At 49.8% G+C, this 133,516-nt stretch overlaps 13 protein-coding genes across 39 annotated transcripts in view; 7 read left to right on the forward strand and 6 right to left on the reverse strand.

Moving 5' to 3' along the window:
- Positions 1-4,635: 4,635 nt before the first annotated feature.
- Positions 4,636-34,271, forward strand: C5H16orf70 (chromosome 5 C16orf70 homolog). The gene is made up of 16 exons (XM_036188438.1): positions 4,636-4,954; positions 13,842-13,924; positions 17,472-17,555; positions 21,302-21,345; positions 22,857-22,936; positions 23,188-23,282; positions 23,892-23,989; positions 24,074-24,186; positions 27,107-27,240; positions 27,569-27,652; positions 29,312-29,394; positions 30,065-30,108; positions 30,550-30,593; positions 30,723-30,781; positions 31,911-31,983; positions 32,796-34,271. Exons 1-16 carry the CDS (start codon positions 4,891-4,893, stop codon positions 32,880-32,882), a joined length of 1,269 nt encoding a protein of 422 aa, XP_036044331.1. The 5' UTR covers positions 4,636-4,890; the 3' UTR covers positions 32,883-34,271.
- B3gnt9 (UDP-GlcNAc:betaGal beta-1,3-N-acetylglucosaminyltransferase 9) lies at positions 33,848-36,847 on the reverse strand. The gene has a single exon (XM_036188439.1). It carries the CDS (start codon positions 36,062-36,064, stop codon positions 34,865-34,867), a length of 1,200 nt encoding a protein of 399 aa, XP_036044332.1. The 5' UTR covers positions 36,065-36,847; the 3' UTR covers positions 33,848-34,864.
- Positions 36,848-41,798: 4,951 nt separating this feature from the next.
- On the reverse strand, positions 41,799-51,085 carry Tradd (TNFRSF1A associated via death domain). 4 transcript variants are annotated; one of them, XM_036188444.1, is made up of 6 exons: positions 50,237-51,085; positions 47,591-47,782; positions 43,888-44,046; positions 43,056-43,333; positions 42,783-42,975; positions 41,799-42,638 (listed from the first exon to the last, which is right to left on the reverse strand). In XM_036188444.1, the coding sequence occupies exons 3-6, from the start codon at positions 44,036-44,038 to the stop codon at positions 42,328-42,330; spliced, it is 933 nt and encodes a 310-aa protein (XP_036044337.1). In that variant the 5' UTR covers positions 44,039-44,046; positions 47,591-47,782; positions 50,237-51,085; the 3' UTR covers positions 41,799-42,327. The 4 variants fall into 4 exon arrangements, with proteins under 4 accessions (XP_036044337.1, XP_036044338.1, XP_036044336.1 ...); XM_036188445.1 differs by lacking the exon at positions 50,237-51,085 and adding an exon at positions 48,271-48,671; XM_036188443.1 differs by lacking the exon at positions 50,237-51,085 and having other exon boundaries at positions 47,591-48,671.
- Fbxl8 (F-box and leucine rich repeat protein 8) lies at positions 47,666-53,229 on the forward strand. Of its 2 annotated transcripts, XM_036188440.1 has the most exons (5): positions 47,666-47,790; positions 50,406-50,600; positions 51,616-52,477; positions 52,805-52,891; positions 53,177-53,229. In XM_036188440.1, exons 2-5 carry the CDS (start codon positions 50,449-50,451, stop codon positions 53,204-53,206), a joined length of 1,131 nt encoding a protein of 376 aa, XP_036044333.1. In that variant the 5' UTR covers positions 47,666-47,790; positions 50,406-50,448; the 3' UTR covers positions 53,207-53,229. The 2 variants fall into 2 exon arrangements, with proteins under 2 accessions (XP_036044333.1, XP_036044335.1); XM_036188442.1 differs by lacking the exon at positions 53,177-53,229 and having other exon boundaries at positions 51,616-52,864.
- Hsf4 (heat shock transcription factor 4) lies at positions 53,048-59,453 on the forward strand. 3 transcript variants are annotated; one of them, XM_036188437.1, is made up of 13 exons: positions 53,048-53,627; positions 54,161-54,269; positions 54,400-54,527; positions 54,622-54,746; positions 54,967-55,042; positions 55,177-55,241; positions 55,693-55,795; positions 56,060-56,198; positions 56,423-56,546; positions 57,953-58,058; positions 58,154-58,219; positions 58,345-58,414; positions 59,137-59,453. In XM_036188437.1, exons 1-13 carry the CDS (start codon positions 53,505-53,507, stop codon positions 59,289-59,291), a joined length of 1,389 nt encoding a protein of 462 aa, XP_036044330.1. In that variant the 5' UTR covers positions 53,048-53,504; the 3' UTR covers positions 59,292-59,453. The 3 variants fall into 3 exon arrangements, with proteins under 3 accessions (XP_036044330.1, XP_036044328.1, XP_036044329.1); XM_036188435.1 differs by having other exon boundaries at positions 56,074-56,198; positions 56,319-56,546; XM_036188436.1 differs by lacking the exon at positions 54,161-54,269 and having other exon boundaries at positions 56,074-56,198; positions 56,319-56,546.
- A 672-nt stretch (positions 59,454-60,125) lies between these two features.
- Positions 60,126-63,953, forward strand: Nol3 (nucleolar protein 3). Of its 2 annotated transcripts, none has more exons than XM_036187044.1 (4): positions 60,126-60,341; positions 62,747-63,184; positions 63,331-63,714; positions 63,811-63,953. In XM_036187044.1, the coding sequence occupies exons 2-4, from the start codon at positions 62,890-62,892 to the stop codon at positions 63,816-63,818; spliced, it is 687 nt and encodes a 228-aa protein (XP_036042937.1). In that variant the 5' UTR covers positions 60,126-60,341; positions 62,747-62,889; the 3' UTR covers positions 63,819-63,953. The 2 variants fall into 2 exon arrangements, with proteins under 2 accessions (XP_036042937.1, XP_036042936.1); XM_036187043.1 differs by having other exon boundaries at positions 62,883-63,184.
- Positions 63,954-64,326: 373 nt separating this feature from the next.
- On the reverse strand, positions 64,327-73,409 carry Kiaa0895l (KIAA0895 like). 13 transcript variants are annotated; one of them, XM_036187042.1, is made up of 8 exons: positions 73,300-73,409; positions 69,853-70,002; positions 68,589-68,663; positions 68,363-68,506; positions 67,976-68,108; positions 66,756-67,061; positions 66,564-66,661; positions 64,327-65,630 (listed from the first exon to the last, which is right to left on the reverse strand). In XM_036187042.1, exons 3-8 carry the CDS (start codon positions 68,643-68,645, stop codon positions 65,466-65,468), a joined length of 903 nt encoding a protein of 300 aa, XP_036042935.1. In that variant the 5' UTR covers positions 68,646-68,663; positions 69,853-70,002; positions 73,300-73,409; the 3' UTR covers positions 64,327-65,465. The 13 variants fall into 13 exon arrangements, with proteins under 13 accessions (XP_036042935.1, XP_036042933.1, XP_036042924.1 ...); XM_036187040.1 differs by having other exon boundaries at positions 69,853-70,040; positions 73,290-73,409; XM_036187031.1 differs by adding an exon at positions 72,669-72,959 and having other exon boundaries at positions 68,589-70,040; positions 73,300-73,404.
- A 393-nt stretch (positions 73,410-73,802) lies between these two features.
- Exoc3l1 (exocyst complex component 3 like 1) lies at positions 73,803-79,300 on the reverse strand. Of its 5 annotated transcripts, none has more exons than XM_036187026.1 (14): positions 79,139-79,300; positions 78,795-78,961; positions 78,429-78,589; positions 78,130-78,349; positions 76,565-77,174; positions 76,369-76,486; positions 76,131-76,256; positions 75,934-76,034; positions 75,655-75,759; positions 74,814-74,943; positions 74,571-74,693; positions 74,337-74,492; positions 74,119-74,243; positions 73,803-74,026 (listed from the first exon to the last, which is right to left on the reverse strand). In XM_036187026.1, exons 2-14 carry the CDS (start codon positions 78,838-78,840, stop codon positions 73,840-73,842), a joined length of 2,208 nt encoding a protein of 735 aa, XP_036042919.1. In that variant the 5' UTR covers positions 78,841-78,961; positions 79,139-79,300; the 3' UTR covers positions 73,803-73,839. The 5 variants fall into 5 exon arrangements, with proteins under 5 accessions (XP_036042919.1, XP_036042918.1, XP_036042917.1 ...); XM_036187025.1 differs by having other exon boundaries at positions 78,429-78,604; XM_036187024.1 differs by having other exon boundaries at positions 74,337-74,693.
- Positions 79,301-81,265: 1,965 nt separating this feature from the next.
- On the forward strand, positions 81,266-89,791 carry E2f4 (E2F transcription factor 4). 2 transcript variants are annotated; one of them, XM_036188164.1, is made up of 10 exons: positions 81,266-81,598; positions 81,992-82,101; positions 82,230-82,391; positions 82,710-82,753; positions 83,588-83,649; positions 83,856-84,153; positions 85,162-85,314; positions 88,571-88,618; positions 88,818-88,862; positions 88,954-89,791. In XM_036188164.1, exons 1-10 carry the CDS (start codon positions 81,464-81,466, stop codon positions 89,067-89,069), a joined length of 1,173 nt encoding a protein of 390 aa, XP_036044057.1. In that variant the 5' UTR covers positions 81,266-81,463; the 3' UTR covers positions 89,070-89,791. The 2 variants fall into 2 exon arrangements, with proteins under 2 accessions (XP_036044057.1, XP_036044056.1); XM_036188163.1 differs by having other exon boundaries at positions 81,272-81,598; positions 85,093-85,314.
- A 326-nt stretch (positions 89,792-90,117) lies between these two features.
- Positions 90,118-94,391, forward strand: Elmo3 (engulfment and cell motility 3). The gene is made up of 20 exons (XM_036188165.1): positions 90,118-90,262; positions 90,404-90,444; positions 90,534-90,606; positions 90,761-90,811; positions 90,984-91,153; positions 91,246-91,345; positions 91,429-91,580; positions 91,667-91,745; positions 91,849-91,899; positions 91,981-92,103; positions 92,190-92,321; positions 92,413-92,514; positions 92,616-92,724; positions 92,833-92,969; positions 93,058-93,221; positions 93,321-93,433; positions 93,513-93,617; positions 93,723-93,805; positions 93,896-93,982; positions 94,066-94,391. The coding sequence occupies exons 1-20, from the start codon at positions 90,185-90,187 to the stop codon at positions 94,276-94,278; spliced, it is 2,163 nt and encodes a 720-aa protein (XP_036044058.1). The 5' UTR covers positions 90,118-90,184; the 3' UTR covers positions 94,279-94,391.
- Positions 94,392-96,689: 2,298 nt separating this feature from the next.
- Positions 96,690-111,798, reverse strand: Lrrc29 (leucine rich repeat containing 29). The gene is given in 8 exon segments (XM_036188623.1): positions 96,690-97,264; positions 97,363-97,580; positions 97,737-97,880; positions 98,000-98,215; positions 99,494-100,333; positions 100,335-100,487; positions 108,606-108,707; positions 111,763-111,798. Coding segments are annotated over 8 exon segments (1,866 nt in total). The 5' UTR covers positions 111,787-111,798; the 3' UTR covers positions 96,690-97,095.
- Positions 111,799-111,904: 106 nt separating this feature from the next.
- Positions 111,905-115,145, forward strand: Tmem208 (transmembrane protein 208). 2 transcript variants are annotated; one of them, XR_004945023.1, is made up of 6 exons: positions 111,905-112,010; positions 112,568-112,663; positions 113,728-113,787; positions 114,380-114,542; positions 114,679-114,763; positions 114,866-115,145. XR_004945023.1 is itself a non-coding variant. In XM_036188542.1 (6 exons), exons 1-6 carry the CDS (start codon positions 112,005-112,007, stop codon positions 115,001-115,003), a joined length of 522 nt encoding a protein of 173 aa, XP_036044435.1. In that variant the 5' UTR covers positions 111,905-112,004; the 3' UTR covers positions 115,004-115,145. The 2 variants fall into 2 exon arrangements, 1 of the variants encoding a protein (XP_036044435.1); XM_036188542.1 differs by having other exon boundaries at positions 114,380-114,516.
- A 112-nt stretch (positions 115,146-115,257) lies between these two features.
- Positions 115,258-133,516, reverse strand: part of Fhod1 (formin homology 2 domain containing 1) — a 20,082-nt gene continuing 1,823 nt past the window's right edge. The window contains exons 2-23 of one of the 2 annotated variants that reach the window (XM_036188535.1): positions 127,227-127,307; positions 125,690-125,796; positions 125,261-125,325; positions 124,847-124,914; positions 124,668-124,773; positions 124,493-124,587; positions 124,120-124,231; positions 123,938-124,032; positions 123,703-123,846; positions 123,455-123,612; positions 123,200-123,376; positions 121,719-121,840; positions 119,052-119,698; positions 118,208-118,363; positions 117,821-118,003; positions 117,616-117,735; positions 117,377-117,538; positions 116,465-116,655; positions 116,171-116,363; positions 115,930-116,092; positions 115,653-115,853; positions 115,258-115,574 (exon numbers count right to left, since the gene is read on the reverse strand). In XM_036188535.1, coding sequence (XP_036044428.1) covers positions 115,492-115,574; positions 115,653-115,853; positions 115,930-116,092; positions 116,171-116,363; positions 116,465-116,655; positions 117,377-117,538; positions 117,616-117,735; positions 117,821-118,003; positions 118,208-118,363; positions 119,052-119,698; positions 121,719-121,840; positions 123,200-123,376; positions 123,455-123,612; positions 123,703-123,846; positions 123,938-124,032; positions 124,120-124,231; positions 124,493-124,587; positions 124,668-124,773; positions 124,847-124,914; positions 125,261-125,325; positions 125,690-125,718 — 3,270 coding nt within the window. In that variant the 5' untranslated portion in view covers positions 125,719-125,796; positions 127,227-127,307 and the 3' untranslated portion in view covers positions 115,258-115,491. The remainder of the gene's footprint in view (positions 115,575-115,652; positions 115,854-115,929; positions 116,093-116,170; positions 116,364-116,464; positions 116,656-117,376; positions 117,539-117,615; positions 117,736-117,820; positions 118,004-118,207; positions 118,364-119,051; positions 119,699-121,718; positions 121,841-123,199; positions 123,377-123,454; positions 123,613-123,702; positions 123,847-123,937; positions 124,033-124,119; positions 124,232-124,492; positions 124,588-124,667; positions 124,774-124,846; positions 124,915-125,260; positions 125,326-125,689; positions 125,797-127,226; positions 127,308-133,516) is intronic. The other variant, XM_036188534.1, reaches the window with a different exon arrangement.

A 133,516-nucleotide genomic window follows, 5' to 3' on the forward strand; every position in this document is an offset into this window, starting at 1 on the left:
AAAATGGAAATTTTAATAACGAATGTTGGAGCTATACTATTGGGCTTTAAAATTAAACCAAAATATATTGGGCGGAAAGATAGCTCAGCAGTTAAAAGCACTTGTTGCTCTTGCAGGGGCCAAGGTTTGGTTCCCAGCATCTACGTGGTGTCTCAACAACCATCTCTTAACTCCAGTTGCAGGAAATACAACATCGTTTTCTGAACTCCATGGGTGCCAGGCATGTACACAGTGCACATACATACATGCAAGCAAGACAGTTATACACATAAACTTTAAAAAAACTATTAATCATTTAGGATAACTTGGAGATATAATAAATGGAAACTGAGTACCCTAAATAGACATCATCTCTGCCCTCAAGGAACCTAGTCTATCCCTAAAGCTGACTCAGAGCAGTAGCAGCCTTTAAATTCTCTAGGAAGCATTGACAGTTCAGTGTATCTTTTCTGAGTAATCAGAATAGGCTGACCCGGGGAGGCATCTGACATCAACCAGAGAAAATACTGCGTGCAGGTAGCCAGCTAGTTAGTAGCTTAGCAAGCTGGAAAGAACATCAAATCAGGCCTACAGCATAGATTTGGAAGGGGCTGCAGATGCCTGGGTGAGACACAAGCAGTACTGGGCTGATGGTGTCAGCTACGTAGAAGACATTGGGACTGCTGCGTAGAGAGGACAGGAAGTCACCAAGCAGTCGGGAGGTTTGTAGGATGAGTGCTTGAGGAACTTCCTTTGTTGACTGAAAAGATGAAGGCCAGCATAGGGTAACCAGGTGGGTATGAAGACTAAAGGGGGAAATGCAGGAACTGTAATGAAAATTTGTACCCATTTTTATGTTAAAAATGGTCCATTGTGTTAATCTTAAAACATACCAAAAAATGGGGCTGGGGAGATGGTTCAGTGGTTAGGTTTTTGTTTTCTGTTTGTTTGTTTGTTTTGATTTTTTTTTTTTTTTTGAGCTGAGGATTGAACCCAGGGCCTTGCACTTGCTCTACCACTGAGCTAAATCCCCAAACCCTGATCCAGTTTTTTTTTTTAAAGCTAACAGCTTGAAATTTTTGAGCTAAGTATCAGTGGTATGCCTAGCCTTATAGAGCAGAATTGAACACTGTCCACCATTGAGACAGAACAAGAAAGGAGGTGGTATCATAAAGAGGGATTTGGAAATACCTAAAGTGGACATTATCTTCTGTTTTTATTGGACCAAGGTAATCACTGTGTTTCAGGGCTCCCACCAGGGAAGATCATTCAGGTACAGCCTAAGAGCCAATTGAAAGTCTTTATTCCAGCTAACTGGTGACCACACCTGGGTGTTCTGAACCCAAGTGCAGCTATGAGCCTTTCCTGGGGTCCATATTTAAGCAAGAAAACCACATCCTGGCTGGAAAGTCCCTAAGATTCCTTTCCCACAACCGCAAGCAGATAGTCACAAAAGGCAAAATACTCAATTAGCAAAGAGGGAGGTCGGGCAACCTTTCAAAAAGCCCTCATCCTTGAGTTGTTTTCCTTCCAGGGATTGTTTTCCCCTTATAGTTACTGGCACTTTCCTCATCAAGACAAAATTGATCTGAGGAACCAAGATGGAGTTACAGTCAACTTACAGCCCTTGTCATAGCAGTAACACTCACCCTCCTAAATAAGGGGATTGCAGTCCTAATTTTTCCCTAGAAGAATCAGGATGTTCGTGGATAGCTCTAATAACCACCACATATCACTCTCAATTATTAAATACTTTGGGCTGGGAGTGTAACTATTACACTTTCTAGCATTCACAAGACTCTGGTTTGGATCCTGAGCACTACCATGAAAAAGAAAAAAAAGGGCCAGGTGGTGGTGGTATATGTCTTTAATCCCTGCTCTCTAGAGGCAGAGGAGGCAGATGTCTGAGTTCAAGACCAGCCTGGTCTACAATTCAAGTTCCAGGACAGCTACACAAAGAAACCCTATCTCGAAAAACCAGAAAAAAAAAGTAACTGTTATTGGTCCATAACTGAAATGTCATTGAAAGCCCTTAGACCCCTTTGTTTTTCAAGCCCATCAACATCTTGCTTTCAAAGTTATCACATTATTTTTACCAGAAAGGCTGATGTACAATGACAGCTTCTCCAACTCCTTTCCTAAGTGACTCTATTCAGCATCTACCTCAGAAAATGGAATGTTTATTCTGTTGTTTATTCTTTCAAGATTGTGCGTGCGTGCGTGCGTGTGTGCGTGCGTGCGTGCGTGCGTGCGTGTGTGTGTGTGTGTGTGTGTGTGTGTGTGTGTGTGGTGTATGAGTGTGCCTGAGAAGGCCTGAGAGGACATCAGATCCCCTGGAGCTGGAGTTAAGTGATTGTGAGGTGCCAGGCATGAGTGCTGGGAGCTGAACTTGGGTCATCTCTGTTGGTTAAATTGGCGCTGCTTGTGGCTGGCCGCCACCCACAGTGGCCATGCTGACGGAGGGGAGTGCTGGAGCAAAGTCATGAGCCATAGTTACCTTTCTAGAGCTTTATTGGGAGAGAGGGGAAGGGAGGGAGAGAGAGAAAAAAGAGAGAGGGAGAGAGATAACCAGAGAAACAGAGAGAGCGCGGGGAGGGAAGAGAGCGGAAAGAGAAAAGGGAGACACACAGAGGGCCCTTCCACCCGCTTTTTAGGCAGAGCCGCCATGCCAGGCTGATAACATAATTAAGAACAAAATCCTTACATCTCTCCATCCCAGAGTTGACTCCCTCTCTTCTCTTACATGCAATCTATAATTCTTGCCAATTCCATCATGTAATTTTGAAGTTATATACAAAGTGTTTTCATACAAGCCAGACACTTAGAAAGGTGCAGACCCACTAACAGGTCTGTGAGGTAGATATGGGTTGGTTTGTTTGGGGGCTTTGTTTTTGTTTTGAGACAGGGTCTCAAGGTAACCTTAGACTTCCTGGAATTAACTATATAGACCAAGCTGGCCTAGAATTCACTACTTCTGGGAAGAGCTTTTCTGCTATTCAAAGCTTCTTTTTTCTTTTGGTTTTTCGAGACAGGGTTTCTCTGTGTAGCTTTGTGCCTTTCCTGGATCTCGCTCTGCAGACCAGGAACTCACAGAGATCCGCCTGGCTCTGCCTCCCAAGTGCTGACATTAAAGGCGAGTGCCACCACTGCCCAGCTGGGAAATGTTTTTTATACAGCTCAGGGATAGGAGTTTCCAAATGGGAGATGTGGCAGGCAAAATAGGCAGGGTCACAGGACGCAGAACATAAGCATAAAAAGTAATAACAAATTAGTCTTAATGACCTTCTGAAACAGACCCGGTTGCAAGGTGGGCATAACCAAAGCTTCTTTTATTCATGACAACTTGAGCGGGTCACTTTTAAATAGCAAAGATCACATCCTTTGTTCACGAAAATCACTACACACTATCCCAACTGAGAGTTTCCTGGAAGTTGCTTCAATATTCCTGGTTTTGTGGTTTATTCAAACTTTAAAAATCGCTTTCACTAAAAATCCTTTCCACTTTGTATTTAGAGGCATGGGGCTTTTAATCTTTGTCCTGCTTCTCCCAAGACCCTGCCCAGCCAGCTGCATCTCAATTCAGGCCCCATACTCTTTCCCCTCACTATAAGTAAAATCAACTGTTTTTTGTTAGTTTAACCATTCCCAGTCTGGTTTGGATTAGACTTTGTTTGACAAGATCTGCTGTGTCTCAGACTGGCCTTGAACTCTTTGTAGGACAGCATGACCTTGAACTTCCTTACAGCCCATCTGCTGGCAGACACAAACTACCACACCCAGCCTCTAAACATAACATAACTAATTACACATGTCAGTGTTTATTCAGTCACTTCCCCACTGGACATCCCAGTGACCCAGTTGTTTTGGCAACTATGCTACTCAAAGACATCCTACTGTTTTTGTTTTGTCTAATGCCCATAGCAATGGCTTCATTTTTTTTTTTTTTTTTTTTAAGTTAAGGCTAAATACAACTAGGGCCCCCCTTCCACTCACGGGAAACAAGCACAGAATGCTTAAGGGTATGGGCAACACCATAAAGCATTATCAAGCAGCAACGCTGATCCCAGGCGGAGCTGCTGGGAGCAGCCTCTGTCCTTAGAATGCACGCCCCCGGCTGAGCACCTCTGAATGGGACCTAGTTTGGAACCCTTCACCTCCTACTCATTCCTCTCGCCCTACCCCTTCCCCACACACTCGCACATCATCAACTATGAGGTGGGTCCTGCTCAGAGACAACTAGGTCCGAGGGAGCGTCCATTTCTGCACAGCAGCAAGTAGTTGCTGCCAGCGTCAGTACTATGACAAGCGAGATGATTGTGGGGGCGCCCGCAGGCAGTGAGTCTCTGGGACTGGGTCCTTCCTGTCCCTTTTGGTCCCAGCGCACATTAATAGCACAGGTGTGTAGACGGCAGCCAGCTTCATTCTTGTGTGATGTGTTGTGGGCGTTGCTCCTTTCCTTGGGTAGGCATGTATGGAGTGTTGTGCAGTTTGTAGGGCCTCTAGAGTACGGCCTTTACCTTGTAAAGCCGCCAGTCTTCCTGCTGAATGCGGCCGCCAAATCGCCTGTCAAGCCTCAGATAGAGTTTGCGCGTGCGCGACTCCGCCTCAGGCTCCGCCCCCTAGATTTGAGCTCCGCCTTTGCCACGCTTTACGGCCAGGCACGCCGCTTTTGCTGCAGTTGCTCCGGACGCTGCTGCTGCTATTGCCGCTCCAGCCGCGGCTGCTGTCCGGGAGGTGAAGGGAGGTGAAGTGTGTTGTTGTGTCGGTGCTGCTGCCGCCGCCCGGAACGGAGTGGAGAGCCGAACGTCCGCGGGCTGGCGAGAGCGGCGAGTCAGCAGCTGCGTGGTTTCCTCAGGCCGGGTCCTGTCTGCGCTGCGGCAGGGAGGCCGCCCGGCCCAGCGAACCGAACCAATGCTGGACCTGGAGGTGGTGCCTGAACGCTCTCTGGGGAACGAGCAATGGGAATTCACGCTCGGTGAGTGTGGGATCCTTTCAAGACCCTGTTCACTGGCCCCTGCTTCTCTCTGGCCCCTTCCGCTGCTGGTCTCTGCCCCAGGTGCCGCTGCGTCCGCGGCTCTCCGCCTCTTCGTACCCTCTGGTCTTTTGCTTCCAGGCTTTAGATACCCGCTCCTTCCATCTGTCATAGGAAAAGCGATGCCCTCGCCTAGGGCTTCGGCAGGTCCTTCTTAGGAGCTGTAGGACTATTAATTATAATAGCCGATACACTCCAAATACTTAGTGAGAAGGCCCTGCTCTTTTGAATTTATCTCTAGTAACCGTCCCTAAGATCTGAGGATCGATACTATTGTTATGCCCATTTTGCAGACTATGGGCAACCCTCTTGGTCTCTGATCTCTCTTTGGTTTTAGAAAGAGGCAGAGGGATCGGGAGAACATGGGTTACTTTTTTCAGAAGGAAAACCTAAGCTCAAATCTCATCATAAAATGATGCGGGAAGTTGAGCTTGCTTTGTTAAAGGAACTTCTGACTTGTTTTCTTCTCTTTTGAAATGTAGCCTTAGCGTGTGATGTCGTAATACTAGATGCCAGAGTGAAAAGTTGAGTGAAGTGGAAATTACACATAGCTTTGTAGACAATTCAGTTTGGTCACTTTTGAGTTAGTTGACCTTATTATGTGAACAAGCATATTTGCATTTAGTAACTCCAGTGTGTTTACTTTATGCCAGCACTAAGAAAAGGGGGTGGGAAGCAGGTGTTGCTGCTGCTTGTTTGTGTGGGCCTGAACCTCTGTCACTCTGGTGTGGGCTAATAGACTATCAGCTGCTCCATTTGATTATGGCTTCTCCTTGACTGTGGAAGGTTCAGGTCTATAGAGACAGCACATTGGAAAAAACAAGCTGGGTAGATTGCTGGAAAGAACTTGCTGGGGCTTGGTGGCTGCCTGCCTCCTGCCCCTTGGAGAAGCCGGTTTGTCTTGGCTCTCTTCTCTCGGAATTTAAAGATTTATTTATTATGTATACAGTTCTGTTTGCATGTATCCCTGCAGGCCAGAAGAGGGAGCCAGATCTTATTACAGATGGTTGTGAGCCACCATGTGGGTGCTAGGAATTGAACTCAGGACCTCTGGAAAGAACAGCCAGTGTTCTTAACCTCTGAGACATCTCTCCAGCCCCTTCTCTCGGAATTTAGACTGCCTGCCTGTTCCTATAGAGTTATCAAAATTTTGTATGCTATGAAAACGTTCCATTCAACTTCTTGTGAGGCACCAAGAGCTTGATTGAAAAGCTAATGCTGTTTAGCTTTTAATTAATATCCTTTTCTCCCCCTGACAACCCCTACCTAACCCAGACCTTCCTGCACATGCTAAGAACCACAACTTTAGCTTCCGACTCAGATGGTATTAGAGTGTGGATCTCTTAGTTTGACTTAGTGAATATAGAAGATTGGTTGAGGTAAGGAAACTTCCAGAACACTGGGCCATATAACTAACTACCAAGGGCTTCCTCTAGTAAATGTTTGACAATTAAACCCTAAGCTGCCAGTTTTCAGGAACTAAGAATTTGAGTAGTTCTTTCAAACTGTCTTTGCAGTAGCCAGAAATTAACAGCACACTGGGTTCAGAGTTGAGCTTTTCAGGGAAGCTCATAGGGAAGACCTGAGCCTTTGAGAGTACTTGTAAACATTTTCATTATTGTTTTTGTTTTTAAGTTGGGTTTCATTTGCTTGTTTGTTTTTCAGACAGTTACTAGCCCAGACTGGCTTCAAACTCCCTATATAGCTGAAGTTTATTTTAACTTATATTTCTGCCTCTGTCTGGGTTTCTGTAGTACTAGAGATCAAATCCAGTAGCCAGCACAAGAGTGTGCTACCATGTCCATCTAAAATCTGTGGGTTTTTTGAGGGGAGGGGTTTTTGTTTGTTTTTGTTTTATTTCATGTGCATTGGTGGTTTGCCTGCATGTATGTCTGTGTGAGGGTGTCCGATCCTCTGGAACTGGAGTTACAGTTATGAGCTGCCATATGAGTGCTGGGAATTGAACCAGGGTCCCCTGGAAGAGCAGCCAGTGCTCCTAACCACCGAGCCATCTCTCCAGCCCCCAAGTCTGAGTTTTTAATTTTAGGTTTCTTTCGGAGGAAAGTTCAGTAGTTAAGAGCACTGGCTGCTCTTCCGAAGGACCAGAGCTTTATTCCTCACACACACACACACACACACACACACACACACACACACACACACCCAGTTCTGGCCTCCACAGGCACTACATGCACATCCTGCATATTCATATATTGCAGGCAAACACATACACATTTAAAACAAATGTATGGGGAGGCACCTGTGTATGTGTGTCTGTGTCAGCGTGGAGTCAAAGGGCAATCTGCAGGAGTTGGTTCTCTCCACCATGTTTGTCCTATTGACCAAACTCGGGTGTCTAGGTTTGCCAGTGAGCACCCTTGCTGACTGTGCCATCTTACTGACCCTGAAATTTGCAGTTTTAGATTATGTAAATCCAGGACTGGGTGTGGTGACACACACCTTTAATCCCAGGATTCCAATTTTTGTTTGTTTGGTTTTGTTTTTTGCATTTATTTTTATTTATTTATTTTTAAGGATCGAACCCAGGGCCTTGGGCTTGCTAGGCAAGTGCTCTACCACTGAGCTAAATCCCCAACTCCTGGTTTTGTTTTTTTGAGATAGTGTCTCTACATGGCCCTGGCTGTCCTGGAACTCAGCTATGTACACTAGGCTGGTCACAGAGATCCACCTGCCTCTGGCATTTGCCACCACACCCAGCAAAAGACTATAATCCTTTATAACTAAATTATTAAAGGAAAAAAGGAAACAGAAGGCTCATTAGGAATTACCCAATGAAATACCAAACCACAAATTTAAAAAATAAGGGTTTTTTTTGGGGGGGGTTGTTTTGTTTTGTGGGGAAGTTGTTAATTTGGTTGGTTGGGTTTTTGTTTTTTGTTTCTCAAGACAGGGTTTCTCTGTAGCCTTGGCAGTCCTGGAACTCATTCTGTAGACCAGGCTGGCCTCTGACTCAGAGAGATCCACCTGCCTCTGTCTCTCAAGTGCTGGGATTACAGGCACGTGCTGCCTAAGGTATTTTTAATTATGGTGATTTAGAAAGCTGGCAAAATATAGTGAATGAACAAAGTTTAGATAGTTTGGTTGAAGGAACTTTTTGAAAGGATACACAGAGGCATAAAGACAGAATAAAGATAAGAGTTGTGCCTGTGTGTTGTTGTTGTTGTTGTTATTATTATTATTATTATTATTATTATTATTATTATTATTTGTTTGGTTAACATACAAAGAAATGGGTTTCACTGACCATACTTCGGAATTATTTGTCCCCACCTTGCCCTTCCCATCTCCCCATCTCCCCTGGTTGGTCTTCCTCTCACCACGGCATTGGATTTCTACCTTTATCTAGTCTACCTTTATAGTAAACAATGGATAAAAGCATATTTGTTGAGGAATATAAAATGAAGGCAAGAACTTAAGGCTCCTATGGCTCTAGATCATGTGAGTTAAAGGTGTTTAGCTCTAGGTTGGGTTTGGATTGTTTTTTAAATCACTGTAGAGAATTTTTCAAGATTTTTTTTTTCTTTTTGGTGTGTGTGTGTGTGTGTGTGTGTGTGTGTGTCTGTGTGTACTTGTATGAGAGGGTGTAGGATCCCCTGGAGCTGGAGTTACAGGCAATGTGAGCAGCCCAGCATGGGTGCTGGGAACAAAACTCAGGTCCTGTGGAAGAGCAGCTAGTACTCTTAATCATGGAGCCATCTCTCCAGCCTCTGGATTTGAATTTGGATTTCCACACTAGCTAGCCTATCTTGGATCACGATAGACCAGCAACCTCCGGCCCATCACTCTACTATTCCTTTTCATCTTGAGTAATGAAAGGACTGCATTCTGCTGGGAATGGTCACATGACTTCTGTTCCGGGGAAGCTCTATGGACTCTTGATAGGTTAGTGATGATAGCCTGTAATGGGGAGAGATGGCATGAGACTCTACTAGCTGTCACCCAGTCTCCATGTTATTTCAGGAACTCACTTAGTTGTCACAGTGTAACAAGCAGAAAGCAGAGGTAACCTAGTATTTTGCCTATGGCAAAGGGGAAGATAGATATACTTAGAGAGTGAGTCTACATGTTTCTCAGGACTCTAACCTTCAAGTTCAAGGAGTAGCTTCCTAACAGGCTTTTATAATCCTCTAGAAACCATTCACTCATGAATTTAGCTAAGCGTTCGTTTTTTGTTTTGTTTTTGTCTTTTGAGATAGGGTCTCCCTATGTAACCCTGGCTGGCCTTGAACTCACAGATCTGCTCCTCCATGGCTGGTTTCCTGGACTCTATCTTTAATCTCAGCACTCTTGACAGTGAGTTGGGGAGACTGGGGGTGAATCAGTTTTCCCCTCTCAATTTCCCCTAATCCAAACCATCCAAACTGCAGCTGGGGCTGTTAGGTGGGGATAAGTATGGATTAAATATGAAATCTGCTTTAAAACATGTTAATAGGTTGGAGAACCAGGCAGTTCTTACCTTGTTACCACAATACTGTAAGGTTCTCTTCATTTGCCGGCTAACCTTACTTTATGGAGTTAGGTGAAGATGATAAACACATAGGTAGCTGAAGAGAGATTTCCTAGTTCTTATTGTAACCTGTGCAAATGCAGATGTATCTGGTCATTGTAATCATTGCCTAGCATTATAATGGAAAGCTGCATCAACCTCTTGGCTGCTTTCCTGGCCTTTGTATAATGTTGGGAGATTTGGGAAATGCCAGCAACACAGAGACAAGAAAACCTAAGCAGAATCTCTGCAAATACCACAGATGGTTTGACCATTGTGGAATAAAGACATTGCAAATGAAATAATGGTTTCAATAAGACTTGAAAAATATATTGATGTCTGGATTTGTTTTTAGTTTTCTGAGACAGAATCTTGCCCATACTAGTCTTGGAACTCTGAGCAATCAATCCTCCTGTCTTAGTTTAGTATTCTGAGTGCTGGGATTACAGGTCTGAGTCATTGTGCTTGGCTTGGATTTGTTTTTGAATCTCATCTTTAGAATACCTAAAGGCAGATTTAAAGGGTCATTTGAGAAAATGCTCTCCAGCATTGCCTTGTTGTGCAGAGACAGATGGCTTGCTGTATCCAACATTGTAGTTAGAGTTTTCCTGCCTGGCCCAGTCAGGACAAATCTCTCTTACCCGCCAGTCCCACAGTCGCTCAGACCCAACCAAGAAAGCACACAGAAACTTACATTGTTTAGAAACTGTATGACTGTAGCAGGCTTCTTGTTATCTACTTCTTTTATCTTAAATTAACCCATTTCTGTTAGTCTATACTTTGCCACATGGCTTATGGCTTACCAGTGTCTTTACACGTTGCTTTTCATGGTGGCGGCTGGTGGTGTCTCCCCAGCCTTCTACTTCCCAGAATTCTCTTCTCTCTTGTCCCGCCTATACTTCCTGCCTGGCCACTGGCCAATCAGAACTTTATTTACACAGAGCGATATCCACAGCACAAGATAGCATGTGTGTCTGTGGATCTGCTCATAAACATTGGAAATCGTGTAGAAAATGATCCTACTCAAAAAAGTCATTGATTGTAAAGCATTTTGTTTTAATAGTTCATTTTATTGTAATAGAAGATATGGAGGCTGTTGTGGAAAGAGAAGGGAGTTGACCTAAACTAGATGCCTAGAGAAGGGTTTGCATTAACCCACAGGAGAAAAATAGATGATGTATGCAGGAAAACATAATGAATTTGGATCTATAATTAGAGCATGGTGTCCTGGCAAGAGTAATAGCCAGGCATGGTACACCACCACCCCTCAATCCCAGGACTCAGGTGGCTGAGACAGGTGGATTTCTGTGAGTTTGAGGCCAGCCTGGGCTACATAGTGAGTTCTAGACCAGCCAGGACTACACAGTAAGAACCCATCTCAAAAAAAAAATTTTTTTTACCTGTAATCCTAATTTTGTTTGATATTAACTGTCTGGGACACTAAAACCTCTAGGTTCATGAAAAAGAAGGTAAAGTCTGTTGTGGGCTTCCATTAGGAAGTACAGCTTATAAACTGGATTCAGAGAGGCAAGAAAAAGGAAGGATTGGAGGTTTTTGAATTAAGATACACTCACTGAATATTGGAAGTAGTGAGAGAGACCCAGAATACAGAGAAGATGAAAAAAAAATCTGTTAGCTCTTATTTGACTTTAGTTATACACAGAAAACAGCTTGACATTCTAGTTGGAATCTGCAAAGTTGGCTGAATGAGACATAAGCAGAAGAAATAGTGCCGTGTCTGTCATTGTGTCAAATATACCCTGTCACATACCTGTGGAGACGGAGAAATTCGAGGGACACAGCAAAGAATGGTGTATTTGTGGAGAGATGGGAAGACTGTGTATGAGGCCTGTGTGTTCTCCTGGTTATTTTGTCTCTCGGACGTCTGTAGCACAGATGCTCGTCCTTGGCAGGAGTGGCAAGCTGAGCAATAATCCAAATTGTTAGCATTCTCAGCAGCTTTGTCTAGTGTGCATTAGACCGACCCCATGCTATAGAAGGCTGAAAAGTGTTTTGATTGATTATAAGTCAGGACTGGGGTTTAGCTTAGTAAAGTGCTTGTTTAGCAAGCCTGAGGATCATCTGAGTTCAATCCTGAGAACTCACATTAAAAATAAATTATAAAAAAAAAAAAAAAAAAGACTGGGTGTGGTGGCATGGGCTTGAAATCTCAGCACTGGAGAGATGGGACAGGTGCATCCCTGGGACTTACTGGCCAGCAGGCCAGCCCTAGCCTACCCACTTGATGAGCTCTAGACCAATGAGAGGTGCTGTCTCAAAAAGCAAGATGAACGGTTCCTGAAGAATGGACCCGCGATTGCCCTTGGACCTCCACTTGAACACACGTGTGCATGTACATACATGCATGCACATATAAAAAAGAAAATTACATTTGGCCTTCTGTTCGATTGCTTTTACCTTTCTTAAAACTGAACAACAGCTCCTCGAATGGGAAAATGAAATAGAACTGTTTAAACGGGGTGGGCCACAGCTTGCATTCTTCATCTGAAAGCTCTTCTCTGCATATCTCCTTTTCTCAGTCTGGAGTCCCTCATCTGAGTGTGCTCTTCCTTGTGGCCCTGGGTGATACGTTAGTCCCTCTTCTTCCCTTTCTTGTGCCGCTTAAGCCCCACAGAGTAAGTATTCTACAGCCATGGGCGGTCCCCTCTGTGCGGGGGAGCTGGGAAATCAGGCAGTAGTAAATAGCCCATCCTGTCATTGCATTCATGCAACTGAGTTGTTTTTAGATTTTCCAGAACTTATCTCTCTGTTTCTTCCTGTTTAATGTTATGGACCCTGAAAACAAGCTTGATTATCGCTGTGAGTCCCTAGAATGTTAGAGGTGTCTCTTTGGATCACTTAAACTGAAGGTAAATGTAAATCTGCTTGTAATAGGCCTTGCCTTCAAAACTAAGTATTTAAGAGATATTTGTGTGTTTTTAAGTAGGAATTAAATGAAATTCTTTGTGAGATAAGTTGATTTTGATCAGTATGTGACTTTAAACTTCTCCTGCCTCTGCCTTATAAGAATTGGAATTTGGGGCTGGAGAGATGGTTCAGAGGTTAAGAGCACCGACTGCTCTTCCAGAGGTTCTGAGTTCAATCCCCAGCAACCACATGGTGGTTTACAGCCATCTATAGTGAGATCTAGTGCCCTCTTCTGGTCTACAGGTGTACATGCAGACAGAGCGCTGTATACATAATAAATAAATAAATCTTAAAAAAAAAAAAGAAGAAGAAGAATTGGAATTTGTTTGGGAGGCCCCCAGGCAGTGGGACCAGGACCTGTCCTTAGTGCATGAGCTGGCTTTTTGGAGCCTGGGGCCTGCGCTGGGACACTTTGCTCAGCCTGGGAGGAGGGAGGAGGGGAATGGACCTACCTTGACTGAATCTACCAGGCTGAGCTGAATCCCCAAGGGAGTGCTTGCCCTGGAGGAGATGGGAATGGGGAGGGGGGAATCCGTGGCTAATATGTAAAATTAAATTATAAAATTTAAAAAATAATAATAATTTAAAAAAATAAAAAGAATTGGAATTTAACTTTTTGTTTGTTTGTTTTGGTTTTTTCGAGACAGGGTTTCTCTGTAGCTTTGGAGTCTGTCCTGGAACTCGCTTTGTAGACCAGGCTGGCCTCGAACTCACAGAGATCCACCTGCCTCTGCCTCTCGAGTGCTGGGATTACAGGCGTGAGCTACCACTGCTCGGATTAACTTTTTTTTTTTTTTTTTCTTTTTCTGTTTTTTTCGAGACAGGGTTTCTCTGTGTAGTTTTGGTTCCTGTCCTGGAACTTGCTGTGTAGACCAGGCTGGCCTCGAACTCACAGAGATCCGCCTGGCTCTGTCTCCCAAGTGCTGGCATTAAAGGCTTATGCCACCACCGCCCAACTAAAACTTCTTTAATGAAGTCTTATAAGTCATATGTCTTAATAAACTCTCACATGGGATGTTGAGATAGATGTCAGAGAGGCAGAGAACGTACCTGTGCAGGGTTAGAGGAAACCAGTGCGGAGTCAGGACTAGAAGCCTGGTCCCTGGCGTCATAAAGTTCGTGTTTTTCCAGCCTATTCTTGGTTCATGCTGACTTTGTCTTTGAGCTCTTTGACTGCTTAGGATCAGTTTGACTATCACTAGGAAGCTTTTTCTGTATTCCATTTCTCTCCTTGGACAATTTTGTGGTGCCTTGGTGTTTGCTTTCTAACTTTATTTTAATTTGCTTTAGTGACTCCACCCTGTGTGCAGGCTTCAGAGATAATGCTCAGCACTGTGTAGGTGTCAGTAAACGGATAGACCGAGTAACCACATGAGTGTCCTTCCTTTATTTCAGGAATGCCTCTGGCTCAGGCAGTAGCCATTCTTCAGAAGCATTGTCGCATCATCAAAAATGTCCAGGTTCTCTACAGTGAGCAGGTGAGTGGTGGCTGACTTGTTTACTGAAATAGAAACCTTGGTCAGCGAGTGAGTTTACCCCCAGAGGAGACACCCTGGAGGGGCTAGCTGGAGGGAGTTGCTGCGTTCCAGCAGGAGAGTCTGAGGTCAGTTTTCAGGTATGTCTTCCTGGTTTGGAAACTTAGGTTTTCTTACCTACCCTCAAAATGGGGACCTTTTCATGAGAAGTCACCTCAAGCTGTCTGACTCTAAAGTGCTTGTTGTATCTTCTCGTGTGATTAAAGTGTGTCGTTTCTGCCTTGTTGCTCGTCTTATGTTCAGAATTATTGCAGGAAAGATCTCTAGCTAGCAGAGCATAAGAATTGAAAGGAAGCAGAGCTAGCTCACCCTCCCTCTATTCCTCTCCAAGACCATCTCCTCTCCACCGAGCTCTGAAGCCTGCAGTTCTGTGACCTTAGAACATAGGCAGCTTTGTGAATTAGCCTTTGTGTTGCAAGGCTTTGGGAACCAGTTTGAGCCTCCCGAGGCCAAAGGCTGGCCCTGTGGCTTTGCTGAGACTCTGAGTACTGGCTTGATGTTTTAATAAGTTTCAACTCTTCAAGCAGACAACAGCTTGTTTTTGACAAGAAGAAATGTTTTAGATTGTAAGTGGGTAAGATTTCTGTGACGCTTCCCAGTTTGGCTGAGAGCAATGGCTAGATTAGGCCTGTTGCCGCCACCAGAGATAAATTCTGCAGTACTGTATCCCTTGGCCGCTCTGAAGGGTCCACTAAGAAGGGGGGTGCTGAGTCTCCAGGCAAGTGCTTAGGTATCCATGTGGTGTCTGCCACAAAATATGGAACTTGGCAGAATGTATAGGGTTCCTTGAGTCATGGCGACAGAGGGCTCTCGTTTAGAGGATGGATGGCGGCTTTTTGAACTCTTTGCTCTCAGTCATCCCTAACGTAATCTGACAGGTAGTAGCCATTAAAACAGGAAGTGGGCTTGCTTGTAAACCTTGAGCTGAAATAAGATTGTCACTCTGGAGACTGAATGGCTTTGACAATAGGCTTTATGCTCTCTAACCATTTTGTACAAATACCTGGTTCTCCTGTCATTTGTCATTTCAGTGTTTGCAGGAATGCTAACATTAAGTTCATTTTCCCTGGTATTTTCTTTTAATTGTATTAGTGTTTTGCCTGTGTGAATATATGTACCAGGGGCATGCAATCCCCGGTGCCTGCAGAGACTAGAAAAGGGTATGGATCCCCTGAAACTGGAGTTAACAGGTGACTGTAAGCCACCGTGTGGGTGTTGGGAACTAAACTTGAGTCCTCCGCAAAAGCAACAAGTGCTCTTAACCACTGAGCCATCTCTCCAGCTCCTCTCTAATATCTTCTGAACATCTGTAACTATTAGTAGACACAATTGGCTTTGGAATTTTAAGACCAGGTTTCATGTAGCCAGGGCTGGGCTTGAACATCTGAGCCTCCTGTCTCTACCTCCCAAATGCTGGGATTACAGATAGATGATACTATGCCCAACTAAAAGCATGAAGTTTTGAGTCTAACATTACATTCCTCCTATTTTTTAGTTGTGTGGTTTGTGAAACCTTAGTAACTAGTCTATCATTCATATATTATTAGAACAGTCTTTTGAGACAGTCCTGGCAGGCCTGTAACTCACTATATAGATCAGTTTGTCCTCAAACTCAAACAGCTGTCTGCCTGCCCCTGCCTCCTAGATGTTGGGACTAAGGTTGTATGTTGGGCTTTGAACAGTGTTTGATGAGGATCTAAAGATGCTATTGGAAGCTGGGAGGTGGTGACGCACATCTGTAAACCCAGCACTTAGAAGGCAGAGGCAGGCATATCTTCATGTTTGAGGCCAGCCTGGCATATCTCCAGAGTGAGTTCCAGGAATTGTTGTTACACAGAGAAACCCTGTCTTGAAAAGCAAAACAAAAAGATGCTCTGGTGTAGTAGTATTTTTCAGACAGAATCTTACTATGTAGTCCAGACTGTAATCCTTCTGTCTCAGCTTTCTAAGTGCTCTGGTCACCGGTATGTGTCAACACACTGCCTTTGATGTGGTACTTCTGAAATTCAGTTCTGTCCTCTCTTGCCTTCTTTTTCTCTACTTAATTTTCTTTTTACTTCCAAGTGCAAAAAAACATATTGCTCCTGTTAAAAGTTCCAGAAACAATTTTTTGGTTTTTCGAGACAGGGTTTCTCTGTGTAGCTTTGTTTGTGCCTTTCCTGGAACTCACTTGGTAGTCCAGGCTGGCCTCGAACTCACAGAGATCCGCCTGCCTCTGCCTCCCAAGTGCTGGGATTAAAGGCGTGCGCCACCACCGCCCAGCCAGAAACAATTTTTTCATCCTGTCTGTTCTTTCTCCTTTCTGGTAGTAGTGGGGGTGAAACCTGGGCCTTCAAGTCTGCTAAGCAAGCACTCTACCACTAAAATACATTTCCATCATGGAAATACCTTATCTGTACAACTTACACCTTGGAACTTAACACGAAGATCAAGTCAACTCCATCTTATTTAGAGGGCAGAGCAAGTGTTGATGGTACCACCTAGGTCTGCTGCCTTGTGAGTAAGAAGAACAAACAGTTTGAGCTAATTCCAGAAGGCTCTTTGGAGGGAACTTCCCTATAAGGCCTACTGGGGTAGCATCTGGCTTTCTAATTTATGTCTTTGTCTCTTAAAACCTCACCTCTGTTATTGTTTGTTTAGTTTAGTTAAAAACAAAAACTCTAGGCTTTTTGAGCAGCTTTGTGCTAGTTGAGTTTGAGAGAGTGGGATTCCCCGTCAATTTGTAGTAGTCTGAGTCAGTTCTGTGAGAGTATAAGACATTAAGTCTTTGAATTGATTCCATTGGGACAGAAGCAGCAAGGTTAAGGCAGACATTGTTCTGACCTACCCTCCTTGTCCTCAGAAAAACCTGGAGGAAAGAGGTGAGAGTACTCTAGGTGGGACCAGAGTCATGAACGTTTTAAGAGACATCTACGGTCATCAGAGCTCTGTTCACAGATGTGTCCTGCCACTCCCCACAGGGCTAGGGACAGATGTAGAAAAGTGACTCCTTAGATCTTAAACTCTGGCTTTTCAGAAAGAAGCATTCATGGAATGGGGGAGGGGGTAGTTCTTCTGTCTTTTGTATTACTAGGTTGCAAGGTGTTTCTTATTCCAAGAGTTTGACTCAAAATACTGTAACATGTGATCACTATGGATAGTACAGAGCCTGGGTGAGCTGACATGCACAGCCAGTACCTTGCCAACTTTGGATCCTGAGGCTTTTTGCATGACATGTACTACTAATAGGCTTCTCTGTTAGTGTGATGGCAGAAAACTATTAAGGTAGATGTCACCCTGTGGCCCCAAGAAAATGACCTGTTTACTACTTTTTTTTGTCTATTTCTCCCCTTATTTCTACTAAAGTCTGAAAGGGAAAAGGCTCTTTTCAGCCAACATTTTAAAGCAGGAGTTGCAGGTCAGAAATAAGAGAGAGTGAGTTCTGGCACTTTTGTGTGTGTGCTTGTGAATAAATCTGTTGTTCAGAGTGTGTTTTATTTTTGTTTTGTAGTCTCCTCTAAGCCATGACCTCATCCTTAACCTGACTCAGGACGGGATCAAACTACTGTTTGATGCTTTCAATCAGAGACTTAAGGTAACCATAAATGACAACTATAGTTTCCTATCTGGCTGGTCCAGTCTGCCTGGAGTTGATTAATATGTGCTATTGTGAGGTGTTTTAGAAACATACATTTTGGAAACTTTGGGTGTAGACTTCTTTGGTTCAAAGACCACAGTGTAGAAAACTAAAGCTGTGCCTATCCCTCTAAAGGTAGGTAGAAAAATGGAACTAAACTAAGCTGGGATGGTTAAAAAGAGCTTTTGTTGTCCTTTGCTCAAAAGCTAATAAGAGAATGTTGTAGATTTGGGGGAGCATGCTGGGAGAAGGAGAAAGGGGGTTGATAAAAATGCTGTAGAGAAGTTAACCTAAATCTCGTTTAAAGGGTGCTAACTATAGACTTTAGTTAGGTTTATATGTCTTGTTTTCACACCAGACAGTGTAACCTAGAAGATTGAAAATGGAAATTTTTTCTGGGATTTATGGTTTGCTGTTAATCTTACCAGTAGTGAGTTGATTCTTTAACCCCATTGTGGAAATTTAACAACTTGCTGGTGTGTAGGATATCTTAATGGGCATTGGTGTGCAGTTTGCCAGCACCTGTTCAGTCCAGGATGTTTTTAATACACTGTTTTCAAATGCCTGGACTGCACAGGTTAGTCATGTGACACCCAACTAATGCCTCAGAGTCATGAGGTTAGAGGGCACACCAGTGCTGTTTTCCTGCTTAGGCTATCAAGTAGCCCTTCCAAAAGGTGACATGCCTCCCAGCTCCTGTCATCCAGTCACAAGAAGAGAAAATAGGACATGGAAAGGATTTCCTTGGAGATCCTTCTGGGAGGTTGTTGGCCAGCCATAGTTGTAGCTAGCTGTCAGAGAGAGAATGCCTGCATCTTCTACATGCAGAGCTTCTGGCTGAAAGTAGAGAGTCTCTGTTAGCGCAAGGTCCTGATCTCAGTGAAATGGCAGCCAGTTTGGCATGGTGTACTGCCATGCCTGGGCATTCTGAAGGGGACCCTGGCTACCTTCTGAATCATGCTGTTCCTGTCTTCCTTTGCAGGGCCTCTCTTAGCACCAGCTTCCACACTTATAAGCTTCATACTGCCCTTAAGTAGCTACATATAAGGAAGACTTACCCAATATTCATTAATACCTTCCCTGTGCAAAATAAGTCATTACCCATGGCTTAATGGGACCAGGAACAGCTCACACAAGTTTGAATAAAAGGATTCTTTCAGGTGCCAAAAAAGGCCTAGCAGACAGAGTCATTCTTTCCATTAGGAAAGATCAAAACACCTTAGTAATTTTGTGGAGAGGTTTCTAACTCCAGTCAGTGTCGAGTTGTTGTTGGTGGTGGTGTGTGTGTGTGTACATGTAGAGGTCAGTTCTCTCTACATGTGGGTCCAAAGTTAGGAACAGGGCTGGAAATGTGTATTAGTAGAGTGCCTGCCCTTGGTTCAGTCCCCATCGCCATATGAACCAAGAGTGGTAGCACATACCTGTAATTCCAGCACTGGGAGAGGGAGGCCTGAGGATCAAGAGTTCAAGATCATCCTTGACTACATAGGGACTTGAAGGCCAGCCTGGGCTACATGAGACCCTGTCCAAAAAAAAAAAAAAAAAAAAGAAAGAAGGAAGGAAAGGAAAAGAGAAAAGAAAAGAAAAGGAGCTGGGTGTGGTGGCAGAGACAGGCAGATCTATCTCTAAGTTTGAGGACAGCCTGGTCTATAGAGCTACTTCCGGGACAGCCAAGGACTACACAAAGAGACCCTATCTTTAAAAAAACAAAATTAAAAAAAAAGAAAAAGAAAAGTTAGGTATGGTCTCTTGTCAGGAGTTCAGTACTTTTGGGTGTGAAGTGAATTTCCCGGTTTCTGTGTCAGTGCTGATGCCCCCCACAACCTCTTCCACATCTGAGCTCAGAGTGACAGGACAAACCAGACATGGAACCAGCTCTGCTTGTGCCAGCCCCCACTGGAGAAATAAATGGTGCCTCCAACCCCCCCCCCCACCAGCTATGTTGTTGGCTGCCAAGCCATGACATCACAGTGTCAAGGACTTTGTTGTATGTATTACTTGGTACCAGTAATGCCTGAGTGTCAGTGCCTTTCATTTGTCTCTGCTCTGACTCCTGGCATTTCATCTGAGGCTGAACCTATTAAAGGGACAACTTCTTCACACGGGCCTCAGGATCTTCAGGTTCAACCAGATCCCTTTATGAGGGTTATAATCAGTTCTGTACTGATGGACCTCTTCCTCCATCGTTTATATTGTAAATAAAGTAAGCTAATTTGTGGAGTTGGTTTGTTTTGTTTTTGTTGTGTTGTTGTTGTTTTCAAGACAGGGCTTCTCTGTAGCCCTGGCTGTCCTTGAGCTTACTTTGTAGACCAGACTGGCCTCTGCCTCCTAATTAATGCTGGGTTAAAGGCGTGTGCCAACACACTCTGCTGGGTTTTGTTTTTATAATATATTAATTATGACTTGGGGTCTGATGTATTGGTGCACACCTTTAATCCCAGCACTTGAGAAGCAGAGGCAGGAAGATCTGAGTTCAAGGCCACCTCGGTCTATCTTGTGAGTCCTGAGCCGTCCAGGGATGATACGTAGTGAGACCTTGTCTCCAAAAAGGAAAAATATGATGTAGAGGAGGAAAAGGTCACAATACTGAACACAGAGCATCAGCAAGCTGATTGGATATGTTTCCTGGAATGTGGCATTGTCTTGTAGAATAAGTGTTCCAGTATGGCTCAACAGTGGATAAGATGTAAGGACCTTGGGGCTGGAGAGAGGGCTCAGAGGTTAAGAGCACTGACTGCTCTTCCAGAGGTCCTGAGTTCAATTCCCAGCAACCACATGGTGGCTCACAACCATCTGTAATGAGATCTGGTGCCCTCTTCTGGCTTACGGGATACGTGCAGGCAGAACACTATAAGCTTAATAAATAAATAAAACTCTTAAAAAAGAGGATGTAAGGACCTTGATTGTAAGTAGCTACATCACTTAGACAATATTAAAAGAGGGGAAGTTAAGGCTGGGTGTAGTGTCACATACTTTGTAGTCTCAGCAGTTGGGAAGCAGGGGCAAAAGAGTCATTCATTGCAAGTTGGAGGACAGCCAGGGCTACATAGTGAGATTCTATCTCAAAAAAAAAAAGAGAGAGAGAGAGAGAGAGAGGCCGGGCGATGGCGGCACAAGCCTATAATCCCAGCACTTGAGAGGCAGAGGCAGGCGGATCTCAGTGAGTTCGAGACCAGCCTGGTGAGTTCCAGGACAGCCTCCAAAGCTAGAGAAACCCTGTCTCGGAAAAAAAAGAGAGAGAGGAGAGAGAGAAGAGAAGAGAAGAGAGAAATTTATGGAAGAAAGTCATGATTTGTGTTTTTCTTTCTGGTTTTGTTCTTTGGAGATGGAGTCTTACTGTTTGCTCAGGCTAGTGTCAGATCCATCACTCCAAGTGATCTTCCATCCTCAGCCTCCTGAGTAGATAAGACTACAGCTGTGCAACGTCACACATGGCTCTCCCCCTCCCCAAATTTAAAATGAGAGCAAAGATAACATGTAGTGCTTCCGGAGAACCTGTGCTGGATGGGCACTGGGGGTGAAGCATTCATTATATTACTAAGCTATGCCCTCAGATTTGCTTTGGGGAGTGTATTTTGCTTGAGACAGAGTCTCAGATAGCTCAAGCTAGGCTTGAATCCTCCTGCCATAGCCTCTGAAAGTACATCTGTCTTTGTATCAACTTGAACATTTACAGCTCCTAAACAATTTGTTTTATTTTTTAGGTGATTGAAGTTTATGACCTGACAAAAGTAAAGTTAAAATATTGGTAAGTTTTCTCCCTTACGGATGTGTTATGTTTGGTGCCGACCAGCTTTATCTATTGTCTTCATTAAAATATTAAAGGATTTCATATCCAGCAGTCCAGGAATTACAGCCTGGCACCATAGTTCCCTGAGGCAGTCTCACTTCCTTCTCAGATTCTTGAGGAAGTAAGCCTCATTAAGAACATGCTGGGTGTTTAATACGTTACATGTATATATAAAATCTAGTTCGGCTCTCTGAACAGAGTACCACTTCAGCTCAGGAATGCTATGACAGTCTCCTGAGTCATAACTGCCCTTCCCGGCATAGCCTTTCTTTGTCACCTCTTTTTAGGTTTTTCTGAGTAACAGAAATGGAACAAACCAGGTAGCTCTGACTCCACAGCACTAAGGAGACTGCCATTTTAGAGCAGAAACTGCGAGTTTTAGAGAGAGAAAAACAAAGATGGCGGCAGCCACTGGCACCTGCCGTGGAGCTCTGCAGAGTCTGCAGAGCCCGAAGTAGCTCCAGAAAAACCTAAAATAAAAAGAATGAGAACAGGATGGCCTGTACAAGCCTTAGATACTTGAGCCTTGGTTGGCAGAGTGCTATGCTCACATTTAGAACACAACTTTCAGGGGCTAGGAATAAATTGAGCTCCAGTGGTGGTGAGCTTGCCTGGCATACATGGGCCTTGGGTTCCTTCCCCAGAACTGCGACAACCAAAGACTTCCTCCCAGTAAGCCTTTTTAGCTTCTCCTTACTGAAAACATGGCAGAGACCCAGTTCCTGGGTCAGGTCAGACAGCATTTGCTGATAGAGGAATGGACAAGCAAGTATGCCGTGACACCAGATCCATTTGTTCTTTTAGTGTTACTCTCTAGAACCTTCTTACCTCAAGGTCTGTCTTGTCTTCTCTGTCCTTTTTGTTTGGAGCCAGTAATGTATTGAGAAGCCCCAGAAAGTCAGTTCTGTATATGGTCTTCCAAGAATTGACCTATTTCTCAACTGATTAATTCTTCTTGTTTGCAATTTATTTAATTTTAAATTTATTTGTTTATTTTGAGACAGAGTCTTACTATATAGCTTTGGCTAGCGTGGCACTCTGTATGCAGACCAGACTGGCCTTGACCTCACTAAAATCTGCCTCCCAAGTGCTAATTAAACTTGTGAACCACCATGCCTAGCCATTTTATTTTTACACAATGTGTTTTAAACTCTTAAAGGCCAGGTGGTGATGGTGAGTACCTTTAATCCCAGCACTAAGAGGCAGAGGCAGGCAGATGTGAGTTCCAGGACAGCCAGGGCTACACAGAGAAACCCTGTATAGAAAACCAAAACAGCAACAACAAAAACCGATAACTCTTATACTGAATACAGTAGCACACACTGGTAATCCCAACACCTGGGAGGCCAAGACAGAAGGATACATAACAAGATTCTATCTCTTAATAAATAATAACTTCAGTCACCATTTCTCATGATCTAAGCCCATCTTGTTAAACCTGGTATTTAAAAAATACTTGTATTTTTCAGTGGAGTGCATTTTAACTCTCAGGCCATCGCTCCTACCATTGAGCAAATTGACCAGTCTTTTGGCGCAACCCATCCTGGAGGTAAGCCAAGTTCATCTGATTCCTCTGGTCATTAGAGACAGCAATAAACCTGGTGGGTGATATGATCTCTCCTCATCTCAGGTACTTGGATGGGTGTAAAGGACCCTCCTCTCCCTTGTTTTCATCGTAGTGGGTCAGTTCAGAAACTAGAATTAGGAATTCCCTTGCTGTAATCATTGCTTCCTGCCAAGCTGGTTTGCATGGGAAAGCAGACACCAGTTATCTGTGTCACCCTCTCTCCCTCTCCACAGTGTACAACTCTGCTGAGCAGCTCTTCCATCTCAACTTCAGAGGACTCTCTTTCTCCTTCCAGTTAGACTCGTGGTCGGAGGCTCCCAAGTACGAGGTTGGCACTTCCTGTCCCTTAGTATGTTCTATTTCCCAGTGTCCCTGTGGAATAAGGAACTAGATAGGACACCTTTCTTTGGTTGTCTTGTCTTTGAGTTCTTTAAGGGCCAAGAGAGACAGAATGGGTAGAGCTGACAGGAAGAACAAGGCTCAGGCCAGCATTCCTAGGAAGTCAGTATTCTGCATTGCAAAGGACATTAAGGCCTCACATTTCCAGAGGTTTGTCCAGCCATTTTCTAACATAAACATCTTAAACAGAGATTAGAGAGTTCATGCTCTGAATTTTCAGTTACTTGTTGCTTTAAAGATGAACAAGCCAGAAGTGATGATGCACACTGCAATCCCAGTACTTAGGAGGCTGAGGCAGAAGGATCTCTGGTTCAAGGCCAACCTGGGTTAGGTAAATCCTGTCTCCAAAAAAAGCAATAAAACTCGAAGATGAAAGGTGCACTTGCTTATCTAAAGTGAGTTAGTTGACTCAGAGCCAAGTTTGATCCTGTGCTTTGACCAGACCAGTTCTTAAAGACCATCTGGTGCCAAGGAGGACTAGATGCTGAGTCATGTGATGTACATAATGCTCTTAATAAAATTTTTGCCTTGTTTGCAGCCCAATTTTGCCCATGGTCTAGCGTCTCTTCAGATACCCCATGGAGCAACTGTAAAACGAATGTACATCTACAGTGGAAACAGCCTCCAGGATACCAAGTAAGTGTGAGGGCCATGAGCTTTGTGCTGGGCCCGTGACCTGTCTAGGAGATCCATGTCTTGTTGATTCCATGCCTCCTCCAGGGCTCCTGTGATGCCCCTGAGCTGTTTCCTGGGGAATGTATATGCTGAAAGTGTAGATGTTCTTCGGGATGGAACTGGACCCTCAGGGTTGCGACTTCGCTTACTTGCTGCAGGTAGGTTCCCCCACAGTATCCATGTAGAGACACTCTACCATCCAAAGCATCTGATGAGATCTCATTCCTGGTTTATAGACATCTTTACCATTACGTTTCTGTGTTTGAAAGGGACCACTGTTATGCCCAGATTGCAGGGACCTCCGAAAGACCACCATGGAGACTGAATTCCACATGTAAAAGCAAAGAGCCTTTATTTCAAGCTCCAGAGCTTGGTCCTTCTGTCAGTCCAACACAGCAGTGAGAGCAGAGGGCCCTGAGCTCAGGTGGGGCAGTTTTTATCTTAGCAGAGGTTGGGGGGTATCTGTAAAACAAAAAACAGGTGTGTGCTAGACTCAAGGACATTTGTCCACCTTGTCTATTGGTTGGAATGTTTGGGATGTCAGGTACTTCCTCACTCCTGGGTGGATCCCTGGGTGGTAAACACTAATCACAGTTGTGAGGTCTCTACCTCCCAGAAGCAGAACTTCCTAAAACTTAGGACTTAGGCAAGTTGTTTGTAGTCTTTGTCCCTCTATTGTCCCATTTGTGTAATGACATAATTCCTTCCTGTCTGCCATGAGCATTTGAAAGATGATTGACCACAAAGTGCCTAGATGGTCGGCTAGCACCCAGCAAAAGTTCAACAAATGTCCCCTGGCCTAGGTATGGGCACACATTCCAGGCACCTCTAATCACCACTTAAAGATTAGTGAACTGGGGCTGTTAGATTTTTTTTTTTAAGTATTAATTATTATTAATATTATAGCTTCAATCTTAAATTATATACTCTTCCATGCCCTGATCTGAACCCCCAATATCATATGTATGTATATAAAAATATATATAAATAATTACAGTCTTTAAGCAGTGAATAAAACAATAGTTTCGTCTGTGAAGGATCACTTCCTGCAACCCTCTTTATAGGAATCTGATACCTAAAGAAATATATAAGACAACTGGAGACTTTGGGCTCATATTAGCAGGACTTTGGATGTGTTCTGTGGGCCACCAAGGCTTGCCTACGCTGCAGTATTTATGAACATTATAAACATTATGAGCATTATGCTCTTCCTAATATCTTGTTAATTTAAATAGTAAAAAACTTCAAATCTGTGATCCTTCCGCCTCAGATCCTTTGTTTGCCATTCAGAGTCCATGTGCTGTAAGGCGGTGGTAGCACACACCTCTAATTCCAGCTTTGGGGAGGTTGTAGCAAAAGAAGCATGAATTTTGAGGATAGCCTGTCCTTCATAGTAGGACGCTTTCTCAAAAAGAGTTGGTGTACTGAGAATAGAATTGAGTTAGTCAGAGAACTTGGTACCTAGTTATTTCAGATTTGGGTTCTCTGAAGTTGTTCAAATACAGCAAGTTGATTACAGCAAGTTGATTGTTACACATGAAAAAGTTAAAACAAACGTAATAATGCCTTTGCAGAGTAAGGTGGTGTCTTGTTAACATGACACCAGAAATTTTCTCTGACTTTTAGCTACTTTTTAAAAATACTTAATTTAAAAATGTTAGTTATCCATATCTCCCAACCACAGAATGTGGATATTTAACTTTTATTATGACTGCCATGTAAGGTACAAGCACTTCTCCTTGTGTATGGGTATATCACTGAACCAAATAAACTTTGGCACATCACACTGCTTTTGCTATTTTTCTTCCTGGTTTGCCTCTTTAAGTGGTAGTATTCTTATTCCCTGGGTTGGAAGGCACTGTCAGACATTTCTGTAGGGTGAGGAAGTAAACGATCATATACTTGACTCTTGCTCTTCTGGAGAAGTGGTTCTGTAGGTGTACAGCCTCTGGTTAGTGTTATAAAAAATATCTCTTGGCCTGGCGATAGTGGAGCACACCTTTAATATCAGCACTCAGAGGCAGGCAGTTCTCTTTGAGTTCAAGGACAACCTGGGATACAAAGAGACCCTGTCTCAAAAAAAAACAAAAGAAAAGTGTACCTTCTGCCAGGAATGGTAGTATATGCCTTTAATCTCATCACTTAGGCCGAGGCAGAAGGATCACAAATTTGAGGGTTTTAACTATTCGTGTTCATGATACCCACTGCTGCTGATAGCTATGCAATGACTAGACCACACTTAAACTCTCAACAGTAGACATTTTGGGAAGAGATGAGGCAGTTTTACTCACAGTGTTCTAGCCCATGGTAGGTAGTAAACACTTGAGTAAATTGAGTTGCTTGAGTGTGCTATCACACTGCCTGTATAATCTTAGCATTGGAAGTAGAGGCAGGAGGATCAGGATTTCAATGTCATCCTTGACTCCTTTGCACATTTGAGGCTCACCTTATGTGAGCTCTTGTCTCAAAAAACAAAATAAATATGGGTTTGTTTTTTTGAGACAAGATTTCTTTGTACAACAGCCCTGGCTGTCCTAGAACTCTAGACCAGGCTGGCCTGTAACTCAGCAATCTGCCTGCCTCTGCCTCCTGAGTGCTGGGATTAAAGGTCTGTGCCACCATGCCTGTGCCACCATGCCGACCAAGAAATACATGTTAAAAAGAAAAAGGAGCCAGGCAGTGGTGGCACACACCTTTAATCCCAGCACTCGGGAGGCAGAGCCAGGTGGATCTTTGTGAGTTCTAGGCCAGCCTGGTCTACAGAGTGAGATCTAGGAAAGGCGGAAAGCTACACAGAAAAACCCTATCTCAAAAAAAAAAAAACCAAAAAAGAAAGTAAGTACTTAAGTGTTTGGTGAATAGATTAATTCTCCAGAGTCCCTGGCACTATTTTCAAGTAGATAGTGGTTTCTCAAAATCTTGTTTAATTAATTCCTTTTGACCTGGTATTTACACTTGAATGCAGTCTTGCCCTTTGCCTAGTCAAGAGGAAGCTGTTAGCTTCTTTGAGAAAAATGGCCTTGGGTTGCTGTGTTTCTAGTCCTGACCAGAACCTGACAACCTTTCCCTTGTATACAGGTTGTGGACCTGGAGTATTAGCAGATGCCAAAATGCGAGTATTTGAGCGCTCAGTGTATTTTGGTGATTCTTGCCAAGATGTCCTTAGCATGCTTGGCTCTCCACACAAGGTCTTCTATAAATCCGAAGACAAGGTAGGGGAAAGGTATTTACAGTGTGACTAGGCAGTCCCTACCTTTATTCACCAGTACTTTAATATTCGTGAATGAAGTCTGATGTTTCCCCCACAGAATCTGTTCTACTTAAAGTAAAAGCTTTCCTCTGAGCCCTCTTGGTCTAATGACTCTGAACTGTCACTTGTCACTTCTGCCCACTTGGAGGTCTGTCCATATTAACAGATCTGGCTCCCACAGGCTTACTCTCTAACCGCTTAATGTTAGACAAGGAACACAATGTATAGACATGCTTTCAATGGGAGCTATTTTAAAGGGTTTTAATTTATTGTTTATTTTCCCCCAACAGATGAAAATTCACTCTCCTTCCCCTCATAAACAAGTTCCATCCAAGTGCAATGACTACTTTTTTAACTATTTCACTCTTGGAGTGGTAAGTGTAACGACTTGAAAGGGGTTTCACTTCTGTTGGCATAGGCAGAGCACCCTTGAGTACCTGTGTAGACATGTGCAGCCATTACCTTCCGGGAATCAAAGAACTTTTGGTCCTCTTCATGGTTGTACCAGGTATTATTTTTCATAGGTTCTGGTGCCCAGTGTAGACATTCCTGCCACCAAAAGTACTGAGAAACATCAGGATGCTGGGTTTGCTGGTACATCCTGCGTTCTTTTTGGGGGAAAACACGCTTCACCATGTGGGAACCATGGAAATCACTTGCATTAAAATGAGGAATTATCCTGTAATACATAAGTCACTCTTCTGAAGTCTGAGGGAGACTGGGAAAGACCAGGCAGAAAGAGTGTCTTTGTAGTTTTAGAGAAGGCACTCCAGAGACACTAATGCAGCTGCTATATATCCTGGACCGAAGGCGCTAGTGGAGTTGGTGGCTGTCAACAGGGTTGGCAGTCTGGCTGGTGGATGGGATGCATGTTTGAGAAATGATTGTATAAAATATGCCAGAAGGAACCATCTCAAGGCAAAGTTGACCTGTGCCATGGGTCACTGTTGTTTTTTAACTTCTGTTTGAGACAGGGTCTTGTTGTATAGCCAAGACTGGTCTCAGACTCTGCATCATCTCATGTCTGTGCTTACAGTCACGTGTTTCAAAACCTAGCCAGACCATGAGTCTTGAAATTACCTCTGAGCTTTCCATGGTCTGAAAGTTCAAGAGCAGAAAGAGTAGAGGATAGAGAGGGAGCAAACGAAATCGGGCATACCTACCTGGGGAAGGCCAAGCACAAGTCAGGGATCTGTGGGGGCTTTATTGGGACAGACTTCTGAGGGTAGGCAAGTGGGAGGAGGGAATGGTGCTGTTGGAGTTCAAGGGCCAATGGTGGTAGTATGAAGGATTGCCAGAGTCCAGCTTAAGTGGAGTTCAGGTCCCAAAGAGGAGGTGTGGAGCCAGCCAAGAGAAGGAGGGGACTGACAGGCTCTGAGGGTGAATTGGGATGGCTGCTCATTTATTGAAAAAAGGCTACGAGGAGAAGAGGGGCTGTGAGCAAGGATTGAGGGGGCTAGCATTGACCTTGGCAAGTTAATAGGCACCACAGTCACGTTAATGGAAGAGCCACAAGTTCCTCTTGCCAGACAAGCAGCAGTGGTCACCATACAGTCCACCAAAGGTGGCAAGAATGGAGAGCTTTGGTTAGCTGTTGGTAAGGAGTAGAGTGAGAAATGACCCTGAGATTCCCTGACCTTAGCAGCCACGAAAACTGGGAAAGTTGGTAGTTACAGGAGGAAATGGTCGATGAGTGGCATCAATCTCAGGTTTGAGGCCTAGTAAGGGTTAGGTTGAGTTCCCTCAGTTGTCAGTCTCTACAGAAGCAGAGGGACTGGCTGGTTATAGCGTTTACCTAGGTGTCCTGATTGGGGAGGGGATTTTTCTTGGCTGTTTAAATTGGCAAGCAGTGCATCTGTGGCCCCTCTGCCTGCCAGGACCTCCACAAAGATGCCTAGTTAAGGCTGCTGGGCTATGTGGGAGAAGCTGCTGGCATTCTCATGGTTGGAGATTCCAAGTTGGAATGTTTTTGGTAAGGCCTCTGAGCTTCCTTGGTAACTTTTCCTGCTTGGACATCTGATTTTCTCTGTCAGGACATCCTCTTTGATGCAAACACACACAGAGTGAAGAAGTTTGTCCTGCATACCAACTACCCTGGGCATTATAATTTTAACATGTGAGTACACCTTTGGTGAGCAAGAGGAACTGAACTTTGGCTCAATGTTAAATGTCTCTACCAGATTTCTTCCCTTCAGTTGTGATGCTGGTGATTGAAGCCAGGGCCTGGAGTGGGCTGTATAAGCGCTTTACCACTGAGTGACACTTAACTGTCTCTACCTCACACTTCGGTTTCATGGGAAATCAACGTGTGCTGAGTGTCTACTATGTTCCTGCCCCAGGATTCAGTGCTTTAGATCTGTGCATGTACTCAGTCTACAAGTTGAGAGATACAGGCAGAAATGGTTAGATCTTTTTTGAGAAAGGGTTTTGTTCGGTCACTCTGGCTGGCCTGGTATCCACTATGTAGTGCAGTAACACAGGCTGACCCCAAATTCAAAGCACTCCCCATCTCTTAGCTTCCCAGTGCTGGGATTTCAAGTATGAGCCACCATACCCAACTGGAAACCTTTATAGCTTATGTAAGTTAGTCTTTTTACCTGAGAGCCATGTCCTTTTTCTGTTTGACTTCCATTCCTGAGTTGGGCTTTCCCTAGTGAGTGTTGACAAAGACCCCAGGCCAGGGCTTTGGGCAGGTATATTGGGTTCTAGCTTTTATGGGATGCAGGGTAGAGATGTGAAAGCAGTTGGGCCAAGAAACAGCATTTACTTACCTGTCTTCTTTCTAGTTACCACCGCTGTGAGTTCAAGATCCCACTTGCCATAAAGAAAGGTGAGTGCAGAAGTATCTCCGGTTAAAGGGGGTGTGGAATTACTGGGGAGAGGCAGCATGGAGTGCTGGGTCAGCTGGTTACGTGTGTGCTCACCGTCTCCTCCCCAGAGCCTCAGCTCGTCTGGGATGGGTCCTTTGTTTCGGAGGCCCTGAAGGCCTTCTCCTATGACTGGGACTGTTGGCTAGTGGACGGAGAAGTTTCCTGTCTGCAGATTATCATCCAGCACTCCTACACATCCTTTGTGCCCCCTGCCAGTTAGTGTAGCCCACACCAAGACTGGCCTGCCTTTGCTTTTCCACATCCTTCCAAACAGCCTGTCTTTGCTCCCCATGTGCTCCATCCACAGCAGCAACGGTGGCTAGGTCTGGATTCGGCCTATGGCTAGGGCTAAAGTTAGCCAAGACTGGCCAAACCCAGCCTATACCATCTTCTCTTTCCAGAAAATGCAGGTGGTCGGACTGAGACATGCACAACCTACAGCAAGGTGAGCCCTTACTTTCTGTCTAGTAGTCTGAGAGGAAGGTGGCTCTGCTCGGCCAGAGACTCCGGGCGTTCCACTGGTCACAGCGTGTACTGGTCCTTGCTGACCTCTGCTGCCCCTGCTCTTTTGCAGTGGGACAGCATCCAGGAGCTTCTGGGCCATCCTGTGGAGAAGCCTGTTGTCTTGCACAGGTAAGTGGGCGGTGCTCGTGTCTGGCCACCCCATTCTGCTCCTGGAAGCTCAGAAGGCTCAAGTCCAGCAGCGGTTACTATACAAATCACACAGGTTTCTAGACTAGGGATGCAGCTCAGTAGTGTATGCCCAGCATGTGCCAGCCCCGGGCTAAAGTCCAACTCCTCGGGTGGAGTCGGGGGAGGATATGTTGGTGTGCTAAGACGTACTTCCTGCCCTGTCAGATTAGATGAGGTATTCCTCGTGCTTACTTTAAGAGGTTGTCCCTGGCATAGCTTCCCTCCCCTGCCCTGTCTCTAGGGGTCTGCTCTCCCCTAATTCACAGCAAGCAGTTGTCTGACTCTCTGTCTTCAGCTTTCCTTTCCCATCAATGCTGCCTCGTGCTGTAGTTCATTACCTTATGGTTGCCATGCTAAGGTGCCCTCTCACCATCCCATTCAGTTCTGAATAACTGTCCTAATTTGATCGCTGTTGCTGTGGGAAGAAAAGAGTTTATTTGGCTTTCATGTCTGGACTAAAATTCATCGTTAAGGCGAGTCAGGGCAGGAACCATGGAGGAAAGCCACTTACTGGCTGGCTTTCCAAGGCTTGTTCAGTTTTCTTTCTTTTGAGGAGTGAGTGGGTGAGCAGAAAGACTCTTCCTATGTAGCCCGGGCTGTCCTTCAATTCTCAGAGATCCATCTGCTCCTGCCTCTTGGATGCTGTGATTAAAGGCCTGCACCACCATGCCTAGCTACAGCTTGTTTTCTTACACAACTCACACACAACTCAGCACCCCCTGCCCAGGAGTGGCATCACACATAGTGTGCTGGGCCCTCCCACATCAGTCATTAAGAATGCCCTACAGACATGCCCTCATGCCAGTCTGGTGAGGCAGTTTCTCAGCTGAGGTGTTCTCTTCCCAGGTGACTGTAGTTCAGCTAAGAAAAGCAGTAACTTTCTTTTGACCTTTGAGTCATAAAGGAATCTGACTTTAATGAAGCTACTTCTTACCACTTGACCTTGAGGGCCTATGTAGGAAATACTCCGTCGTGGAAGACGGCTGGCCGGTGACCCACACCCCGAAGGGACCAGGCCTTCTGCTGTTTCATCTTTGTTTCGCTCTTTAACTGGGTTCTCTGGCCTCAGGTCCTCATCCCCAAACAACACCAATCCATTTGGCTCCACATTTTGCTTTGGTCTTCAGCGGATGATCTTTGAGGTAAGTCCTGGAGGCCAAAGAAGCTGCTAAGGGCTTTGTGGTTGTAGCAAGAACAGGCAAGTGACTGAGGAGAATTGTGGAGGGTTACCAGCCATGCTGGACAGATGAACCCTTCCTCATCTCTGCTGTCCAAAGGTTCAGAAATGTAGATAAGAGAGCCAGTGAGATAGTTCAGCAGGTAAAGGCGTGCACTGCCAGGCCTGAGGACCTGAGTTCAATCCCTGGAGTCCACATGGTAAGAGAGAACAGTCTCCTAAAAGTTGTCCTCTGACCTCCACATGTATTCTGTGGCAAATCCATGCCCCTTGCCACAAACAAAATTAACAGTAATGTAAAAAGGAAAGAAATAGGTTGGGGAAATCTGGGTCACAGAGCCTGAACAGGATGAGCCCATCCGCAGTTCCTTAATTTGAAACAATAAGCAGTACAGCATGGTGGAGGAACCTCAAAGCAAGTGTGACCAAACTTGGGCATGCTGATCCTTGAGTGTTATGTGGACGAGAGGCCTGGGCACCCTACGGTTTGAGAGAGACTGGGGAGCCCATGTTTTCGGGCTGGATCTGGAGGCCATACCTCAGCAGGCCCTTTGCACTTGGAGAAAGACCAGATAAGTGAGTCTATGAAGGTCACATACGCTGTGAAGAACAGACAGACCCTTGTAAGAAGTAAGCCCCACTGACATGAAGTCGGTGGTTCGGGAAATGCAGAGCCCAGGCCTGCACAAATATGACATTCGTACATCCTCTAGCCACCCAATCCTGGGGCCGTCTGCCTCCATCCTTCCCTCCTGACCTGTTCTCTTCTCACACCAGGTCATGCAGAACAACCACATTGCCTCAGTGACCCTGTATGGCCCCCCTAGGCCTGGTGCCCACCTGAGAACAGCCGAGCTGCCCTGAGGATGACATCAGTACCCATTCCCCTCTGTCCATGGAACTGTGCATCACATCCAGCTCAGTGGGTCTCTGTGCCACCCTGCGTGTTTTCTTGGGCACCCTGGCAGTGTTGAAGGGCTCTGGGATTCGGAAGGGTTCAGAAGTAGGATTCGAGCTGAGTCTTCTACCTTGGGATAGAGGACCCAGATATTCCTCTGTCCTCAGCCTGCTGTGGCCAGCAGAGAACACAGCCTGTAAACAGAAGCACAAACTTTGGGCCTTGATACCTGGACCCAGGGCCTCTCAACTAACATGTAATGAAGGACACGTCAGCCCCTGTCCTGCACACATAGGGAAGATGGACTCTTTCTCTGGCTTAGAAAATAGGTATCTAGAATGAGATCAGGGTCCTGCTTTTGGCCCGACATTGCTGTGTGGCCCTTAAGGTGAGCAGAGCAGGTAACATGTCCATAGTACTTGGTTGCAATATTTGCACTACATCCACTTTAGTTACTTGATGAGCTGGCTGTGGCTGGTGTGGCCCACATGCCCTTTTCTGTTTCTTTTGTGCACATGCTCCCTGCCATGCCCAGGTGGCACATCTGAGTGGTTGAAATACAATTTTGTGCCAGGTATGAACCCAGGTCTGGTGCCCACTGCTGCTCTGGGAGCCAGCCTTCAAGGTCACCTGTGTCTCTTGGTCCAGCCTGGCTGACAGGGCTGCATGTTTCCATCTTGTCTGCCTCTTTTATTTAATGCCAAAGTGTTAGCCAAAGACACCTTCCTCCTTCTGCTACAGCATTCTGTTGTGCACTGTGGGCCAGCTCCCTGCTCCACTTGTGGGCACTGGCCTGGCCACTTGATTTAAGGCCTAGGGGCTCAAAGAAGATTGGGCTGCTGCGTTTCTTACATGGGTCTTGCTAATGGAAAGTCGCATATATGTGCTTTAAATATTAATCCTTTTGAAAAGAATTGAGAAGAGAAACGTATAATTTTATCCCATTTTTAATATTTTGGTCTAGCAACTTGTGATACATAGATGACAATTTTGTGAGTTTTTCAAATGTGTGTACAGATTTTTGTAAATAATGACTTTTGTAATTAACTCATGTACAGCCTCATCTTGTATAGTTCATAATGAATGTGCAGGGGACCTGCCCCAGCTGTCTGTATGGTTCCTGGGCCTACAGCCAGGCCTGTGTGGCACTCCCATGACTCTGATTGACAGGTGTCTTCCCATTTGGACCTTGGTCTGGCCAGAGACCCTGCACATCCCACTGTCAGGGTAGCCAGGACTGTTCCCATCCTCTTGAACAGAGGAAACTCCCTCATCCCCTTTCCAATAAAGCACCTATGCCCTCAGTGACAGCTTGCCATGTGCTGCTGCCTGAGGTGTTTGTACTAAAATGTGAACTGTTGTTTTTCTTGAAGCTGTGGTTGACATATGAGAAGTCTTATAGTAGAGGAATCTTAGGACCCCTTCTGGCGAGGGGACGGGTACAGTGACATAGTTGTGTGTGCAGAGAGTGGACAAGACCATGACACATCCTGGCCCCACCCCTCGTGTTACAGGCAAACGTGGGCCTAAAGGGTTAGCTCCAACACAGCAGACCTCAAAGGAGACAGATAAGATATGGCCACCAGGAATCCAAATGTGGAGAACGAAGGAAGCAAATAACTAAAGTGCCTGCCAGGTCCGTGAGGGCTGTGAGGCCTGGCCATGGGGATACCAGCATGTGTTTGTATCATCCTAAGCACCTCAACCAAATCCTCACTGGTACACACAGTGATGCTGTTGGCTACTGGTATCATCAAATGTGCCGGCTTCTCTGGGTCTGCTGGTCAAGACACCTTGGTCCTGGCTTTCTCAATGAGTCAGTGCTGCACACTCAGTGATCTGGAGAAAAGCCATGTATGTACACCACTAACCCACATGGGACACCTTTTCCGGCTCTTTAATGTTACCTTCAGGAACTGAGTGAAAGGCTTGATACTGTAATAGGTAGTTAAGAGCCCCATTGGAACGGACCTGTTGCTACAGGCTGTGGATGTGCGCAGACAGGTCCCTGAGGCCCATGCAGCAAGCGCCACATAAGCCAGATGTCAGCTGCAGATAGCCCATGCACTACCACCAGTTCTCGATAGAAACAGGGGTCAAAGGTGCGGAGATGCGGTGCAGCTGAAGGCTGGGCTATGCCAAAGGTGCGAAACGCTGGATGAGGCTCAGGTGTGAGCCGCAGGCGCTGCAAACACATGCCCAGAAAGACATCGTCTATGGGAAAGAGCTCAACCTGTGAGCAGGCGTCTGCTAGGCGGCGGAGCGTGGCTCCGGAAAGAACAAAGCCGCCGCCTCCGGCATAGGCTGGGTATGCCGGCAGTCCATACACAGCCTCGGGAATGAAATACTTGCTGGCTCTCTTGCGGATTGGCCTTGCCTGTACAATCACATCACCGGCAAGAAAGTCCTGTGCCGGATCCCGCGGCTCCAGGAACTGCAGCAGGTTCCTCACGTGCACGAACACATCGGCATCGCCCTTAAAAACAAAGCGTACATCTGGACAGAAAGCCGAGGCCCAAGCTAAAAAGTGAATCTCCTTGAGCGTTAGATTGAAGAAGGTGTCTTCGAAAGCCCAGAGCAGAATGTCTGCATAAGCACGGCTCTCAGCTTCCAGCAGGGTGCGCCAGTGCGTCTGCGTGCCCGCCCTGCCGGAGCCGGGGCCCCTGGGCACGCCCAGCAAGAACACTCGGCGCACGAGTGCCCCCTGCACACGGCCCTCGGCGCCCCAAGTCTGACGTACGGCTTCCCGCCGCTCGAAGTCCGCGGCCACAGACTTGACCGCAATGAGCAGGTCGGGCGGGCCCCCAGAAGCGCTGTCACTGCGGCATTTGCGCGGCTGGTTAATGAGTAGCGGGAAGCGCCGTTGATCCTTGTCGCGCAGATACCTGCCAAAGTCAAAGGGGCCCGTTGGTGTTGGGGGCACCGGGGTGTCGTCCTCGTAGGCCAGCGGGGCCGCCGCGCGGGCAGTGTTGGGGAGCCCGCGTGCTCGGAGACCAGAAGTGGGCCGCGGGGGCAGTCCTCGCGCTGGTGGTGCTCTGGTCGTGGGGGCTGCCCCGTCCCGCTGCGCGTAAAGCAGGAGACCGAGGGCGGCGCTGAGCAGCAGCGTGAGCCACGCGTCCCGGCAAAGGCGCAGCCGCCTCCTCCTCATGTCCAGCCCCGCCCTTCCCGGGGTCCGCTATCCTTTCTTCATCTGCTCTATCGACCTCCGCCCGGGGGCCCTGACGCACGGCAGCAGCCTAAGGGACAAGAATTTCAGCTTCCAACCTCGGACCCGGCCCAGGAAGGGTATCCAAGGCTAGGCAGGGAGACGCTGGCCTCGATCCCCGACCCGGTGCACCAAAGCTGAATCCCTTCTTCTTCTCTCCCTCCCCGCCGCGGCTGATCTTGGTCCTTAGGACCCCAGCACTCACGCTTGGCCACGGGGGTGTAAAGAGGAAAGACGCAGCCAGCGCCTGAAGGCAGGGAGCCCTCCAACTGTCAGCTCAGGGTCCCAAGGGCGGCCATGACCCGGGCTTGAGCCAAATGCAGCGTTGGCAGGAAGGGGGCTGAGGCCATGCCACGTGATCCTCCAGCTGCGTACGCCCCGACATCTGGAGCTCAGCTCCGCCCTGGTGTAGGGAATGCCATCCCTGAGTGCAAGCTGATTCCTCAGAGGATTTCTTACAAGCGACTCTCACTGGTCTTTTTGCTGTCTCAGATGCCCGAATTCCGTGTTTCTGAGGTTTGGGAAGTGTACATGTCTCTGGGTACCCTCTGCAGAAGGCTGTCAGGAGTCCCCATCCTGGCTGATAGGTCCCAGATCCCTAGGCTTGACTTTCAGCTTTTTGGCCACCATCCCAGGCCATTTTTCAGAACACCTCTCCTCAGCAGCCCTGGTCCACCAAGCAGGAGCCATCATAAACTGCCCCAATGATATGTAGCTGCTGCCGCCTTACTCCTAGCTAGAACACCAGTAAACGCGAGCATACACAACCCCAAGAAACAAGACAGCAAGCTCTGTTCCTACAGACTTGCAGGCAGCTCTTTGCCCAGAGAGGACCACTGCTTTGTGAGGTAAGTGACTTGGCCCAAGATGATACAGGCAGAAACTAGTGTCCCCAGGTTTCATGGAATCCAGGAAGCTCCCAGTGCTTCCTTGCCCTCTTCATCCACTGGATACAGAAAATGGAGCCACTTCCGTTTACATTAATTTTCCAGGCAAGCACTTCCTTCATTCCTGTCTCCATGCCCAGATCCGGTTTTGAGTTTCCCGATCCCCAACACACAGTATCCTTGCAGGTAGTAATGACCGTGTTGTTGCTTCTACAATCTAGATTGGGCTGTCAGGGACTGGTATTGTTGGGGGAGGCTTCTAGAAGGGGCCAAAGAGCCAACGTAGGCTGTCCCGTTTTCTAGATCTGGCTCCCCTTCCTCCCTGAGCTGCTTTCATTCAGGCCGTCATATGCCACACCACCCACTCTGACCTGTTCACTGAGCTTTTGGGGTTTTAAAGACAGGCCATGCTCTGTACCCCCTCAGAGCCCAGAGCTGATGACCCATCTGCCTCAGCCCCTCAAGTGTTGGGATTACAAGCCTGCATCAGTATTCCCAGCTCCAGGTTCATCCGAAAGTCCTGCAGGATAATCAGTTCCCTGTGAGGAGATAATCAGGGCCTCCCCCAGATCTTCATCCCTCTGGCAACTACAAACTCCTGGTCATCACTTAACCCATTCCTCGTCCAAGGCCACAGGCCTGTTACATCCTTCCATCCCCAGCACTCAGGGGGATCAGAAGTTCAAGGTCATTCAGTTATTTGATTTATTCATCAAAATCCCTTGGTTTCATAGGGAATTTGATGTCAAGCTGGGCTACACGAGACATTGTCTCAAAAAAGGAGCAGGGGCAAAATCCAAACTCTGGCTTTTCTGAGCAGAGGAGTTTCAGAGACAGCTGTGCATGCCTGATCATACAGATGTGCAAGTGCAGTATTTGGGATCAGGAGGTGGAGTACGAGTTAGAATCTGAACTTTTGATGTTCTGTGCTTTCTCCCCAACAACTATTTGGCAGTAGTGGGCATTTATGTATGTATTCTTTTTTGTTTTCATTTCTAATTTTTTAAAATTAGGCTTTGGTATAGTGGGGAAGGAGTAAAGGATAAAGAAGTTTCAGAAGAGCAGGAGGAAGACAGAAATTACGAGGTTTAATGTGGGGTTGTTTAGAAACAGCACTCCATAGACCAGGTAACCGTAGCACTCAGAGGCAGGCAGACCTCCAGAGTTTGTGGCCAGCCTGGACTACATAGTGAGTTCCAGGACAGCCAAAGCTACATAGTGAGACCCTATCTCAAAAAGAAAAAAGAAACAAAGCCCCAGTGATAAAAGTTGGTCCTTAATAACTGCTGTGTGTCCGTGGGAAATCGTTTATGAGTATGGGTTATTTGTTTGCTCGACTGTTCACTGTGCACATGCCTGGTGCCAGAAGAGGGCATTGGATCCCCTGGAAGTAGAATTAAAGGTGTTTGTGAGCTGCCGTGTGGTTCCTGGGAATCAAACCTTGATCTTCCAGAAGAACCACCAAGCCATCTCTTCAGCCCCTGAAGATCTTTAAATTATGTATATACATGTGTGTGGTTATTATATACATGTAAGTGCTAGTGCCCGAGGTCAGAACCTTAACCATGGCTGACCTGGAACTCACAATGTATCTCAGGCTGGTCTCTAACTCGCAGGGATCCATCTGCCTTTGCCTGCCAAGGATTAATGAATGATGCACCACCATGCCCAGCTCCCCAGATGATATTTTAAAAACAAAACAGACTTCTTAGCACAATTTGGTGGACATCTGTAATCACAACACTCAGAAATTGCAAGTAGGAGAATCATGAATTTTAGGCCAGCCTTAGCTACAGGATGAGATTGTCTCAAAAAACAAACAAAAATCAAGAGCCAGAATGTAGCTCAGTGGTAGAACACTTTCCTGGGAGTGTGGGTTCTATCCCTACCACCACAAAAATCAATCAGTCAACTACTCTAGAGTTTCTGAATATGTGTAATTCGGAATTAAGTTCACTAGCCCAGGCTTCTAGCTTAAATTAACTTAGAAGGTTAAACTTATAAGTTTTGTTGGAAGTACTGGCCAAAAAAAGGGGGGGAGGGTCAAGATTTTTTGTTAGTTTGGGTTTTATTTTAGGAGGGGGGGCTACATCTCAATATGTAGCTCATGCTGGCTTCCAAGTTGAAGCAATCCTCCGCCCCAACATCCCAAATGCTGCCTGCCCTGTAAACGTCTGAATCTTGTGCTTTAGTCTCAGTGGAACAAGGTCAAAGTGGAAACTGAAAAATCTTAAACTTCGGGAAGTCTTGGATTTCTTAAACTGAGACCACAAACCTGGGGGTAAAGAGAAGGTGTTTTTGAGCTGTTGCAGCCAATCATAAGCTGGGAAGAATGTGATCCAGAGAGCGAAACCATGTCTGGGGGCAGGAAGAGGAACCGATCATGAGGAAGCTAGCCCACCTACAGAGGAAGAGGATGCATGGAGATGAAGATGAAGCAGGCTCAGAATTGGGGAGGGAGAGAGAAGTAGGCATTTTAGGACTTAGATGAAATGCAGGCCCGGCACGGTGGCATATGTAATCTCAGCTCTAGGGTTTGAAGATGGAGGAAAAGCCTGGTCTACATAGGGAGACCCTGAAAAGAGTGTCTGCTATAAGCTGCAAAAATATACAAAGTTAGATTTCAGCTGATTGTGACAAGCTAATACCTGGAAGAAGCCAAGGGCCTTCCAGAGGTCAAGCTGAGGCTCACGGAGTCCTGGTGATCCTGACTTTTGATTATTAGCCATTTCCTACCATGAGTTTCTTGTGTTCTACTGTAGCTTTTCCATCATTCATTGGGCACCATTTCCCCTCTACTAAAGGAATATTTAGATAGGCTTCTGTGCAATGATGCAGCCAGGATCCCTAATTTCAGGCCTTTCTGTCGTCATTAGCAGCATCCAGCCAGGACCATCCCCAGACGGACGAGAAAGTACCTTATCAGAGATATCCCTGTACTCTCTAAGAACAGATTTAAGCATCCAGACTTGTTTGAGAAGGCCTGGTGGATGTGCTAATTAAGCTTAACTTTCTCCCTTTCCCAAGTCTTATCTCCAGTTTTAGATCTACCTTTAACTATGAACTCAGAACTAACGGGTTTCTACTTAAAGGTACATCAAGCTGACTCAGGCTGCCCAGCCACCATGTGTACTCCCCCGCCCTCCCAGAAAACCTCTGTAGCCAAGATAGCTTGGACAGATAAGGGGCCAAAGGAAAATAAGACAGTTTTATTTTCATTTGTCACGGATAGACTCCCGACACTTTAACCACTTCTAAGAACATAGTTGAGCACATAAAGCCCCCCTGCTCAGATATTAACCGAATTTAGCCCTTAGTTGATTCTATTCCCCATTAGTCACTTCCTTTTTGGGTTGCAGATAATGATTTGCAATTACTGCTCTTTTGTGAGGATCTTATTGCCCGCCCTTTTGACTCTGAGGGAATTCAAGCCTGGTGACCTTGCCTTAACCAGAGCATTGCTATTGCACAGGTATATAACTGTAAACCTTGGAGACTTGGGAGGGTGGGACAGAGAAGAGAAAAGAAATGGAAGAACTAGATGAGTAAGAACTGGAGAGGAACGAGATGGAAGATGAGGAAGAAGGAGGTGGGAGAGGAGCTGAGATGGGAAGAACCAGATGGATGAGAACCCGGATGGGGCAGAACTAAGGTGAGAGAGAACCTAGAGGACAGCAGATAAATGAGAGAGAAATCAGGCAAGAAAGGAGCGAGGCACAAGAGCAGAACTGAAGCTGTGTAGACAGAATTTTATCCCCGAGGAATAAAGTAGACGGACAAAAGAGCTTAGTGTACTTAGATTCTTTTCCCGAAAATAATTCATGCTGTTTGTAGCTTCTCTTCTGGGCCTCTGGGAAGAAGGTGACTAACACTGGACCATAATTCACTACAAGTGAGAAGGAAAGATCTCAAGATGAAGAAATGGATTATTATTGAAGAAGAAAAATGAGGAAGAAGGTGCCTCTCAGGAAGGGGAAATTCACAGAGATGACATCATCCTAAGGTCAGGTCCCTGGCATACAGAAGAGTCCCAGCAGAAAAGGATGTATACTTCGTATAGGAAAGATGCAGTTTTACTGTATTTGCCCGATCATTCCAATTAGGATTAACTAGTCTGTAACATTGTACATCCCTTTCCAATTGTGAACTTCCCCAATAATGTATTTGAGATATTAATTTGTTTCCTTTTGTTTGTTTGCTTTTTGAGACAGGGTTTCTCTGTGAAGCCCAGGCTGTCCAGGAATTCAAACTCAGAGATCTGCCTGTCTCTTCCTCCCCAGTGCTGGGTTCAAAGGTGTGTGCCACCATTGCTTGACTGAAATTTTAATTTTTCTAACTAAAGCTCATTGTAATATCTGTTTTAAGCCCATACTTAAAAGATGATCACAGTCAAGAAAATAGGGTGTCAAAAAAAAAAAAAAAAAAAAAAAAAGCTGGGCAGTGGTGGTGCACGCCTTTAATCCCAGCACTCAGAGCCAGAGCTAGGAGGATCTCTGTGAGTTCAAGGCCAGCCTGGTCTACAGAGTAAGAGCCAGGACAGGCACCAAAACTACACAGAGAAACCCTGTCTCAAAAAACAACAAAAAACCACACACACACACACACACACACACACACACACACACACACACAAACCAAACTATACAATGGTTCACCAAACCCCCACTAACAGGACAGGAGGCAACCCCTCTTCCCATCTAGCCCCTCTAAACTTGTCCTAAAATCCCTCCTCCTCACCTTCCTGAAGGCCCCACCCACCTAAGCCTAAAGTACCCAGAACCCTCCCCTCCTTCCTACTCCACCTGGCCCACTCATCCCTTGAAAGAGCCTAACCCAGCCTGGGCTAGACCTCGGTATTCCCATGAGTCTGTAAAAGGGTTAAATTTTATTAGCGTTGCAAAGTGCTTAGGTCCCACATTGAGTATGAGCCAAGGGCAGGGAAGATTCTTGCATCCTGATCACAACAGTATTTACAGCACCTTGAATGACAGACATTTAAACCTCAGAAGGTCCAGATACTTGGGGAGTTTTTTCAGGAAGTCCTCTTTTAGGATGGGAAGACAGAGACATCCACACTGTCTCCATCAAAGAATCTGGGGTAGAATGCTCAGTGATGTACCCCTGAAGTTCCGTGGTGCTTGCCTGGCGCCTGGGAAAGGCAGTCAGTTCTGCTCCAGCAGCTTAGCAAAATGGGCAAGTCCAGTGGCTGGAAAGTGGTCAGCAGTAGCAAGAGCAGCAGTAAAAAGACCCCAAGAGCCACCGGTGGGGTCCAAACCCTGGCTCAGCTGCCGGTTGACCGCCCTCCCCACAGTACCAGACCTAGGCCAGGCCGCCATCCGGCTCCGCCTGGCCTAGCAGATCCTCTGCGAGACTGGTGAGCTCGTTCTCCTCCAGCGCCTCCACCAGGCGCTGCAGCGTGGCACGGCGGCCCTCGGCTTGCATGAAGCGGCGCAGAAGCTGGAAGGCCTGCTCGTACAGCCCATCTCGCTCATACTCATAGGCCAGCGAGTCGAGGGCAGGATCCCTCAGTGCTCGACAGCTACGCTGCAGCGAGCGCCCCACCCTGCGCCATTTGAGACCCACTGAGCGAGCGAACGTCTGCTGATCTTGCAGATTCAGTGGCCGGTTCACTGCCGAGAAAATGAGGAGACGTGGGTGAGCACCGGTTCCCTAGAGCCAGCACCCTCCCGCGCCTGCCTGCGGATCCCTGGGCCCAGCCATGCTCCAGCCCAGATCAACCTATTGGTGACCCCGCTTCTGCTGGTGAACCTCACCTACGGGCTGACCATGGAACAGAAAAGTTTGGCAGGCCGCCGGCAGTGGCTTCTCCTTGGCCGGAGAGGGAACCAGGGACTTAGAAGCGGTTGAGTCAACCTGTATGGTTCCACCCTGGCCAGTGCAGTTGCACGTCAGCTTGCCGAGCTCCTTCTCCAGTTCCGCGAGTTCCTCGTCCCGGAGCCTGTCCGGCTGCGCAAAAGGGTGCACAGTAAGTGCTGCTTTTGGCCTCAAATCCCCGCCCATCCCATCCTAACTCCAGATGGTAGCACCTTCTGGGCTAAGATGTAATTCAAACAGCGCTCCTCGTCGGTCAGCCAAGTGTCCAGCTGCTCTGCGCCAGCATGCAACTCCAATTGCAGCCGCACGGCTTCCCGGTCAAGTGCGGAGGCCATGCACCTCTGCAGCGCGGCGCGCAGCGCCCCCTCGCGGTAGGCTTGAAGGAACCGGCCGCACAGCAGGCGCCCGCAGAAACGCAATTGCACGATGAGCTGCGGGTCGCTGCAATGGATCTTCAGTATCTGCAGTACGTCAGGGCTGTCCGCACTCTCTGCAGAGGCGAGCAGTCAGGCCACCTGCTGTCCCCAAACAGGACTTCTCTCCAAGCAGCCAGAGCAGGAGGCTAAGCCTATAGTCAGAACATTCTCCCGACCCCAACCAGCTACAGCTTCCTGTGGTCTCTGCCGTGGGAAGGGGATAGAAAGGATAGATACTGGGGAAGGATTGGGCAAAGGGTATTGCAGTGAGAGAGGAGAAGGAGACAGAAAAGTGCAATTAGTAGCAAAGATTGAACTGGTTGCTCCGAAGTGGGACTAGATGTACAGCAAGGTGACATTGTTAGAGAAACAGTATTTCAAGATAGACACAGACCAGTGCACAAATGTCTACACTCAAGGGCATACGAGCGGTAAGCAAAGGTTGCAGACCTCACACGGCCCGGCGGGGGTGGGAGGGGGTCCCCCCTCTCTCCTCATATCTCTTCCAACCCCACACCAAAATAACCTTTTTCTTAAAAGTGTCTGAGCCTAAACCCACAAAGGCAAAGACTGGAGCCTCAAACCAGTCCCACTCACAAAGTCCTACGGTGTTTGTCCAGCCACACACCTGACAATGCAGTCTGCAGAGCTTGGTATATTGCCACCTTCTTCAGGGGATCTGTGTAGGCTTCAGACAGGACCACCTTGTCCATTGAAGACTCCAAAAACAGGTATGCACTGCCTACCCATTCTTCATGCCCACTCTGCCCCGCTGCCATCTCGCCTCCTAGAAATGCAAACAATTTGTCTCCAGACTTGGAAACAAATATCCAGTCCCACGTGGCCTAGCTGGCCTTGCGCAGAAGTCCCAACTTCTGGCTCTGCCCACAGTTCCGGCCCAGTCCGACCTAGACTTGAACCCGGGATTGTCCCTCCACCACTTGTGACAAGAAGTCTAGGGTCACAGTAACAGAATAACAGAAGTGGGCCTGCAGTGGGCCCCAGGCCAGTCTGTCCCTCTTACCAAAGCTGACAAAAGACATCTTCCTTCTGGATCGTGCTCATGCTTCGAGATCAATCAGGTTCATGTCTTAGCTTTGCCTTCAGCTTGACCGTAAGTTCCCCAAACCCCTTCAGGTGCAAAGTACCACTATGTTCCCACTATACCTGGCTTCACTTAATTTTCACTGCCTAGATCCAAGTTTGGGTGTGAAAAGCAAGACTGAACAATCTACACATCCCACTCACCATGCATCAGAGGCCAGTCAAGACTCGATATAGGGCTCAAACTAGACTAAAGAAACTCAACTCTGCCGGGCGGTGGTGGCACACACCTTTAGTCCCGGCACTAGGGGAGGCAGAGCCAGACAAATCTCTGTGAGTTCAAGGCCAGCCTGGTCTACAGAGCAAGATCCAGGACTGGCACCACAGAAAAACCCTGTCTCAAAAAAAAGAAAAAAAGAAAAAGAAAGAACCCATCTGAGGGCAGGAGGGAACCCACATGGAAAGAAACAAGGCCAAGCGATGAGAATACACTTTTTTTTCTTTTCCTTTTTCTTTCTTGCTTTTTTATTTTTTTCTTTTCTTTTGAGACAGGGCCCCTCTGCATAGCCCTGCCTGTCCTGGAACTCACCATGTATGGATTGACCTCCAACTCACAGAGATCTGCCAGCCTCTGCCTCCCAAGTGCTAGAATTAAAGGCATGAGCTACCATGTCTGTCAGGACATGCACTCTTATTTTTTTATTGTTTTGTCTGCTTGTATGCCTACATGCACACCTGGTGCTCATGGAGACCAGAAAAGGGTATCAATTTCCTGGGATGGATGGTTGTGAGCCATTGTTCGGGTGCTGGGCATCTAACTGGGTCCTCTTAACTGTTGAGCTATATATTGCATCTCAGGACATACAGGTTTTTTCTTTTTTAGGATTTATTTATTTTTATGTGCATTGGTGTTTTGCCTTCATGCATGTCTGTGTGAGGGTGTCAGGTCCCCTGGAACTGGAGTTACATACAATCAGTTGTGAGCTGCCATGTGGGTGCTGGGAATTGAACCAGGATCCTCAGGGTGTTCTTAACCATTAAGCCATCTCTCCAGCCTCCAGGACATACATTCTTGTTTTTGTTTGTTTTTCGAGACAGAATTTCTCTGTGTAGCCCTAGCTGTCCTGGATCTCACTCTGTAGACCAGACTGACCTCAACTCACTGAGATCTGCCTGCCTCTGCGTCCCGAGTGCTGCGTGTAAAGACGTGCCACCACCGCCTGGCAGGTCGTACACTCTTAACCATAGATCCACATCCTGACTGCTCAGTTATGTAAGCTAAATCATTCTACTTTGTTATAAGGCCCTTGTTTTCTTCAGGCGTTCCTAAACAGATTCCCTAATTGTCAAGAGAGACAGAGCCCCTTGATGCTGTGATCTCTTCCATCCATCACCTGTCAGAATCCTGCTTCTAAACCTGTAATGAGGGTCAAGGTTAAGAAAGCCCCTGGGCAAGGCATCATACCGACCTTGCCAAGAGAGATGGTAAGTTGGCAATTTAGGGGACACAGTTTTTGAAACCCCTCCTTCATCAGTCTCTTCATAGAAAACATACTAATACATGTATGTTTACTAAAACAGCCTGAAATTTATTGTTTATCTCTGGACAGGTGGGGGTTGATTTCAATTTGCTTTGTATTTAGCAATATCTTCTATTTTGTATACAATGGACATATTTCTTTAGTATTAAGAGAAAAGAGGTGGGGCATAGTGGGACATGCCTTTAACTCCAGCATTCAGGAGGCAGAGGCCAGCCTGGTCTACATAGTGAGTCCCTGGCTCAATAAGGAAAAAAAAAAAAAAATAGGGGGTTGGGGATTTAGCTCAGTGGTAGAGCACTTGCCTAGCAAGCGCAAGGCCCGGGGTTCGATCCTCAGCTCAAAAAAAAGAAAGAAAAGAAAAGAAAAGAAAATCAGAAAAAAAAAAAAAGAAAGAAGGGCTGGAGAGATGGCTCAGAGGTTAACAGCACTGACTGCTCTTCCAGAGGTCCTGAGTTCAATCCCCAGCAACCACATGGTGGCTCACAACCATCTTAATGAGATCTGGTGCCCTCTTCTGGCCTGCAGACATACATGCTGTAACGTAATAAATAAATAAATCTTTAAAAAAAAAAAAAAAAAGAAAGAAAGAAAGAAAGAAAGAAAGAAAGAAAGAAAATAGAATAGGTCTGGAGATATAGTTCCGTGATAAAGTGCTTACCTTACATGTGCAAGGAGGAGGAGGAGGAGGAGGAGGAGGAGGAGGAGGAGGAGGAGAAAAGACCTTGTTATGATGGCACCAGCACTCAGGGCCCAGAGGCAGGAAGATCAGGAGGTTAAAGCCAGCCTGTACTACAAAACAAGACCCCAGTCTCTTCCATACTGGGGATTGAACCCTGGGCCATATGTATGCAGCCAAATTCTCAGTCACCAACCTACACCCCAATGCATAAAGGTCTTTCTTAAAAAGTAATGAAGGATGCCCTGACAGTGGTGATGCAGGCTTTTAATCCCAGCACTCAGGAGGCAGAGGCACGCGGATCTCTGTGAGTTCGAGGCCAGTCTGGTCTGGTCTATAGAGTGAGTTCCAGGAGAGCCAGGGCTACACAGGGAATCAACCCTCTCTCTCTCTCTCTCTCTCTCTCTCTCTCTCTCTCTCTCTCTCTCTCTCACACACACACACACACACACACACACACACACACACACACACACACGGAAAAAGGTAAAAAGAAAAGAAATCCTTTCCAGGATTCCTTCCACGAATGCCTACCACCCACTGAAAGGCTGGGGTCCTAGGACACCAATACTAACTTAATAACAAATGCCCCCATTAACGTATAACAGTCCCCAGGTTATACGTTATACCTAGCCACTTCTGGCTAGGTGGACAAGCCTAGCATCCAACTCGAAAAACTGAAAGTTTGAGATTCCCATACCATCAGGACACGCCCCTGCTTGGCTGTGCTGTACGCCACCTAGCAGAGGGAGGGTCTCAGACTCCCCACTACCCCGCCTTCAAGCTAGGGGTTCACACACACCAGGGCTCAGGCAGAAAGTTGGCTCTCAGAACCGATCCTCTCGCCTGCAGGGCCCTGACACTCATTTAGTTGACAACCACTTAGGACAAGAAACCAACGAAGGTGGTGGTCCGAAGACCCTCGCGCCTCCCACCGAAGCAGCCCAACAGGTACCCACCACTAGCTAGCCAGCAACTGCGGGTCACCCCTGCGCGATGCCCACCCTCGGGAGCCAGATCGCTCTCTGCTCCGGTTGCACCAAGGGAGCCCACCCATTCCCCGCACTAACCTGGCGGCCACACACTCGCAGGGCTCCGCTGCGCGCGGCTTCCGGGTGTGCGCGGAGACGCAGGGGCGGCGCCCCAGCCCGAGCCGCCGGGTCAGCCCGCGCGTCCCGCCTTCTCCGCTCAGGGCCTCTCCTTCCTGCCCTGCTGTCCTCCGTGGCCAGTCCCCTGCCTCCGGGCAACGCCCACCTAGTCCGCTGAGCAGGTAAGAAAACGACACCCAAGGTTAGATGGCAGGACGTACTGCCCACTAGTCATGACTTAAGCAGCTTGAGGTTTTTGAGGCCGAAGGGCCCCAGAGTGAGAGCGGCCAAACTTAATTCAGTTCTTGGGGTTCAGTCAGAGGGCGTTTCCTGGCGATGAGAACTTTTCTGGCGCCCCCTAGGAATCCAGTTCGGTGATCTAATCTCTGCTATTCTTTAGCACTTAAAATGGGGGGCCGTGATTCCAGAACAAGCCTGGCTCGGGGTATCAGAAACTCTAGAGTCTACTTGGAGCAAATTCCACAAGAACCCAAACGCTTGGAGGACACGGGGAAATTAAATGACAAATGGCCTGGACATTTACAAAAGCCTCCAGCACCTTGAAACAAAACTGTCAGCTTCAAAACTAACTCACAGCTTCCAACAACCCCATCCTTCTAAAAGCTGAGCTCTGGAGTGGGTCTGTGGAGTTCCAACCGAACCTTAATTAGCTAGCGAGAACCGGGGCTGCTCAAGGATCAGGGTCCCAACTTAAACAGCCCCTCAAGGTGCCAGAGCAGTCCAGCTCCAAAGCCGCAAGCTTGTTTCCATCTGTCTGTCACAGAAAGCACGCGGGAAGTCAGTTCCTGGGGGTGGAGACAGCACGAAGGAGCCTCATTTCCTGATTGGCTAGTGATCTCAAAAAAAAAAAAAAAATACATTTTACTAAGTTACACGCCTGATAAACACAGCAGTCGCTCTCAAGTGGAAAGGTTGGGGACAGGATTCCTCAACTCAAAACCAATGGAGTCAAGTAAAGCTTGTTGAACAAATGAGATAGTAGTTTAAAGAACGTTGAGAGCCGAGCGTGGCAGCACATACCCTTAGTCACAGCACTCCAAAGCAGAGGCAAGTGGCCTCTGTGAGTTCAAGGCCAGCCTGGTCTACATAGTTCCAGGCCAGCCAAGGCTGAAAAAGCACTGGCAGCTCTTCCAGGGGTCCTGAGTTCAATTCCCAGCAACCACGTGGTGGCTCACAACCATCTGTAATGGGATCTGGTGCCCTCTTCTGGCCTGCAGGCATACACGCAGGCAAAACACTGTACACATAAGTAAATAAATCTTTAAACATAAAAATAAAAGAAGGAAGACCAAACCACTGAGGCTGGACTATCTCAAGTTCAACACCAGCCAGGCTACACAGCAGAGATGATAAAGAAGAAACAAGAAGAAGAGAGGGGAAAGGTGTGTGTGTGTGTGTGTGTGTGTGTGTGTGTGTGTAAGAGCTACACCCTTAACCCTTTGGGGAAAATTAATAACGTTCTGAACAGAAACCTCTGCGTTTTCTTTTCTTTTTTGTTTGTGTGTTTTGTTTGTTTGTTTTGTTTTTTGAGACAGGATTTTTCTGTGTAAAGGCCCTGGCTGTCCTGGAACTCACTCTGTAGACGAGGCTGGCCTTGAACTCAGAGGCCTTGAACACCTGCCTCTGCCTCCTGAGTGCTAAGATTAAAGGCATGCGCCAGTCGGTGGTGGCACAGGCCTGTAATCCCAACACTCGGGAGGCAGAGGCAGGTGGATCTCTGTGAGTTCGAGGCCAGCCTGGTCTACAAAGCGAGTTCCAGGACAGCTTCCAAAGCTACAGAGAGACCCTGTCTCGAAACCCCCCTCTCCCCCAAAAAAGATTAAAGGCATGCATCATACCCAGCTAGCATTTTCTTTTTTTCTTTCTTTTTTTTTTTGGCATTTTCTTTTTTAATTAACTAATTATTTAATGTGTATTGTTTACATGTATGACTATGTAACATGAGTGTGCAGTGCTGTGGAGGCTAGAAGAGAGTATCAGACCTCCTAGAACTATAGTTACAAAATCCCCACCTTCTATGAGGGCAATAAATGCTCTTAATTGACGAGCCATCTCGTCAGTCTTTTTGTTGTTTTGTTTTGTTTTTTTGTTTTTCGAGGCAGGGTTTCTCTGTATAGTTTTGGTGCCTGTCCTGGATTGCACTCTGTAGACCAGGCTGGCCTCGAACTCACAGAGATTCTCCTGTCTCTGCCTCCCGAGTGCTGGGATCACATGCATGTGCCACTGCCACCTGAATCTCTTCAATCTTTAAATGATTAAAAAATCATCTTTAGGTTTACATTTTTATACGTATGGGTGTTTGTCTGCATGTATGTATGTATTGCATTATGTGTGTGCCTGGTGCCCACAGAAGCTAGAAGAGGTGTCATATCCCCTGGAACTGGAGTTAAGGACAGTTGTGAGCCACCATGTGGGTGCTGGAGCCAAACCTGGATCCTCTGCAAGAACAGCCAGCTCTCTTAGCTGCTAAGCCATCTCTCCAGGCCCATCCTGTTGTTGTTGTTGTTGTTATTATTATTGTTATTTATTTATTCATGTGTAGATGTGCATGGAATTGCCCCGTCTAGGGTGGACATGCATGCCAGTGGAGGTCAGAGGACAACTTACAGAAGTCACTGCTTTCTACCACTGGTTCCCAGGGATAGAACTCAGGTCATCAGTGTTGAGGGCATGTGCCTTTATCTGCTGAGCCATCTCACAGGCTGGGATCTCCCAAGCGTTGGCATTCCGAAATCCTTCGGCCTTTCTGAGCCCAGGGCTCCCTCTTTCGCTCTAGGCCCAGTTGCTGGGAGCAGCAGACACCTTCCCCCAGCCACAGCATGGTGGAGCCCGTAGAAAAACTGCCAGAGGAAGTGTTGGCACTCATCTTCTGTGAACTGCCTCTCAGGGACCGTGCTGTGGCTGCCAGAGTCTGCAAGGCCTGGGCAGCGGCGGCCACGGGCAGTGCTGTGTGGCGTGACACCAGCATCAGGTAAGTCGCTTCCTGCCGACCACTTGCTGTCTTCAGACTTGACAGCAAACTCCTTGGCTGCCTACTATGTACCAATTAGTATTGGGTAGTTTTGTTTTGTTTTTTGAGTACCGGAGATTGAACCTAGGGTCTCACACTTGCTAGGCAAGGATTCTATCACTGAGCTCTGACCCCCAAGGAGTGTTCTAAGTGCCTTACATAAATTAGCTCATATAATCCTCATAAGAAGCTCCTGTAGCAGGTAGATAGTATTTCCTTTGCACAGGCAGGAAACTGAGGCTTAGAGCTGTAATCACTTGGGCCTGGAGGCTTCATCCAGCAACTAAGCGACAGAGGCAAAATTTGAACCTGGCAGTGTGAGGCCCTACCCACTTCCACAGACTCACCAGCAAGCCTAGTTCCTTAAATACCATTGTTTTTTCACAGGACTGGGGGCGGGGTGGGTGTTCAACCTGAGGCAGAAGCCTCTGAAGACTTCTAAAAGAATAGAGCCAGGCAGTGGTGGGCGCAGGCCTTTTAATCCCAGCACTCGCTGGTGCTTCAGGCAAACAGAGCCAGGCAGATCTCTGTGAGTTCGAGGCCAGCCTGGTCTACAGAACATGTTCCAAGACAGGCTCCAAAACTACAGAGAAACCCCATCTTGAAAAAAATCAAACAAACAAATAAATAGAATGGAAGTTCCCATCACAGAAAATGGGGGGCGGGGGCGGTGGAACCCAAAGTGAGGGGCACATAGAGATGGCTCCTCAGTTAAGAGCACTAGCTGCTTTTCCAGAAGTCCTAGATTTGATTCCCAGCTCCCACACAGCAGCTCATGACCGGCTGTAATTCCAGTCCTAGAGGATCCAAGGACGTCTTCTGGCCTCCTCAAACACCAGGCACACCTGGGGTGCACAGACATACAGGCAAGCAAAACAACTATACACACACAAAGTCAATACATTAATTATTTTTTAAAAAACGTTTCTTCCCCTATTCATACCGCTAATTCCTTTCTGTGTCGCTCTAACACAAGTTGTGACTGCGAGCTGGAAGACCTGTTGCCACCATATCTGTCCGCCTGCCTGGACCATATTCACAACCTAAGGCTGGAATATGAGCCATCAAAGAAGCCCAGCCGCGGAGCAGCCACTCAGCTACTGACTGCTCTGGCAGGCCGAGCCCCAGGACTTCGAGGCCTACGCTTGGAATGCCGCGGAGAGAAGCCACTTTTCGACGCCGGCGGCGACATCCTGAGCGCTGTGCATGCAGTCTGCAGAACCGCTCACCAACTGCACCATCTCGACCTGCGCAGCTTGCCCTACACACTGGACGACTCGCTGGTGCTTCAGGCTGCACGTGACTGTCCCGAGCTCCGCAGTCTTTTCCTGGACAACCATGCACTGGTGGACAACGTGCAACCCAGCTCTGTGCTCAAGCTTTTGGAGGCCTGCCCGCACCTGCGCGCCCTTGGACTGCACCTGGCCAGTCTGTCGCGTGCCGCGCTGGAACTGCTGGCCGCGCCACATCGCGCCCCTTTTGCACTCCTGGCACTGCGGTGCGCGTGTCCCGAAGATGCTCGTGCGCCCCTTCTGCCTGATGAAGCCTGGGCGACATTGAGTTGCCGCCACCCTGGGCTGGAGGTGGAGCTGGAACTGGAGCCCGCGCTTCCAGACGAGGCCGTAAGGCGCATCCTGCAACCAGCAGTACCAGTGGCTGCGCTGCGTCTCAACCTCTCGGGTGACACGGTAGGGCCAGTGCGCTTCGCAGCGCGCCACTACGCCGAAACTTTGCGCGCCCTCGAGGTGCGCGCGTCCGCTTCCGCCGAGCTGCACACCGCTCTGGAGGAGCTGGCGGCGCGCTGCGCGGGCTTGAGGGAGATACACTGCTTCTGCGTGGTGAGACCCTCGGTACTGGACGCCTTCCGCGCGCACTGTCCGCGCCTGCGCAGCTACACGCTCAAACTAAAGCGTGAACCGCATCCCTGGCGGCCCACGCTGGTGCGGTGATTGGGCAATCTCACCCCTCCAGGACCGCGCGGACCCGAAGCCGCTGAAAGGCCAGAGCAAGTTGCGCAGGCACTCCCCAGCGGCTAGCCCTGCCCTTAGGGAGTCCGTTGACTACCTTACTTCTCGGGAATTGTGGCCTATGAGGATACCCAGACCAGATCCAGGTTCCATAGATTCACGGGGCCTTCTCCACCTCTGTGTCTCTGCCCATTCTAGGTTCTCCCTCCCCTCTGTTCACTCTGCGCCAGCTCCGAGGCCCAGAGCTGGGGGAGGGCAGGCACAAATACAAGCCCGAAGTCAAGGGTGAGTGTGGAGTAAATAAATCCTTTAGTATTCCTGCGCCCTGTGATCTCGAGTCAGCTCGGAAGGGGAGGGCAGGAAATGCACAAAGGCTGGAAGAGCAAGCAAGTCCCGCTAGAAGTGCAAGAACGGAGATCGGGGGGGGGGGGGGGGGGCTTTTGTACTGTGACTTTGCTGGGTCGGGATCGGTGCACTCTATCCCAGGAATGACCGATTCCCCAGCGCTCCGATAGACAGGGGAGGGCCAGCAACACCCACCACCCTTTCTGTCTGCCCTCCCTTACCTAGGCTTCACTATGTCCACACATGAACTCCTAGGACTTCTAGCCCACAGATGATTTCTCCCAATCTACTCAGAAAGAGAGGGACTAGAGAAGGATGAGACTCGAACCCGGGTTCCCCTCCTCACCCCCACACACCCACGCTGCAGTCAGCCCTTTCTGCTGGTGCCTGGGCCGCTGTCCGAGCCCCGCCCCTAGGGTTCGCACGCGGCCCCCGCCTGACCCGGCGCCCAGGGGCGGAGTAGGGCGGGGCGGGCGGCAAACGCAGCACTTTCGCGGCTTTGACAAGCCCGCAGCGGCCGGGCTGGAACGCTGAGCCCGGCCGAGACTGCGCCATGCAGGAAGCGCCAGCTGCGCTGCCCACGGAGCCAGGCCCCAGCCCGGTACCTGCCTTCCTCGGCAAGCTATGGGCGCTGGTGGGCGACCCAGGCACAGACCACCTCATCCGCTGGAGCCCGGTGAGGGCTGGGGCCCCTCAACTCCCTCAGTGGTCCCCGGGGTCCCTCCAATGTCTGTGAACACCCATGTCTATCCAGGCCCCCCGCCTGGGACTGGGCTGTGAGTACCTCGGTTCAGCTGTCCAGAGTGGATCACGGTGGAAGGGGTAGGTGAGATAAGATGAGGAGTAAAGGGTCCGAGAGCCTAAGGGACCTAAGTCATTCTCACTCCATCGACTGATGAGAAATCCGGCCAGGAAACGGGAAAGGGCTGCCTCGGTTACCTCTGGCTCAGGGTCACATAGTGAGTCTGGGGTGGACCCCGGTTTGGTATGTGCTATTTCTTTCTGAGAACCGAGCCTGGGTCTAGCTAGGGGTAGGAATTATTTGTGGTTATGGCAGAGTAGGCCTCCTATGGTTCTGACCTGGTTAAGTCCCACCTCCCAGTGAGGTGCAAACCTGGCCCCCAGAGTGATTGAGTGTGGCTCAGCAGTGAGTGGCTGCCACTCACCGAGTCTGGTCTGCACCCCGTGGGCGTCCTTCGTTCTCGGTAGAGTGGGACCAGCTTCCTCGTAAGTGATCAGAGCCGCTTCGCCAAGGAAGTACTGCCCCAGTATTTCAAGCACAGCAACATGGCGAGCTTTGTTCGCCAACTCAACATGTGTGAGTCCCTCTGCCAGGCGGGGAGCGGGTTGGGTTTACTTGGTGCAGAGGATGGAGCGGCTCACCCTCACGCTCACGCCCCCGTCCCTTCCCCCCCCGTCCCTCCCCACACCCCCGCACCATTCCCCAGACGGTTTTCGGAAGGTGGTGAGCATTGAGCAAGGTGGCCTGCTCAGGCCAGAGCGTGACCACGTTGAATTCCAGCATCCAAGCTTCGTGCGAGGCCGTGAGCAGCTACTGGAGCGCGTGCGCCGCAAGGTGGGACGACCGGCCAAAACCGGGAAACGCGAATGTTGGTACTCCTGGCTCTGTTTTGTGTGACCCTGTCCGGGATGATGCCTCCTACCTACAGGTACCTGCCCTGCGAGGTGATGACAGTCGATGGCGTCCTGAAGACCTGGGCCGACTTCTGGGAGAGGTGCAAGCTTTGAGGGGAGTACAAGAGAGCACGGAGGCACGGCTGCAGGAACTCAGGCAGTGCGGGACCGGGAAGAAAGGGTGGAGTTATGGGTGACAGAATACTCTGGGCAGCTCCTTCCATTCTGAGGCTAGAGCCTCCATCCAGACAATGGGTTCAGCTCTGGAACTTCAGTCTTGTAGGATACAGGTCCCTTCGCTAGTGACCTCTCCACTCTGTGGGGCATGGTGCCTGAGCAAACCCAGACGCCTCAGCATCTTCCCACCCCTTCCCCCCCAGGCAGAACGAGATCTTGTGGCGAGAGGTGGTGGCATTGCGGCAGAGCCACAGTCAGCAGCACCGGGTCATCGGCAAGGTGTTCCTCTACCCCTACCTCTCCTCCTCCCCACTCCTGGGCACCCTACACCTCCACCCCTGCCCCCCAGACCCGCCAGAAATTGCCTTTCTAAGGTGAGGGGCCTGAAGTATGAATTGACCCTTTCTTTCCAGCTAATCCAGTGCCTGTTTGGACCACTTCAGACAGGTCCCGGCAGTACAGGAACCAAGAGAAAGCTGTGAGTCCCAAAGCCTGTAGTGTTCACACCCACATTCCCACTGCCAGGACTCCCTTCCTTGTCAGGGACCTCCTCCAGAGACTTCGCCAGGAATCTTTATTCCTCCCTCCATCCAGGACTCCCCCTACCTCTTACCTCCAACTCACCACCCATTACCTTCTCTTCACACCCCCTCCCCCTCTTCTATCCCAGGACTGTGATTACCCTCAAATTCCTACGCCCAAAGTAGGCACCCCTAGCTTGGGGCTCAAACTAAGCTCTCTCTCTCCCCTCTCAACCCCCAAAGGGCCCCCATCTCTCAGGGAGCCCCTTCCACTCTAGCATGTGACTGATGCCCTGGAAACAGGCCTCAGCTCTGCTGACTTGGCTGCTGGGGCCTGAGGGAGGGAGAGATGGGGGAGGGAGGTGCAGGATGAGGGGCATGGAGGCCTAACCTGCCCACCCTGCACAGGTCCCTGATGCTAGATGAGGGGAGCTCGTGCCCAGCACCTGCCAGATTCAATGCCTGCCCCCTGTCTGGTACTCTCCTTCAGGACCCCTACTTTATCCAGTCGGTAGGTGGTGTTTCCTCCTCCTCCTCCTCCTCCTCCTCCTCCTCCTCCTCCTCTTCCTCCTCCTCCTCTTCCTAGGGCACAGAGAGGATTGTGAGGAACCTGCTTCTTCTCCCTATTTCCCCCCAAAAGATGGATGCCACAATTCTACCAACCAGACCTAGGCTCCCCAGCATAGATTCCCTTTCAAACCCTGACTCTCAGTCCTGGTTCAGGTGGATGCTGGTTGGGCTGTTCCTATAGCTAGAGGCCAAGGGCTGGGCCAAGCCTTCTACTTGCAGCCCCTCCCAGAGACTACCTTGGGCCTCAGCCCTCACAGGGCCAGAGGGCCCATCATCTCTGACATCCCAGAAGACGCTCCATCTCCCGAAGGACACAGGCTTTCTCCCTCCAGTGGTGGCAGGAGGTAAGGAGGATAGGGGCTTCCTTCTGGGGACACTATGGGAAAGAGCCCAGAGCCCAGAAGCCTGTGGGGGTCGGGGAGAGGTCGGTGTCAGGGTCTGGTTGAAGCTTTTCTCTGGTGCAGGGTGAAGGGTCTGGCGCAGCTCAAAGAAGAGCCGGCCAGTCCAGGGGGGGATGGCGAGGCCGGGCTGGCCCTGGCCCCAAACGAGTGTGACTTCTGCGTGACAGCGCCCCCACCACTGCCTGTGGCTGTGGTGCAGGCCATCCTGGAAGGGAAAGGGGGCTACAGCCCTGAGAGGCCCAGGAGTGTACAACAGCCTGAACCAAGAGGCCCCAGGGAGGTACCTGACAGGTGAGCAGAGCCAGTGTTGATGCGTTAGAGATAGAGCCACATATACTGGCCGAAGAACAGTCTGCTTTGTCTGTCCTGTGGTAGCTAAGGGAGGGCATTGGGCATCAGACTCTCATGACCCTGACCTGATTTCTCAGAGTATGCTCCAAAGAGCATCAGAATTATTTAGAAAATGAAAACTCCCAATCAAGTCTCTAAGCACCCTGAAATTAGTTCACTAGGATGATTATAATTTACAGTAGCTTAACAATCAGTGGTAGCTGGTCTTAGTGGCACAGGGGTGTCAACCCAACTACTTGGAAAACAGTCAGGAGTATCATAAGTTCAAGGCCTGCCTGGGCTACCGCGTGAACTCAAGACCAGTGTTGGTGACTTAGTGAGACTGTCGAAATATAAAAGGAGGATCTGGCAGGATGGCTCAACAGGTGGGGCACTTGCCACAAAAGCCTCTTGACCTGGGTTCAACCCCTAAAACCCATGTAAAGTGGAAGGAGAGAATCAACTCCACAAACCGTCCCCTCCGACCTCTACACATGCCCCACCCCAAAGACACACAATACACACAATAATAATAAATAAAATAAATCTGCCGGGCGGTGGTGGCGCACACCTTTAATCCCAGCACTCAAGAGGCAGAGGCAGGCAGATCTCCGTGATTTCGAGGCCAGCCTGGTCTACAAATTGAGTTTCAGGACAGTCAGAGCTATTACACAGAGAAACCCTGTTTCCAAAAATCACATAAATAAATCAAAAACAGAAGGAAAAGGAAAAAGGTTGGCAAAGGGCGGCTAGGCTGGAGACATAGCTTAGTGATGGAGTACATGCCTACCATGCCCAAGACCTAAACTCAAACCCTAACACTGGAACACACATGCATCCACAACACAAACCAAATAGAAAACCTTTACTTGTGTTTACACTTATATAGGAAGGGGACCTCTCCCAAGATCTCGGGTCTTAGGTAGGAGGCAAGGGCAAATCAAAGTGATCTATTAGAAGCTGGGCATGGTGACATACCCCTGCTGTAATGCCAGCACTACGGAGGAGGTGGCAGAAGGGTCAGGAGTTCAAGGTCATGCTTAGGTAGTAAAGGTTCATGGACGGCCTAAGCTACACAAGACCCTTTGCCAAACAACAGCAAAGATACCCCTTTAGCACCCAGGAGGTTGAGGCAAGAGGATTGCTGTAAGTTTGAGGCCAGCCAGGGCTACATAACAAGACGATGTCTCACTCCTACAAAATTTAAAAGGAAAAAAAAAAAGCTTCCTTTTTAGGGAGGGGATTGAAAGAAAGTATTGTCTCTCAGCATGTTCTAGTTGTTGGGGCAACTTAAACCTGATGATGCAAGTTCCTTAGGAGCTACTAGAAGGAGGGTATTATAGACCAATAGTGTTCTTTGTGCACAGGGGAACTCTGGGCCTGGAGCGGGGTAACCGGAGCCCCGAGAGTCTGCTGCCCCCAATGCTGCTCCGGCCTCTCCCTGAAACTGTGGAGTCCATAGCACCCATGGATGTGAGTATTCCTTCACCTGAAGCAGGACCTGAGACACAGGCAGTTGAGCTGTCCGTGCAGCCTGTGAGGGCACCTCTTACCTGAGCTCTTGCCAGGTGCTGGGCCCTAACCTGCAAGGACGAGAATGGACCCTGATGGATCTGGACATGGAGTTGTCTCTGGTAAGAAAGACGTGACTGAAGGTTGGTTTGGCTCATGGCTGAAGAATTACCCCAGGAGTTCCCCAGCTCTCTTCCTCAACTCCTGGGCTCCCTTCTGAGCTGCTTCCTGGGGTTCTCCCATGCAGATGCAGCCCTTGGCTCAAGAGAGGGGCGAGGCTGAGCTGACAGTCAAGGAGCTGAATTCTTCAGGTGTAGGTAGGTAGCTGTGGTGGGGATTCCTGGGCAGAAACCCCACGATCTGAATTACCATGATGGGGGGGGGGCTGGGCAGCTGAGGTTGGGGAGGGATGACCCTGAATTCAGGCTGCCCTGTAGAGTCTTCTAGAGTCACCCATACTATCATCATTGTGTGAGAGGAGTAAGGTCAGGAATGATATTTCCCTTTCTTTTCTTTCTTTCTTTTCTTTTCTTTCTTTTTCTTTTTCTTTCTTTCTTTCTTTTTTTGTTTGTTTGTTTGTTTGTTTTTCGAGACAGGGTTTCTCTGTATAGTTTTGGTGTCTGTCCTAGATCTTGCTCTGTAAACCAGGCAGGACTTGAACTCAGAAATCCCCCTGGCTCTGCCTCCCCCACCACAGCCTGGCAGGAATGATGTTTTAAGCTAGATATGGTAGTGCATGCTTATAGTCCCAGCACTTGGGAGTCTGAGGCAGGAAGATGATGAGTTCAAGGCCAGCCTGGGCTATGCAGCAAGACACTGGCTTTCAAGGGGTGTGTGTGCGTGTGTGCGTGTGTGTGCGCGCGCGTGCGTGTGTGTGTGTGTGTGTGTGTGCGCGCGTGTGTGCGTGCGTGTGTGCGTGTGCGCGCGCGCGCGTGTGTGTGTGTGTGTGTGTGTGTGTGTGTGTGTGTGAGAGAGAGAGAGAGAGATGTTACATCCTAACTGCAGGAGGGCTCTCCTAAGCACTGCCTACTTCTCCTAGGGAAAGACCACACGCTGGGAACCCCACTCCTGCTGGACGTTCCCGCGGATTTGGAGGGTACAGCCCTGTCAGTGCCTGGGGCTTTAACCCTTTACAATACCCCTGAAAGCAGTGCCTCCTACTTAGACCCTGGAGCCAGTCCTTCCTCCCCCTGAAGTCCCCACCCCTCTGAAAAAGCCTGGCTAAGGAACCGGCACGCAGCACACACCCCTTTAGGCTTCCTGGCGTCCCCTGGGGGGAGGTGAACGAAGCCCCCGTTATGCGCAGCCTCTCTCCACTACCCTAGTGAGTCCTGCAATATAAACTGCATTCCCCAACTCTGTTTCTGGTCTCTCCTTTTTTTTTTTTTTTTTTCCTACCATGGGTGGGCGATGACTTTGCGTTCATATAAAAGTGTCTGGATGCTAGCCGGGTGGTGCTTTAATCCCAGCACTCGGGAGGCAGAGGCAGGAGGATCTCTGTGAGTTCCAGGAAAGGCGCAAAGCTACACAGAGAAACCCTGTCTCTGGGGGGTGGGGGGAACAAAGTGTGCGGATGCTTGGACTTAGAAACGTCCAGACGCTTGGGCTTTCATGGAAGCCCCTACCTGGAGAATGATGACACTTGGAGAGTCTGGACCTAACTCTTCCACTTGCACTGAGGTGCCGGCCACTGCGACCTCCAAGAAGCAGGCGTTTCTGCGCCACATCCAGCTCCTCCATACACGTGTCTCTCTGACTCTGGGCAAGTCAGTTCCCTTCTCTAAACTTACCTGTGACAGGCAGAGGTCGTAGAAGGGCAAATTAAAAGCACCTAGCAATTAGAAGGCCCAGAATGGGCTGAACACGTGGGGCTGTGAGCTGAACTGACCCCCAGACTCAAATCCGGGTGCTCTGGGGCGGGGAGGAAAACCGACTATGTGTCCTCCCCTGCCAGCGCGTGGCCTCCGCGTCCAGCGTCCGAGTTCGCAGAGCCAGAGAAGCAGGCCCCTCCCCGCGCCCATTCCCGGCAGCCCTGGCCGCCCCGCCCCCTTTGCAGCTGCTGTTCGCGTCCCCACCCCGCTTGCTCGGCCCTTTCTGCACTGTCATCTGCCCCGGGGAGGCTCAACTCCGGAGTGGGGCCGTCCGAAACGCTCCGGACCACAAGCCGGACTCCACCCAGCAGGCAGGGAAAGGAAACAGATTGGGCAGAATATCGTGCCTCACCACCAGCCGCGGAGCTCGAAGGTCTGTGGGCCCCGCCCTTCCGCAGGACTGAAGCTTTGGGACTGAGGAGAGGGCTGGTGATTGGGGTGGGGGGGACCCTTGCGGTTGCGCATGCGCGACCTGAACCTGCAGGTTCTACCCTAGTTTCCCAACAACTCCCAGCCAGCCAGCAAGCTGGGGGTCCCAGACCAAACCAGGTCACCTGGGGCTCAAAATAACATTTAGGCTTGCCCTTTGATGCATTGCCAGGGCATAACCAGCTCCCCTTAGAACTGTGATAACCTCAAAGGAAGCCCACCCCCATCAGCTAGGGTCTAGTCTGGGTGGTGGGGGCCTTTAATCCCAATACTTGGGAGGCAGAGGCAGGCAGATGTCTTAGTTCAGGCCAACTTGGTCTACAGAGCGAGTTCCAGGGCTACAAACAGGGAAAGCCTGTCTCGAAAAAAAGATAGATGATAGATAGATAGATAGATAGATATAGGTAGATAGATAGATGAGCTGGGGTCTAAAACATCTAAGTTCTCTAAGTTACTGGGGAGACAGCTCACATAAAAATAACTTGGGGTACAGGGAGGAAGAAAGAGAAGGCCAATCCAGTCTCAAAGTCTGGCCAGAATGGGTGCAGGCTTCACCCTCTTCCCTGTAACCAGTGATGGGAGACAGTCTTTGGAAGCTTCATTGAGGAGAGCTGAGGTCCTGAACACACAGTTTAGGGATCCCTGAAAACACAGGAATGAAGACCATGGCACACAAAAGGAGCTAGCTGCCTTTGAATTCTCAAGAATTGGGGTAGATATGGGGGCATTTGCCTTGAGGGCTAGATCCATTGAGTAGAGGGAAGAGAGGAGAATCCCAGGCCTAGGCAACAGCATCCACAAAAGCTGAAGTGCTGGGACCATAATTAGTTCTTGCAGGACTGAATGGTGGATGGAAATGGCAAAGAACTCAGCTGACCAGGCTGGTGGGAGGGAAGTAAAATAGTCAGACCAGGTAGCTTAGACTCTTGGATGGGTAGTGGGAACGGAGGCTAGGAGGCTAGGCCTGGCATTCAACCAGGCAAGAGACATTATAGTTTAAGGTAGGCCAAGTCAGATTCCAGTTTTACTGGGTGTCTCTGAGCCTGTCTCTTCACCCACAGAACTGGAACAACAAACGCTAGCCCAGAGTTGCCAAAGTCACTGTGTGGGGAAGAGGGGAGGGGAGGGGAGGGGAGGGGAGGAGTGGGCATGGGTGAGGTACTCAGAGGCACTCATTGTTGCAGGAGGCAAAGTGCTGATGGTGGGCTTAAGGGGCAGAAGCTGATGCGGAGTGCCTATAGGGCCTCTGACAGATAGGGCGTGACGGGGGGAGAGAGTCTGGGAAGAAATGTCCCTGGTCTGTGCTTAGTGGCCCTGAGGAAAGGCTGACACTTAGATATGAGGCATGGAGGGGGGTGGGGGTCCAAGGTGTGAAGTGACCAGGAACAGTAAGTACAGTGTGAGAGTCCTGAGACCTGGGAGGCATGGTGTGTGTGTGTGTGTGTGTGTGTGTGTGTGTGTGTGTGTGTGTTCCAATGACCTGGGGAAGAAGGTAGAACAGAGACATTTAGGGTGGAAGAGACCTAGAAGGAACCTGTATGGACAAAGCTGAAGCCAAAGGATGGCCAGGTTTCCTTTTTCCTTAATCCCAGGGCCCTTGCTGGCTGGGTCAGGCCACCCATGTGAGCAGTGGTCCTCAGTTGATAAGAGAGATGAGCAGAGTAGATTAACTTGCACCCAGTTCGGTAGAGGCATCCTCTCAAAATGGGGATAATCCACGGAGAGGAAACTAAAAATTTGGTAAGCATTCCTTAATGGTTTTTAAGAGCTGGGTCTTGGGAGTTTCAAGGTCAAGTAAGAGATGACTGTGAGCCAGGCCATTAGGGAAACAAGTGGATCTTGGATGCCAGAAGGTCAGTTGAAATTCAGGAGACTCAGTTCTCCTGCTTAGTAAGGACCCAGAAGAGTCACAGACCATGTTGACATTGCGGTGTGGTGATGAGTGAAGGACAAAGTTCTGGAATACCTGCCCCTCAGGGTGAGGTGAATGGAGCGTGCATGCCTCCACACTTTCCACACTTTCGGCTTCAGATGCAGACCAGGTTGTATGAGAGATCAAGCAAGACTGCCCTGATCCAGGGTTTGCTGCAGGGTTCAGGAGGAGGTATGAACCAATTCTAGGGCTTGCTGTCAGTTCAGGTAGGGAATTGGGCTTAGAAAAAAATAATTCAGTTGGATAAACTGGGTCTCAACTGGTGGCCAGTTCGGCAGGTAGCTGGGGCTTAGGAGGGAAGTTCTAGCTGGGATGAGCTGCAATCAGCTGACAGGTAGAGACTAGAACAGGAACCTGAGGAGTCAGGACAGAAGCAACCAAGAAGCTGGAGGTGAGTTCTGTGCCCTGGCCTCCAGGTCTTCCGCTGAAGAACCATCCAGACTCTGCCGAGGTGAACTTAGATCACTCCTGGGAGAAGTCAGTGTGTGGGAACGCCAGCCGCCGCCCCACCCCCCCCCACCCCCCGCCCCATTTCTCTCCTCCTTGATATAGCCCAAACATGGGCAACGTGCAGGAGCGGCCATCGGAGACCATTGACCGGGAACGGAAACGGCTGGTAGATACGTTGCAGGCTGACTCTGGGCTGCTGCTGGACACGCTGGTGGCCCGGGGCGTGCTCACCGGGCCTGAGTATGAAGCCTTGGATGCGCTGCCTGATGCAGAGCGCAGGGTGCGCCGCCTGCTGCTGTTGGTGCAGAGCAAAGGCGAGGCAGCCTGCCAGGAGCTCCTGCGCTGTGCCCAGCATACTGTGCGTGTGCCCGACCCCGCCTGGGATTGGCAGCACGTGGGGCCTGGTGAGCACCAGGAGGGTGGAGCCTTGTTGAGATCGGGGGCGTGGCTTGGGGTGAGGCAAAACTAAGGGTAAGTGGAGGGCAGAGAATGTGGAGGTAACTAACCACAGAGGGGTGAATGAGCCTCAAGTATTCCACTTCCTCCCCAGGCTACCGGGACCGCAGCTATGACCCTCCATGCTCAGGTCACTGGACGCCTGAGGCACCCAGTTCAGGGACCGTATGTCCTGGGCTGCCCAGAGCTTCAGAGCAAGAGGAGATTGGAGGTCCGGAGGGCTCTGAGGCAGTGCACTCTGGAACCCCAGAGGAGCCAGGACTAGAAGCTGAAGCCTCTGAAGGGGATGAACCGAACCTGGAACAACAAACGGAACCGGAACCAGAGCCAGAGGTAGAACCAGAGCCAGAGGTAGAACCGGAGCCGGAACTGGAGCCGGAACCGGAGCCGGAGCTGGAGCCGGAGCCGGAGCCGGAGCCGGAGCCTGAGCCGGAGCCGGAGCCGGAGGAACCTGACTTCCAAGAAGATGAGTCTGAAGGTTGTGCGACTGCCTAAACCCTTGCTTACAGGCTTGTTAGAGGTTGAAATGAGGGCTGAGACCAATTTCACTGACCATCATCCTCTTTGTCTCTAGATTCCTGAAGGCCAGAATCCTAACCTGTACAAATCCTATCCAAGCTGGATAAGACCTAGGAACCTGCCAGAGCTTGACCCAAATGCACCAAGACTCCATTTACTGCAAAATGAATAAACTTGGGAGGGTTAGCCTGGACCTGACTCTCCACAGCTCTGGCTCTTTGCTCAGGAACTGAGGGTAGACGTGGGTTTGAGTCCCACTGACCTGAGCAGGCTTGTGTGAAACACCCCCACCCCCACTACCGCATTCCACCCCCAAAATAGCCCAAACTATGTGTCTGGAGGTCTCAGATCTAGGCCCCAGTGGGACCTGGCCCAGCTCCATGCTCTCTTCACTTCAGGAGCCAGCTGGGAGCCTATGGAGACAACAGTCCTTCTCCATGGAAATCACTAACCTTGGCAGACTGAGCAAGGGAAGGGGATGGGGGTCTCCCACTTGATGAGGGAAGTCTTGGAGCTCACAGTCTTGAAGGGGGACCTGAGAGGGGACTTGAGTAGACAGAAGCCACACACATCATTGTAACTGCTGTTTAATTATCTGGCTTTCCTCTGAACTGGGAGCGCAGTGGGGATCTAAGCAGTCACAGACTTACACAAGGAACTCTGTACATATCTATTAAGTCAGTGAATAAGAACTTCCCAGCTATGATTCCAAGCTTCACAGATGAGAAAACAAAAGGCCAGGGTGGGAACAGTACTGGCTCCATCCCTCACGGCTGAATCTGAAGTGAAAATGGAGGCGCTCACCAGCTCTGACCTCTCCTGGCCCGAGAGGCTCAGAACTTAAGAACAAATGCTATAGGCCTGACCCGCAGGTTTGATTGTGGTTGCTTCCAGCCTGCACCAACTACTGCCAGAGACCAGCTGTGAGGGTGTGGTCAGAGACAGGCACAACCAAGGTTAGTGTGGGGACCGAGGGTGGGGCAGTGCTGGGCTCACAAGCCCTGAAGTCCAGCGTGTGTGTGTGTGTGTGTGTGTGTGTGTGTGTGTGTGTGTGTGTGTGTGTGTGTGTGTGTCTGTGTGTCTGTGTCATAAGAGGGGACTAGGAACAAATGGTACCTTTCCAAAGTGTCCCGTCCCTCCACTGAACTTTCAGGAACTGCTGCCTCCCAGGCCCCGCCGGAGGCAAATTCATGGAAGAATACATCACCAGTGAGAGGGGCAAAATGCTGAAAAGTGGATTCCAGCCCAGCTGGGTCTCTGAGCCTGAGTGAAAGCCAGGACCCTATGCTCAGGCAAGCCACCTCAGAGGGGATCCTAACTCCCACTAGACCCAGTGAGAGGTAGACGGTAAGAATGCTGAAGAGCACCAACAGGCCAGGTGGGGGAAGGGAAAGGCCGGTACCAGACACCAAAAGCCATCTCATGCAGGAACAATTTTCTATTCCCAAATCAACCCACATTCCTATTCACACTCAGTTCCCCTCTCCCCAGGTCTCCCCTGGTCAGGAGTTTATGTGACATGCTAGTTCACAGGCCCCAGGAAGACTAGCAAGGACAAAAACCTTCTGACGTTGCCTTTCATCTTCCCAAGATGCTCCTGGTAGCCCAGTGCCCCCCTCAAGAAACACCTAGGCTATAGAACCATAAAGAGCTTCATATTCCGGTCTGAGACCTCTGTCAAGAGCTTCTGTCTATAATCCTTAGCCAACATCAGTCCGGGAGCAGGCGGCCCAGCTCCGCTTCATCCAGTCGGTTAGTGGTCATGATGTGTTCCAGCTGCTGCCGGTAGCGTACCAAGTCCTTCATAAAGTGGGGCACTCGGGTATTATCTAGGATTCCATGGGGCTTCAGTTGGTCCACATCTTCATAGGAGACCTACAGGGAGAAAACCAAGCCTCAGGGCTAATCACAACCTCTGGCTTTCAAGCAGCTAGTCCCAGATCTACTGATGGCTCAGGGCCATTTGCTCCCGTGATGACTCCTCTATTCCTGACCTACAAGAGACCTACCTCTATTTCTCTATTCCTACAATAGGTACCTCCAGGCTCAGCCCTGGGTCTGTTCTCTTTCTCTCTACATCTTCTATGTTCTACAACCCATTCCCCTCCAGCCCAGATTATCCCCTCACCTCTAAACAGCATTCAACTGATACCTGGGTCTCTCTCAGGTGTCTCCCACATCCAACAGAGACTGCTGAATGTCGGCTGTCAGTCATCACCACAGTCAGGTGCAAGAAAGGGAAGCTGGGTTCTCATCTTCCCATTCGGGGAGTCAAACAGAATTCTACTATCTGTAGTTTATCTCTTTGCAACCATGCTACTGCCTGGTTAGGTCAAACCATGATCAGTTCTCTAAGAGTGAGGGAAGGCCTCCTCTATTTGCCTATCTTTTCATGCACCTCCCACAAGACATCCAGTAGGAGCCTCCTAAAGCAAAGCTGTGCCACACCTTTATTACAGCCCTCCAGTTACCCTTTGCTTCTGATTAGGTTTGCTTTTCCTCAACGCAATACAGGACTTGGGTTTTGGTCCATGGCCATTTCTCCAGCCTCCTGCCTCAGAACTTCCTGACTGCTCCCTTGTTCTGGAACACTCACCTCCTTTGAAATATGTGCATACATCTGCAGGCTTGGTCACACATCTCATCTGGGATACTAAAGTTTTATTTCTTCTTGTCTGCTTACCTCCACTCAAGTTCTTACCACCAGAGAGGCCTGGTATCCAGGCCTCCATCGAATATGTACTCAAAGGTACAGGAAAGAAGGAGAAGCCGGCTGAGGCCTCTGTAAGCCTGCATGCAGCCCCTTACCTTGCCCAGCGAGGTCAGCAGCGGGAAATCAATGGTCTGACGGTGCCGCAGAATGCGCACAATGCCATCCAGGTACACCTGGTCCTTGCTGAAGCAGCCTGTGAGAGCGAGAATCAGTAAGTCCTGACCTAAAACCCACTCTTCACTTCGCACTAGCTTAGGCATTGCCCTGACTCAGCAGCTCCCACCTACCTGGCTGGGAAGTATCCGTCTGCCCTCGCTTGGCACGAACACAGTACTCCCAGCGAACAGCCTCATCCTGCACATACTGGGCCAGATCCTGGAAGAGCTGGCGGAAGGACATGCGCGCAGCCTGGTGAATGGTGTAGTAGAGCAGGGCCGCCCGCCACAGGAAGGGTTGCTTTCTGAACAGCACACTGTGCAGGCTGGCCAGGCCCTCTTCAGTGGGGTTGGCTGGCCGAAGCCCATACTGCAAGCGGCCTTCGGTGCTGTGCCACGGCTGTCTTGCATTGTTCACGCCACGCAGGTAGTGGGTGCCTGTGGGGAGGATGAGGAGGTGGCTGAACTCATGCCAAGGGCCTCTAGTAGAGACTCTTAGATCTTCATGCCCCCAAACTCACCCCATGCAAGTCATCCAAAGCCCTACCTAAATTCATTCTCACCCAACTCCACAACTCTCACCCAACAAGAAGACTCTTGGTCCGGCAGACCCCTCTCTGCCTATTTTCTCCTCACCTCTTGCACACCGGCTCATACTGTGCCCTAGCTTTCCTAGAGACCAAGTGCAGGCCATCCTGCCCCAACATCCTAGTGCACAAGCCAATCATCTTGACAGTCATGCAAATGCCCCAATCAAAATCACTGCTTGCTCAGAGCAACAAGATTCTTGTCTGATGAGAACAGTGTCTAGTGTCCTGTGCTTGCATTCCTAGCCTGGTCTCCTAAACTTTTTTTTTTTTTTTTTTTTTTTTTTTTGTGGAGCTGAGGATCGAACCCAGGGCTTTGCACTTGCTAGGCAAGCACTCTACCACTGAGCTAAATCCCCAACCCCATCTCCTAAACTTTTATCTATGTGTTTTCTTCAAGCAATTCCCTTCCTAGGATCTGGTCTGCCACCCACCCTGGTGGGCCTGTATGTTAGCTGGTCTGGTGGAACCCTCAGATTCTTTCTGGCCTGTTAGGACCTCGGAAGTCTTCCCTTCACTGTCAAAGGGAATGGGAGAGGAACTGGAGAGACAACCAAAGAAGGAAGAATGAAGGGCAGCAGACAGGGTGGGCAGGCATATCTGACCTACTTCTATGAATGAGAAGGAAGGAGTATCTGCTTAGGGATGACCAGGCCTGTCTTCTCCCAGAGGGAAGGAAGGGGGAGAATGCCCCACACTGCCTGCCCCCATCTCTTAATACCTTTTGATTCTACCCACCCACACAAATGCCACCCACAGACTGACCTATCTCGTGCCGCAGCATGCCCTCCAACCAATACTGGCGGGCTCCGGTCAGGTTGATGGCCAGCGTGGGTCGGCTGTTCTCCACCATCATCACCGCCTGGGACAGCAGGTCCTCACTCAGCTGCACCACAACCTGCAGGGTGGCAGGGCTCTGAGCCATGGCTTACAGGCCCTGAAAGCTAGTGGGCAGCCAGGCTCCTGATGCTACAAGGCAGCCAGGCTAGACACCGGTCAGGACATCCACCCTTCAAATCCAGCTCTTACTTAGCTGGAGCTGGAGCAGAGATAAGTCTAGGGGTTATAGCCTGGTGTGTAACTGGGCCTAGCCGTGAGGTGGCCTGATTTGGAGCATATAGCATATGGGTCCTGTGGAAAGGGCAAACTTACCTCCCCAACGCAGCCTTCCTTCTGCATGTATTTTCGCACAATGGACCAAATTTGACACTTGGTCAGCAGCTGGCCCCCTGTGGCGGCCTCAAAGTGTTCATAAGTGCCAAACTTCTCCAGGACAGCCTCAATGATGCCAACGGCCTGTACACAGGGCCACAGTCACTAGTCAGGCTAGGTCCCTTGAGTAGTCAGGGCCGGGGTGAAATGGGCAGGCTGGACTGACCTGATGGATGAACTGTCCAGAGGCCTCCTGGTACTTCTCCAGCACACTCATTGGCATCGGTTTCTGGTACTCGAACTGTGGATTGTAGGTGTAATGGGACTGGAAGAATTTCTCCCGTTCCTGGTCCATGTTGGTTGGCCGCAGGGCCACTAACATGCAGGGGCTCTTGTTGCTACCATTGCCTACATACTTTCGAGTCTTAGCAATGTGAGGTAAGGAGGCCGCAGGCCGTAGGGTCCCTCCACCTGGATCACATCCCCGTCCAAGCGGAGCTCTGCCTCGCCCCCGCTGGCCAGTACTATTTACATTGTAGGTGCTCTCACTGCGACGCATGTGGCTACGGTTTCCCAAGTGCAGCTTTGAGAAGGTCTGCCACACAGGCTGAGACTGCAGTGCTGAGGGAACTGCCAGGGCCAAAGGCATAGCCAGGGACTGAGGCCAGGGGTACAGGGGTGGCCCATTTCGGTTTGAGGGCTCCAACCTATGGCGCTGAGATGAGGGGCTAGCAGGTGGGCTGGGGGGGGCCTGCTCATACACCTGAGCCCCTGAATCCAGCACCATTCTGTCCTGAGGGTTACATCCAGCTCGGTTGTTCCAACTTCCCACACTGTTGACCTCTAGGGACACAGAAGGGCATGCAGAGACCAGCATGAGTGGATGTGGTCAGAGGAGAAAGCCCTGTGTCCCGTGTTATCCTTGTTGGATCCAGGGTCTGCTGCCAGGAACCTGAGAAACTATCCACCCTCCCCAGCATCCGCTCCTTCCACCAGGTTTACCCAAACAGTCTGAGGTGAAGCAAATCGAGAGGAAGAATTTTATACATTTTCCTACTCACTAAAATCCTCTCAGATGGTTAGATCTAGAGCTAAAACTAAGACCCCAAACATGGTTCTAACCTCAGTGCTTAGCACTTACCCAGTCTGGGAGTTGGCAAAATGCAGCCTCAGATCCCTAGACGGACCAGAGGTAAGGGAAGGCCACAGACTGCTTTGTACAGATGGCATCTTCTCAGTCCGATTTTGTCCCCTTTACCTAGCTCTGTCTATATCCTCCTGCCCATCTGTAATCAGTCAGTCTGAATGAGTATGCCCTGCTCAGGCCAGTCCCCACATGAAATACTGTCTCTCCCATTGGTCATCTATTCAGAACAGAATTACAGTCTGCTTTGGGGAATCAGAGGAAAACCAGTACACTCAAACTAGCCCCTGGACTGTCTCCTATTTGAGGTGTCTCCCTAGCAGTCATCCGAGGCACAGGTACTCACCCCTGACTCTGTGCCAGGGCTCAGTGCAATCCAGTCTCTCCCCAGACACTGACTGGAGACGCCAGCCTCTGACCTCCCTTGCCTGGTCAGGGACTCAACTCCAACATTCCTCCTTGATCCTACATCACCAGGCTTCCTCTCCACCGGGTTCTGTCCATCAGCATAAATAAATGCTGTTATTCCTCCATCTTAAAAACAAAACAAAACCTCTACATGAATACACACACACACCCTCCAGCCGATCTTCGTTGTAGCACAATACCCGAGTCATGCACACCATCTCCCACTTCTTTCCTGTTCTCTCCTAAGCTCACTCACATGGATTATGCATTTGTCCTGCTCTCCATTAAAGTGAGCTGATCAAGGTCACTAGTGATCATCATATTGATCTGTAGCACCTGGTACAGTGGATTCTTTTATCCTGGGACCATAATGCCCATTTCCCTTTCCAAATACACTAGGAGTTACTTTGCCTCCCACATCACTGGCTGTTTCTTCTTGGTCTTCCCAACCTCTTAACACTGTAACACCCCAAGATCTGTCTATGGTAACTTCTCTCTTCCATTTATACTCACACCCTAGAATCCTATGATCCCATCCAACTTTGTGGTTTCTGGTTTCGTTTTGATGAAGGGGATCAAACCCAGAGCCTTGTAAACACTGAGTATATCCTCTCCTACTGGCCTGTGTCCCTAGTCCTCACTACCATGGTTTTAAACACATGAGTTCAGACTCCTTCATGAACTTTAGATCACTATAGCACAACTGCCAATACATATATAATTTTGTTTAAGATAGAGTCTCCCTATGTAGACCATGCAAACCTTCAACTCATTCTTCCTGTCTCAACCTCTCTAGTCCTGGATCATGGTTAAGCCAATATAATTGACCTTCCAGGATATCTTTAATATTTAATAGGTACCTTTAACTGAACTGCCCATTGTGTAAAAAGGTACCACCCACATATAGTAGCATGGGTCACTTTCTCACTTTCCTAAAAAAATAAGAAAAAAAATGCCCCCCCCCCACACACATACACACAGAGAGAGAGAGAGAGAGAGAGAGAGAGAGAGAGAGAGAAGTGCAGTATGTTGAGTGAGTAGGGAAGTGGAGAGGGTCTGAGAAGAGTTGGAGGAGGATTAAAAACATGATCGCTGGGCAGTGGTGACGCATGCCTTTAATCCCAGCACTTGGGAGGCAGAGCCAGGTGGATCTTTTTGAGTTCCAGGCCAGCCTGGTCTACAGAGCGAGATCCAGGAAAGGTGCAAAGCTACACAGAGAAATCCTGTCTCAAAAAACAAAACAAAACAAAAAAACATGATCAAAATATATGAAAATATTTTTGAGGTTCTTTTTTGGTTTTTGTTGTTGTTGTTTTGTGTAGCGCTGGCTGTCTTGGAACTATGTAGACCAGGTTGGCCTTGAACGTGGAGGAACCACATGCCTCTGCCTCCCGAGTGCTGGGATTAAAGGCAAGGCGTTCATCACCACTGCCCCACATGAAAATGTTTTAATAAAAAAAATTTAGAGGCTGGAGAGATGGTTCAGTGGTTAAGAGCACTGCCTGCTCTTTCAGAGGTCCTGAGTTCAATACCCAGCACCACACGGTGACTTACAACCATCTATAACAGGAACTGATGCCCTCTTCTGGCATGCACGTATACACGCAGAGCACTCACACATTAAAAAAATAAACAAAAATAAAATAAAATAATTTTAAAACAGAAGAAAAGCTGCCCTCCATCAGATGTAGTGATACAGGTCTGTAATCCCAGCACTCCTGAGGCTGAAACAGGGGAATTGTGAATTCCAGGCCAACCTGGGCTACATAGTAATACCTGTCTCAAAAGCTTTAAAAAGAGAGAAAAGAGGGCTGGAGAGATGGCTCAGAGGTTAAGAGCACTGACTGCTCTTCCAGAGGTCCCGAGTTCAATTCCCAGCACCCACATGGTGGCTCACAACCATCTGTAATGAGATCTGGTGCCCTCTTCTGGCCTGCAGGGATACAAGCAGGCAGAACACTGTACACATAATAAATAAATAAATCTTTTAGAGAGAGGGAGAGAGGGAGAGAGGGAGAGAGAGAGAGAGAGGGAGAGGGAGGGAGAGAGAGAGGGAGAGGGAGGGAGAGAGACAGAGACAGAGAGAGAGGGAGGAGAGAAAGGAGGAGAGAAAATCAGCTTTAGTAAACCTCGACAAAAGAGCCAACCTCCTCTCTCTTCTGGAGCTGATTTTTCTGTAGTAGCTGTTACCATCTAAAGTGTACTGCAGTGAACTTTGTATCTGGTGGTTTTATCTCTTTTCTCCTCTCCAGGATCTGCAGCTGTGTTTCCAAAACCCAGAACAGTTCCTGATCCCGCATTGTAATCAATAAATGAGTGAGCCTGAGTCCTTGTAAGAACTGGAGTCGGAGGGCTGGAGCGGTAGCGCAACAATTAAGATCACTTGCTGCTCTCCCAGAGGACCCAAACCCAGTTCCTAGCGTCCATGTTGGACAGCTCACAACTACCTCTGACTCCAGAGGCAGCGGGTTCAACGCCCTCTTCTGGCCTCCACAGGCACATGCACATAGCCATAAATTAAAATAAAAAATAAATCTTAAAAAAAAAAAATAAAAGAAGAACCAGAATCATTCCTTCCCCAAACTTAGATTCCCCATCTAGACCTGATCTTCCTCCTTGGAGCCCTCCTCCGACCTTGTCTAGTGATCAGCTATGTGAAAAAAGATTTCAAGTCTTAGATCTTACTTCCCTGGACGTCTACTGACTACTACCTGGGCCAGTTCATCCATTTCCCCTTCGTTCATTCCAACCTACCTCCTCGTAATTACCAGAATGCACCTGTTTCTTTCACGTCTCAGGTTCTTCTGCCAAGAATTCTTTGGCCAATGTGTCCCTGGAGTAACCTCTTAACCATTTTTTCAGGGCTCGGTTTAGGCCTCACTTTCTCTGAGAAGCCTTCCCGATGTGTAAAGGGTCCCAGGGTCTTGATGGCTTCTTGACAGCCCTAGGCTGTCACGGTTGGAGGCTAGGTCCATATTCCCTACCGTTCCCTGAACTCCCGGAGATCAGGGAGGGTCTGATTTACCCTCTCGGCCCAAGCACTCTCTAGACGCAGAATGAATGAAGGCAAGGTGAGGATGGAGACCCTGAAGGCGGGGTCTGGAGACAAATGAGAGGGTGTGGCCCACACCAATAAGAACCCCTAAGCAGAGGTTGACGTGAGAGAAGAACCAATGGGAACCGAGAGATCCGGGGGGCGTGCCCTGGAGGCCAATAAAGGGCGTGGGACAGGGCGAAGGGCGTGCCCAATGGAGGGCGGGGCTAGAAGACAATGGAGTAGGGGAATTCTCTGGTTAATGAAGAGGGGTCAGGTCGCATGCTTAGTCTCGGTCTTTGGAGTGGGATGCGGGTTCGGTTCGCATGCCGTGCCCCCACCTGTTCGCACCTCTATTGCTGTCCGCAATCCCTGCTCTTCAAAGCCGATCGCTGGCCTCCGAGACTGTGGGAGCCGGCGCCAAAGACACACGCAATCGGGCGCGCGCACGCTCACACGGATATGCGCAGGCTCACGTCAGTCTCCGCGGTAGCGGGAGCTTAAACCCACTGTGGGCGGAGCCAGGAGTGCGAAAGGGGCGGAATCACTGCCACGCTACGCCCCTGGACGGGTTGTGGTCCTAAACCTCCCCCTCCACAAGTTTCCCCACTTCTAAAGCGACTCGCGAGGGCGGTGGGGACACTTATTGCCGGCGAGTGGATACGTGGGTACTGAGTTCTTCCGCGGGAGCCCAGGGTTTGGGGGACGCAATTCACAAAGAGAGCGGACGTCTGCATAGGCGAGATGCTGTCAGAATACTAGGATTGCAACCAGGACTGGGAGTGCCACTGTGCACGGACCCCTAATTTCACCGCTGCTTTCGACACCCGCGTGCCCAAACACAGATTCAGACGCGCGGTGGACGTGGCTTTATTACGCAGACAGACGGGGTCAGGAGCAGGGACCCGAGGGGAGGCAGGAGGACAGCGAGGGCGTAGGCGTGGGTACGAGGCTGAAGAGTGCAGGGCGGCCAGTAGGTGAGGGCGGTGGGCCGGCCTGCAGAGAGCTGAGCGCAGCCTGGCGATGCTCTCGGGACACGTCCCCGCGCAGGTCCAAGAGGGCGGAGACATGATCCTCGCTGCAGGAATACCACCAAGCGTGTCAGCCCCGCCCTTGCCGTCCCAGGCTCCTCCTCCCCTGTCCCCTTTCCCCCGCGCCCCCCTACCGCACCTCACGTCGGGAAATTTTTGCCTCAAGCCTGCCACCTCGAGGCCAAGCAGCGTGGGATCGTGGAGGTTGAGCAGTTCCCCCAGCGCGAGCAGCACCGGCGCGCAGTGAGCGCTCTCCTCCAGGCCCTGAACACATTGGGGCAGGGTTTCCAGGCGCCCTCGGCTCCCACCCGACTACTAAGATTCTCTCGACTGTCTGCCCTCCCACCGAGCTCTCACCAGACCCAGGAAAAGCTCCTTAAGCTGGGCAGCATCGTGCCGAAGGCGCTCCGCCGCCTGGGTCCGCTCGTCCGCCCCGCGGCACACGAGGCGGCCCTGCAGCAGCGCGCGTAGGTATTGCAACACCACGGTTCGTTCCGCCTCCGCCAGCAGCAGCTGCAGGACAGGTAACCAGTGTGAGTACAGATTCCCATCGGCAGTGCCCCTTCCCCAGCCTCCGTCTCCCTGCTCCACCTGAACAGCAGGCTTCCGCACACGCCAGAAATCTTGGCAGAAGTGCGACGTCTGCTCACACACACCGTGCAACAGCTCAGAACTCGATAGCCAATGGCGCGAAGGAAGAGACGCGAACAGGGGCTAGGGAGGGAAAGCATGGCAGAGAGAGGCTAGAGAAATGATCTGGATCCTGCAGTGACCCCGGTAAACATACCGTGTCCCTCCTTCCCACTCCCATCCTGACTGGAATGGAAGCCTCACCTGGAGCTCAACCTGGAGTGCTTCCAACACCAGGCGGCAGATCCTCCTCTGTACGTCATCCAGCGCGGATTCTATTGGAGCCAAGACCCCTGAAGCTTCTCCGTCGGGCAGCAGGACGGATAACGAAGAGCTGAACCAACCAAAAGAACGACTTCAGGACCAAGGCCAAGGCTCGCATGGTCCTCAAGGAGTCATCCATTCTGGCGCCACCTTGTGGTGCTGTGTGTGTGGTGGGAGCGGGGGCGGGAAGGGTGGCTCTGAGCTTATGAAGGTCTCGGGTATTCTGAAGGGCTAGGAAGGGCATGCCCAGAGGACTTGCCTCTAAGGTAACCTCATTCTTCCTCATCGGTAAGGGAGTGGAGCTAATTTTAGTCAAGAGGGAGTTAAAAAGCATCAGCTTGTATATCTGTCTGTATGCCTACCACAAAGAGCATAATACTCAAGAAGCTAGCCGGGCCTGGTGGAGGCTGGAGATGGAAGATGGCTACCAGTCTGAGGCCAGCCTGGGCCACAGAGTGAAACTCTTGTCTCAAAGTTGGAGGAGCAGAGGAAATTTTTCTTGTTCATAGCTGTAACTTCACACGTTATCTGATATAGAGGAAAGCCTTGGTAAATACTGGCTGAAAGACTGTGGTAGATATTCACATCTGTATCTCAACTGATTCTCAGAGTATTCTACTGTGATCCAGTAATACTAATGAGGGAAGTGACAGGTACCCAGGTACAACTGGTAATGAGCAGAGCTAGGGTAGCAAACCCATCTTCGGGGGCCCAAAGTGGTTCTAATGTGGGTGGCATCCATGCATGTGAGGAATTCAGAAGAGTGTTAGTGAAGGTGTACCTCAGTGCTGATTGGTGGTTGAAGGCAGCCAGTAGGTAGGGCACATAGTGAGGGGCTGCTCCCCTGAGGTGGTCTCGAGAGAATCGGATGAGAGCATCACTGAAGCTGTAGTGGGTAGAGGGGACTCTTGGGTTTGCTGCCACTCTGGCACCCCCACAGCTGCAGCCCCACTTTCAAGTCCTTGTTTAAAGGAACCCTCGCCCACTGGTGAGGGGTGCCCCTATTCACTCAGAGCCGTTTGGCTGTCGGGGATTGTGAATGAGTCCCTGCTCGGCACACCTCCTCAAGAATGCGGCCAGTTCTGACAGTGCCATGTCATGGACCCGCCGATGCAGTGAGTCACTGATCAGGCTGGTCACTTGAATGTTCTCAGCCAGGATCTACAGGCAGGGAGGGGCAGCCTTTAGTTCCGTAGACCTGCCCACCTCCCTTTCCTGGTGGGAACTGTCTGCTTGCCTTGGGTACTTCCCACCCACCTGCAGTACAATGGCTGGCATTGGTGAGTGGTAGAAGCCGGATGGGTCTGTGTTGGGCTCCTGCTCCTTGCTCCACTCAGCTACCTCCCCATCTAGTGCCTTCTGCAGCCACTGAGCCACACTCACCTTGGAAGAAAGGACAAGGAGCAAGACGTGCCAGAGCATTGACAAGACATTCAACTAGATAATGGGCACAGCGCTGGGCACAGCACCTCAGTTCTCTGCCCTAACTAGTCACCTGGACTTGGGCCACAAATGCTGCCTCCAGCTGCTCCATGTTCTCTGAGGTCAGGAGGGGCTCTAGCTGGGACACATCAGCCTCAGGCCCTAGTTCCAAGTTCCCCATCATTTCTTCCCTAGAGACGGACACGGACAGCAGGATGTCATGCTGAGCCTCTAGTCTCCCCACTTCCCACTTCTCCAAGGACACTCACCCCATGTACACATGCAATGCCCAGTGCAGCAAGGCAAAGGCGTCCGCAGCTCCCAGCTCAGGCCTTGAGAGGAGTTGTTGCACACTGCGGCGCAGGCCACTGTGCAGGGTGTGGGCCCAAAGCTGCACCACATTGTAGTTTGGTGGGCAGCAGGGTGCCACTAGTGCCTCAGCTGTTGCCAACTCAGCAGGCAGAGCTACCTGCAGAGCCTCAAGCCACCTTGCTAGGGCCCCTGGCTCAGGCAGCCCAGGTGATGAGAAATGGATCCGCTCCAGGCCCTCCTGGAGTGCCCGAAGACAGCGCTGTCGCCAGTCTCGCGGTGCCTGCCCCAGGATTGTACGCTCAGTCTCCACCTCTGCCACACGGAGGGCAGCTACCAGCAGGGCTGGATCCTCACGCGCTAGTCGTCCTGCAGCTCCCGCAGCTGCCTCCACTGCTTGGCCCAATGCCTCGGCCAGAAGGCCCAGTCCCTGGAAGATTGGCAACTGCAGTCCTCCTAGGGGTGCCCATGTCTCCTCTTGCAGCTGCTCTAGCTCCCGCAGGCTCACATATGCCTCCAAGAATCGCTGAGCATCAATCAGGGTCTGTGTGTGGGCCACTGCAGCTGGCACTAGTGAAGAAAGGAGGTGGCTTGAGGTCTCAGTCTTCCCACCTGTGCTGTGGGTACAGCAAGGGAGACTGAGGTCCTGAGACTGGCGTGATGTATTAAATATTTAGTAATAAGCACAGTAGAGCATTGGTTAATCTGAACATTCAGGCTCAGGCCTAGAGTTGGGCCATATGTCAATCCCTGAGCCAATATTTCAACACATGAAATCGAGAATGCTAGGGAGGTGGGATGGGAGGCTAGAGAGATAGCTCAGTGGTTATGAGCACTTGCTGCTTTTTTTTTGCACAGGACCTGCGTTTGATTCCCAGCACCCATGTGGCATCTCACAACAGCCTATAACTCCAGTTCCAAGATTTAAGTCATCTTCTGACCCCTGCATGTACCAGGCACTCATGTGGTACACATACATACATTCAGGCACTCAAACACTTACAATAAAAAAATCTTTAAAAAGAACATTAGAGAGCAGACAAATACATGAGAGATCAATGCTGGCTGCCTTTCACCCACTTGTTAGGGAAATATTTACAAACATAGCTACATATGTATTTGTATTTATGTGTATATACACTGATGCATACATATGGATGCAAGTACCATTGAATTTCTATAGATACATGTGTAATTGGGGGGATGCCTGGGATTGAATTTAGGGTCCTGCACATACTAAGCACATATTCTACCGCTGAACTACAGCCAAAGCCCTTTCAATGTGTTAATCACTGTGGTCACAACCACATAATGGAATGTCCATGTTGACTCTAACATCCCAAGCTTGAGAACCCCAGAATGAGCTGTTTGTGTACCCTATTTCATATACCCTTTGAGGCTGAGGTTACTCTCTGGAGTGTCCCTGGTACAACTCTCCATGTAATTACTTCCCGAGAGTCCCAGCAGCTGATCAGTATGGGTGTTTGTGGACTATTAGAAACTGAGTCAGGTCCTCCATACTCACCCGCTTGTAGTCTTGGCAGCAACTGAGTCAGGACCTGGAGTTGCTTGTGCTGGACAACACGTTCCCTCAGGGGCGCCAGGGTCTGTGAGGTCTGAGACAACTCCTGGAGTAGGTGATGGGCCTGGCTCAGGGCTTCACGAGTTCCCTGCACAGCCTCAAGGGCTCGAGCCAGTTGCCACACACCAGTCTGTACACCTTCCAGGTATGACTGTACCACTGACTGTGGAGAGAGTTAGTTTATCAGGCCTGGCCAGCCCTGCAGCCCACTCCAACACCACTGCTCCCCATCCTACACTCACCTTGATCCGAGCTTCCAGGAAACAGTTACGCTGCACTTCCCGGCTGCGGTACTGGCTCAGCCGGGCCAGCTGCTCCGGCCGGTAGAAGATGCCTGAAGCCCACTTGAGTGCAGCACCCCGAGCCAGCTGTTCTGCCCTCTCCTGCTCTGGCCACTCAGGCCCTGGACAGGAAGAGCCTGGGAAGTTGTGCCAGTCAGTGAGGGCCTCTAGCTAACAAACCTGCTGCCCTGCTGTTTCCTCAACCAGGGCAGCCCACCCTTGGCTATCCTCTAGAGTTCTAGCCAGACCTGGCAGGAAAACCTAGCCCAACTAGTCCATTTTTCTTGCCATCATCCTCCCCCCCAGCCAAGCTAGCAAGGCTCATACCAGGAAGAAGTGTGGGCTGGATTTTGTCCTTGGCTGCTGAGTCCATGGTGTGCCTTGGGGAGCTGGAGATGTGGTAGGAGTGGAGGTCAGAGTCTGGAGTAGACCAGGCAGGATGGATATTCCTTTGGCTCCTCCGAGAAAGAAGAGCAAGCTTCTTGCCTAGTCCCCTAAGGAAATAGGGGGGAGGGAGGTATGATAGAGGGGGGATACCTGGGAGGCCTCTGCGGTTCTGGGTTGTGCCTCTGCAGATGCCAAGTGTGAGAGCATGCACATAGGCCTAACGTGCTAGCTGCAAGTCCCTTTTTTCGCTCTGTAATACTCAGGAAATTTGGTACAGAACTTACCAGATCTGACCGGTGTCCAGTTCTCCCTCCTCTGCAAACGGCCTTGGCCTTGAGAATGGCCTTCTCTCTCCTGCAGAGCTGGGCACACCCTCACTGCTCACGGGACCTAAGTGACTCCAGCTCTGACACCAGCAGCCAAATTCCTCTCCCCAAGGAAGCCTCTCTCCCACTTCCCAGCCCAGACGCCCCTTCTTCTCCCCAAGGCCCCTCCCTTTACAAGGCAGAAAGGAAGGAAGTTGAGTCTCTGGCACTTTATTCCCAACAGGAAAAGCAGCCACACTGAGGTGGGGAGAGCTGGGAGCCACTTCCTGTGGGGTGGGGGCAGGCATCAACTCCCTGGGATCATCAAGTCTGGACCAGCCCACCTTAGGACTTGTAAGTGCTCAGGAAACACATATGTACATATAAAGCTGATTTGGCCTCAAGCTGGTTTGAAGGATGACCCTCCCATGTGTTGATGTGGCAGCAAACATGCATGACAGTATAACTACTGATGGCCCCCCCTCCCACCCCCTACCCCCACCCTCTACCCCTCTACACACAGAAAAGGGTATGAACCTCTGTAGAGGAAAGAGCCCCTGTTGTCAGGAGAGAGTGTAGTGGGAGATGGCAGTTAGGAATCATAAAAGTTATTTTGTTCCTAAAACTGATAGAGAGCCACAGAGGACATTAGATGATAATAATGTAGTCACCACTTGGTGCACCATGCAAATCCATCCATCGGGATAGAGACCTGGCTGCCAGAAGGGTAGCCTGATGAGGGCTTGCAGCTAAAGCTCTGAGTCAGTTTTGATGTACAAAGGCCCAAGTAAGTACCCTTGCTGAACATGAACACCTCAGAAAGACTGCCGCAATTTCAGAGCTAGCACCGTGGGCTCTATTATAAGTGGGTTTTGTGAATTCTGCTGGTTTTACTCTCTCAAGTGTGAATCCTCAATAGGTTTGCTGAAGGCAGTTTGTTTCCTAGAGGAACTGACCAAAAATAAACAGGTAACAAGTGATAACAATGTTAAAAATAAGAAGGGGTTGGGGGTTTAGCTCAGTGATAGAGTGCTTAAAGGCCCTGGGTTCCATCCTCAGCTGGGGGGAGGGGGGACTTGTCAGCAGGCAAGATGGCTCAGAAGCTAAGAGCACTGGCTGCTCTTGCAGAGAACCGGGTTCAGTTCTCAGCACCTGTATGGCAGCTCACAACCGCCTTTAACTCCAGCTCCTGGGGATCTGACACCCTCTTCTAAACCTCCCTGAGCACCTGCACACTGTGCACAAACCCACACATATACAAATAATAAAAATACAAACCTTTAAAAAAAAAAAGGAGACTTACAAACACACACAATCCTTTCTATACGTCAAGAATCGCTTTAAAGGCTTCGCTTATCATCACACATAGGTCAAAACCTTTGCGTGGACTGAGAAGTGGCTGTAGATGAGGCCCCTGGCCTCTGTGAGCTGTATGTGGCATGGAGGCCGGGGGAAAACAATGCTGGAGCTAAAGCGGAGTGGAGATGGAAAAAGTGGGCAAGCTAGATATAGTTAGTGCTTGCTGGTCTGGCAAGAAGCGAAGAAGGAAAGGATGATCTCAAAACAGCAAGGAAGCCAGGCGGTGGTGGCGCACGCCTTTAATCCCAGCACTCGGGAGGCAGAGCCAGGCGGATCTTTGTGAGTTCGAGGCCAGCCTGGGCTACCAAGTGAGTTCCACGAAAGGCGCAAAGCTACCCAGAGAAACCCTGTCTCGAAAAACAAACAAACAGGGTGGGGATTTAGCTCAGTGGTAGAGCGCTTGCCTTGCGAGCTCAAGGCCCTGGGTTCGATCCTCAGCTCAAAAACAAACAAACAAACAAAACAAAAACAGCAAGGAAGCCTTCAGGAGCAGTTGTAAGTTAATAGGCTAAGTTTATCAGGTGATATGTCTTCCCTTCCCTAGAAGGGGTTGGGGGGGGTGTCGGGCAGCTAGTAGTTTGGAGGCAAGTTAGCAAGGAAAATTTGGGTGGTTCCCTCTTCTCTACTGCCGGGACTGCTCACTGACATTCCCCCACCCCCACTTCCTCCTATACAATTTGTCAGGTCTCCTAGCAGCTGCCCTAGGTAAGGGTTGCTTTCGTCTTCTTTGCGAATGGTACATTTGCTGATGGTCCCCGAAGTTTTACGCCCAGATCTGCAGACAGGAATTGCACCAGATACCCTGGGAGGGCGCGAGACGGAAGCGGAAGCAGCGGTGATAGCTCCGGTGGCCCGGCGACTAAGAACGGAAGCGGAAGTGGCACCGCCGCCGGCCTGGCCTGGCCTGGCTGAGGGGTGGCGGCGGGCGGCGGGCGGGCGGGCGCGATGGCGGAGGCCGGGCCACAGGCGCCACCGCCCCCGGGTACTCCAAGCAGGCACGAGAAGAGTCTGGGGCTTCTCACCACCAAGTTTGTGTCGCTTCTGCAGGAAGCCAAGGACGGCGTGCTTGACCTCAAGCTGGTGCGGCCCGGGCTGAGTGAGGGGCGACAGGGGAGATGCTGGACCAGGCCTGGACCAGTAGCGGGAACCACTGGGCTGCCCCGCTAGGTCCTCCAACAGCCGGCCGCCACCCGAGAGAGGCGGGGGGCTGTTTTCATTCACTCCGGCCACAGAGTCAGCTCTGAGTCGGGGCTGCAGGTGCTGGCCCTCGTGGCCCTCCGTGGCTAGCACGGGGAAACGAGCATCAGAATATCGGGACACAGCTAAGCCAAGCCTTTCCCCAGCACACTGCTGGAGTGACTGGGAGGAACTCCGGGGCAGGGGACACAGACTTCCCCACTCCTCCAGACTAAAGGGAGCAGGGTACACAGTTAAGAGCGGGGCTAGCATTCTCCATTCTCTTATACTTACCAGGCAGCCGACACTCTAGCTGTGCGCCAGAAACGGCGGATTTACGACATCACCAACGTGTTGGAAGGTATTGGTCTGATCGAGAAAAAATCCAAGAACAGCATCCAGTGGAAGTGAGTCGGGATGGATGTTAGCGAGGGCAGAAGTGTGGGGTGTGGGATGATGGCTGTAGGAGAGAGCAGAGGTATGGGACCCAGAGTTCTCAGCAGCCCCTCTCAAGCCTCTCGTTCCTCTGGCTCAGGGGTGTGGGGCCAGGCTGCAATACCCGGGAAATTGCCGACAAGCTGATTGAACTCAAGGCAGAGATCGAGGAGCTGCAGCAGCAAGAGCAAGAACTTGACCAACACAAGGTGTGGGTGCAACAGAGCATCCGGAATGTCACAGAGGACGTCCAGAACAGCTGATATCCTCCGGCAGTCCCTGCTCTGGGGAGTGGGCAAGGGGTCCTCAGCTGGTTTTGCTCTATGGAGCTTTGGGCCCTGTCCCTTCTTGGGAGAATGATCCTGCAGCCCCTGGTCAGATTCAGACTTGAGGCTCCCTTCTCTCCCAATCTTAGCCCATGATCCTTACCCACTTGGACCCCAGGTTCCAGAACAGCTTCTGAGGGCTTGCTTCTGAGGGCTTGCTTGTGTGTCAGACATCTGCTAAAACACTGGGTCTTCTGTGGTCTGCCATCTGGCACAGTAAGAAGGGCATCAGCTGTTCTCCTTAACCCCCACACCTTGGCCTACGTGACTCATGAAGATATCTGCAGATGCTTTGCTGGTGAGCAGAGCCTGGGAAGGGGGAGATGGAGGTGGGACTGAGCTAAGCTACAGAGACCTGAGCATCAGGTTCAGTGCTCAAGGAGATGTTCCGTCTCCTAAGAGGGCTCCTGATGCCTGCTTAAAGAGAAACCAGGCAGAGTCTCAGTATAAAAGTCACTGGAGCTCTGTAGAGACCAACAATACTGAGGGTACAAGGGTCTCAGTGTGTCCCTAAGTTTGGTTCTTAGATATGATAGAGGAAAAGGGAGAATGTGTATGTTTGTGCACAGTCTTTCATACTTGTATTCCAAGGGTGGGGTGGGGTCAGTGGTGTCCATTTCTAATCTGTAGTTAGTGTATATAGGAGCTGTTCCTTCTTCTATTCCATCTTGTATCTTGGTCTTGGGAAAACTTAGATCTGTTTCTAGGGATCAGTGTCATTGGATGAGTGAGGGGCTACCTGTGTCCGGTGACTTCACTCCAGAATGTGATTATACTTTAATCCTAGCACTTGGGAGGCAGAGGAGAGATGTCTGAGTTTGAAGTCAGCCTGGTATACACTGCAAGTTCCAGGACAGCCAGAGCTGTTACACAAAGAAACCCTGTCTCGAAAAAACAAACAAAAAAGACTCAAAAGGAAGAAAAAAAGTGTTTGTACCGGATTTTCTGGTTACTGAACATAAGTCTTTGGGGTGAGAAGAGTTGTAGCTCTACCTAGCACTCTGGGGTGGTAGAGGCTTAATATTCAGTCTCTTAGAGACTATGGTCTCTTGTCCTGCTCCAGTGAACAGACACTTCCTGTCCTAGCTCAGAATGCACTCACAGGCCCTGACCCATTCCCCTGTCATTCTAGGAGACACCCTCCTTGCCATCCGGGCCCCATCGGGCACCAGCCTAGAGGTGCCCATCCCAGAGGTAGGTGTTCATCCCTGGAAGGCGGTGTCAACTGAGGGCGGATACTGGCTGTGGAGCTTGATAAGTTCTGGGTGGGGTAGGTAGGCCTGGAGTTTGGGGTTATCTGGGCGGATTGGCAGCCAGAGGAGTGGGATGACAGCCTGGCTTTCACCAAAGTCAGGCGGGAGCCTTGCCTGCTTGCAATTCTACTTTGTGCCCATCTCCAGGGTCTCAATGGTCAGAAGAAGTACCAGATTCACTTGAAGAGCATGAGTGGTCCCATCGAGGTGCTGCTCGTGAACAAGGAGGCATGGAGTTCACCACCTGTGGCTGTGCCTGTACCTCCCCCTGAGGATCTGCTCCAGAGTCCACCTGCTGTTTCTACCCCTCCACCTCTGCCCAAGCCTGCATTAGCTCATCCCCAAGAAACCTCTCGTCCATGCAGTCCCCAGCTAACTGTCCCCGCTCCCGTCCTTGGCAGCACTGAAGTCTCAGGGGTGGCAGGACAGACAGCTGAGATTGCAGGTGAGACACTGGTAAGATGTGATGGGTTGTTTTCTGGAGCCCACAAGAAGGTGCCTGTGTTATGGAGTACTGGACTAAGAATTGGACGAGGCTGCTGGGTCCTTGCCTAGCTTTCCTTGGTGTCACAGTGAATGTGCCCTTTTAAATGACCTTTTTCCTTTATTTGTGGGGGAGGCATGCCCCACATTCATGTGGAGGTCAGATGACAACTTGAAGAGATTGGTTCTCTCCTTTTTTTTTTTTTTTTGTTTTTTGTTTTTTTTTTTTTTGGGGGTGGGAGGTTTTGAGACAGGGTTTCTCTGTGTAGTTTTGGTGCCTATCCTGGATCTCACTTTGTAGACCAGGCTGGCCTCAAACTCACAGAGATCCACCCGCCTTTTTTTTTTTTTAGTTTTATTTATTGCATAAATTAAATTACATAGTGTTCTGTCTGCATGTATGCCTGCAGGCCAGAAGAAGGCAACAGATCTTATTACAGATGGTTTTGAGCCACCATGTGGTTGCTGGGAATTCAACTCAGTCTGGAAGAGCAGTCAGTGCGCTTAACCTCTGAGCCATCTCTCCAGCCCTGTTCTCTCCTTTAATATGGGTTCTGGGGATCGAACTCAGGTCATCAGGTTTGGCCACAAGTGTCTTTACTCACTGGCCATCTCACTTGCCATGAATATGCCTTTTCTAACAAGGAAGCTTTGACTGTACGAAGCATTAGTAGGGAAGTTTATCTCAAATTGAACAGTATCTAATGGATCCTGGCAACCCGAGTCTCCCTCCTCCAGGACTTGTGCTCCATCTTCAGTGATCTTTTCTAGATTGCTCCTTGGTAACTGGTGGTGGCTAATTCTCCTTGAGCTTGGGTACCAGCATGTGGTCATCCTGGTCAAGTTCTAGGATCCATTTCCTGACTCCATGTGATGATTGGGTTTGGGGGTGTGGTTGCAGTGAGTGGTGGCCCTGGAACTGAAAACAAGGATGGTGGTGAGCTCAGCTCACTCCCGCTGGGTCTGACAGCACTGGACACTCGGCCTCTGCAGTCTTCTGCCCTCCTGGACAGCAGCAGCAGCAGCAGCAGCAGCAGCAGTAGCAGCAGCAGCAGCAGCAGCAGTTCATCTGGCCCCAACCCTTCTACCTCCTTTGAGCCCATCAAGGCAGACCCCACAGGTGGTGAGTGCTTACTGGGGGGGGGGGGGAGCAGGGAAAGCCAGCCCAATGCTCTGTCAAGCACACAGCTAGAAAGTGCCTTCCCTGCTAGCCCTGTTCTCTGCAGCCAGGCAAGGGTGTCTATTCTCAGGGTCAGTGCTGGTGCCTTTTGCCCCCTTCCTAGAACTTCAGTCCCCATTTGCCACCATTTGGAACATCACAGAGCCCCACTAATTGAGATTTGTTAAACTTTGTACTCACCTTACCATTCTAGTTTCCTTTCTACGTTCTAGATGCCTTTAAAAAGTAATCCATGTTCTCTCTCTCTCACACACACACACACCCCTCCCGCTGTAGCTCTTGGCTCAGCCCCTAGCCCAGCAGGTTTCTGGAGTTAGGTTAGGTCTGGTGCTTTCTTGGTCCTCTGAAGTTCTTTCTCCTCTGTCTTTACTCTCAGCTCTTGGCTTAAATGTTGGTACTTCCATATCATACCCAGGGAGAGCCTCAGCTCTAGGGATAATGGGCTTCAGCCTCTGCATCGTCTCACCACATCTCTGTGTCTGACATCATCTTCTGTTTCCCTGGAGGACACCTCATTCCTGCATATCTTCACCTGAACTTGTCCACCCTGCTCCCAGTTTGACTTTCTTCATCACTGGCCCTAGTCACCAGGCTTGAGACACCTGTCACCCCAGTTCTTGATCCCTCTGTTGTCCACCCCATACCAGCCAAGTGGAGTCTGTGAAGCATCTCTTCTCATCCCTCTTCTCATCCTCAGCACTCCAGATAACTATGAGCATCTTAATTATGCCAGACTTATAGTCATCCTTTCCTTTAAAGCTTCTTTATTTTAGTAATTTCATCCATGTATACAATGTGGTTTTTTAGATGGTTGGTTTTTGTTTGCTTGTTTTTTCTTTTCTTCGGGGCTGAGGACCGAACCCAGGACCTTGTGCTTGCTAGGCAAGCACTCTACCACTGAGCTAAATCCCCAACTCCTCAATGTGGTTTTTTATTGTTGTCTTTTTGAGAGAGGTTGCCTATGTAGCCGTGGCTGTCCTAGACTTGCTATGTAGACCAGGCTGGCTCTGCTTCCTGAGTGCTGGGATTAAAGGTGTGCGCCACCACACCCAGCTCTGTGTATTTTGATCATTTACAACCCAGATCTCCCTTCACCCTCCTAGTACTTTTCTTCCATCTTTGTCTCTTTTTTGTTTGTTTGTTGATAGAGGGTTTCTCTGTGTAGCTTTGCACCTTTGCTGGAACTCACTCTGTAGCCCAGGCTGGCCTCGAACTCACAGAGATCCACCTACCTCTGCGTCTTGAGTGCTGGGACTAAAGGCGTGCACCAACACCACCACCCCCACCACCCCACCCCACCCCCAGCTTCATCTCTTTTTTATAACCCATTCTTTCTTATTAGTACTACATGCAAGCACAGATCCAAAGAAAAATGACTCTCGGCCGGGCAGTGGTGGTGCACACCTTTAGTCCCAGAACTCGTGAGGCAGAGGTAGGTGGATCTCTGTGAGTTCGAGGCCAGCCTGGTCTACACAGAGTGAGTTCCAGGAAAGGCACAAAGCTACACAGAGAAACCCTGTCTCAAAAGAAAAATGACTCTCCCTTTCTTTCCCAGCTAGTTGGCTGGCTTGGTCTTCTGTAGGTAACCATAGCTGCTTATGAATTCATGAGTATAATGACAATGTTATATCCAAAAGACATTTCACAACACTCTTCCCCAACCTGTGGCTTGTACATTTTTATTTATTTAATTTATTTGGCTTGTACTTTCTTTCCATGCCCTCATCAGCACTGTTTCTTATTCTCAGCACTTGATCAGTTATGAATTTCTGCATTGACTACTGCTGCCCATTTTCTCTGATCAACATATAAAAATTTAGGCTGAGCAGTGGTGACGCACGCCTTTAGTCCCAGCACCTGAGAGGCAGAGCCAGGCGGATCTCTGTGAGTTCGAGGCCAGCCTGGTCTACAGAGACAAGCACCAAAACTACACAGAGAAACCCTGTCTCGAAAAACAAAACAAACAAACAAAAATTAGATGGTTTGATGGTATGCCTATTTAGCAAAGCAATAGAAGTAAGTTCCTCCCCTGGGGTCTATGATCTCCTCAGCCATGGGTCTTGGCAAGGTTTACAGTATCAGGCATGAATTACTTCCTATGGAACTGGCCTCAAATCTAAGCAGAATGATCTTGGTACCCTTGTGACAGTTATGCCACTATTGCCTGGTAGGTTGGTATTACTAATGAATAACTTTTCTGCAATGCAATCCTGACTGGAATTTCTCTGTTTATAAATATGGCTGGGGATACTGCTCAGTGCAGAATGTCTGCTAAGCATGTATGAAGACGTGTTCAATCACCAGAAACAAAAAGTACTGGGGGATGGAGAAATTGTACATATGTACTGTTTCATGAAATATGATCTTTTTATCCCTGTAATGTGGGTTTCAGGGATTGGAGTTAGGATGTCAGGCTTTAAGACAAGCACTTGCACCCACTGAGTTATCTGACTGGCCTCCCAAAATCCAAACTTTTAAAAATTATTGTATGCTGGGCAGTGGTGGTGCACACCTTTAATTCTAGCACTCGGGAGGCAGAGGCAGGCGGATCTCTGTGAGCTTGAGGACAGCCTGGTCTAGAAAGCAAGTTCCGGGACAGCCAGGACTATAGAGAGAAACCCTGTCTCAAAAAAAAAAAAACCAAAAAACAACAATGTGTATGTGAATTGAACTGGAATTACAAGTGATTGTGAGCTGCCTGGTGTGGGTACCAAACTCAGGTCCTCTGAAGAGCAGGAAACACTCTTACCACTAACTAAGCCATCTCTCCAGCCCTAAACATCAACTTCTGAGCCCTGCATGTAACATTCCATCATGGTCTGCTTCCCATGTGTGTCCTCCCAATCAGAGGTTTGTAGTAGGTTCATCACACTAGCCAAAGGCCAGAGTAGGTACCCAAGAAGGGGTAGATGGGACATCTTCTTTCAGAGAAGGTGTGCACCCCCAGCTCAGAAAGAGATTGGAGTTTTGCAGTGTCTTTAAGTTAGAATGGCTGTACTTGTCACCTGCTGTGGGCCTTTGGTAGCCTTGGCTCAGCACTGAGGAATTGAGGTCAACAGACAAGACACCTATACCTCAGATAGGGCCAACATTTCCTCAGCTGTGTGGAGCCCTGGGGCGTAATGATAGATGACCTGAAAGTCGGACTATCGTGGGACCCAGCTGAACCTCCTTTGAGCTTAGCTTTCTTCTCTTTCAGTTCTGGATCTCCCCAAAGAGTTGTCAGAAATCTTCGACCCCACACGAGGTAGGCTGTGTTCCTCCTTTAGAGTGGATGTAGGGCGTAAGGAACATAATTTTTGAGTTCCCTTCTAAGGATTATGTTGTGCTGGGTATCCCAGAAAAAGGGTGAGGCTTCTAATGGGTGTGCATATGAGTCTTATTTATGGGCTTTGGTGGGTGGAGAGGTGAGAGCCGGAATCTGAGTAAATTGTGTTCATTCCCAGAGTGCATGAGCTCTGAGCTGCTGGAGGAATTGATGTCTTCAGAAGGTGCGTAGCCCAGGAAGATGGGGAGAGCTTTGAGCAGGGGGTGGGTGGCAGCTGGGGGTTTTGGCCTAAGACAGCCTAATGCTCTCTGCAGTGTTTGCCCCCCTCCTCCGACTTTCTCCACCCCCTGGAGACCACGATTACATCTACAACCTGGACGAGAGTGAAGGTGTCTGTGATCTCTTTGATGTTCCCGTTCTCAACCTCTGACCACAGGGGCATGTCCTGTGCAGCTGCAACCCACACTGTCTGGGCTGGGAGCCAACTAGGGACTGCCCCAGCCCCCACCCCAGCCCCGAGCCCCTGACTCTTGGCTTACTCAGTCTTCCCCAGTTGCTCAGTTCTGGCCATGTGACCCTGTCTTGCACTGACACTTGTACTGTGCTAGTAGAGCAGGGGAGAGAGCTTAGCCCTCTCTACATGGAGCCCAAAGTGTTTGCCTTCTCTCTTCTGAAGCCTTCCCCTGCCAGGCTCAGCTGCCACCCAGTGGCATAGCTGTCCTGTTCCTACCAGCCACTCTTCTCCTACGGAGGGAAAGGGGGTGAAGCTGGGTAGTTGCTAGCTACCACCCTAACTTCCTTTCCCACCTGCTCACCCTGCAGCTTCTGGACTTCTCATGTGCCCCCTTTCTGCCATGCCCTGAGACCTGGAACTTGGGGATGGCCATGGTGGAGGGGTTAATAAGAAGGAATTGGTGTGTCTAGGAATCTGGGTGGGCTGGTACCTGGAGTGGCCCAACCTCCTGATACCCCATACTCACTCCCTTCACTTCCGTTTATTCACTTACCCTCATTTAGAGCCATTTGCAGAGATTTAGAAAGATTTACAGTAACGAATGGATTCCTATAAAGATTATTTTTATACTTTTTTCAGCAAAAGGAAATTGTAATATTTGTACAGCATCCAAGTGAATAAAGACATGCCTAAGGCTATCTCTGATCTGTTTCTTTGGGGCCCCTCCCTGGGACTACTGGGTTGTTGCAACTGGGTGGGTCACCTTACTGGAATGGGAGGTGTGGCTGCTGTGTAGGATGCCTGCCCTTCCAGTCTTCACCGGCTGCACCTTGGCGTGGGGCGGGGCCAGGCCTTCTCAGTGGGGCGGAACGGGTCAGGGCAGGCTGGGTCCTACCCTCCTACCCCTGAGATTAACCCGGAACTAACAGGCTCCTTTGGTAAGGCCTTGGAGCCAGATTGGTAACCTGAACTGTGAGTGCTGGCCACCCGAGCCAGGCTTTAGACAGAGAGGGCCTAGCCCCAAACGAGGTGCACCCTGGGCGGGAGGTGGCACAGTTGTGCAAAGTGCCGACGGCCCCAGCGGCAGGACTATGGCGCCCCCGAGGAACGTGGTGAAGATCGCCGTTCAGAAGTCTGACGCCATCCCACAGCTTATCCAGCTAGACCAGGTCAATGGGACTGTCCGACCTCCCCGCCCCCCCACTTCTGGATTGTTCCTCTTCCCTCGGGCTAGCCCAACCCACCCCTCTTAGAAACTCCCTCATCCCAACTCCTTACCCTAGCGCCTTGAATGACAACTCCACTTGCAGGCAAAGCCCCTGGCCACTGTGCTGAAGGAGGTGTGTGATGTGTAAGTAGGAATGGGCAAAAGTGGGAGAAGGGCAGGGACAGGTGGAGAGGTGACCCTTGACTTCCGTCGCTGAGCTCTCTGCCCCACAGGTGGAACGTGACTGACTCGGAACGCTATGCCCTGAAGTTTGCTGATGGGCACAAGAGATACATCACTGAGAATGTGAGCTCCCTCCCAGCCCCACACTGCACAGGGCTTTAATTTATTAATTCTCCCTGCTCTGAATGTGAGTTCTTTTACTGTCCCCCAACAGATGATCCTGGTTGACCATTTCCCAGAGCCCTCTAACTTTGCTCCTTTCTGCTGTTTCCTCCAGAACCGCACGGAGATCAAGAATGGAAGCATCCTGTGCCTCGGCACTGCCCCAGTAATGCTCCCCCCACCCCCGCCGGGTCCCTTTGCTGCCTAGTGGCTTCTGCTGCGGGTCTGGTGGCCCCAGCTCCTTAGTGCCCCACCTAGTGGACACCCAGGCCATCACATTTGCAGTTCCAGTAACGTTCTAGTCTAACCACTTCATCTTCTTTTCTGCTCCTGCTTAGGACCTGGAGGCCCAGCAGCTGCTGGGTGGGTTGCAGAGTACAAGTCGTGAAGGGTGCTATCAAGCCCTGAAAAACCTGGTCCCGCTGGCCTCAGACATGACCTTTGCCCAGGAGGTCATCAGCCGTGATGGGCTTCAGAGACTAAGTGCCATCATTGAAAATGGGGATGAGTGAGCACAGGGCCGTCTGTGGTGGACTGGGGGACATAGCAGGGCTTGGGAATCTTGGTCTGATCCTACTCATCCCCAGATGTTCTTTGTAGCCTAGGGGAGATGCTGGCCCTTGGTCTAAGGGCTTTCTTGGAGCTCATGGAACATGGCGTGGTGTCTTGGGAGACACTGAGCATCCCCTTTGTCAGGAAGGTGTGTGTTCTCTTCCAGGGGCAGTGGAGCAGTGCCCGCATCTAGCCCTCGTGAATGGCAGTGACATCCTCTATCCCTTACAGGTGGTATCTTATGTGAACATGAACCTGATGGATGCCTCTGTGCAGCCCTTAGCCCTCAGGCTGCTGGAGAGTGTGACTTTGAGCAGCCCTGCCCTGGGCCAGCTGGTGAAGAGTGAGGTGACACTGGATAGGCTGCTGGTGCACCTGCAGGTGTAAGCCTCTAGGGTACAGTATGAACGGGGAAGAGCAGAACTGGCCTCTAGCTGTACAGCTGAGCCTGTTCCTCCTCTTGCCATAGAATGAACCAGCAGCTGCAAACCAAGGCCATGGCATTGCTGACAGCCCTGCTGCAGGGGGCCAGCACTGCTGAGCGGAAGGTGAGTGTTCTGTCCAGGGTGACCAAATGAAGTACAGCAGCTGGTGGGTGCTGTGTTGCAGCTAAGAGCAAAATCCTCTAACCCCCCTTCTTGCCTGTTGCAGCATATGCTTGACTACCTATGGCAGAGGAATCTTCGCCAGTTCATCTACAAGGTAGGATGGAGCAGGCCAGGGAGACCCTCTCCCCAGTCCTCCCTTCCCAGTGAGTCTTACTCAAGCCTGGCTGTTTTCCAGAATATCATCCACAGTGCAGCACCCATGGGCGATGAGATGGCTCACCACCTGTATGTACTGCAGGCTCTTACACTGGGGTTGCTGGAACCACGGATGCGGACGCCACTTGACCCCTACAGCCAGGTGCACAGAGGTACAAAGGCTGGAGGGTTACCTAGAATTCTGATTTGAATCTATGGTCTTGACATGCTCCTCCCCATTGACTTCAGGAACAGCGGGAGCAGCTGCAGGCTCTGCGCCAGGCAGCCTTTGAACCAGAGGGGGAGTCCTTGGGCACAGGACTGAGTGCTGACCGCCGCCGCTCTCTCTGTGTCCGAGAGTTCCGAAAGCTAGGCTTCTCTGTGAGTGACCCTACCTTAGTCCCACCCACACCTCCACCTGGCTACAGTTATTCTGTGGCCCTTCCTGAGCTGCCCGTGCTCCCATCTCCAGAACAGCAATCCAGCCCAGGACCTGGAGCGTGTGCCCCCGGGCCTGCTGGCCCTGGACAACATGCTCTACTTCTCCAGGCATGCACCCAGTGCATACAGTCGGGTTAGTAACAGAGTGGGGCAAGGGGGGACGGCAGCAGCCCAACTCCTTCAGGGTCTCCATGGAGTCCTTCCTGTTGCCATCCTCCTTTCCCACTGCCGTAGTTCGTGTTGGAGAACAGTAGCCGAGAGGACAAGCATGAGTGTCCCTTTGCCCAGAGCAGCATTCAGCTGACAGTGTTGCTGTGTGAGCTGCTCCACGTTGGGGAGCCTTGTGAGTTGAGCTAGATCCAGTGTATTTGGGGTCAGGGGACGGAAGGGCAGAGAGGGCCAGGGGCTGTAGACACTTTCTCCCTGAGCCCCTCCTGCCCCCCCGCTCCAGGCTCCGAGACAGCCCAGGACTTCTCACCCATGTTCTTCAGCCAAGACCACAGTTTCCATGAGCTCTTTTGTGTGGCTATCCAGCTGCTGAATAAGACCTGGAAGGAAATGCGGGCAACACGGGAAGATTTTGACAAGGTGGGTGGGGTGGAAACAGCAAGGCCAGGGGCCATTTCTGGAAAGGGGTCCTGAACTCAGGTCCTACACTGAGCTTTGGTGGTCCTAGGTAATGCAGGTGGTTCGGGAGCAGCTAGCCCGGACGCTGGCTCTGAAGCCCACCTCCCTGGAGCTCTTCCGAACCAAAGTGAATGCTCTCACCTATGGGGAAGTGTTGAGGCTGCGACAGACAGAACGGCTGCACCAGGAGGGCACTCTGGCCCCTCCTATACTGTGAGTTGGGAGGGTTCCACAGTCTCTGCCCCCACCTCCCCAGTGCCCTGTGCCATGCTCCAGGCCAGCCCCGGTTAATGACTCCCACTCTCCATCCAGGGAGTTGCGGGAGAAGTTGAAGCCAGAGCTCATGGGCCTGATCCGCCAGCAGCGTTTGCTCCGACTCTGTGAGGGGATGCTCTTCCGCAAGATCAGCAGCCGGAGACGCCAGGGTCTCTGAATGGGCTAATGCTGGGTGGGGTGTTAGGGTTTAGCGTCTCTCTCATCACCCCTCTCTTCCCTTTTTGGCAGACAAGCTGTGGTTCTGCTGTTTATCCCCCAACCACAAAGTGCTGCAGTATGGGGATGTGGAAGAGGGTGCCAACCCACCCACCCTAGAGAGTCTACCTGAGCAGCGTGAGGAGGGCAGGGCTGGGCCCACACCTACTCTCCCTATCCCCAGATGCCCAGATCTTGGGTCAGCCTTGGGCCACGGTGGTCAGCCAAATCTTCTTTCTACAGTCCCTGTAGCAGACATCAGGGCACTCCTAATGGGCAAGGACTGCCCCCACGTCCGGGAGAAGGGCTCTGGGAAGCAGAACAAGGTGACTGCGGTAGGGTCAGAGGCTCCGCCCTCCTCCTCCTGTCTGCCTGTTCCTGTTCCCTACTCAGTGTCCTTGCCCCCACTTTCCTAGGACCTCTGTGAGTTGGCTTTCTCCATCAGCTATGACCATGAGGAGGAAGAAGCACACCTCAACTTCATTGCCCCTTCCAAACGGGATGTAAGTTTCTGGGCGGGGCTGTTGGGCAGATGGGCTGGGGAACAGATAAGCAGACACTCAGAGTTGGCCCTGTCCATCCCTAGTTCTACCTGTGGACAGATGGGCTGAGTGCCCTGCTGGGCAACACCATGGGCAGTGAACAGACTCGGCTAGACCTGGAACAGCTGCTTACTATGGAAACCAAGTTGCGCTTGTTGGAACTGGAGAATGTGCCCATTCCCGAGCAGCCTCCCCCAGTCCCCCCACCCCCCACCAACTTTAACTTCTGCTATGACTTCAGCATCACTGAGCCCTGACTGAAGTTGGCCATGGGCCACAACTGGTGCTGCTGCAGCAGCCACAAAGAGGGATGAAAAGCAGAGACAACCTGACCAGCAGAGTCTCTAGCAGAAATAAAGTTGGCTTGGCTTATAGATATGTGTCAAATCTGCTCTGAACCTGTGGGCTAAGCCTGTTGATAAACATGGACATGTCTTCAAACATAGTAAATGACATAAGGGCACCAGGTAAGACCATACACTTGGACAGCTACTGCCTTTAGAAAGCTGTTGTTGGGTGGAGTCAGGAGCTATTGCCCTTCTTGAAATAAGTCCTTAGCATCATCAGTTCTGGACATGAAGAGAGGGATGCCCTGTCATTTGAGGTAGCAGCCAAAGAGGAGATTGGAATGTCAGCCAATTGACAAGAGAAGTAGCAGGGCTGGACACACTGCCCCAAATGGATACGTTCCTGGGCCTCAGCAACAGGTCTGTCTAGAAGCCGCGCTTTCAGAGGCTCCTGGTAGTCTGCCCTCATTTCCCAACCTTGCTTGGCCCTGGCCCTTGTCCTGCATGGGATGCAGAGTCCTTTGGTGAGAGAGAGGCATGAGGGAGAGATGCAAAGCTGCAGAGAAGGCTGTCAACTCCAAAGGGGTAGATCTGCACAAGAGAATTACGATCTAACTCATGATCGTATGTGAGGTGGTGATCATAGGCAAGCCAGGGTCTGTGGGGGCAGAAGTGCTGAGACAAGGTGGGTCCAGTTGGAGGCAACAGTCACCAACTCCAAGCCCCTAAGACAAATAATTCAGCAATCCAAGGGCCCCACAGGGTAGGCTGTAAGCTACCACTATCCTGAGTAACTTCTATATACAATTCATTACTCCTCAAATACTGTGTTTAACATGTTATTCATCAATGCTATGCCTTAAAATTGATTAAATGGCATTTCCTTTGGAGAAAGTGCTAGCAAAACACTTGGCCCTGCAAAACAAAAACAAAAAACCTGACTACACTTCCAATCTGTAGAGTGTCCATGCTTGGACACAGAGCCTTGCTACTACACTTAGAACAGACTTTGACTTTTGAGTTTAAGGTGGAAATGGAGGGTAGGGGTCCTAGTTGCAGTTAGTGTCCCAATACAGTCAATTTTCAGTATCTTCATTATTTGTCTATGCTACCACCATCTTGGCATAGCCCCCTAACTTCCGGCTTCTAGTCTTGCTCCTCTGATTATTTCAGTAGCTGCCACTCCAACACTGCAAATGTAATGTGATTACATACTCATACATATACCCTATGGTGGTTTGAATGAGAAATGACCCCCATAGGCTCATATATCAGAATGCTTGGTCCCAGTTAGTGGAACTGATTGGGAAGGATTGGTAGGTGTACCCTTGGAGGAGGTATGCACTGGCAATGGGCTTTTGAAGCCTCACCAGGTACAATCTAGTTCTCTGACTGCTGCCTGTGGACCCCACCATGATGGTCATGGACTAACCTGCAACTGTAAGCAAGCCCCCAATTAAATTCCTCCCTTTGTAAGTGCCTTGGTCACAGTGTTTCATCTCAGCAATAGAACAGTAACTAAGACACCTCCTATATTGTTCAGTATCTTACTACTGTTCTATCACCAGGGTTACCAGCTGAGTACTGAGTTGAGCTGGTAGGTTGCACAGACATGTTTTAGACCTTCCATTTGGTCTTCAAGGTTCCTGTTGTCAAGCTAGCATCCTCCCTGTATCCCCTCAGGGCCTACACATACCCCTCCGTACCAGAACCAGCTCCAGTCTATCCATCTGACCTCTACGCCCTCTTCGGCCCTTTTCACTGCCTTGACACCTTCCTTGACCCTCTAAGTTCATTGCTGCCCTAGGTTCCTTGCCCCGGGTGCTAATTCTCTGTTCATACATGTCCTGCACACCAGACTGTTCTGTCTACTGGCTTATTTGCCTCCCTATGGAGTTTGGTGATTGGGAGAACAATGGCACTTCTGAATTCCAAGCTGCAGCACAGTGGCTGCAGGTACTCAGCACAGGCTAGCTGCTTTTAGAACTAATAGACAGACAGACAAAGCATGTGGACACACAGAGGATCACTGGATAGACTACCTCGGAGCTGCTATTGAGAAGTCACTGCCTTTGTTCAGAGGGTTTGGACTATATGACCACTTATGACCCTCCTACTCAGAGATGCTGTCTTATTTCTTATGCTACCCCAAGACAGTACATGAATCTGTCTGCTGAACAGTTGCTCCCAAGTCTGGTTAGGACTAGTGTCTTTGCAGCAGGGTATGTACAGAAGGGTTGTGCTGGGAAAGGCCTCCAAAATCTCCTATGTGGAGGAAGCCAGGACCTAATTGAGTCAGTGTGGGGGCATCTGAGGGTCTCTGCATTAACTGAGATGGAGAAGGGAGAGACCCCTTAGTCTGAGAACATCAGAGGAAGACATAAAATCTGGAATTTTTAATATTGTTTGATTTACAATGAAGTTGATGGATTGACTGCTAAAGCTCAGGAGGGGTGGAGACCCCCTGGGAGCAGGCAGAACAAAGGCTTTAGGTCTGAGTAGTAGGCTGGCAGGAGGCACAGAGTCTGGCCTTCCCCAGCATCGGGCCCAGCTCCTCTGTAAGCAGGGCCCATGGCAGCCAATGTGTAGCTGAAAAGAGGTCGCTACCATCTGAAGGGTACACTGGGGCTGCAAGTGTCCTGGAATGGTCCCATCCTGAGTCTCAGAAAAGGTTCTAGAGCAGGGGAAGGCAGGAGGAGGCACTGGGGCAAACTCAGGTCCAGAGGCCTGGGCTAAGGCTCTACTGGTGAAGGAAGATGAGCTTCAGGGATAGTTACTGACCCGGCTTCAAAGCGTTAGGGTCAGGTCAGCCCCTCCCACAAAGCGGGACTGGATGCAGGTCACCTGAGGCAGCTGTGCTTGAAAGTGCCTGATGGCTGCCATGTTGATACGAGGACACATGGCCACATCCAACACTCGAAGCTGCTTGCATGCCTGCCCAATGGTATCCAGAGTTCTGCAAAGAGGCCATGGGATGAGTGCCTGAGCCAGTGAGTGTAAGACCCAAGCCCAGCCCATGCATTGTGGCTCAATGTAATGCCATCAAACACTCACTGCTCTGTGAGCTGACTGCAACAGGACAGGTTGAGGTGTTGGAGCCTTGGCCAGAACCTGGCTGCCTGGGCCCACCCCTCATCACTGAGGTGGCTGCAGTGACTCAATGCCAAGCGCTCCAGGCTGGGACAGCCCCTAGCCACAGCTACCAAGCCCACGTCTGTGAGTGCTGGCAGTAGGCTCAATGACAACTGCCTCAGCTGCGGGAACTGGAGCACCTGCACAAATAGGGGTACAGAATGGCACTGGGGCACAGAGCCTGGCCTTCCAGGCTCCTTGCTTCTACCAGAAACCAAAGAGAAAGGGACTCCAAGAACAAAGTGGGTTGGCCCAGTCCCCTAGCACCAGCCCTAATGTCCTCAGCTTATTCACACCTTGGCCAAACTGGCATCGGTCAGTTTGCTGCAGGCTGTGAGGTCCAACTCCTGCAGGGCCTGAAGCATGAGCAGGGAGGGGCCCTGTGACTCAGAATTAGGCTCCTGAGGGTCTGGGGCTTGATTTTCCACCTCTTGATGTAGCTGTGGGAAGAAACCACGGCTTCCCAGGTTCTTCATACGTTCTGCTAAAGATTCAGGAAGTGCAGAGGGCAGCAGAGACCACGGTCACCTCACCCTCCCTAACTTCAAGGATCTCATACCTGGGGACTTAGCACAGGCTCCTCACACGGCTCCTTCTGCCCCAAAAGCCCCCAGTCCTGGAGCTCCTTGCACCAAGCCAGGCGCAGGACTGACAGGTGAGGAAGGTAGGTACAGATGGCCTGCATGGTCTGGTTAGTGAGGGCCACACAGGAGGACAAGTCTAGCACTTTGAGGCTTGGGCCCAGTGCTGGGATCATGGAGAGCACTGAGGCATCCTAGGAGGAGGACAAAAGAAAAGGAGCAGCAGCTTGTGCCTCCATGCTTGGCAGGGTTGTCAGCAAGGGTCTGAATGAGAGAGAGCAACATGGTCCCTGTGTTGGTCGTGAAAGTCTGGAGTGAACAGGGTGGGCTGTGAGTGGTGGGAGACCTACATGAAGTTGCTGACACGAAGGCCAAGACTGTGTGGCACAAGAAAGGGTGTAGATCAGTATTTCTCAGGGAGCTGCATGCCTGTGCTCTGGGCCCGTTCCACAGGATGGGCTGAGGCAACACTGATCACAGCCCACTGGACCAGGGCTGGACAGGTGAACCAACCACATATGTTTCCTCTAGATTTTGAACCTGAAGCATCAGTGATGCCACCACCATGAGAAGTTGGCAGCAGGGGCTGAAAGCAGGGCACACACTCTGGGTGGAGACTCAGAGGGAGCTGTGGGGCATGGGGACTGGGAAAGCAGCTAAGAGATACTGGTGGCCAAGGGGTTGTTAGGGAGGGGTGCTTGCCATGAAATGAGCTGAGCTAAGTTTTAGGTTTGGAACGCTCTTGTCACAGTAAGAGGTTAAAGGGATAACCCACCAAAGAGGGGCCAGCTGACACTGTCAGAAATGAATGCCACCCATATGGCAATACTGAGAGCACTGTGAAGGGTTGGACTTCTGCCAAGCAGTGACTGGGAAGCTCCCGAGTGACCCGCCCCAAGGCCCTGCCTACTGAATATCTTCTTCAGTGCAATACCATACAAAACCTTCTATCGTTTCTTGATATTTTTTTTTCCAGATAGGGTTTCTCTGTGAGCCCTGGCTGTCCTAGAACTCACTTTATAGACCAGGCTGGCCTTGAATTCTGAGATCTGCCGGTCTCTGAGATAAAAGACGTGTGCTACCATGCCTGCCAAGTTTTCTTTCTTTCTTTTTTTTTTTTTTTTTTTTTTTGGTTTTGGTTATTCAAGACAGTGTTACCCTGGCTGTCCTGGATCTCGCTCTGTAGACCAAGCTGTTCTGCCTCTGCCTCTGCCCCCCCCCCCCCAGTGGGTGCTGTTAAGGATTACAGGCGTGCACCACTGCCTCTGTCACATTTTCTAACACTCTTTGGGCTTCCTCCTCCTTCCAGAACTCACACACAGTGTAGGACCACTTCAAGAGACAGGCCAGCAAGGACAGTGGGGACATGTGCCACCACATTAACTACCTAAGCTGCTGTTGTCAGCCCCCCTGAGGCCACAGGCCCAGCTCCCCCAGGTGCCTTGGACAGGAAGGAAGGGAAAGTAACTCACCTTCAGTGAAGAGCAGTAAGCCAGCCTGAGAGAAGTCAGTGCAGGTGGAGCTCTGTGAGCAGAGCCTAGGACCTGGGCCAGTTCCCGACCGCTCACAAGACAGCACTCGGCCATGTCCAGGCTCTGCAGTTCGTGCAGGGCCCCCAGGGCTGCACAACCTGCATCAGTCAGCCGCTGCAGCTTCCTCAGACTCAAGTGCCGCAGGCGTTGTAGACCTCGGCTCACAGCCAAGAGTGCCCTGTCAGTCAGCTCTGAGCAGCCACTGAGGTCCAGGGAAGTAAGGCCGGGCTGCTGGTGGCACAGGGTGGCCACAGCCTCTGAGGAGAGGTCTCTACAGCTATGCAAGCTCAGCTCCTCCAGCTGCAGTCCAGTCACTTGGCCCAGGGCTTGTAGGGCCTCAGGAGGCAAGCCAGTACCACTAAGGTCTAGGGCACGCAGCCTGCCAGCTCGCTCTTTGACGAACTGGAGTAGGTTGTGGAAGGAAAGCTGGGAGGGAGAGGAAACCTGGGGGGTAATGGAGCCCCAGGTTGGGCCTAACTCGAAGGTTAGATGGCAGTAGGCCAAGGAGAGGCGCTCCAGACTAGGGAAACAACCACTGAGATGGTTGAAGCTGAGGTCAGTCAGGTCACGCAGGCAAGCCAGGTTAAGATCACGAAGGCCACTCAATGCCTTTCGGACACACTGCGCTGTCTCAGGCTGAGCCAGCAACGTGCCTGATGTGAAAAGACTGTTGCAGCCGCTGAGATCAAGGGTGCGCAGGACTGGGCATCCCAGGATCAGGGCCAAGAAGGATGCCTCTGTGGGGCTGCCCCCACCTAGGCACAAGCTCTCCAGGTGTGGGGCCTAAGTGGTAAGCAACAGACTGCAGTACCTGGTGCGAAGCTGGTGAGCCATCCAGATTGGTCAAGCTGATGTGTGAAATGCCCCTGAGGCCCAAGTTCTTGATGGCCGAGAGTGAGGCAGAGGACACAGGAATGTTGTACCGCACATTTGTCTATAGGGTAGCAGCAGGTCTGAGGTTAGAGTTCTCAGAGGTTGAAAACAGTTAAGAAAGGCCCTCTACAATGAGCACCCATCCCAGGTGTGTGTGTGTGTGTGTGTGTGTGTGTGTGTGTGTGTGTGTGTGTGTGTGAGATAAGGAGGGTGTAGGCAGGAAGTGGGAGCTGGGAAGAGAAACCAAGTGAGAAGCAGGAAGGCAAACCATGCTGGATTTGGGAGGAAATGACTGTTGGGCCGCAGGAAGGTGAGTGAAGGACAATACTAGATGGCCACAAAGGGGCAAGGATCGAGTGGGGAGTTAGCAAACTGAGCACAGCAGGGCTGTGGCCTATAGGACACCACTGACGCCTTCGTGGCGTGGGAGAACAAAGAATGCTAGATCACAATCTTTTGTGGTCTCAGGTCTTGAGATCTGCTGGCCCAGCCAGGATCTCGGCATCAGCTAAGCAGCCAACTGCCCCAACTTCCTAGAGAGGATACAAACAGCACTTCAAGGACTGGAAGGTGGAAGTAAAGCAGGTGTCACTCAGCTTCTTGTGGTCCAGGTACCAGAGGTCTGGAATAGACACCAAGGTCTAGTCCCCTGGTGGCCTGAGTGCTCAAGCACTTGAATATTTGAAAAAAAAAAATGTGTGAGCAGAGGTGTGTGTGTGTGTGTGTGTGTGTGTGTGTGTGTGTGTGTATTCTAACACATGCCTAAAACACCTGTATCACATCTCTGCAGGTAGCAGGATCTAATATAAATCCCAGAGAGGCCAAGGAAATTAAGCTGGACTTGCTTGGGAGAGTGAGCAGCAGTTCACGTTGGTTGGAGTAGGGGTTCAACTCAGGAGTCAAGCTCAGGTTTAAGATGTGGCAACATGATGGCTTAGGCAGCAGTTTGGGAAATATTTTCATAGAACCTTCCCTGACCTCATGCCAAAAGGAGTTAAGGGGAAGTCAGTCTAATCTGTATGGAATAGATCTGTAGCAGGGAAGACGACAATGGGACTCCCCAAATCCTGTCCACTAGATCAAGGGTGCAGCTCAGTAGGAGGGTGCTTATCTAGCATGTGTGAAGCCCAGTTAGAGCTTCAGAAAAAAATCACCTAGTCCAATTTCCCTACCTGTTGCCTAGGTAGCAAGAAAGTGGTTCTTAAAGAGGGCCTTAGTTATACCATCAACATGGTTCTGATGCAGGAAAGCTGAGTTCTAGAAAACACTTACCCTTGTCAGCAACAAGAAAAACACCCTGCTCTCTGTTTCCCTCAGAACAGCACCAACAGGGCATGAAAAGGCAGCACTGACATGCAGCAGGCAATCCTGTAAAATCGTAGCAGCACTCTCCTCCCAACCAACATCCTATCCATCCCTACCAATGCAGGAAACAGTCTGGCTTCTTTCTCAGCAGAAACAGCCACCATGACTGTTACAGTAAGGAGGAAGATAGGTTAAGAGGCAAAACTGGGGAGCTGAGACTTGAGAAGCTCAATTGGTAGAGTAGTTGGCTGTCTAGCACAAGGTCCTAGGTTCTCACCCGGTATTACAGAAACCAGTATCTGAGGGGTAGATGCAGGAGGATCAGAAGTTCTAAGTCATTTCTGGCTATATGGCAAGTTTGAGACCAGGCTGGGCTACATGAAACCCTGTCTCAAAAAAAAAAAAAAGAAAAAGAAAAAGAAAAGAAAAGAAAAAAATAGAGACCATCTTATGGTCTCTCTCACAGGAACTGTGATCCTCTTCCTGATCCCTCTTTTAGACTGTGGTTGTTCCCTGCAAGAGGAACACTCACCACAGGTCCCTATCAGATCCCCTTGCTATAGACTAGTGGAGACTCCCAAGGGCCCAGGTTCCTCTCTCAGGTTTAAGGAGAGCTGGGAAAAGTTCCCAGTGTGAAGAGGAAAGATCAAACCATCTGAGAAGGAAGGCTGTAGAGAGAAAAGCAAAAGCAGCCTCCAGCCACTGAGAAGCCCTGCAAACCATGTGGATCAGTCCAATGTTGAATCAATCAGAGCTGGAGGAGCTGTGAGCAGTTCAGTTGCCCAGGCAGCACCCGCCCCCACCACTCATGTAGCTTAGGAGCCTAAGAGCTGCAGGGCCTCTGTGCTAACAGCTACAAGCACAAAAGGAGCTTAGCTTCCTTCCCTTCCTGGGAGCCTGAGCAGCCAGAAATGTTCTTCCATTTCCCACTACCTCTCTGTGAACAAGGTAGACAAACAGCCAAGAGAAGGCACTGGCAATCACCATAGGGTGCAGTCCACAGTTAGCAACCACAAGACAAATAGGCAGGGTCTGGCCCACAAGATTTCCAGCTACTGGGGCAGAGAGACTTGAGACCATACCTGGCCCCCCCATGTTTGTTTGTTTGTTTGTTTGAGACAAGGTCTCACATAGCCCAGGCTGTCCCTAAAGTTGCTATATATCAGGAGATGACCTTAAACTTCTGATTAGATTTCCTCCCAAGTGCTGGGATTACAGGCAGGCAGGCATCACTACTATTAGTTTTATGTAATACTGGGAATCAAGCTCAGGGCTGAGTACAGGCTAGGCAAGTATTCAACCAACTGAGCCACATCCCCAGTGGCTCCTGACTAGTGTTAGTGTTAGCTATGCCAGCCTTGAACCCTTTACACAATGGTCAACCTGCTCCTGAGGTCAGCTGGATGGAATTGCAGTTCCAAAGGGCAGTCTTTTCAATTTTTTTTTTTTAATGTAGAAGAATATTTACTTCTTTGAGGGGCAGACGCAAGTAGGGCCCTTGGGAAACTACTTTTGGAGACTTGAAGGAGGACTGGAAGGGCGCCTGCTCTAGCTTCAGCCTCTCCATCCACAAATGACCAAGAAGCCCTTGGTCTCCTTTCCCCATGTTGGCATCTTAGGACAACTGCAGTCACTTTAAGTACCCACTTCTGAAAACGACAATTGCCCCTTGACTGTAGGAGGTCTGGACTCTTCAGTACCTAGTGAAGTCTCACAGTGAGACTACAGGCTTGTGCACAGGCTTGGAGAGCCTCTAAGAGAGAAATGTTCCTGCTGCTTAGTACAGGGATCCAAAAGCTAAGGCACTTGCTTTCCTTTCAGAAAACTGCAGTGAAATACAACTCTGGTGCTCAGAGGTACTGGTCTCTGGGGAGAGTTAAATACTTTGGACAGGAAGATAGCAGTGGAAAGAATCCAATCCAATGGTGGCCACCCCAGACTTCCAGGACACTGGGCAGAACTTGGAAGCATGTGGGGGTACTGCCCTTCCCTGCTTTATTTATCATTATTTGGGATACACTAGGATTAAGTGAACAAAATGAGGAGGGCAGGAGGAATCAAAGTCACAGAGCCCAGGTGTCCTAGCCTGGCGTGGGAAGACTTAGTTTCAGCTTTGCCTTAGTTGACGACTGTCTTCCAGAGTATCAGTGGCTGGTGACATTGCCTCCTGCTCCATCTGCCTACCCCCGAGCTTTGGAGGACAGGCTCTGTAGACTGCTCTCTGGGGTATAAAAATGGTGAAGTCGGGGCAGGACCCTGTGTACCTATAGCTTTGCCTCCCACCGTTCTCACCCTAGCAGGACTTTGTCAATGGGATCTGGAACTCCCAGTTAGCTGCAGCAGTGCCAGCTCTACAACAGGGTCTCAGCCACAGACCCAGCCTTCTCTTCCTTCCCTCCTTGCTCTTCTATCCTCTCTCACCCATCCCCAGGAGCCTGACCACTCCCTCGCCCACCCTCTTCTTCCTAGAAGGTCTCTATGGGGCTGCTCTCTCCTGAGGGCTTGTCTTCTTCCCCCATGCTGCTGTGCCCACTCTTCCTGCCGACTCACAGATAACAAACCCAGCTGCCTACTTGCAGTCTGTGCTGAAGATAACAGACTACTGCTGAAGAAGCCATGGCATTCTATCCCACTTACCCCCCTTCTCGCCTAACCCACCATTTTCTGCTCCGAGCCTGCTGCAAAAGCTTCTCTGCACCTAGCCTTCTTAGAAATGGCCTGTCCTTTTTTTGGGTGCACATCTTTAATCCCAGCACTCGGGGAGGCAGAGGCAAGTGGATCTCTGTGGATTTGAGGCCAGCCTGGGCTACAAGGTGAGTTCCAGGATAATCAAGGCGGTTACACAAAGAAACCCTGTCTGGAAAAACAAAAAACAAACAAAAACAAAACAAAAAAGAAAAAAGAAAAAAAAAATGAACTTTCCTGCTTCAAAAAGCAACCAAAGCCATCAGGTGGGAAGTCTGTTCCTGCTTGCTAGCTGGCTCCTGAGAGAACCCTACCTCTGACTCCTAGACTTTGGTTCAGACAGTCCTTTCTTCTGGCTTGCTGAGCTGTCCTCACCTCATCTCCTGGGAATTCTGCTGTTTTTGTCTTTCCATTGGTCCTTCCTCAGAGGCTATAAATAACAGATTTTGGGTTTGGTGTTTGGGGAAAGGGTCTGGTTATGGAGTTCAAGATGTCCTTGAATTTACTATATAGCCCAAGATGGCCTTGTGATCACAGCAATCCTCCTGCCTCAGTCTCCTGAATGCTATAGTACCTTTTCTCATCTCTAAATGTTCTCTTTCAGGTTTTCCCCTAGGAAGTATGAGGAGACACTCACTGTTGGGTCATTTAGTCCCTCCTTCCTGCCAGAGTCACCCATTCCTGGCCCAGCCCCCTCCAGCAAGTCACCACCATGTGGGAGCTTCTCTTCAGCCTTTCACAGGGTCCTCTCTACCAGGCCACCAGCTAGGGAAAGGCTGTCACTGTTAACCTTGTGTACTTCCAGTGTGCCCCTGGCTCTCCTCTTGTTTTTCAGCCTGTTTGTCATTGGTCTCTCTGGAGTTATCAAAAGACAGACCCAGACCGTAGATGAGTAAGTTCTCCTGCCTTGTTCTACCTAACAACACATACACATGGACAATCTCTGTCCTCTCCATGAGCTCTCTGTCACACCGCACTTCAGCCTGTGGGGCAATAGACCTTCCTTTTCCTGTCTTTGGTATGGGAGCATGTGCTGTATGAGTGTGGAGGAGAAGGGTACATGTGGAGCATGTGCTGTATAAGTGTGGAGGAGGGTACATGTGGAGCATGTGCTGTATGAGTGTGGAGGAGGGTACATGTGGAGCATGTGCTGTATGAGTGTGGAGAAGGAGGGTACATGTGGAGCATGTGCTGTATGAGTGTGGAGGAAGAGGGTACATGTGGAGCATGTGCTGTATGAGTGTGGAGGAGGAGGGTACATGTGGAGCATGTGCTGTATGAGTGTGGAGGAGGGTACATGTGGAGCATGTGCTGTATGAGTGTGGAGGAGGAGGGTACATGTGGAGCATGTGCTGTATGAGTGAGGAGGAGGGTACATGTGGGAACCAGAGGAGGACACTAATGTCCTGCTCTGTCACTCGTTGCCCTATTCCCCTGAGAAAGGGTCTCTCACTGAAGCTGGAGCTGGGCTAGCAACCAGCAACCCCACCGATTCTCTTGTCCCTGCCTGCCACAGCACTGGGGTTCCAGGAGAGGGTTTTGTAGGTGCCAGGAATTTTTCCACAGCTGGCACCCTTAGCCACTCTACTGAATCATCTCTCCAGTCCTATCTTTTCTTTTTGCTGTTCTGTGAAACAGAATCTTACCCAGGTTGAACTCTAACATGCTATTTTTCTGCTTGAGTCTACCAAGGGCTGAGATCACAGACATGTGTCACCAGGCCTGGCCCTCGCTACTTTCTGATCCATATTGTTTTCCTCAACCACATTAGAGATCAGCTGCTTCATGGACCTCTCTAGAAACCCTGATAAAAATATCCAATTCTGAATCCACCATCTATCCTGAATCTGCTGGGCCTCCTAAACTCTTAGCACCCTTGATCAAGGTACCCTCACTCTTAACACCCACATGTCCCTTTCACTCCACTTCCTTGATATATCGACTTGTATCCCAGCCAGGCATGGTAATGCACCTTGAACTCCTGCCCTTCCTGTCTCTCCTTCCAAGGGCTGGGATTACAGGCAGGTGCCACCGCATTCAACAGCATAGCATATATTACAAGCACTATTTGATCTTTATTTTGCCAGTCCCTATGGGATTTTACATCATTAATCATCCACTTGGTGTTTCAAATGCTCTCCAGTCTAGGTGTCCTAATCCTATGTGTGCTATACTTTTCCTGACGTAGAGTTACTCAGATTTGGGGCTTTACTTCCATCCATTTTTTTTCTTCAGTTCTGGGGATCAAACCTAGGGCATGCACATTCTAGTCAAGTACTCTACCACTGAGCTACACTTCCTGCCCCGCTCATTCTTTAATTACACCTGAGTCTGTATTTATTAACCATACCTTTCTCTTGAATTTCTCACATAGACATTCAATTATCAACTGAGTTTTGGCAACTGGATATCTCATACTCTAAATTTTTCAACAAGTCCAAGATACAATTCCTTTAGACATTAAGATCCATGACACCAGATAGATAATCCAACAACAGACTCTACTTACACGTATACATTTGATATGTAACAGAGGGGTTTCTAATCTAACAGAGAAGATTAGATAGAAATGATGTAGGAGCTATTTGAAAAGCAAACTGATCAGCTCCATACTTTATCATATAGATTAAATTAAGTTTCATGAATAAAAAACACTTCTCACTGATAAAAGTTAAAGCCAATCAGGGTGTGGTGGCTCACGCCTATAATCTAAGCACTTAGAAGGCTAAGGCTAGTGGCTTATGACTAACCTGGGCTACATTGTAAGACCCTGTCCAAAAAAAAAAAATTAAACTAAACAAAACAAAACAAAACAAAACATTAAAACCATAAAACAGAAGTAATTTATTTTTGTTGAGCCAATCACTACTCTAGAAATCAGTCAAATTTTTTAAAAGAATAAAAATACAAGTATGCACTGATGAAATCTCTGGAGGGTAAGGGATCTTTAAAAACCATGAAAGAAAGAAAAAGAAAATAATCAACAACACAGAAGTTTAATTTTTATATCTCATAAATAAAACAGCTATCTACAAATAAAATGAAAGGGCAAACATATCAGAAATATATTTTAACAGATATATAAAGAATCAATCTTTAATGTATAAAAAGCTCATAAAATGGGCAAGCAAATTACTAAGACTCTACCAGTTAAGTGGATAAAGGACAAAACTGCTAATGAGGAAAAAACCCTTAATCTCACTGATAATTAAATCAAAATTAACAGAAGGTCATTGCTTGTCTTTCAATAGTACAGGTGTCTGCACTCCCCTCCTGGCTGGGCTGCGTCCTATACTCAGTCTCGCCCCTCTAATCCACTGTGGAATCCACATCACACTGTCCCTTGCCTGCCTTCACATTTCTTTCCTTCTCTCTTTTTTAAAAAAATAACTTACTTTATATATACATTGGTTTTTTAGTGCCCCAGTACTGAAGTTACAGACAGTTGTAAGCCGCCATGTGGGTGCTGGGAATTGAACCCAGATCCTCTGGAAGAACAGTCAGTGCTCTTAACCGCTGAGCGATCTCTCCAGCCCTGCCTTCACATTTCTTAAAGGCCCCACAACAGTAACTGGAAGAAAGCCTAAGCTCTGCTACCTGGCACATCTGCCACCTTGCAATCTTGGCCACATTCTAGTCTCCTATCCTACCATACCCCCCCACATAAAACTCAATCCAGTTATTTGGAATTTGTGTGACTGTTTTCAGAACTTCCACACCTTGATGCCAAGACAACCAACATGTACTCTCATTCTATTCTCTCAGGCCTTCCCTGAAGCTACTGGATGATCTTGTTTGGGTACCCTTATCTTTGTTTATCTTTTCTTTTTCTTTTTTTTTTTTTTTGGAGCTTCGGATCGAACTCTGGGCCTTGCGATTGCTAGGCAAGCGCTCTACCACTGAGCTAAATCCCCAACCCCTTGTTTTACGTTTTCATTGAGTGCTATGGTACTGAATACACAGTATCACAATTATTCATGCTAACTGTCTTTTTCCTTCATTGGACAATGTGCTTCTTAGGGGGACTAGGTTTTATTCACCTATATACCCCAAGCTCTGCACCCCAAGACTTATATGTATTAATGTATGAGTATATGTGGATGGATGGATAGATGATGCATAAGCAGGGCCATGAGCAAGTTGAAGTGAGGGACAACTCAGAATGAACTAAGTGAGGTGGGTACCTTACCTCTCGAAGGGCATTCTGGGCTGCACAGTACCAAGCCCGACTCACAAGGGATGCCTCTTTCTGATCTGACAGAGGTAGGAAGCTCAAGATATATGTGAGCATCTGAGGGAAAAAGATAAGGTGTTTGAGGGCCGTTAGAACTGGGTCTGAGGGCATCGGAGCACTGGCTTCTCGTCCATCTTGGACCCAAAGCTTCATGAACTATTTGCTTCCCTTCTCCAGCCAGCTTCCTGCAGATCTCCTGAGAATGGACCTAACATGAGGCACTTCTGAGTTCAGGTTTGTACCAAGTAAGAATCCAAATTCATGCCCCCTTTGGTAGAAACAGTCTGGCACTGGGGCCAGACAAACCTAGTCCAAGTTTGCACTTGGCTGGCTGACTTCCTTGAGCCTTGTTTTTGTCTGTGAAATGGCAACTGAAGTGAGATTTAACTAAGTTCTTGTGAGGAGAAGTTACAAAACATAGCATTTTCACAGATCTAGAACAGAAGTCAAATGCTACTCTTTTTTTTTTCTCTTTTAGATAGGGTTTCACTATGTACCCTAGGCTGTGCTGAAACTCACTATGTACCCAGACTTACATTACACAGCCATTCTCCTGCCTTAGTAGAATTATATCCCATGTGATAGAATTGTGAGCGTGAGCCATGATGCCTGGCTTTGGGAACCCCTATTCTTTTCCCATCTTCTCTATTACCAGTTTGTTTTCTCAGCTAGCTGTTAAGGTAGGAAACACAGCAAGTTTGGGAGACTCTCCTCTTCCATCTAACTGTGCTCTATGAGTCTATAGGTGGTGAGGTTGGTGGCTCCATCTAGGACTAAGAAAGGGGCCACTTGGGAGGCCAGGAACAATTTCCTATTAACTGTCCTTTTCTTTTACAGTCCTACCTACGGCAATGTTTTCTGGGCCTTACCATGCTGACTGTCCTGTTTCTGCATTCTCCCTGACTCCCAAGGTTCGATCTCTTGATTTTCTGTTTACTTGTACAAGAATAGTCAACAATGTAATAGCTTTATGTTGTCATGTTAACCAAGCATTAGTCTCATACTGCCAATTGTCTACAGGGCCCTACACTCCAATAGTTCTCCACTTTAACCTCAACCAAATTGCTAGTTTTGCCCTGAGTCCAACTTTACCTTTTACTGCCAACTGTACTCCCAATCTGAGGGTCCTAGTGATACCTGGACTTGTGGTCTTCCATTCTTTACTCACAAAACTGAAGTGTCAGGCAAGGCTAACTCAGACTCATCAAATCCTAACTCTACTACTTTCCAGGTGAGTAACTACAAGGTACGTGACTTCTCTGAGCTTCAGTTTCTATACAAATGAAATGAAGACACTAAAAATAATCTAGCCGGGTGGCAGTGGTGCACGCCTTTCATCCCAGCACTCAGGAGGCAGAGCCAGGTGGATCTCTGTGAGTTCGAGGCCAGCCTGGTCTACAGAGCGAGATCCAGGACAGCCTCCAAAGATACACAGAGAAACCTTGTCTCAAAAAAACCTAATAATAATAATCATCATCATCATCTAAATTAGTCTTATAGGGACCTAGATGGCCCATAAATGGTTGCCAGATGGCTATTATTAACATTTCTACTTTTACAACTTCATTATCTTAATAGCTCTAAAGTTTACCCCCCTGGACCTGGATTCCTTTCACAGCCTCCTTGTTTCTACATTCATCCTTGTTAGTCCATTCTATATAGTCATAGAGTTAATTTTCCAAAAAGTTGTTTCCAGTTTCACTACCCCTGATAAAACCTTCTGTGTTCCCCAATAATCTCAGAACAAAATCCTCGCTCCTGGGTCAACAACGCCAGGCCTCCATGCTTGGGTCTGCTGGTCTCAGAACATCCCCAGTCCATTCTCCCTACCAATGCAGCAAGTTTATTTTCTTTTCCTTATGTGAAGCTCTTTCTGGGAAGTCCTTCTGCAGCGACTTCACTAGCCCACTGTGTTCTCTCCTTCTCTTCTCGGATGCTAGGTACATAGGCAGTATTCAGCCAGTATTTGCTGGGTTAAAAATAGAGTCCTTTACCCCTACTTTCACCAAGGTTTTCTCAGGGAAGGGGTGGGAGATAAAGCAGATTATTATTGAGAGGAGAAGGGCGAGGACCAGAGAGGAGAGGTATGAAGAAGTGTTGATGGGACTGGACGGACCAAGCTCCCATCTCTAGGGGGCTAAGAGGGAAGACTGGGCTAAGAGAGTGGCTGGCCTATCTTCTGGGATGATAAACCCTGGGAGCAAAGAGAAACAAGTCTTCATGGCAGAGGGTCATAATTCATTAAGCTGAGAACGGAGTAGCCTCTCTCGTATTAAAAGAGGTGGAGTGGTCGTCCCACGAACCCACCCCACTGGTCATCCATGGAATTTACAGGAATGAGGATAACCTCTGGGGCCAAAAGGGAATAGGATGTCATTGCAGGTTCTATTTATGCTAAGGAGAGGGTGCACTCTAGGACTCATGAGAAAGTGGCCTTTCTTGGGTAATGGGAGGGGGCTGCCAACTCCCAGGGAAAAACAGATAGACCATTTCAAAAAAGATACAAGACACAAAGCCTGTATCTGCATCTCCTTGCCCGTAAGAGCAGAGTACTCTTGCCTCTGACTAACGGAACAAACATCCCAAGGGGTGAAAAATGGAGGGGCAGCCATCACTAGGGATGTAGCAGGCATGTCTTAGATTAAAGACCTTGGCTGCTGTCCCCAGAATTGATGGGGAGGGAGCAGTCTATTTCCAACTGCGAGGGCGGTGGGGGAGGGGCGGGGAAATGGAGCGACCATTCCAAGGGGCCACCCGGGAGAAAACTGATTACCCTTCAGGAATGGTGGAGCGGACATCTTCTAGAACTGAGCGGGAGGGAACGGCCATCTCAAGGGAAGGAGATGGTTAGAGAGGCTGTCCTCCTGAGGTGACAGAGTAGTCATCTTCTGGGGCCAATGGGTAAGGAGAGGAGGGTATCCCAACCGAAGGGGTCGAAGTGGCCCCAAAGCGGGCTGTTACCCAGAGTTTGCAGGTCCTGGGATTCGCCGGGCGGCTCGTTTCCGCCTGGCGGGAGGTGCCGGGCGAGCTGTCAGACAGCCCTTCCCCAAAGCTCGGGACCCCGAAGGCGTGGCCTGTCCCCGACCCAGGCCTGAGGACCGCTTCCTCTCACCTCCAGGGGCAGCGAGTCCGCCATCGCCTCTCTGCCGTCTCCGCCCCCGCGCAAGGCTTTCTGGGAAGTGTAGTCCCGTCACCCCTGGGGCGGGGCCTGGGAAGGAAATGGAATCCACTTCCGTCCAGAATCCTGACGATTTCGGTCTGTACCGGAAGTGCATGGGCTGCCGATGTGGTGTCTACTGACTGCAGTTCCAGTTACTCGCCCTTGTTTCCGTGGCTGGGTATTTGCTTCAAACTATGGCGGTAAGAAGGATGGGTAGGGCGGGGTCTGCACCGGCAAAGCTTTCCCGGTGTTGGGAAAGTGGAAACAGGAAGGACATGAAGGCATCAGGCACTGGGCCAGAGAGGGGCGCCATCCAAATGGGCTGTGGTAGAGAGAGTGGGTTGCGGGGAGAGTTGTAGCGCAGGAATATACCAGAGCTAGTAGGAGGCAGGGGGGCGCCGTTGTCAGTTCCAGATCTGAACTCCCGCCCCTCCCCAAGCTGGAGAGGGACGCCGTTAAGTTCCCCTGGAGTTCCTTCGGAGAGGTCCTTAGCCCAAAGCTAAACCTTACCAGGAGAGCCAAAGAAGGTATTAATGTAGTTCGGGTTAATTTCAGGGAGAGCATTAGGCGATCGTAGCTCGGGGTAGTGTAAAAATGGTGTCTTGACACAGGGGAGGGTGGACTAGAGGAGTGGAAGTCTAATCAGGGATTGCTAGGTTTGACAGAGTACGATAAGGACTTCGCTGAGGTGCAGATAACTAGGCTGGTGTGAGGAGTGAGGCACAAAAGCTGACAGCATCTCATCATCCCTCTGCAGCCCAAAGGCAAAGTGGGTACAAGAGGGAAGAAGCAGATATTTGAAGAGAACAAAGAAACTCTCAAGTTTTACCTGCGGATCATACTGGGAGCCAATGTAAGTTGCCGGCCTCATGTTTTTCTATGCCCTTTAATAGCTCCGTCGTCCTCAGAGCTGTCTGATTAGGAGTACTGCTAAGTGACAGCCAAGGTTCCAACAGAGAATGTTGTGAAGAAACGAAAAGCTTGTGTGAAAGCACAAGCCTGTAATCCTTGCACTAGGTACGCTGTGGCAGGAGGACAGGAAGCTTGCCATTTGCTTTGGTCTACATAGAAACCCCATCTCAAAAAAGGGAGGGGAGGGATGAGAGGAGCCAGCCATAATGATACATAACTGTAATTCTAGCTACTTGAAAGACTGAGGCTAGAGTGTTCAAGGATAACCTGAGCAACAAAGCAAGACAGAAAGTGTAGCTCAGTGGTAGAGCCCTTGCCTAGGTTTGATCACCAGCACTGCCTGCCCCCCCACCCCAATATCCAGAGCAGAGTGGTTAAGAGAGAGGACCTGGGTTCCATTCGTAGCACCCACATGGTAGTTTACAACCATCTGCTCCAGAGGATCCAGTGCCCTCTTCTGACCTCTGTGGTACCAGGCACACAAGTAGACATGTGGTGCACATACATACATACAAGCAAAACACTATGTGCATAAAATATATTTTAAAACATTTTTTAAAAAGTAGCCAGGTACTGGTCGGTGGTGGCACACACCTTTAACCCCAGCACTCGGGTGGCAGAGCCAGGTGAATCTCTGTGAGTTTAGGCCAGCCAGAGCTGTTACACAGAGAAACCCTACCTCAAAAACAAACAAACACACAAAAAAGAGTGCCAGGCACAGAGGAAGTGTGAACTAGAATTAGAAGCAAAATGAAGAAATGAAAGGGGAAAAAGCCCCAAATGAAATGAAGCAGTGAGTCCCAGCTGAGTCTGACTGTCCTCACACTACACTAGGGCTTCTTTCCTGGACTGACATGGGGTAAGAGTTGTCTGACTCAGGAAGCAGAGCCCTTCTACCGCTTGGTTCCTTCCTCTCAGTCTGGCCCAATCCTTGGTCAGAGTTGAGGAAAGCTCATAATTTGGGGGTAGCTTTCAACCCCAGCCTGATCCTGTGTTTGCTCGTAGGCCATATACTGCCTTGTGACCTTGGTTTTCTTCTATTCATCTGCCTCATTTTGGGCCTGGGTAAGTATCCCTGTTGGGATATTCAGTCACACTGTGAAACCCAAGTGTGCATCAGCGTTAATTAAATAAAATTCACCTTGGGTCAGGAGGCTGAGACAGCAACTAGTTGACAGGAAGTAATCATAGAGCATCAGAGGGCATCTGGAAGAGAGAGAGAGAGGCACCAGAAGTAGGGAGAGAGGGATTTGTAGTGGCTTTTTTTGTCTGGCAGAGCTGAAGGAGGCTCTCTTTGGGAGATGTCAGCAAAGAGAGGACAGCTAGTTGCTACCCAGCCTCTCTGAGCTGGCAGGTTTTCACCCCAGCCTTTGACTCTCGAGTCTTACTTATAATTGGAACAAGAGAGATGTAGTTAAAGCTACCTTTAGTGGCAGTGGCAGTGCTGGTGCCCATGGGAAAAAGAATTCCCACCAGGCTGTGACCTGAGTGGCCAGGCTGCTGCTAGAGAAGCAGGCCAGTTGCTGGCTGAAAGAGCAGTAGCTTAGGGCGCAGCCACTGTGCTGGAGTTAAAACAATACATCCCCATCCTGGGAAGTAAATGAGTGTACACGATCAGTGCCTGGCAGCTTTTGATACTCGTTTTCTTGATTTGCAGATGGCCCTAGGCTTTAGTTTGGCAGTATATGGGGCCAGTTATCACTCTATGAGCTCGATGGCTCGGGCAGCCTTCTCTGAGGACGGGTCCTTGATGGATGGTGGCATGGACCTCAACATGGAGCAGGGCATGGCAGAGTGAGTGTCCCCCATCGCCAGCCCAGGTGAGCGGCCCCAGGGCTGGGGCGCTGGGGCCCACACAGCCCAAGACTCACAACTACTTTCAACTTGAACAGTACGGAAGGGGGCAGAACTAGGGCCAGTCTACTATCCTTGGCAGCCTCTTCCTTCTATCCACAGGCACCTTAAAGATGTGATCCTACTGACAGCCATTGTTCAGGTGCTCAGTTGTTTCTCCCTCTACATCTGGTCCTTCTGGCTTCTGGTACGTGGACTGGAGGCCTGGGCCTCCGAAGGAAGCACTTAACACCCCACCCCACCCCTGCTAGTCCTTGCAACTGGCCTCAAGTTACCCTTTCTGTCCTAGGCTCCAGGCCGGGCCCTTTACCTCTTGTGGGTAAATGTGCTGGGCCCCTGGTTCACAGCGGACAGTGGAGCGCCAGCACCAGAACACAATGAAAAACGCCAGCGCCGACAGGAGCGGCGGCAGATGAAGCGGTTATAGCCATCACTGTGGCCACAGACTGCTGGGCGCTGGTTGGTTCTGTTAGGCTGCACGGGCCCATGCCTGGAGCAGTGAGGGGCCTAGTTTAAGGGCCAAAAGCAGCCTGAAATATAGGATAACTAAATAAATTGTTTAGAATGTGGCTAGTGGCTGTGTGGATGATAATGTACAATAAGTAGGAAGAATTAGTCCTATGATACTTCTTTCTTGGCTTAGCTAGGCAAAGACCTTAAAAGAGGAAAAAGGCTCTTGGATTAGCTAGGTAAACTTTATTTTGTTCCGAAGAGGGAACTCACACATGCAAAATACATGTGCATGTACACACACACACACACACACACACATACACACACACACATCTAATACTGCTCACAATACTGGTTCCTGGGTTCAGGCTTGTGAACCAGATTTCTGCTCCGGGCCCCCTCTTTATGCTCAGTCTCTTGTACTGGAGGTGTATCCACACAAACTTCCTGGTGGCAGCACCCTCAAACCTCCAGGCCAGGAGCTTTGCTTAGTCCCAGCGCCTGCACCAGGTCATCTCCAAGCCCACTCTTCAATGTCCGTCTTACTGCGGTGACAGAGCAGGGTTACAGGTTGGGGGTCAGGAATAAGGGGGGGAGATCTGGGCTTATAAGGGGATACTCACAGGACTTGCGGTTGCCACGAGAGCGCTTCCTTTCCCGAGCAGCTAAGGCTCTAGGACTGCTCTTGGTAACTGACTGCACAAGCAGATCCATTATCTCATCTGATGTATCACTGGGTAAACTGGAACCTGAAGTGTCCTCAGGGGATGCAGTGGAGGGCCCCACTGCCGTGTGTGTGACAGGAGAACTACTCTGGACCATGCCTACGGGAGACCAGAGAGGGAAATCAGGCTAAGGCAGATCAGAACACATTCCCTTAGCAGCAGCTACAAGCCCTACCTCTGCTACGGCGGCTGTGTGTGGTGTCTTCTGGTCTGCTGGTAAGCAGAGTCTTCATACTGGCATGACTGTCGGCATCACCCCGTCCCGGGCCACTGCCCACAGCCACTGGGACTGACAGGTTACTGGGGGCCTCCCCAGCCACACCAGAGAACTTCTCTGTCTAAACAGGAAAAGAAGAGGGGTTGAGAGCAAGGATAAGGAACCATGGGTGGCCGGCAAGACGCTGCAGGGCATTTACCTCAGTGATCATGCGCCCCCGGGTCTTGTTGCGCTCACGGTACGTAGCTCGCTTCTGCTGCTGCTGAAGTACTCGTTCGCGACAAGTCCGATACTCCAGGGCAAACTCTTTCAGTGTGTGACAAAACTGCATGATGCCAACTTCCCGGGCTGCCTGTGCAGTGTAGCCCAGGTAGAGCAGGAAGGCATGGAACCTAGGCAGGTTGTAGTGGGCGATGTGGATAGTGAGCCCTACCTGGTGTTTGAAAGGATGACAGTGGCAATCCTCTCTCTCTACCTCATGGCCCTGCCTTACCTGTTGCAGACCCGGCGGTGCACTACCTTTAGCATGGCTACCCGGCGGGTACAGTGGGCCAGGAAGTGGGTGAGGCGGGCACGCAGAGCTGGGGCTAGCTCATGCTTTGCTAAGCTCCGAAGGCTGTCCTCAGCTGCACGGCTCCGGCACTCCAGCTGGCCCAGGTTCTCGGTCAGCTGCTCAAAGTCCACCTAAAAAGCAAGAGAGTAGCCAGGCAGTGGTGGCGCACTCAGGAGGCAGAGCCAGGCAGATCTCTGTGAGTTCGAGGCCAGCCTGGCCAGGAGTGAGTTCCAGGAAAGGCACAAAGCTACACAGAGAAACCCTGTCTCGAAAAACGAAAAACAAAACAAAACAAACAAACAAAAAACAAAACAAAACAAACAAACAAACAAAAAGCAAGAGAGTACACAGCATCTGTCCTATATATAAGTCACTGCCCGGGGCCTGAATACTACATTCAGATTAGCACTGCCATGCGTGGCCTGTGAGCTTTTGAAGAGGCCAGTTCCCAGCTGTGCCCCTGGGTCCAGGCTAGACAGTTTGGGCTACAGTGTTTGTTCAGGGTCCACGTGGGCAACTTAGATCCTGTCTCAGAAAGTAAGAAGTGGACAGGGGATATAGTTCAGTGATATAATGTTTGCTTACATTAAAAAAACAAAAACCAGTTGAATCCAAGAGACAGACCAGTCCAGTTGCTCCAAGCGAGAACAGAGAGGCTTCTTGGAGAAGTGGCAATTAAATAGACTCAAAGAATTGAATGGGTGTGGTCACGCCACTGGCGGAAGACATAGCTCACATACCTATAGCCTCAGCAAGCCTTGGCACAGCAGCCCAAATAGAAGGCTTCACCCCAAGAAGCAGTGCCCCACTGCACATCAGCCATTCTTAGTGGGATCTCTGCCTGGTACTAACCTTGGCACAGCGGGTGAGGGCAGGAATTTCTGAGTAGAGGTCAGAGGACTCAGGCCGGGTCTGGAGCACCAGGGAACAGAGATGATACAGCAGTGACTGCCGGCGCACGGTGTCCTTCACTTCTGACACCTTCTCCAAGTAGCTCAGCTCAAAGCCACTGCTCTGAAAGGACCCTGTCTCAGTCTGGTCCTAGCTGGTTCCAGAGCCGGGACCTCCAATCCCCAAGTGCTTTCACTTACCTGGGAGCCATTGAGGAAGTTGCCAACAGCCAAAAGAGTGGCCAGAACGTAACGGAAAGTGGCATTGTGCACCAGCTGCTCCATGCCCACTTTGAGATCAAATAGTGGCTCTGCAATTTCCTAGTGTGCGGGACAAGGAGCCTTGAGGCTACATGGTCATTACTCACCTGTTCCTACCACCTGTCCCGCTCCATGACCCCGGTACCCGCTCCATGCTGTCATAGTCCAGCTTGAAAGCCCAGAGTTGTAGGCGTGCAGCCAGGCCTCCAATGGAAGCAAGAGTCATCAGGAAGTTCTCAGCTGGACCCAGGGGTACGTCAGGGTTGGCCAGCTGGGCTTCCTCAATCTTCTGCCGCTCTTCCTCAGTGGGCATCATATTCAGCAGCTTCTGAAGGTGCAGCCACCACCACATAGAGGCCTAAGACATTGTCTCCTACCCCTCCCTAGGCCTTCTAGGGGAGCCCCAGGTTTAGGGGAATGCTCTACAGAAATGGCACACCTATGTCCACCACCAGAAGGACTAGAAATTCCTGCTGACCAAAGGAAAGAGCTAGCACCTCTTCCCCTCCTCTTACCCATCGGGTAGTCTCACCTCAATGCCATCCTTGCTGACAGCAAATTCATCGAAGTTGAGCAGGGCAGCCTTGATGACATGCACAGGTGGCAAAGTGGTTAGACCAATGTTGATGGCATTGCTGCGCTTGGGATCCAGCACTGTGGTCATTGTCCGGCGGCCTTCCCCAGCTTTCTGCAAGGTCGGGAGAATGGCACTTTAAGAAGGGGAAGGAAACAGCCGAGGCAGTTCCTTCGGGACACTCTAAGCCTTTAATCCCAGCACTTGGAAAGCAGAGGCAGGCAAATCTGTGAGTTCAAGGCCAGCCTGGTCTACAAAGAAGCACCCTCCAGGACGGCCAGGGCTGTTACACAGAGAAACCCTGTCTTGGGGGGGTAAAAGGAAAAAGAGGGCATCCTAAAGTCCTCCTCTGAATGGCCCAATGAATCTACAAGTGGAGAGAAGAGAGATTTAAGGCTTGGGAATAAAGGAATAAACTGTAAATATATACAAACACACACGCACACACTGATGGTCATTACTTACCTGTTCCTACCACCTGTCCCATTCCATGACCCCGGTACCCGCTCCATGCTGTCATTCATTCATATATATATGTGTGTGTGTGTGTGTTTGGAGACAGGGTTTTTCTGTGAAGCAATCCTGGCTGTCCTGGAACTCACTCTGTAGACCAGGCTGGCCTTGAAGAGATCCACCTGCCTCTGCCTCCCGAGTGCTAGGATTAAAGGTGTGTGCCACTGCTGCCCTAATGAGGGCTCTGCTGATTCCTAGAGAGCCTCAGACAAATCTTTTTATTTCCCCATGTGGGAAATCAGGAACTCAGCCCCCTGAAACCCCAATTCTGCCCGTCAAGGTGATTTACCTTGGTGGGTAATACATCCTTGGCCCGGGACTCAAACAGGTGTTCCAGCCGGGCTGTATCTACTGAGACAGGTTCGAGAGAGGCCCACAGGGTAGGGCAGGGTCCAAAGCGGCTTCTAGAGTACCCCGAGCTCCCAGCCAGCTTTAGTTCCCGCCAGAAAAGTTTGACTGTTTTCCTTTTGGTGGGGAGGCTTGGGCCATCGAGTGCTGAGGAGGGAAAAGGGGCAGCCAGGGGTGGAGGTGGGGGGCAGGAGCCTAAGATGGGTGGGGGAGGTGGGGGTGGAGGTGGGGGGCAGGAGCCTAAGATGGGTGGGGGAGGAGGGGGTGGAGGTGGGGGGCCCCCAGAGAATGAGGATGGTGTCTGTGGTAAGAGTAGGAACGGTCTTTCAGACTCCGCAGATGCCGCATTTAATGTATCCTGGTCTTCATCCTCCCCCAGATCTGAGAAGTCCAAGTCCCCAATGCAGAGCTTGGGGACACGGGTAGGAAGCTCCTGGATAGGCTCAGCCTTGGGACTTGGTGGTGACACTGGCTCCTTGAGATCTGGCTCAAGACTCCGCTGGGTCCGGAGCAGGATTCGGGAAACAGGGCTCTGAGGTGTTCTAGGTGCAGAGGCTGGCTCTGGGGAGTCCCATCGTTCCCTGGTGCCTAGCAAAAGTAAGTAACTGTCATTTACACACCCTCTGTGGTGCAGGAAAGCAACATGGTGGTGGAGGTGTGGGGAATGCTGGAGAGATGGATGGCTCAGCAGTTAAGACCCTGAGTTCAGTCCCCAGCACTTAAAGCTAGGTGGCTTACAACCAAACACTCAACTCCAGAGATTCAGGGCTCTGACATCCTCTTCTGACCTCCACGGATACCCATACACATACGGATACCCATACACACACGGATACCCATACACATACAGATACCCATACACACACGGATACCCATACGCACACGGATACCCATACGCACACGGATACCCATACGCACACGGATACCCATACGCACACGGATACCCATACACACACGGATACCCATACGCACACGGATACCCATACGCACACGGATACCCATACGCACACGGATACCCATACGCACACGGATACCCATACACACACGGATACCCATACACACACGGATACCCATACACACACGGATACCCATACACACACGGATACCCATACACATATGGATACCCATACACATACGGATACCCATACACACACGGATACCCATACGCATACGGATACCCATACACACACGGATACCCATACACACACGGATACCCATACACACACGGATACCCATACACATATGGATACCCATACACATACGGATACCCATACACACACGGATACCCATACGCATACGGATACCCATACACACACACACGGATACCCATACGCACACGGATACCCATACACATATGGATACCCATACACATATGGTATACACTCTCACTTGCATACTTGTGCACACACACACAAAAGGGATTTTGGTGGGATACCTATCTTTTAAAAAACATTTTTTTAAATGAACCATGTACTCTCAGCAGGCATCAAGTGTTTATTAATCTGTTTAGTAGCCAGATGTGGTAGTTAGTGTGTGGTTTGTTTGTTTGTTTGTTTGTTTTAAGCAGTTACAGACAGCTGCGAACTGCCATGTGGATGGATGCTGGATGCTGGGAACTGAACCCAAGTCCTCTGGAAGAGCAGCCAGTGCTCTTAACCGCTGAGCCATCTCTCCAGCCCTAAAAAACATTTTTGCAGTGGTGGCGTACACCTTTAATCCCAGCACTCGGGAGGCAGAGGCAGGAGGATCTCTGTGAGTTTGAGGACAGCCTGGTCTACACAGAGAAACCCTGTCTTCAAAAACAAAAACAAAAAGATGTATGTGTATGAGTGTTTTGCCTATATATATATATATGTATGTGTAACAAGTGCATGCCTGGTACCTGTGGAGGTAATAATAACAATTTTAAAAACAGGCTATGAATTTGAAGAAGCAAGGTGAGGGCTACAGAGGAAAGGTTGAAGGGAGGAAAGAGAAGGAGAAAATGATACGGTTTAATTTTTTAAATTGTTAAGAAGCTGGAGAGATGGCTCAGTGGTTAAGAGCAATGGCTGTTCTTCCAGAGGACCTGAGTTCAATTCCCAGCACCAACATGGCAGCTCATAACTGTCTGTAACTTCAGTTCCAGAGGATCCAACACCTTCACACAGACATACACTCAGGCAAAACATCAGTGCACATAAAATAAGTAAACCTTTTTTTTTTTAGATTTATTTATTTATTTATTATGTACACAGAAGAGGGCGCCAGATCTCATTACAGATGGTTGTGAGCCACCATGTGGGTGCTGGGAATTGAACTCAGGACCTTTGGAAGAGCAGTCGGCGCTCTTAATCTCTGAGCCATCTCTCCAGCCCAAAATAAGCAAATCTTTTAAAAAATATTAAGAAGACAGCATAGATTCCCCCAAACTAGAGTTGTATAGAGATGGTTGTGAACTACCCTGTGAATGAATGCTGGGAATCAATGAAGTACAGGTCTTCTGCAAGAGCAACACGCTCTCTCAACTGTTGACTGAGCCATTTCTCCAGCCCCTAGGGTTGGTTGGTTTGTTGTTTATCTTAAAAAGAGAATAGTATGATTGGATTCTGCCTGGGCATCTACCCACCTGATGACGATGATCCATCAGTATCATCCACTGTGGCTCCAGCCAGCGTCTCTGCCCGGCCCTGGGCCAGAGCAGCCTGCTTCTCTGTTTCTGCTGCTGCCACATTCTCCAGGAACCGGGCTCTAAGGAGAGGCACTTGTCAATGCTGGTGTCTGGCCCAAGTCCAGCCCAGGGGGTACACATGCCTTGCTCAGCTACTGGGCATTGCCCTCAGTTGCAAGCACACACAGGCACAGGGAACAGTCCATGCACTAGGCATACCTCTGCCCACCCCTCCAAGGCTCGGCCCCATTCAGTCTGGGAATCACAACCAATTTAGCATTCTTGGTCAAAGTACAGAAGTTGAACTTGACAACTGACTTGCAGCCTTGCTGATTCTAGATAAGGCCCTTTGAGTGAGGCAAGGGGATAGTTGTCCCAATGGCACAACAGACTTTCTCTTGCATGTCTGTCTGCTTTTGAGAGTTATGGCTGAGAAAAGGGCCTGCGTCTCATGTAGGCCAGACTAGCCTAAAACTCACTATGTACTGAAGATGACCTTGAACTTCTGACCCTCCCTGTGTCTACTACTAAGTGCTAGGATTACAAGGTGTGTGCCACCAAACCTGCCTCCTGTGTCTCCTTTCTAGTCCCTCCGGCCTGTTAGTTCAGTCCTTGCCCTTCCTTCAGCCTTACACCACCCACACCTCACTTTAAATACCTCTCCAGACTCACTCACATCTCTGGTTTCGGCTACACTATGGTCCCAGTGAACTGCCCCCAGTGCTTATGTCTCTGGGTTGCGAAGGAGGCATATGTCTGGGAGAAGGGCTTCTGAGTACCCTTCTAGTGGGTTGTATGAACTCCTGCTGGGCAAGCAATGCTGAAGCCCTGAGCAATGGCAGGCCCGGCAGACTGGCCTCTGTACTTACTTGAGCCTGGCCTGCCCAGTAAGGGACTGGGGGACAGGTGGGCTCTCAGGGGTGCTGGGGAGGGGGATGAGAGGAAGACATGGTAACTATGGTGCCAGCTCCATTCCAAGGCCCACCTGTTGTACCCACAGAGCTGGAGAGTACTGTCATAGTTCCTTCCCGTCCTCAGTGGCAGGAGGAGGGTTGGGGTGGCAGGACACGGGGGGGGGGGGGGGGGTTGGAAGTGGTAGAAACAGACAGGAAGCTGGACAGGGTGCAGGAATAACAGACAAAGCAGAAAAGGAGTGACAGAAACAGGGGACAGAGTGAAGAGAGAGACGTGACGAGAGGCCAAGGCAGGCAAGGTGAAACGCAGGAAATAAACAGAGAAGCCACAGGAGGAGGAGGGCCAGTCAGAGCCGATCCTCGCCCTCCAGCAGTCACTTACCAAACGGGAGCAGTTTGGTGAAGTCTGAAAAGAAAGAGAAAGCATGCGTTTGGGCAGAGGAGGCTGAGAGCCCATGGAGGGATGCAAAGTGGAAGGACAGCTGGAGTCAGGACTTGGGGCTGGGGCTCTGTCTCCCTACTTACTTGTAGACGCTTCTCTCACAGGAACTGTCCACTGACGGTCCCACAGAAATGGTAGGGAAGAGGTTCACTGAGGTCCGGAGGCCAGAGGCTGGGCCAGTAGGGCTGTAGGCTGGACTTGTCGGCAAGGTGGGGCCAGTGAAGGAGGTGGAGCCTACTGGTGAGGCAGGGCCTGTGGAGCTAGAGGCAGGGCCTGTTAACAGACAGGGTCATGCCTGGCAGATTCACCCCTTCACCCCCCGCCAGGCATGTACTTACCCTGGTTCTGGGGCACGCACAGGACAGCCTCCACCTTCTAGTGATCTTCGGCTCCTTTTGCCTTCCTCTGAGGATGGCTTCCGTCGCTCTCGACGGCCACCTGCAGCTGCCGCAGCTGCAGCCTCTTCCATATCTCCATCCTCTAACCGAAGGGCACTCTAATGGAGGTGGCCAAGATGTGAGCAAGCAGCTGAGGCCCGATAAACGGGACAGGTACTGGGGAACTACACCTCTCCCTCCTGACCCACCTCATAGAGCATGAGCTGTGTTCGCAGGTCAACATCGGTGCCCGCAGTGCCTAACAGGCGCTGGACCAGTGCTTCCATGCCCTGCTGCTCCAGTGCATCTGTCACGTCATAGAAGGAGTCCTGGTCTGGGAGTGCTGCCAGTGTCTGGAAGCGGGGCACAGGAACCAAGGCTGAGGCTGATGTGTGGGGATCGTGGGCCAAGGGTCCACACTGGCACCTGGTCCCAGTTCCATACCTTGTTAATGAGAGTGACAGTATATACCAACAGCTCTGGGTCAGCTCCATTCTTCTCTTCGAGGATGGACACCAAGTTGGCCCAGGGAAGAGTACCTGCCACACGGAAAGGGAAGTAATCATGGGGGTGGGAGCGGTAAGAGAGGGCTGAGTAGTGGGGAAATGGAAAAGATAGGCTCTGACCGGTGGTGCTGGCTACAGAGTTGACTGCCTGGATGAACAGCGGTGCATTGTTCTCAGAATACTCCACAAACACCAGCAGCAGCTTCAGGGCTGTCTTTACCACCAAGCGGGACTGGGGGAGAAGGCGATCCATGTGAGTGGGGCTTGGACCAGAGTGTTAGTTCCTGGAGGAGGGGGAAGGGCTCCTGGGGCTGCACCCAAAGAGAAGGGTCTAGGTGGAAAGACCCTGGCTCTGGGCCTGGGCTTGAAAGTGCCATTTAGTTTTCAAGGGGCCTTTGGCTGACACCAACCCTTCCCACCTTGGAGAAGTAGAAACTGAAGCTCTGAGGGAACAACAGGGGAAGGGGACATGCATTTGTGTAGAGCCACTTACCAGGCTAGCGCACAGTGTATACAGCCACTGCACGGCCTCACTGTGTGCCACCACCCCCAGCATCCCATCCACAAAAAGCATTAGCTGGCCAAGGGCTAGAGACAGAAATGAGAAGAGATCAGTGGGGGAGGCGGAGGGCGTGGGAACAAAAGTCAGGGGAAAGAGTGGAGCTGACCTCGAAGGATGTAGCTTTGGTAGTTGTGGTCAGCAGCAGCACCCACACGGATCAGGCAACTCAGCCCCTCTGAGTGTACGAATTCGGGCACCAAGTCCTTGTCTTCCTGGAGGCACCATGGGGAAGTTTAAGGGGGGCTTGGGCTGGACACCAGCCCTCAGCCTATCTCTGGCTCTTACCTGGAATATCTGCTTTAATGAGAAGAGAGATCGCCGGAGCTCAGGGCCACTGGAGCCATACAACTTTTCTGCAAGGGGTGAGTGATCATGAACAAGAGCACAGACTGTCTTCTTCCACTAGCACCCAACTACAACCTCCTACCAAAGAAGATTCTGCTGTTCTCAAACCTCCCTCCTGCTCTCTGACTCTGGACACCCTCCTCTATCACCTCACTTCAGTCCAGCTGTGGCATAAGTCTTGACCCCAGAAGGAAAGGTCAGGGAAGGGAGAGAGGAGGACACATCAGATCTCCAGTCCACTCAATCCACAGTTCAGCACAGGCCTGAAAGAAGCTAGGCCAACTAGGCTATGCAGGAAAAGCAGGGAACAAGACAGCAGGGGATTGCTGGACACCAAAGATGCCACACACTTACCCAAGATAGCATTGACCCTCACAGAGAGCTGGGTCCGCAGTATCAATGTGGGCTTCCGCCCTTTGCTAAAATCAAACAGCCATGTTAGAGGTTCCCAGGTGATTCCTCAGGATCCTACCCTCAAAGCAAAGACATCCACATGTGAACTCTGGTCCACTCCAGGGCCCAAGTGTTAGCCAAACAGGATAGTATGTGTAAACACAAGTAATGGTATGTGAGAGTGCCCCCATTTCCTGGCAACAGAGGTGATCCCCTAGCATCATTCCCTGCATTTACCTACAGCTCAGGCTACAGACTGAGTGCCTCAGCTGCTGATACCTAAGCTGGACCCTGGTGGGGACAAGGCTGGGGGCTTGAGCCAGACCCATTCAAGACCCTGAAAAGAAGCAGGAAGGGCTCCCTAGCCTCCCTCACCCTTTCAGCTCTGACCTGATCTCTTCATAGAAGCCCTCCAGCATCTCCCGCTGTTCTTCTAGGGATAGTTCCGGGTCCAGGTAGTATCCAGACGGAGACACTTGCAAAGCACAGTCCTCCAGCTGGAAACAAGGGAATCTAGCTTAGGGCTAGTGCTGCAGTCAGACTGTTGTTGTTTATTTTGTTTTTGTGTTATTAGGACTAGACTCCCAGGACTTCCCACATGCTGAACCAGTGAACTTCGGCCCTGGAATCTTGGGTTGTTTGGTTAGCTTTTGCTTTTCCTTTTACATTAACAAACACAAAAGAGGAAGGGAGGTGAAGGAGGACAGCAGGAAGTTGCTGCCTTCAAGGAAGTTCACAGCCTTGTGGGGTGATAAGCTTCAGCCACAAAAGCATTCAAGCTCAGAGAGAAAGTGTTAAGTGTTCAGGGAGGTGCAAACCTAGCTGGGAGTTTCTGCGGAAAACAGGCCTTTTCCCCAAATGAGCTACAGCTAAAATCCTTCTAGGTGAACTTCTGATTTTTGAGTCTGATGCTGTCAGACCCCCAAATGGGAAGGCACCAGCTCCACCAGTTCATTTCTCATGTGTCCCTCTTTCAGCCCTGGCTCACTACTTGGTCCTTTAAAAAATGATTCTACGCGCTAGAGAGATGGTTCAGTGATTGAGAGCACTTGCTGCTTCAGCAGAGGACCTGGGGTTCAGTTCCCAGCACCTCCACGGCAGCCTACAACTGTCTGTAACTCCAACTCCTTCTTCTGGTTTCCACAGGCACCAGGCACAATGGTGGTGCACAGACATATATGAAGGCAAACACTCATACCCTGTTCAAAATAAAAATTAAATTAAAATCTTAAAAAAAAAAAGAGAGAAAATGTCTATAGAGAAGCCTAACTCCCAATACACTATGGGCAACCCTGTGCCCTCCCATACTGCCCCCATCAGTACAGTACTGATATGCAAAACTAATCAAATTTCCCCCACCTCTGGGGAGGAAGGGGATCTTCTGGTGGCTATCTCACTGGGCAAGTCACCTCCAATATTGTTTCTGGGATTTGGTCAGCTCTGCCCTGTTCTGAACCCCACCCAAGGGCTTCCAGCTGATCTTGGTCCCTGAGGGGACAGGGAGTCGAGCCCCTGCCCCTGCTTCTGCCTCCAGTTAGCACCCTGTGCTCTTGCCTCAGGGCCTGACCTGGCTCCTTCCTGACAGGTTAGCTTGTGGGGCCCTTGGGTGATCCCCACCCCCACCTCACCCCTTGCCTGGGACATGGGACACAGGACAAACACTCCAGCCTGTTCTGTCCAACTTCCTTCCTGGCTGCCTGCCCTCTCTTGGGCGCCTTGGGCGGGCCTGGCCTCTCCTTTCAAGGAGCAGAGTCATCTCCTGGGTCTACTGGGAAGAGGTCTGAGAAGACACTGCAAGTTCCCAGGGCTCTGGTCTCGTCAGGGCCAGAGTTCAACAGAGGGCAGCCTCCCCAAACCCACCCCTTCAAGCCCAGCTACATGGCCCCAGTACTGCTTGGACTGGAGGATCTGGGGACCTTAAACATACCTCCCACAGAGACTGCCTCCAAATCACACATAGAATAGCTCATTCATTGGAACATCCATGAACCAGAGACTGGTTTTAGGTCTGCAGAACACAGCAGGAAACATCAACAAGTCAGCCTTGACTCAGGAAAAACTCACATGTGGATTCACAACTTCTGTGAGTTCTAAGAAAGGATGTACCAAACTGCTATAAAGATCTGACATCCACTTGCATAGCTAGATACATGGCCAGGAATGGCTGAGAACAGGCCAAAGTAGCACATCCAGAGATGTTAGGCTCACCATGTACCCTGCTCCACCCTAAGTAAGCAGAGAATGGTCTTCTTCCTCCAGGATGCAATTTAAGGCAAGGGGTACAGTACTGAAGGATAAGTGACCACCATTCCAGGCTCCTTGGCTAAACAGGTTTAAGCTCTTGTCATGGATGTAGATATGGCTTCCCCAATTACTTCACCCATCCAACCCTGCCAATTATAGGGGAAGATCTAGAGATCCTTCAGCCTGGTCCCTCCAGGTGAGTTTTCTTCTGCTCTCAGTTGTCTATCCTAAGTGGAAGTGGGAGGTTGGGGGCCAGGATCAGGCCAAGAGCAAAAAGGCTAGACTTCCTGCCAGCAAGATGGTGTTTATCCTTCACACCCTTCACATCCGTGGCCCCTTCCTGGGATCACCATTCTGAGAGGCAAACCTCTGGGATTCTTTTCTCACACCCTGGGACTGGGCCAGGTTTGAGCAAGCCCAAACCCTAATCTCTGATGACACTGCTTTAGGCCAGCACAATGTATGGTCCTACATCCTCCACCCTGGCTTCTGTCTTCCTCACTTCTGGCCTTCATCTTCCTGGTAGTCCCTCCCAACCTTCCCTCACGTTGGCCTCCAGCCCATGTTATCTCCTTAGTCTTCCAGCTCAGGCTTTTCTGGCAGGCCAAACCCATGAGTACCTTGGTCCTTTGCAGGAGTTGTGAAGGCTCTTAACCCCTGGGCAATTCCTCAAGCCTCTGTTTTCGTTTTTGTTCTTTGTTTGGTTTGGTTTTTTGAGACAGGGTCACACTATGTAGCACTGGCTATCCTGGAACTCACTTTGTAGATAAGGCTGGCCTTGAACTCACAAGAGAACCTTCTGCTGGGATTAAAGTTATGCAATGCACTACTACACCCGCTTCCTCTGTTTTTAATGAATAAATGAATGAATTTGTTTTTTATAGGGCTGGGAATCAAATCCCCCGGCCCTTTTCACACTAGGTAAGAACTAAATAACTGGCCATACCCTTACTTTATTACTTACTCCCTAGTTTATTATTATTTGTTATATATTATTTATTATTATGCTATACACTCTCTAATTAATTAATTTATTTAGAAACAAGATTTCATGTAGTCCAGGCTGGCCTCAAACTCACTGAAGACAATTCTTGATTCTCCTGCCTTTCTATTCTCTATGATTACAGACACAGTCTACTACTCTGAACTGACTGTTATTTTTTGTGGGGGAGGAGGGTTAATATAATATCTTTGAGAATGTTAAACATGTATATAATTTATTTGACCAAATCCTCCACTCAACGTAATGGTTTTATATATAGATCAAGCTGAGCAGACCATGGTATCTACTCCCTATTACAAAAAAACTTATTTATTTACTTACTTTTGTGTGTATGAGTATGGTTGTGTGCATGCCAAGATTCTCATGGAAGGCAGAGGATCAGACCGCATTCACCATATCAGTACAGGCTTGGCACCCTTACCCTGAGCCAAATCACTAGCCCCTGCTGTTTTTGATAACCATGCAATCATGTAAGAAAGGATAGGGCAGGGAACAACAAGGTGGAGGGAGAGTGGAATTCTTGCTGAAGGCCTCTCTCTTGTTTTAGGAAATAATTGGACCACTGAATACTGGACCCTTTGCTCTGAATAGCAAGCTTTCTGTTATCTGAGGCTCCAGCTACACTGTGACTTCCTGGATGAGCTGACAAGGATATACCTTCGGCAAAGAAACCTGCCTTTGTTATGCGTCTCTTCAGTGCTAGATAAACAGATTGCCTTTAAAAAAAAAAAAAAAAAAAAAAAGACAAAAAGATAAGGTATCCTGTAGCCCAGGCTGGCCTAGAATTTGCAATATAGCTGAGGCTGACTCCTGATCTTCCTGCCTCCACCTCTCAAATGTTGGTTTGGTACTGTAGGCTTACACTACCATGCCTGGCTTACAATGCCTAGTTTTCTTTTCTTTTTTCTCCTCTTTCCTCTCCTCTTCTGTTTTCTGGATAGGGTCTCTTACTATATATAGTCCAGACTAGATTCAAACTCATGGCAACCTTCCTGACTTAGCTATTCAAATACTGGAATTGTAGGTGCAAGCTGCCATGCCTCACTTTAGGCTACCTGTTTCATATGATTTGAAATACAGTCAGGCACGGTGGCGCACTCCTCTAATTGTAGCACCCAGGAGGCAGAGGCAGGAGGATCTTCACAAGTTCAAGCCAGCCTGATGTATGACATCCACATTGAGTTCTATACAGCCAGTGACAGGAGATCCAATCTCAAAAGAACAAAATAATAGGGCTTTAATCTCAGCACTGGGGGCTGAGAGAGGAGCAGGTAGATCTCCATGAGTTCCAGGCCACCTAGGCCTCCCTCCACAGTGAGATCCCCACCTCAAAAAGAAAAAACAAAACAAACAAAATTCCAAAACAAAACAAGTGTGAAACTGCCACAAGCAAACACAGCCCTGAATAGAACCAAGGTTAACTGACCCATATCTTAGGTGGATAGGTCTTGGAAATGTTCCAGAAAACCTTGACGGAGAAGTGGATGGAGGGTGGGGGCCTACAATAGTGCTCCTAAACTTCTTGGACTCTGCAAATCTCCCAAACTGGTCTTCCCAGTTCTAGTGAAAGAACACAAACAAACAAGCACACACAGACACTAGGAAAACTGTCTCCTTTTGCCTGTCTACCACTTCCATCATCTAGGCTGTTGGGTCTCTCACCAGGCTATAGCTCAACTTCTTTAGCTTAGAAGGACCAGCAGATGATACATGCAGACTACAGGCAGACTGGGAAACTGCAACTCATGTTCCTACAGCAATTTTCTAGTTTTCCGGAGACTCCCATAGTAGAGGACTACAGGGCTCCGTTTATCAACAGTTAAGTCCCCCTCCCGCAAACACACATAGGCCTCTTAATCCTTAATGGGTTGGACATGGTGGCATATGCCTATAACACTAGCATTCATGAATCTGAGGCAAGAAGAATAAGAATTTGAGGAATCTGTGAAACCACCCTGCCTGAAAAAAAAATTCCTAGGTGGGGGATTAGGGTGGGTGGGGATGTAGCTCAGTTGTGTAGTGCCTGCCTAGTCCGCATCCTGGGTTTGGTTGAAAACCAAAAAGAAAATCTTTGGGGACCCCCTCAGTTGACATCTGTCCCTGCAGGTCAGGTTCACACTTGAGCTCTCTTGCCACAAGAGCTATGAGGGGTAAACTGAAGCTGGAGTGGAGTCAGGACAACATATTCTGGCACCACTGTCCACCTTTGCTCTGTTTTAGTCATAGCTGAGGATACTGATGGTAATGACCAAACACCTGAGGGCAATCTTTGCTGTCAGTCAGAGGGAACTCCGTGGCCTTTAATGCAAGGTCCAAGAGGCATTCCAGGTCCCTCCACTCAGAGCTCAAGGAAATGTCAGTGGTGTACCAGAAGCAGCAGGGCCTCGGCCCTCAGGCAAAGCTTCTAAGGCTCTTCTCAGAAGGAAAGATAGGACTTGTAGATTGGAATTAGGGTTTAAGACACCAAAGGTTCAATTCCTTACACACACACACACACACACACACACACACACACTGTGCAGGGCAAGTCCTTGAAAGAGCCCAAGCTTAAATGGGGAGAAAGACTCTGGAGTTCTCCTAGAGACACTAGGCCTAGCCTACAGTATTGCCAGGCTCCCCTGCCCCCAACCAGGACAGAAGATGAGTCAGAGGCTGTGGCCAGGAGCTTCCTCCTAGACATGGAGGAAATGAGCAAAGTTTCTCAGACTGGCAAGTTCTGAGTGGCTTAAAAAGGGAGTCCCCAGAGAAACTGGAGCCCAGCAGGGTGAGGGGTAATGCCCCAGGGCGGCTGTAGGGTCTGTGAGGGTGATAGAGGCCACACCCAGAACGGGAGAACAGAGGTCTTTGGACTGTGATCTACTTTCTGCCAGACAACTAACTACACTGCTTCATTCAGCAGTGGACAGGGAGAACCTGTCACCCCATTTCTGCCTTATAGCCTACAACAGGGATGCCTGGGTTTCTAGTCCATCTCTTCCTTCTAGAAGGTAAGCAAGGTATACTCAACTCATGCCTGTGCTTCTGGGGCACCCACTTAGAGGTTCTGGACAGCAAGCAACCAGCTGTTGCCATTTCCTGCAGAGAGCCCTGCTCTCCGCCCTCAGTTCTCCGATGGCCCTGCCCCTCTGCCCTGTTCTCAGTCCCTCTTCCTCCAGCTTTCTATTTTGAGTCTGTGGTCACAGTTTATATTTGGGACAAGCACATCACAGTGCATCTGACCATTCCTGGCAAAGCTGTCAACTCCAGGGAGTTCTGGCTCTAAACAGTGTGGTAACTTTATGCCTTTCCCAAAGCCTCCCAGTGGGGGAAGGGGCAGTTCTCCGTGCAGCAGGTAGGAGATCCTGAAGGTGGCCAGACCCAGAAGTACAGAGCTGGAGAAGGAAGCACATCTTTCAGGGAGCTCAGTAATGTCCTCCGCTAAAGAGCAGAGAACAAGACACAGCACCTGGTTGGGAAGACAGTCTTATATCCATTCATATTTCTACACACACAGAACCCGGGGGCCTTGTACAAGCTAAAAACATGCAGTAAGTTTTCTAAATGAAGAGGAGGCTCTGAACCTCATTTTTAAATAACCCAGGCCTGCTCCCAACTGTGAAGAGGGATGTCCTGGTGGGAATGAGAGAACTATTGCCTTCTCTAGCCTTTTGTATATGTTTTTTTGTGGTACAGGGGATCAAACCCTGGGCCTCGCACATACTAAGCAAATGCTACGGCCTTAGCCCCCATCTTATTTCTGGCCAAGGACTTATTAGTTTAGAAGCTATGCGGTCTCAGTTCAACATCTTTCTCCCTAGTCTGTGTGAACAGTTCCAGTTCAGCACCCTTTTCTCTGTAGTCCGACTGAATGCCATGTGACCTCAAACTGTACATGTTTTCTCCAGACCACTCTCAGAACAGGAGAAGCTGACCGCACCAAAACTCTGGAGGTGGGCAGTATGTGGCATCCTCTCAGCTGTGGTCTTAAAGCTAGCCTGGACACCCGCCACTCCCCAGACCAAGTTTCCCGACCCCTCCTGCCTGCACTTGGAGGCAGGGCGGGCTGCAACGCAAGGAATGCAGTCTAGGGGCCTGGAGCTCAGGGCACATTCCAGGGGAGACCCCGGGCCTAGGGGCCATGTTTGCGCAACTCCGCGCCCAGTTGAGGCACCCCACCGACTCCCTCCCTTCTTCCTCACAGCTCCCAGCTAACCCACAGGTCGGGAACCCTGTGGGGGGGGTGGTGGCCTGAACGCCTCCGGGAGTCCTGGCCCGGAAAAAACAAGCCGGAAAGGGATGCCTGCGGGGGGGGGGGTGGGGGGTTAGACGAGGCAAGCTGGAGGGGAGGGGTGGTCCCGCTGGCCATCTGGAAAGGAGCCACTCCAACTGTGCAAAGTCGGCCTAGGATCGACTGCAAACTAGGGTAGGCCAGCAGTTTAAATTAGACTGGCCCGCCCCCTCCCTTCCAGGCGTAGGCTACCAGCGGCAGGCCTAAGGGACCTTGGGGGCGGTGACTCAAAGGGCTTTTCCACCCGTGCGTGCTCCGCAAAGCTAGGGCTCGGCTGCTTCCAAGGGACTCCTCTCATCCTGGCTGGCACTCCCAATCTCCACTAGCCCGCGAGAGACTGAATTGCTAGGACCCACCCCAGCCTCTAGGTTCTAAACGCTGGCCCCTGCTCCAGGTCCTCCCTAAGCCCGCCCCTCCTTGTGGCCCCGCCCCCAATTTACCTGAAGCAGGTGGAAACCGGTCCCTCCCCAACTCCACTTCCCCGATCCGCTACAACCCAAACGGCTACTGACCCTCTGCCCACTGCACTGACTCTGGCAAATAGGCAGCGAAGGGACCCCAAGCACCTCTTCAGGAGGGCCTTAACTTTCAAGGGACGCCTGGGTAGAGCAAATCACAGCCTCTCATTTTCCTTCTACAATGTCTCAATTTGAGAGTCTCCCCCTGTAGGCAGAGTAGTGCAGATCTTGAGACCCGGGCCGGA

Source organism: Onychomys torridus, chromosome 5 (genome assembly GCF_903995425.1).
Source record: "Onychomys torridus chromosome 5, mOncTor1.1, whole genome shotgun sequence".
Lineage (NCBI taxonomy): Eukaryota > Metazoa > Chordata > Mammalia > Rodentia > Cricetidae > Onychomys > Onychomys torridus.

Coding starts and splice junctions, on each gene's coding strand:
- Kiaa0895l (XM_036187034.1), bottom strand. CDS start 69,239: ATGCTGGTCTCTGCATGCCCTTCTGTGTCCCTAGAGGTCAACAGTGTG. Junction 68,507..68,588: donor CTGGACAGTTCATCCATCAG/GTCAGTCCAGCC, acceptor CCCTGTGTACAG/GCCGTTGGCATCATTGAGGC. Junction 66,662..66,755: donor GACGGATACTTCCCAGCCAG/GTAGGTGGGAGC, acceptor TCGCTCTCACAG/GCTGCTTCAGCAAGGACCAG.
- Tmem208 (XM_036188542.1), top strand. Junction 112,664..113,727: donor GGATCATACTGGGAGCCAAT/GTAAGTTGCCGG, acceptor GTTTGCTCGTAG/GCCATATACTGCCTTGTGAC. Junction 113,788..114,379: donor CTGCCTCATTTTGGGCCTGG/GTAAGTATCCCT, acceptor CTTGATTTGCAG/ATGGCCCTAGGCTTTAGTTT.
- Exoc3l1 (XM_036187023.1), bottom strand. CDS start 78,840: ATGGACTCAGCAGCCAAGGACAAAATCCAGCCCACACTTCTTCCTG. Junction 78,350..78,428: donor TCCTGGAAGCTCGGATCAAG/GTGAGTGTAGGA, acceptor CTCTCTCCACAG/TCAGTGGTACAGTCATACCT. Junction 74,244..74,336: donor AGGAGCTTTTCCTGGGTCTG/GTGAGAGCTCGG, acceptor CAATGTGTTCAG/GGCCTGGAGGAGAGCGCTCA.
- Hsf4 (XM_036188435.1), top strand. CDS start 53,505: ATGCAGGAAGCGCCAGCTGCGCTGCCCACGGAGCCAGGCCCCAGCCCG. Junction 56,199..56,318: donor CCCTCCAGTGGTGGCAGGAG/GTAAGGAGGATA, acceptor TCTCTGGTGCAG/GGTGAAGGGTCTGGCGCAGC. Junction 58,220..58,344: donor TGGACATGGAGTTGTCTCTG/GTAAGAAAGACG, acceptor TCTCCCATGCAG/ATGCAGCCCTTGGCTCAAGA.
- B3gnt9 (XM_036188439.1), bottom strand. CDS start 36,064: ATGAGGAGGAGGCGGCTGCGCCTTTGCCGGGACGCGTGGCTCACGCTG.
- C5H16orf70 (XM_036188438.1), top strand. CDS start 4,891: ATGCTGGACCTGGAGGTGGTGCCTGAACGCTCTCTGGGGAACGAGCAA. Junction 29,395..30,064: donor GGGCATTATAATTTTAACAT/GTGAGTACACCT, acceptor TCTTCTTTCTAG/TTACCACCGCTGTGAGTTCA. Junction 31,984..32,795: donor TTCAGCGGATGATCTTTGAG/GTAAGTCCTGGA, acceptor TTCTCACACCAG/GTCATGCAGAACAACCACAT.
- Tradd (XM_036188444.1), bottom strand. CDS start 44,038: ATGGCAGCGGGGCAGAGTGGGCATGAAGAATGGGTAGGCAGTGCATAC. Junction 42,976..43,055: donor ATTACATCTTAGCCCAGAAG/GTGCTACCATCT, acceptor CCTTTTGCGCAG/CCGGACAGGCTCCGGGACGA. Junction 42,639..42,782: donor GTTCCATGGTCAGCCCGTAG/GTGAGGTTCACC, acceptor TTTTCTCGGCAG/TGAACCGGCCACTGAATCTG.
- E2f4 (XM_036188163.1), top strand. CDS start 81,464: ATGGCGGAGGCCGGGCCACAGGCGCCACCGCCCCCGGGTACTCCAAGC. Junction 84,154..85,092: donor ACAGACAGCTGAGATTGCAG/GTGAGACACTGG, acceptor GTGTGGTTGCAG/TGAGTGGTGGCCCTGGAACT. Junction 88,863..88,953: donor GGAATTGATGTCTTCAGAAG/GTGCGTAGCCCA, acceptor TGCTCTCTGCAG/TGTTTGCCCCCCTCCTCCGA.
- Nol3 (XM_036187044.1), top strand. CDS start 62,890: ATGGGCAACGTGCAGGAGCGGCCATCGGAGACCATTGACCGGGAACGG. Junction 63,185..63,330: donor TTGGCAGCACGTGGGGCCTG/GTGAGCACCAGG, acceptor CTTCCTCCCCAG/GCTACCGGGACCGCAGCTAT.
- Elmo3 (XM_036188165.1), top strand. CDS start 90,185: ATGGCGCCCCCGAGGAACGTGGTGAAGATCGCCGTTCAGAAGTCTGAC. Junction 91,581..91,666: donor CTGCTGGTGCACCTGCAGGT/GTAAGCCTCTAG, acceptor CTCTTGCCATAG/AATGAACCAGCAGCTGCAAA. Junction 92,725..92,832: donor GCTCCACGTTGGGGAGCCTT/GTGAGTTGAGCT, acceptor CCCCCGCTCCAG/GCTCCGAGACAGCCCAGGAC.
- Fbxl8 (XM_036188440.1), top strand. CDS start 50,449: ATGGTGGAGCCCGTAGAAAAACTGCCAGAGGAAGTGTTGGCACTCATC. Junction 50,601..51,615: donor TGGCGTGACACCAGCATCAG/GTAAGTCGCTTC, acceptor CTCTAACACAAG/TTGTGACTGCGAGCTGGAAG. Junction 52,478..52,804: donor AGATACACTGCTTCTGCGTG/GTGAGACCCTCG, acceptor TGCCCATTCTAG/GTTCTCCCTCCCCTCTGTTC.